This window comes from Nesoenas mayeri (assembly GCF_963082525.1).
Source record: "Nesoenas mayeri genome assembly, chromosome: 5".
Taxonomy (NCBI): domain Eukaryota; kingdom Metazoa; phylum Chordata; class Aves; order Columbiformes; family Columbidae; genus Nesoenas; species Nesoenas mayeri.
The window spans coordinates 24,098,890-24,217,195 of NC_137548.1; the positions used below are offsets into that span (position 1 = coordinate 24,098,890).

Genomic DNA, 118,306 nt, shown 5'->3' on the forward strand with positions numbered 1-118,306 from the left:
TGTACTTTTCTGCCTTGTGCTATGGTGAGATTTAACAAGCACTTAGCAAAAGCAGACAGTCTGAGATGGCCCATCTCATAAGGGTGACAGTCAACAGAGTCTGATGGGGCTGGTAACAACCGAGTCCCGTTTGTTACAGCTATGTATTTATAGCTTGCATACTTTATACATGTGGCCTATAAAAGGCTCTGAGAACCTACCCTTCTTTCTGTAAACCTTTCAAGATCACCCTGCTTACTTCAGCTCTCCTTCTCTTGAGCTCCCCTATCCCTCCTAAGAGCACGCCAACATCTTCAAGGCTGAATGCCCTCCCTAATCGGAGTGTGATCCAGTTAATACAGTGATCTGATGTACAAGCGTGAGGATAATACTGAAGTGAGATTTCCTCACCTGGCTGCCCAGCATCTCGAGACAAGGCACCCCCAGTTCTTTCAGGACTGATCAGGGCTGCACATCTCATCCTTCCTTATCTTCAGGATGTGACAGCCACCTGCACATTCACCTTCCCACCCCTGCTCTCCTCTCTCCCCACCACTGCCACCTGCTCGCCTGGCTGTGGCCGAGCTCAGGTGCGCCCAGAGGTGCAGACCCTGCTGTTCGCCCGGCATCGGCGGTGGGACCCAGGTAGGGTCGGCGCTGCCGGCAGAGCCCACACTCGACCCCGCTGGGGCTGCTCCAGCCCAGGGAAAAGCTGAGCACACACTCCCCTCTTATGGCCATGCCCGATATAGCAACCACTCGGGCCCGCAGCATCTTCACTGGAGATGTGATTTTCCTGTGAATATTGATATTTTCCACAGATGCCTCTTACACGTGTCAGGCACAGGCGTCTCTCTCCTGCACTTGGGGCACAAGGATAGGGCCAGCCGTGCGCCCCGTTTGGCTGATGCTGATTAACACACACACAATGAGCAGTCCTGTCTGCAGTGTCACACGGCCTCTCTGACGGAAGGCTGAGTATCCATCCCTGCTGCTGGGGCAGATCTCTCTTACGGTAGGGCATGGCCTCTAACATATTTCCTTTCTGCAAGTTAAGCCTGGATTTTAGTTCCTTTGATTTTGAATGGAAAGTTTTTCATTACCTAGTTATGGGTGGTTGAAAATTACATTCAATTTATGGCCGCCATCCTTGCACAGCTGTACTATATGGCAAAGCCTTTCTCTCTTCTATATAAATAACAATATCCTTGCCAAGAGGAGAGATCTCAGCCTTCTATTTCACCATACTGACCTTTTTCTCTGGACTGAGCTTCAGGTAGCTGGTTGTCTCTGTGCTGCCATCACCCAAATACCAGATTTGTAAGTTAAGACCAATTGACTGCACAGAAGGGGTAGTTTCCCCTTACATTCAGTCTATGGCCACCTTCCCTCAGCTGTCAAGTCAGTTCAGTTCACTGATCTGAAGGAAAACTAGTCAATTTTCCACAGGATAATTTTCTGTTGGATCCATGAGTTTAACTTCCTCACTCTGCAGGTATAAAATAGAGCATTTTAAAAGCCCCTTTAGCTATGCTTTTTGTCAACTTGTCTATCTCCTTTCATCCAGTTTTTCTGAAGAGACAGGACAATGAGAACTGCACTTGGTACCTGAAAGGGGACAAACTGCTCCTTCCTTCTCCAAGCTAAGGTTTGGTCAGTGCTCAGATGCCACAGTACTGTTGGTCTCACCTGGAGCACTCTGTACAGTTCTGGGTGCCACAGTACAAAAAATATATTAAGCTACTACAGAGTGTCCAGAAGAGGGCTACGAAGTTGGTGAAGGGTTTGGAGGGGAAGCCATATGAGGAGCAGCTAAAGTCACTTGCTTTGTTCAGCCTGGAGGAGACAAAGGGGAGACTACATCAGGGGCAGGCACCAAACTCTTCTCTTGGGTGACCAATGACAGAACCCAAGGGAATGGCAGGAAGATGTGCCAGGGGAGGTTTAGGTTGAACATTAGGAAAAGGTTCTTCACCCAGAGGGTGGTGAAGCACTGGAACAGGCTCCCCAGGGAGGTGTCACAGTCCCAAGCCTGACAGTGTTCAAGGACAGACTGGACAATGCCCTCAGACACGTGATGTGAACTGTGGGGTTGTCATATGCAACAACGGGAGTTGAACTCGATGCTTGTGGGTCCCTTCCAACTCAGGACATTCTATGATTCTATGTCCTCACTGTCTCGCTCTTCTTCACTACAGCATGCTGCCTTCTGATGTGCCAGTTTTCTATTAATGTCATTGAGGGATGAAATGAAAACTGGAACAAAGACATATGTTCAATGCAACACTGGTTTTAGTTCTGTTCTTCACACAGGACCAGGTGAATAAGGAGGAATCTGTCCAGTCTCTTTCAGTACCAACGATGTTGTCAGAAGAACCACCAGCAAAGGCAGTTATGGTCCTCCTTGAAGCCAGCCATAGCAGCCTGCTCACGCTCTGCTGGGCTCAGTGCCCTTCACCAAAGTTTCTCAGAGCACTCTGCAGCCACTTATAAACTGAGACCACATCTGCTCTCAACCTGTTCATCGGGGTAATGATGAGGAGGAGGGTTTGGGGGTCACTTCCGTAGTGCCAAAAGTTGTAGGCCCAGATCTTCAAAAGTATTTAAATGCCTAAAAAGAAGTTAGGAAATAAAATATCATGGGCCTCTGGGTCCTAATGAGGATGCAGTTATATTGGTATTCAATGTTTTTTGCTGATATAGCTGATAGTGCTTGGAAAAGTTCTGCTCAAAAAAGAGCCCTATTCTGCTGACATAAGCTGCCTGCACACAAGGAAAGCTTCACTGGTGCAACTGTGCTGCTACAGCGATATCACATGCATTTAAATGTAAATTAGGGCTTTGTTTATACCTCACAGATGCAGCCTTTCACTTCATCCTGGATGGGGAAGGGAGAGGAGAGGGAGGGTAGCAGTCTCACTAGCCTTGTTTTACAGACTACGAAAGCAAGGCACAAACAAAACGAACTCATTGGCTCAATATCACCCAAAAGAAAAAGGCACAGAAAGGCAGAAAAGGCACAGACCCTGGTCATAGGTTACAGCCATAGGAGCTTTTTCACTGCTAGAGCTGGGGAGACCAGGGTCAAATCTCTGATGTGTCTGAGATGGAGAGGCTAGTACTGAACACTCCAGGGAGCCGACTCTAGGAGACTGAGGCCTGTTTAGATGCAGGACATACTGACAGAAAGTAACTGAATCTGACCTAAAAAAAGTTTCTACTCCACTGCTTCACCACTCACAACCTGAGCAGCAATAGGCATGAGTGACAATGAATGTCCATGAAGGATGGACATGAAAGCTAAGGCAGGTGATTGACAACATATTACAGCAGCCAAATAGGAGATCAGATCCTGATGAGATTATCTTGCTTCCAGCCACTACTGCCCATGTATACACGCACTTAATGCACCTATATTCTGCCAATACTTGACTTTTCCAGGACATATTTGCCAGACACTGGCAAAAGCCAACATAAGCCAGGAATGATGATAAAATAACTGGTCCTATAACTGACATTCATTCCCGAAACTGCCTTTCCTGCTCTACTAAACCACAGAACTGACACAGATACAAGGTGAACTGCAGAAGAGGACCACACATATCATTTTTTGCTAGCATAGTTTTAACCCATATCAGTTTATTCAAGTGGCAAGTCCAAGAGTTCCTGAAGCTACAGGCTTTGTCAGTCCCACAGTGCCAGTAAGTGACCTGAGAAGACATATCACCACACAATTCCACTGTAAATAGCATAAGAAAAGATCCAGACCTCAGTTTCCATGGGCTGGGTGAAACAAAGTAAAAATGGGTGTATGTTACTGTTGGTCTTAAATTAGCTGTCCAGCTCCATTACAGTGAAATGGCAACCTCCATTCCAAACCACTGCACCAGTGACTGCCTAAAGAAGACGCAAATGTACCTAAATTTGAACTGTGTGGGTGGAGGGACTTTCTGAGTACTGTTTTGTGCAGGAGTCCTAGGGGTGGACGACATGAGGAAAAGCAGATAAAGCATAGAGAAGATGGCTCCAAACAAAGCTAGGACAATCTTAGTATTTATCCCTGACCGAAACCTAGAGAAAAACAGCTCTTTGGTACTTGCTAAAAGAAGGCTGGAGCCATGAGCAAGGCAACAGTGTCCTGCTGTGTGATTCCTTCACACAATTGGAAACATAAGCTCATACATATTTTGTATCTTTTTAAAAAGAGTAAATACAGTTATCTACTTCTCTCCTAACTGAAGGATTAAACTTTTAGCTAGCTGTATGTATCAAAAGGAATAACAACTGCAGGGGATTAAATCAGTCTGTCATTAATCCCCTCTGCCACACTGGATTCCCTCCTATGCCCTGTTCTGCTGGCCAACACCCTGATCATCTCACCTCCTCTTACATCTCTGTTTTCTTATAGCTCATCTGACTTGTATTAATACACATCTTTCAGTCCCTGGTATATCCTTTCAGGCCTCTTGCATCTCCCATCACAAACCTCCCATCCTGACTCCTTTCCCATTTCACCACAATCACATTATGCAAGCCGGGCTGGTTTCCCCAGGCAAACACACTGAACAGCAAACTGTCCACCACGTTTACAAATTCTGGTCCAAACCAGTGACCACAGATAGATTCAGTCAAGGCTTCATTGAAAAAAAAAGAGCGAGAAATAGTCTGAATGGCGTATTTTTAGCATTGTGCAGTCTTAGAGGTTATTTCCAGAATATTATTTGTGGAGCCAGTGAAACAGAAGCTGTGGTGAGCCTAGAACTGTGGCATTCACAGCAGAAAGTGTTAATGACAGGGTGGGGCTCTCCTGGAGCAGAAACACAATTCTCAGCTTAGCTAAATGTAAACTCGACACTGTTTAGAAAGGTATACCTACCTGCCCTTGCCTCCATCAGAAGAAAGCAATCTGCTGTGGGTGTTCACAGTTTACCCACTTATGACGATACGCTGAGGACAGATGATGGTCATTCCTACACCAGGCTAGCCAAAATTACAAGTGTTGTTCCCTCTTGTAAGCTATTCCAAGGCTTCTCCAGCTTTCCATGAAGTTTAGCTAGGGGTTTGACAAATTCTCCTGAGGCACCCTCATAGCTATCTGCTTTCTTCAAGGGCTACTTAATCAGCTACAAGGTCCCCAAAGAGCTTTCCACACCTCTGCTCATTCTTCTCCTATGCTTCAGGCAGGCATTCTGCCATTCAGACTCGAGCTAAAAAACAAGGTTCACTACTTCTCTGGAGTAATTTCCTGGCACAGTCTCTTAAGTTTTAGTATTAGACAGCTATAGCTGTGCAAGAAGGAAACAGAAACAATCCTCACCTCACAGCAGTGCATTGGTCTGCCCAAACTGCAGCCTTTTTGATTACACCTTCAGCACTCATCTCATGCTTACTTCAGCCTGCACCTGGAGACTGAAGATGAAAGGTACTTGGAGAATGTAGACTGTTCTGTCCCAGAGCAGCCTGCCTCCTCTTAACTGCAATGGCTGAGCCACTGTTTATTCTGTCTCTGCATTGCAAATGTCAAAGTCAAAGGCTTTGGCTTATTTTTGACAACAGCCACCTTGAGACCTTCCATCAAGACTCTGTATAGCCGGCACCATTCAGATACCCCACTTTATCTCAGTAATCAACTCCTTTTACGAAGGAAATTCTTCTCCTCAGTCACATCCCAGTGGCAAGTTCTGATTATCTCTTATTATTGCAAAAGGCCCTTGCTCTCTCTGTGTAGGATGCGGGAGCAAAACAGATTTCTGCCACACTTCTCTGTCCCAGTGGTTGCCCAATTGTTCTTTCCTGAACTTGCCTTCTGCTGTCTCCAAACAGCACAACTCTACTCTGTGATCCCCAAACAGCATTCATCGACTCATGTCAGTGATGTAAACTCTGCTGATATGAGCCTGTGGCACAGCGATCCCTGCCCATCTGACCTGCTACTACTTATGGTCTGTTCTTCCTTTTGACTCATTCAATTTTTTATACAGTCCTTTGCTTCATTCAGTTGGCTGAGTAAGGCTGTTTGCTCTGACAGCTCACAGGAATAGTCTCATTGAGACCTAAAAGGAAACTCAGAACTGGAATTTGCTGTTATGAGATTTATTTGGCTTCTCTGTTTTGCAACTGTGTAGTCCAGAAGTACAAGCTCCAGCCACCTGTGTATGCAGATGTCTCGTGGGTCACAAGGAGCCCTATCCAGCTGCCTGCAGATGTGACTCCAGGAGCTCTCTGGGACATGCTTGGTGCTGCCTGTGGCAGCCACTGTACCTTGGGATGGAACCCCCCTGGGACTTCCATCCTTGCAGGCTCAGGGTGAGTGTGGCCTCCCCTGCCCAGGTGCTCCTCAAAGACCAGGTGATGCTGGTGCCACACCAGTGGCAGGGTAGGTCCTAGAAACACAATGAGGTCCTAAGTGCAGGAGAGCACTGCAGCTGCTGTGTGAGTGCCCAGCCCGGCACAAGTGAACTGGTGGATCTGTTAATGATTTTTCTTCCAGTTTCCTAAACCAAAACTGAAACCATCGCATTGTAAGGGCTTGTGCTAGTTGGGTTTAAGGACAGATGAAGCCACCAGTCTGCAGGTACCTACATGTGGAAGGGCTTTGGGCTCTAACTGAACAGTTAACATGACAGTGAGATTCAGTGCCTAGCAGGGGAAGCAGCTTATCCTTGACAGAAGTCAGGCATTAGCAAATGAAACTTGAGTGTACACAGGGGTGAAGGTGCTGCCTCACACATACCATGTGAGCGTAGGCTGGTGAACGATCTGCACCCCATGGCACACACTAGTCGGTATAATTCAATCCATTCTATTCAAGAGATAGGAGGAAAATGCCAACAGCCAACTATGGCAACAGGGGAGATATCCTACAGAAAAAAAGTTCTACAGTATATGGTCTCCTAGGACACTTCTCTCTCACTTTCTCACTTGTTTTCTTTTTTCATTATAATATTTTTTTTTATTTCCTCATAAATTACTTCATCTTTGCAAAAGTCCTCCCCTCCTTATTCAGAAAAAGCTCAGCAGCAAGAGAGGTCCCTGAGCCTCTTTCCCACCAGCACTCCTAACTGCACCTGTACTGGGGCAAGTCCACTTGCATGAGCACCCAAATGCTGAACAGGATGTTTGCTGCTTTGATCACTAAGTCCTTCCTAGCAACGCCAGTCTTCCCCATGCTCCCGCCCTGCAACATGAGAGGGGACAGGGCCCATCCCATCTTAGCTGATGGCTGTCTCACTCCATACCGAAACCAAGTGGAGAAAGAATGCTTCTCAGGCAAGTCCATTCCTGCTTTACTGGCTGTCAAGATATGGGAGCAACCACAGAAAGCAAGAAAAGGAACAAAGTCTCACGTAGCTCTACCACCACACGGTCCCACACCCAGCCTGTGCTTGTTACCCCTGAGCCTCTATTTGTACTCCTCACTACAAAAAACCGTTCTGTCCAAAGGTATTACAGAGATACGAAACATGCTGGACACACACTGCTGCCTACAAATAGGCTGAAACCAGGCTGTAAAGCTCTCCTAAGTCTTCCTGGGGGAAGAAAAATGACTGTCTTTCACAGAAACTATTTCACTTTTGCTAGGAACTGCATGTTCATATGAAATTTGCAATGAGATCTATGACAGAGGCTCCACAATGTGACTGTAATACAGAAAAAATAACTACCAATAGTTGCAAATCAGAAAGATAAAGACTTTTCTCACAAACTCATCTGCTTAAACCTGCTAGCTTTCCATTGCATTAACAGAGATTCGTTCTCATTGCTTCAAGTTACACTCTAAGAAACACCACGGCCCTTCCCCCTCAATTACACTGGAAAAATCAAAGGTCATACTCTTCCATCTCTTCAGTAAAGGATTAAACATGCGAGGTGGTTTCCTTTCTACCAATCAACACTCCTGCAACTCAGAAACCTCCAGCTGCCTCCCCCTTCCCACTCCCTCACCAACATGTATACAAGTTGTAGAAGAGATAAGGCACAAACACAGAAGCCTTGTGGTTTGCAGGGCACCTTTCCTCTGGTGTTGTCTCTGTGATGTTTGATAACCCAAACCTTACTAATGCGGGTAATACCTAGCCCTGAACTGAACAGTGTTGAGTTTACCTGGTCTTTGATTGAAGTATGTATTTCCAAACCTTGACAGAAATACTCAAATTCATAACCTAATATATGATGATTTTTAAACACAGCCGCAGGCATAGTTAGCAGACTGGCAACTGCGGCTGTCAGGGATACTAGCTCAGCAAGGCAGCCAAGCATACACCTACCCTTACACCCAAATTCAAACCGTATTAACTTACACTCTGCCTGAAGCATGTCCTTTGTTGCACAGGTGGACTTGAGCCAAAATACACCTCTCCCAGGTCGATTTGTAGGCTGGAAACGGCATTACAGTAATTAAGTCTGGCCTCCTAAAAAGCCATTCAGGGTTTCACCCAGGGGTTCTCCGTCAGAATTGCAATGGGCTACTTTATTTTTCACACAGCCCATCACCTGCGTGTCCCTGGGCAACCCCCCGGGCCCTGAAGTAACCGTTTCATGGGGCGGTGAGGTTAGGCGAGGGGCTTCCCGGCCCTTTCCCCACTCCAGCGGCTGGGGTGACCTGAGGAAAGCGCCGCCGCCGGTACCAGAAGCGGCAGCGGCCCCCACACGTCGCGGCGCTGCCCCCCTCACGCCAAGGAAAGCGCTTACAGCCGCACGACAGCGCCCGCCAGCGGTGCCAAGCGCACACACACCCGCCCCGCGACCGCTGGGGCACTGCACGCGCCGCCGCCTCACACCCTGCCCCGAGACCCTGCCCCGAGAGCCTGCCCCGAGAGCCCGCCCCGGCCCCCGCCCATTGGCTGCAGCCTCGACAACCGCTCTGCTTCTCCCTCCTGTCATTGGACGGACTCCGCTGTCCGCTCATGCCGCTCCCTCCATTTCACGCTGTGATTCGTTAGCTCGTCTCCTTCTCTTCGTTCCCGGTTACATCTCTGTCAAAGTGATTGGACAATTTCACCTTCTGGCTCCACCTCCCTCCGCGCTTTCTGCTTTGCGATTGGACAAGCCGCTTCCTTCACCTCGCACCCCTCCCATTTGATCGGCATGCGGGGCTCTCATTGGGTTCCGTCCTCCAGGCCCCGCCCCCTCCCCGTAGCCTCTGCCGCCAGTCTCGCACACACGCTGTTGCGTCATTGCAGAGCCCGTCCCCGAGCGTGACGTTTCCGCCGGCGATTGGGGGAAGCGGCGGGTCGCGCTTCCGGTGCGGCGCGGCCGGGCGGGGGCGGCGGAGCGGGCGCAGCGGAGCGGAGCGGGTCTGGCGGAATGGAGCGGCACGCGGCGGCGCTGGGTGCTCAGCCCCGCGCCAACGGCTGCAGCGGCGGGGCCCACGGCGCGCTCCGCAACGGATACGTGCGCGGCCTGTCCGCGCCCGACACCCAGGTGTGCGCGGCGGGCGCCCTCCGCCGCCAGGGCGGGGCCGGCACCAGGGCGGGGAAGGGAGCGGTGAGAGGGTGATGGACACTCACCTGGGGGGCTCCGACGGCGGACAGGGCTGGTGGGGCCGCCCGCGGGCCGGGACAGGGCTGCCCCGGTGTTCTTCTCAGGCCAGTGCCGCCTCGGTTGTTTGGGGTGCCCTCGCTCCGCTGCCTCGTCACCGTGTGCGTGTCGCCGGTGTCCCCTCCGGCGGGCGGGGAGCCGGGGCGGCCTGCACAGCGCGGCAGGCGGGCTCCGGGGAGTCACCGCCGTGTGGCTGTCTCAGAGTTCGGCGGAACTTCGCAGGCCGGCGGGTCGGGCTTGTGCCCCCCGGCCCCTGCCTGAGGAGGGGGCAGCGTCTCGACCACCGGCCTGTCCCGGAGCGGGGTGTTTGTTCCCCAGGCTGGTGACTGTGTGAAACCGCTGGCCCTCCAGTCATTGCTGTACCTTTACTGCAAGGCTTTTCTTAGCAGCAGATCTTTAATTGTAAACATTGCTATGATATAGTGGGTCTGTGCTTTAGAATAAAAGATTTTAGCAGTTCTGTCTTGTTGTTACAGGTGTGATGCACAGGGCTATGGATACAAGTAGCCTCAGGTAGGGACTTCCTTGTACAGAAGAGTTAAAGGTTAACGGCAGCACTTCCCATCTTGCTGTATTTACACTCTGTGATGCGAGTGTGTGTTTGTGCTTTCAGACTTCCAGTTTCAGACTTTCAGACTTCTCTGCAAAACACTGAACTTTTGTGCTATATTGCGAGACACTTAATGGTTCTCATGAAGGCAATCCCAGTGGTATGGAATAAGTGGTGTTTCCTTGGATGCCTAAAGCTGGTACTTCTGCTTGAGAAAATCCTTTCTCCAGTGTCATGCCTCCTGTTGCTCCTTGTTTTCACTCCTCGGCTGCCCCTTCTGTTTTTCCAGTATAGGCTTATGCAGTCACTGTGTGAACCAGTTCGAGAACTGATGCAGGCTAACAGTAAACTTTTTTTTTTTCTCTCCTGAATTTACTTTAACCCAGGACACTCACTGTTTTTCTTTCACTGCATGGGCACTCATGGTCTTGCCCTGACATTTGGGAGGGGATAGCACAGTACTGGGAGGGTACCATATGTTCATTTGGCAGCAGTGTTAGCTTATATTGACTTGGGAATTTATGGCACTGGTAGTCATACCTTGCAAACACCAAGTGCTGCCAACCATAGATCTGTAGTTGTAAATTTTTGCACTAAGACCAAGGTTGTTAGTGGTGAGCATTCTTTCTTTGAGCATTTTTCCTCCTCTGTGCTTTTAAAGAAGGTCTGAATATAGTCATGTTCTTCTGCTTCAACAGAAAAGAAGTGTGAGGAAGCTTTTTCCTCAGGGATTTTGATCAGCTCTGAACAAAATTTGGAAAACATGGGAGATGCAGCATGTGAAATGCAGCAAGTGAATGGAAAATCTGTTGATGTCAAACAGAGGAAGCTTAAAAATGTTGCTGTTTTATGAGAAATTCTATTCAGTTAGTAGTTTGTGTGTGATACTGTGTTCAAATATGTCTTGAAAGCCTGAGGCATTTGAGATAACCACTTCTTGGGGGGGAGGCTCATTGGATAAGTGATCATGAGAAATCCTAGCAAAAGGCCAAAGTGTAGCAGCATTGTCAGAGGATGTAAGATGAGAATAAGAAAGTTTTAGATCCTTCTGGCAGCTGCTTGCTAATCAAGCACAGATTTAAAGTTACAAGTCTTGCATTCTTTTCTCCATAATTTTATGTGGGCCAGATTGGTAACTTTCAAAATGAGGGTCTGAAAGTTAGAACATTACTGGAAGACGTGGCCAGGGGTCTAAGCCATCTACAGCTTTCTCAAGTAGCATCAGTGGTGGGAACTTAGAGCTGCCAAAGATATAGCTACTTGTTTGGCCTTTTGGCTTTTGAATTGTGGTTGTTCTGGCTTTACAAAGGGGAAGGGAAACATGTTAATGCTTACCATGTGTGGAATTTATTTGTCTGTGCATGTATATAACTACACTTTGTACATACTACCTGAAGCTCTTGAGAATCTTGAAGTGAAGAGATTTGTGGAATGCAAAGTTACCAAATACCAAAAAGCCAACTTACAAGTGAGAGTGCAATTCCTACTTAGTAGAAAAAAACCAGAAGAGTAAAGATGGAAAAAAAGGTGTACAGCTTGATAGGACAGGGAAACTTTGCCCATTTTAATGATGTGTAAAAAAGGAGTCTGCCCCTACCTAGGACATCTCTTCTGCAGGCTACTTGAGTTAGTTTTGTTTATTTTTCTTAACCAAAAAGTTTAGATTCAAGTGTATGATCCTTATGACACATACTTCAAGCTCTCCTGACAACTCCCTCCACAGAGACTGTATTTAACATAACGTGTACTCATTACTGTTATTCCAGCATGAGCAGATGAGTGTGAAATGGCTCACCTTAATCTTTACATAGGTTGTATTACTTTGACTCCTGCTGGGTTCTGAACTGCTAATCCTTTCCCCTGCTAAGAGGAGAAGGGAACTTGCTGCTTACTAAGACCGCGCAGTAACTGGCTTTGGCTACCTTGGAAATCAATGAAATATCATCAGTAGCTAGAAAACTAAAATTTGAAATTAGAGATTCAGCATATTAAAAAAAAAAAAGGCATTCTGTTGAAATACTAAGATAAAAATTAGCGCTTTCTTTTGCTTTTCTGGCAAGTCCAGTATTGAAATCACGTTGATTCTACTAACAGTTAATCTGTTTAGAGATTCAAATTCAGTTAATGCAACAATCTTGCTATAAGCGCTTTAATTAAAGCAGGTTGAAGAACCATCTAGCAATTAATAATTGTGAGATATTTGAGAAAAATAAATTATTTGACTGTGTACAGTTAAGAGAGTGCATGATTAGGCAGAATAGTAATGTATGGGTTCAAAACTGATTTAATGCTTCAGTGTCATACTGCAGTATGTAAGATGAAATCCTGACATCTCAAAGGATATTGTCATGGTGTGAGGAAATTAACACAGCCTAGAGAAAAAGGGCAAACTTAAATAAGGGAACAGTGAAGTTACCTCTTCAAGTTCCGCTTGATTCTGCTTTTTATGTCCTTCTAGTCTGTTGGAGAGAGTGTTAAGTGAGTTCAGTCGAAAAGTGGTATTTAGGATCTATCAAGACACTTGTGGGAATAATAAAGAGTGCAGGGAAAATGGCTTTTTCTTTCTGCAATGCAATTTTAGACTGGAATGTGTGTCTCTACTGGAGTGTTTTGCTCTAAAGCAAACAGCTAAGGGTTTTCTAATACTGCATCTGAAAAATATATTTCATGCTTAAGATAGAGTGAACGGGACAAGGTGCCCGTATTTTCCATCATAACTTATTAGAATCTGCCTATTATTGTGAAGAGATTTTCAGGAGTATGTTTTTTTGACTCCTTAATTGAGCTTCTCACCTCAGAATGGCTTCTTTTATGCGTTTAGAAGTTGAGGGAGAAATAATCTCAAACTAAAAAAAAAAAAAGGAATATAAGTTTTAGATACCAAGTTCTTCATTTCTACTGTGCATGGCATCTCAGTTATATAGGAGCTGGAATTATATAAACAAATTTTAATTTCCCTGATGTCTTATTGCATACATGCTTTTGTAAACAAGGTCTCATACTGCTTCCTCAGGAAGACAAGGAATAGTTTGGTTGAAGAGAGTGGGATGACTGTGGGATTTGCATTCCTTTAAAACTGTTACAAGGCCCTGAATTCTTACACATATTAAAATGGTCACTAGAGATTTTTTTTTTTTTAAATTTCCTGAAAGCTCTGGTGTGTACATGCTTGAAGCGGCTTGTATGGTCTTGGTCCTGTGATTTGTGTTTGACTTTTTTTTAAAGAGAGCAGTCTTGTTACTTGCAGGCTCATTGTGAGATGGTGCAGGGGAATGATGGCTTCATCTTTATTTTTATAGGTGCTTTTGCTGGAATTCAGGTTAGTGTAACTTCTTTTGGAGAACACACTTACGAGGATGAGTGCAACAAATACTGGAAGTTTCTTTTGTTACAGTGAGTTAGTGATAACAGTGTTGTGAATAAGCCCTTATTTGAGATTAAAGCTAAGATAAAGATGCTACATAACTGCTGGTATAAAAGGTACTGGTATAAAAAGGAATTAGAGTACATAATTATTTGGGTTTTTTTTTCCATGTCTGTGTGTAAATTTTAAATGCAAATAGTTCTGATGAAAACAACAACAACAAAAAGATCCCAAAGAACCAACTCTCATGATCTTAATCCCAAGGAAGTGATTGTTCCCCCCTTCTCAGCATTCTTGAGACTATCATGAGTATTGTGTCCAGTTTTGAGCTTCCCAGAAAGATGCTGGCATAGCCACATGAATCTGAAGCCAGTAGAGGGCCAGCAAGAAGCAGAAGAGGCTGAAGCCCCTGAGGTATGAGGAGAGACTGAGAGAGCTGGATTGGCTCAGCCTTAGGAGGAAAAGGCTCAGCTAGCTGGCTGGAGGTTACAGAGAAGAAGGAGCCAGACTTTTGGAGGTGCACGGCAACAGGATGAGAGGCAACAGATGTCATTTGGAAAAATATGGGAAATTCTGATTACATACAGAGAAAATAATTTTTTCCATGAGGGTGGTAAAATACTGGAAGAAGTTGCCCAGAGAGATTGTAGACTCTCCATCCTTGGAGGTAAAGACTAGACTGGACGCGGCCTTTGACGACCTGCTGTAATTAGACCTACTTTGAACTGGGAGTTGGACATGATGGCCACTGGAGGTCCCTTCCAACCTTGGTTATTTCATGGATATAGAGAGAAACTTGTGGGTTGCAGGAGAGTTTGCCTAGGTTTAGACATAAGTGTTTAATCCTTGAACCCTTGTAAAAATGTATGCCTTGGGGCTTGTGGTATGTACTCTGAGGCTTGCATCAGACCTGAGGAACAAAGTTATTACCTTCTGCCTCTTGCTTGGCTTTTTGATTGACTGCATTTGTTGTGTCAGTAACGTAAAACCGAAGAGTAGAAAACTGACCTAGAAAAGGCTGTGATCTCCTTCAGGTGTTTTAACTGACAAAACTCTATTTCTGAAAAAGCATACCTGTGCATGAGGATACTTTTCTAATACCAAAATTAGTTATAAAAGACTATAAGGCTTTGTAGAAGGAATAGCTACACAACATTGCATCTGGCTACATTACTGTTAGAGGCCATAATCTTAAATTAGTAGATGTAGTGCTAGTGTTGTACTTGTTGGGAGTTGGTGTATGTGTACCAATATGAAAGCAAACACCCATGGTATCTATTGATGTGACTGGCTTCACTTAGATTTGAATATGTGCTACTAAGAAGACAGTCTGGATAGCATGTTAAAGTCTTCCAATTATATTGGGGCTGCCTTTCCAGATTTAGCTGGTGATAAGCCTTAAATGCTATCATAGATTTTTATAAATGTACGCAAGTTCATTTCTTGTTATTGTAACTACTTGAGTGATGTCATGTTGTATTTTCCCGTCCTAATTGTACCTCAGAAATGTTGTTTTGCTGAATTTTTGGGGGAGAAAATCTTAATTATCTGACTTCAGTTTCTCTAGGAGGAACATAAAATATTGGCTCAGCTACAATGAGGTTTTAATTTTTTTAGAGTCATAGAATGTCTTGAGATGGAAGGGACCCACAAGCATCATCGAGTCCAGCTCCTGTCTCTGCATATGACAACCCCACAGTTCACACTGTGTTTGTCAGGGTGTTGTCCAGTCTGTTCTTGAACACCGTCACTTGGGACTGTGACACCTCCCTGGGGAGCCTGTTCCAGTGCTTCACCACCCTCTGGGTGAAGAACCTTTTCCTAATGTCCAGTCTAGACCTTCCCAGCACATCTTCCTGCCATTCCCTTGGGTTCTGTCATTGGTCACTGAACAGTATAGTTCAGTGCCTGCCCTTCCTCCTTCCCCTTGTGAGGAAGCTGTAGACTGCAATGAGATCTCCTCTTAGTCTCCTTTTCTTCAAGCTGAACAAACCAAGTGACTTTAGCTGCTCCTCATAAGGCTTCCTCTGAAAACCCTTCACCAACTTCACAGCCCTCTTCTGGACACTGTATAGTAGCTAAATAGATATATTTTTTTTTACTTTGGCCTTTATTAAGAAATCACTCCTAGAAAAAGAACCATTTTTAGTTGAAAAGTGTAGTCTTGAAGAGTCCTTATAGTTGAGAAAGCAGGAGATGAAAAATTTAGGAAGTGGTGAGGTTTAATGTCTGAAAAAGAGTGAGAGCCAATTCTAAAGTACTTCAAGAATGCTTTCAGAGGTATCTAAGATCCTAGATATTAAATTGTTAGTGAACCCCTACAGACTTGTGCTGTCTTCAAAAATCTTTATTATAAGCTGTTCACTTAATTACTAAATGTGTTTAAGGCATTCTTTGTCAAAATGCTGCACACCTAAAATAAATTGAACATACTAGATAGGGTAACATACTAGGTTTAAGGTAATTTAAGGTAAACTGGCAGAAGAAAGTATGTTCTCAGTAGGGTTAAAATTCAATCACAAAAAAGAGCTTAATGTAATCATCCACTTGTTTAACAAAGCAAACAACATTTAAACTGTGAACATGTGTGAATATTTGTAGTGTTTGTGTAGATGTGGCAAGTGCATCTTTGTTAGCAAAGGACTGACAAATTTGTTGGGAGTAAATAGTTGCAGATCAAAACATTTGATAATACCTGCTAACAAGAACAAATATTTAATTAGGAATACACTGGAGTGTTAAAGTTTTGTAAAACAAGTTTCCCTCCTGTGATTTTTTTTTTTTTTTTTAAACTTAAAATGTGATTGAAATCCATTCTAACTTGTGCAGTAAATACCTCCTGGTCTTTTTACCCATGCAGCAGTCTGAGAATAAAGCAGCACAAGGAAAAGGGCTGGAGGTGACAGAAAAAATGCCATAGAATACCTTAAAACCTTTGTCGAGGGTTTAGATTGTGGGGTGACAATAAAACCCTGGCAGATGTATTGTTATCCTCCTCTCCCCATAACTTCCCCCTTTTGCCCCTCCCTCTCCCCCCTTCCCACTCAGGACAGGCGATCCGGAGGAAAAGAAGGACAGAGAGAAGAGAGTTGGAAAAATTAACAATGTTTTATTAATACTACTATCAAGAATAGAGAAAGTAATACAAAATATACAAAACCAATCTTGAAAGTCTCAGCAACTGCAGAGCCGGCACCCAAAGTCCTGGATTGGACTCTGCAGCCAACCAAAGCTGGATTCAGTCTCTCACTAGGCCTCAGTTCGCAGGGACAACTAGCAAGGTCCTCTCCTAATGTCGGCCATAAGCAGAAGGGAAAAAAGGGACGAGATCCTCATTATCTCCCACTTTTATATGAAGTATTCAGGTGAATGGAATGTTATACACAGTTGGTCAGATTCTTGGTCATCAGTTTCTCCTTGCCCCTCTTGTGAGATGTCCATCCATGCTTATCAATAAGTTTGCATTCCATTGCTAGGTTTTACCAAAACATGTGTCTGGTTCTCCAGGAAAATGCAGCTAATATGAAGGCTTTAGCTGACAGGCAAAATCACTAAAAGAGCAACTTGTTTTTAACAAAACCAGGACAACCTTAGAAAAGCTGCCTGTGTGGCATTCACTTACATTGCTGTAGTTTTCTGTAGTGCTGATTCCCTTGATCCTTTAGAATGAACGTGACCGCTTTTGAGGGTTTCCATTTATTCCCTGTAGTTGGCAGGAATCTTTGACAAAGCACAACTCTTCCATATTGTGTTTTTAAACAAAAAAAACAAAAGCCACAGAGCTGCTATTAAAATTGCAGTATGTGTGGTATGTGGCAACAATAAGCTACTAAATTGTAAGAATTTAGTGAAATTGTGTTCCAATGTAAATAATGCTTTTAAGGTGTTTGTATGTAGTCTGCCAGGTTCATCTGACTTTTTATTTCAGCATCTCTAATACAGAGAGTGAGGGTTTTCTTGGGGCAGCAGCGTGTTCCTGTTTAAGCATGGCTTTTGTCTTCTCGTGAAGCTCCTTCTCCAAGCTCTTGGAAGTGAAGCATGGTGTCATAAACTTTGATCTGAGAGTGTTTGGTTTCTCACGTGTTCCTTTGCATCTACTGATTTCTGTCATGCTGACTTGGGTTATGATGAGTTCTTATCTGAGTTTGCTGCTGACACAGATATAGCAAATATACTGAAACCCCTGTTTCATGTTGGTTTTGAGAAATAAGTTTTGAATTAAAATAAATCCAGGTTCGGAATAATGCCAGTTTCATACCTGACCTGTTTTAGGGGTTGGCAGTGAAAGCATAATTAATGCTAAAATCTGTATCTGCTTGCTAGTTTTGTTTTATCTTCTTTGTAAATCTATGATAGGGTGAGATATGGTGGTTCTTCTCTGAAGATCCTACAGTCCAAATTTAGAGAAGGTAAAATGGAGAAGGGTACTAGTAAAAGCAATTTTACTGCTAACTGCTGTTGATGAATTGCATTTTTTCTGTGCTCTGATAAAGGATTTGTCTTCACATGTAGTAGGATAGCAGAGGTTGTAATCAATAAAGTGTGTGTTTAGATAGTGTGAATTTACCATCAGTGGGGTGGCTTAAATGGGAAATGTTTTTGTTTAGATTACACTATTCTGTCCCTAATATCAGGTGACCTGTAATCATGCTAAGGTAACTGCAAAGGTGGGAGTTTAGGGGTATTACCTGCAAGATGTTTTCCATGTAAGTCATTAAAGAGTGTGAATAACTCAGGACAGGCAGAAATACTGTCTGTTTTCTGTCTGTGGAGCTGGAGTTTCATACTGATAGTACATGACCTTAAGGCACTGCAAGATCTGATGCTGTCTGGAGGCCAACATGTTCTTTAAAGCGTAACATTGTGCAGTAGTTGGGCAAGAACATCATCTTAGGTGTGTACTGCATGCATGTCTATCTGCAATCCCATCTTCTTTCAGTACCAGAGGTGCTGCCAGCTAGTTATGGCTGTAATTTGCAGGATGAACTAAATCTGAAGTCAGTTTTGTACTGTCTTGTGAATTGGATCTGTTTGTTATCAGAGTGGGGAAATTATGGTAATCACACTCTCCAGTGTGTTCTGCTGAGACCAGTGCAATCTTTTCCAGCTGTAGCTGAATGCTGCTGCTGCTCAGTAATGGTTACAATTCTGTTTTGTGTGATTTATTTATTTCCCCAAGAACTTGGCCTGACACAGGCATTACCTGTGGCTGATTCAGAATGCCATCTCTTTGCTGCATTCTGTAGCCAGTGGCTGGTGCTCTGATTTTCCTCCTGCATTTGGGTTTCTTAATGTGATGGTGCTCTTCTTGTACCTGTGATCTGGGCAGTACAGGAGAGAGGTGTAGGTGAGCATACACCTGCTTTATTGAACCTAGTGCTTAGGTGAATCCTGACTGTTCTTTGTAGTCTCCACTTAGATGCATAGTATGTTTTAGTTCAAAGGTCAGCGCTCACTTTGTTGTCATAATACTTGTTGAAACCATAACAGTTTTAGTGCTGGATTCTGCCCCCAGGAAAGGAAATGAATTGCTAACTGTACCCACCTTCTTTCTGAACTTTCTGCTCTTCAGCAGCAGGCATGGAGCTCGCAGCGTGTAACCCTTCATTGGAAGGCTGACGTGCAGATTCATAAGGCATTCTTGGGAAAAGGGATAGGCTTGTATCTAAAATGTGGCTGCAAATGTCTCTTCTATAGGGAATTCTAGAGTGTATTTATAGTCATCCTATGCTTCATTAAAAGTCCGTGGAATTGCATTCAAGCGTATTTCTTTGACATTTAATTCAGGTAGGGTGGCATAGAAACTTCTCAGCTTACATGGTAGCTGACAAAGCATAAGGATGTATAAGCACATTGGTAAAAGAACAGTGGGAAGTGAAATCGATTGGAGTATGTGTTGAATCAATATAGGTATTTCCCAAAGGGGCATTTCTCCATGAAATGTCATTTTTGACCATGTGGAATAACTTGTTTAATTTTAGCAGTTGACACAAGCAGAGATACCCCTAAAGACCTGCGGGGAAAAAAAAAGTATGTTTTTTTCTGAGTAAAATTCTATGTAGGTTTGGGTTGGTTTTTTTTTTTCGGTAGCTATTTCTTTGTATTAGTTAACCTCAGATCCATACCCTTTGGAAGTAGGCTTTCATCTTTTCCAGATGAAGTTTGAGTTACCTGGCAATGACATCAAAAGCTTTGATGTGATCTATATTTATTAGATACTAGGTAATTTGAGAAGTAGTCACTACCCATTGTCTGCCTCTTTATCCAGAAAACAGCTACTAGTAGACAGCCACAGGTAGCAGGTACGTTGTGTGCCTGCTTCTGAGTAGCTGCTCTTCACAGCCTGGTGTGGCGGTGTGAGGACATAGAATTCAACTTGAATTCATCAGGCTGGAATTGTAGTAACTGGAGCTTTAATGCTCAGATCTGGATGCAATGAAAATATATGGTTTCATGAATTGGAGCCATAGGGATGCAGTTAAGCAGTCTCAAAAGTAATAGAGAAGAGGAAGCTTTCATGTTTTTTCCTTTGCAGCATTGGCTGCTCATGGAGTCTGTTTATTGTCAGGGTGCTGCTGCTCCTCCTCTCTCACCAACAGCTGTTGGTTCTTGTTTGCTGAGATGTGTATAGGTGCTGTAAAGTCTCTTAGTGTCTAATAAATAGCCTTCTGCAAATCATTGTATTTCCAGCTTGGATTAGTTCTGTGTTGGAGGGATGCTGTGATGAAATTAGCCATTGTTGTGCAGGCCAGAGGGTGATGCAGGCGGCTCAAAGTGGGAGCAAGTGGGCCAGGGGCAGCTCCCCTGCCTGGCACTGCTTCTGAAGAAAACAGTGTATGAAGCTGCAGCCTTTATTAAAGCCCTACATTGCCATCATCTGAGCTGAAATGTGGTAAGCAAGTGTTGGTACACCTATTTCAAATCATGGTAGTTTTCTAACCTAAGCCACCAGTATGTTTTAAAAAATACTTCACTGTTAAACCTGGTCTGAAAGCACTGCACATTAGTTATCTGCATCTGGGGTAAGTGCTGCTCTTAGAAGAGAAGTTCCTGCTGTGTCTTTGCTCTTTTATTTCCACACTTGCACCAATTCTAATTCCTCCGCAACTGCAGTGACCAAATAAAGGATTTGCTTTGGTTGAAACTGTATTTTGCTCTTCAGATGTCTGGATGTCCTTGTCAGCAAAATGGAAGAGGTGTAAATGAGTATCAGGAGGAAGGTTATGGTGCATTTTATACTTGGTAACTGCATAGCTATAGCGTAATTATATATTAAGAGTGGACCCTGGCCTTTGAAAAGTTGAAGTTGTTAACACTGGGCTTAAAATACAGACTTGCTCCAGCATCTGAGATGAGCAGGTGCCAGTTTCCAAATAATGCAGTGTCTGGTGAGGCCAGCGAGTATGTGTGCTTCTATTGATTCATTGGCTGCTACAGAGGTTACTACAACTCTGGCTTCCTTTCCCATATGATGGTGTGGATGCCACAGGAGTTTTGTTCTGTCTCCTGGTCCCTACTCCTCATTAATTCTTTGCTGTTGGCCTTTTTTGATATACTTAGGATTAACCGCTTTCCTAGGTGTTGATGTCCCTTTGATTAGAATATTTTTAAATGCTTTTCTTATTACATCTGGCTATAAACTAAAGTTTATCAGCAGTTTGAATGCAGTCCAGAGAAATATAAGCAACATCCTAGATATATCTTTGTCCTAGCCCTCTTTTCAGTGTGGTGTTATTATTAATATAGGCATTTATTGAAACGTATTGGTTTCTTTCTTGTCTTGTAGCTGTTGCCATGCACATCTAACAACATCCATTATAACATATTTGGATACTAGAGTTACAGAATTGTGTGTTAATCAGTTAAGATTACCTAATAGGTTGTAATTTTCCTAAAGCTAGAAGTACTGGCAAAAATAAATTTATTCTGCAAGGAGTAAGACTTGACACCTTTGATGATAGAGATAGGGGATCTATGTCTTGGACAGTGTGCTTTCACACGTAGCTATTCTATAGTAGGGAAACTAGGAATACAGATAGCAGTTTGCATCCAATGGCTGGATTTCTTTGTTTTGATATGTTGAGTTTTGAGATCTGATCGTTAACTTAATTCTTTGGAGAAATAGTCTAGTTAAAACCATGATGTTTTTCACCCCAGTGTTATGTTGAATGAGCCATTGCCTTGTAGCTGTCAAGTTTTTCTGTAGTAGTCACAAATATTATGTATTGTAGTAATCATACCTGAGACAGACATGCACATGTGTTATACAACTACTCGTGCTCTTATCTTCATGGGATGGTGTGTAGGTACAATATGACTTTTAGTGTGGTTTTTAAGCAGAAAGCCTTGCTTTGTTCTGTGTGCTGACATACATGCAGTGTTGAGACTGTGTATACAATGACTGTTTTGTCTGTGGTGTCACGTCCACCTCATGGATGAATACAGTGTTTACATCAGCATCTTTAGGCTAACGGCCATGGAGACACATAGATTACATTTGTTTTGTTACAGTAGCGTAGGCTTCCAAAGTCAAGTCCATTCTGATATTTTCGGTTAAATTTCAGTCCTCATAATCTTAAGATACACTGTTTAGCTTAATAAAACTATTAATTTCTGTTTCATTTTTCCCTGTAGTAAGTCTGGGAAGCCTTGCTGTTCTGTTATTTGTGCCTGCCTAGTTCTTGGGGAAGGGGAAAGGCATATTGTTTTCATTTTGATTTGCCTGGCTCTAAGCAATACCCTCTATGTAGTTTTGCAAGCTAAAGAACTTTAATTAGATATTAGATTAAACTGCACTAAATTGATAACTGTGAGTTTGGTTATATCAGCAACTTAGCAACCTCATATATGGAGAGTGACATTATTTGTCAGTAATGACTGAACTGAGCTGCAAATATTTTGAGCTGGGCAGGGGGAATGCAGAGTTTGTAACTGGTCACAGGGCCAGGGAATACTCTGAAATGCCTATCGGACATTTCTTAAATTAGTATCTCACAAATGCCTCTCTCTAAATTTCTGTTATAGATAAATCATATTGTGCACAATGGAGGATTATACAAAAGGCCTTTCAATGAAGCTTTTGAAGAAACACCAATGCTAGTTGCTGTGCTGACCTATGTAGGCTATGGTGTTCTCACTCTCTTTGGATACCTGCGAGATTTCATGCGGCAGTGGAAGATTGAGAAGTGTCAAAATGCAACAGAAAGAGAAGAACAAAAGGTAACCACTGGGAAATAATGTTCAGTGGGAAATGATGTGGCTGAAGCCACAGTTTGATCATTTCTTTGGCAAGCAGTAGTATTTGTTTTTTTGCAGTTTTCCTTGTCTTCTGAATGCCCCAAATGTTATGCTAGTACTGCAACAAAATGATGTTTCTTTTAGTTGGATTATTTTTTGGCAGAGCAGTTCCCTGATCTGGTTCACTGCAAAACTGCATCAACAATTACAGCAACGTGCTGAGAGATGCCCCTGCAGCAGAAACAAGGGTTTGGAGAGAGAGAGACTGCATGTGCCAGCATCAGCAGCTGAAGAAATGCTCATCAAAGTATCTGGTTTGAGTTTGGCAGCAGTGGGAGGCTGCTCTGGTGGCTGTGTTTTGTTTTGGAAGCGTGCTGTTTTTCTCTTTAGCTTAAGTAGTTGCAAAGAAAAGCTCATGGATGAAAACCAGAGCACAGGTTGGGTTACTTTACATTCATACAGAATCCAGAACACTAGCAAGTTAGCTGGTAAGTAATCTGAGGTACTGGCTCCTGGCTCACTGATAGAAATTAAAAATAACTAATTCATAATAAGACCTATTCATGAAAGCTTCTGTTACCAGGTGAAAAGTCTTGCCTATCCCAACAGTTAGTCTGGAATAGGTAACATTAAATTTGAGTAGTTGTTAAAGATTTTGAGGCCTTTATTCCCCACAGGAATTATTTACTGTTAAGAAAGCTACCATTTAATCTTGCAGTTCACAGCCAATTTCCTGCAAACTCTTAGTGTGAGCCCTCTTAGCATACTGTGAGTACCAGTGAGTTTTGTTCCAAAAGTGGGGTGAATTGGCTTATTCTTTCTGATGGCGGTTCTGTTTTTCTCAACCACTTTGGGGCACTGATCTGGCTTATAAGACATTAAGGGAATTTGTTTTCCAGGTGCTGGTTTCTGGTTCTCTTGTCCTGCAACACAAGTAGTTGGCTGGCAGAAAATGGAGGGGTGGAAGAGAAGCATCTCACTAATGCAAACAAATAACCCTAGGGGGGTAACACAGGCTTCTTTGGAGGCAGCACTGGAGTAAAGTGCATGTCATGTTACAGTACATTAGTTAAGATGCAGCAAACTAACCAGTGCCTAAAATGACTTCACAGTAGCTTCTTTGTGTGAGCATCATGAGGTAGAATTAAGCTGGTTCATAGTAAGGCACCTAATTCTAAAATAGAAACATTCTCATAGGAGTTTAACGAGGAATCGGTATTTCATATTGGTTAAATGTACAGGTGCTTAAATTTACATTCTTTCTGAAACTCAGTTTGGGAATCCAGAAACAAAACATTGGATCCTTTTTAACAATTACAATATCTGAATAACGATTGATGGCTAAATCTCAATTTGTAACTCATTGTGTTCGTTGATGTCACTTGAGCTAATGTCACCTGAGAATATGACACTCTTGTATTTTTCTGTATGTAAACTGGAAACTGATATAGTAGAGAACAGTGAAACATTTGCAGAAATCTACCAAGACATTTGAGTAAAGGTTTAAATGTTGGTCTGTACTCATGGTACTTGGGGATTATAAAGTGGTAACTGAAGTGTTGGTGCAGTAACTCTGTCCTGTAGTTATTGTATTTCTGTGTCACAGGTCCTATGAAATGCTTATTCTGTTACCAGTGTGTAAGGTGCAAGTCTACCTCCAGTAAGTCTACTACCGCAGGTAGTAGGTCTGACTTGGGAATACATTATTGATATTAGGCTTTCTCTAAAGACTGTCAGAGAGGACACTGAAACACAGAGTTTGTTGGAAACTGATTATCCTAGTTCTAAAAGGAATTTAGCTGTGAAGTATTTTATAAATTAATTTTAGCATTGCATCTCACCCAAAAGACATTTGCTTGACAAGTGTATCTCCTAGACAGATGAACTGAAACCCTTTGAGTTTGTGTGTTGGTCATGGCTTGGAGGGAAGAGATGCATGTATTCTGGTTTTGTTTTGTACTTAGGACCTCTGTGGATGGATGTAGTAAGAAGTGCTTTTTATCTGAACGTACTGTTTGTTCTGGCTTGTCATGACTAAGCCAGTGAATATTGCGTAAGAATGAAAAATAGGAAATCCTGTTTAAAAAGGGTTTGGTGTTTGAAAAAATCTCAGCCTAGTGTATTTCCCGAAATCACATTTCTATTCCTTAGGTTGGAATAGCTGTTTCCAATATCAGACTAATAGAAAAGTGATCATGTGAGGTCTAGAACATACAGTACTTACCCTCACACTTTGGTGCTTAAAGCTTTGTTTGCCTGCAAATGAATTGCTGAGAACACATTGCAGCGCATCTAGTGTGTGAGCCAGGTTTTATTTTGATGCAGGACGGGTGCTCAGTGACTTGTTTTGAAACAGTTTGTCATGATTTTCAAATATTTGAATCTCTTAAGCTGCTGGCTGACAGACCAGTCGTCTTTTATTATAGTAAGGAAATGCAGATACCAGGGTGCAGAAAAGGCTTGAAACTCTTTTTTTTTTTTTAATTAATACATGCAAATCAGAGGACCCCTGTGGTTGTCATGGGTTAGTCACTGTCAGATTTGTGACCTTTGTGTAGAAAGTAACATTTTTATTATTCCAAAGAGTCATCTAGATAATGCTGATTTCCTTATGTATCAAGCAAAAGAGTTAGCTTTAGTTTTTGAAATAGTTCATAAATTGCTTAGGTGAAAAGCTTAAAGCAGAGGCAATGGGAGTAGCTGTGTAGCTGAACAGTGTGTGATGACTTGCTTCGTGAGCAAAACAAAATTACTTAGTGCGAGGAAGTATTTCATAAAGGGCTGAATGAACTTGTCCTGAAAGTCATGGAATTGAAGTATGTGGATTTTCTGGGGTGTGTTTCCTGAAGGTGATCACCATTAAAAGCATAACACAGACTTAGGTCCAAAGTGTAGTATTAAACACAAAACCCCCTCACCTTCAGTTTTTTTGTGTTTTGGAGGGCATTTTATTTCAGTAGAGCAAATCCTTCCTGACATTGTCACTTCAGTGTTGTAATCTTAGTGTGTATCAGAACTAGAAACCAAAAGTAACCAAACCAATTTAAAGAGCAAACTTTCCAGCAGGTCTGTGTTTGGACTCTCTCTGACAGTGGGTAAATAAATTCTTGGGAATTTGTTAGAGCCTTGAAATTAAGGATTCCAAGCAAACCTAATATTCACTCAGTATTGGAAAACAAAAGGGTGAAAAGGGACAGGCTTTGCTAGATTTCCAGGAAAGAGTCTGATGGGTTTTGGCTTTGTTTAAAATATACCCAACTGGACTTTTCTGGAAAATGTGTGTTTTGTAGCACATCCTCTCCGAAGCATTATCAGTCTGTTTGAGGCATGGGTAAGCAGCAAGATTAACAGCTCTCAATTACCCTGGAATCTATTTATGTATACTGAATTTAAAATAATGTCTGGTCATACAATGTAGTTAAATCTGCAAAATGTTGTAGGATTTTGTAGGCAGGATGAAAGCCACTTCTGTTGTTGTTCTGGTCTGATTGACCTGTTGATTGCCCTGTATGTTTTGTAAATGGGAGCAACTGTCCAAATGGAGACGGTAATTCTTAAACTACCTCCTCATGCTGAGTAGCTTGTCCAGTTAGAAGATGTTGCTAGTATCTGGGGTTTTCAAATGCTTGTTTGCAGGAATCCAGGTGTAGTAGTATCACAGGGGCAGTAAACTGGAGCATTTTGTTCAGTGTTGTTTTAGCATCTGAGGCCTCCTGATGGTGTAAAGACTATCCATGGGTTTTGCTCCTCTTTTTCTTGACTCATGTAGCATCGAGATGGAACTAGTCTTTCTGCTTCCTTTTGGAAGCCTGGAATTTGTTGCAATTGTCTACTTGATTTCCCTTCAGAGTTAGTTTTGTATTATCAGCATGTTATGTGAATTGCAGATAAGCGCAGTTGGTGCTCATGGCACCATTTGTTAGCTGAGGTGCAATGCTGTAAAAACTTGGCTCTAAAAGCAGAATAATTGCTGCATTTGCGTATCACTGTGCTCCAAGCTAATGGTTACAAAGCTCTCATTATGACCTTCACTTGTCCTAGTATTAATTTACAGTATGATGAAATCTTGGATTCCCAAATCACCTGTGTCAAGGTGCGGCAGTCCAAGGGACTCTCTTTTGAAGTTGCTATGTGTTTCATGCTTCTGGGAGACCACTAGTACTTAAGTTTCTTCGTCAGGAGTCACCTTACTAATAGGGGATGTGTTCTAGGCTTAAATAGACAGGAATAGAGCTGTATAGGATTTCTTAGCTCCATATTCACATAAATTCAGTTGAAAGAACATATGCTGCCTTTGCTTCCTGCTTGGGAAATAGTATATTCATTGCAGTTTTTTTGTCTGGATGAGTACTCTGAAGATTGCTGAAAGAATCAACTCACTCCTAGAATATTTTTTCTCCAAATGAAGGTGTTCCATCTCAGGCTGATATTCTTAGGGTCTGTGATGGCTAGAAAGAGTGTTGGATCTGAAATAAGATGAGAACTTGATAGAAAAATAACAATAAGCTGTGAAGGCCATTTAAAGGTGACGGTGATTGCTTCTAGGTGTAGGACACTGTTGCAGCAAAACACTGAGGCTGCATGTGGCAGAAATTTGAAATAGTATGGATGGGTAGATTTTGTCCCTCCTTTTTCCTCAGATGCTTTTTCTCAGTCCAAAGATTGAAAACGTTTAATTTCCATGAGGAATTTAGGTGGTCTTTTTGGTGTACTGTCCTCTCTGCTCTCCAGCTGAAATGATGCGCTGTAGAAATATAGGGGGTTGGGAAAACAAATTAAATTAAAAACAAAAACAAACAAAACAAACAAAAACCATCACAAAACCAACGAACCACCCACAAACCAGCCAGACACACAATCTCGTCCTGTATGCCAACTCCAAAAGAAGGCTCTCAAACTCCAGAAGTCAGTACCAGTTTATTAAGACTTGACCTCCCTACCATTTCTTTTTGTGTTCTCGGATTCATGTGTCACAAGAATGTCTTGTTGGGGTTAATGTTACTGAGGAAACAGACAATCCAGTTTTGATTTATGCCGAAATAACACTTCCTGCCTGTCCTATTTCAAGGAAGTTTCTCATAAGAGCCAACTAAGGGTAGTATATTGGGCGTGTCGGGCGGGGGAGGCGGAGAAACAACAAAGGGACTGGCATTAAGCTGATGCCTCACTGAGAGCCCTTTGCTATAATCTTACAGCTCGGTACCCCTAAAAACTAAGGCTAGTGTCTTGTATTAGACCTTAATTCTCTTACCCATAATTTGTTCCTTGAATTCTTGTTGACTTTTAAGACACCTTTTCCCTTGTTAAATCACTTTAAACATAGTTATGCTATTGGCTTGTAAGATCATACTTGTGTTGTATCTCTTGGTGGTGTTAATCTGTTCTGGGTGATCATCTTTATCTCACCAGTTCAACTTGTTACTCTTCTTGCTTTGTCAGCTTGGGTTTCAAAACAAAACATGCTCTATCTGAGCGGTGATCTGAGGTGAGATTGGACTGTATCAGCCCAGGCATACCTGCCTGGTATAATGACTCATTACCAGCCTCTACTTCTAGCCAGGAACCTAGGCTAAAATCAGTTGTTTCCTGGGTCACATAGTATATGTGAATAACTACTGCAAAGCTGAATTTTCACACAAAGATGGTTAAGAGGAGTTGAAAATGCTTAAAAGGATCTCAGTAGATTATAATTAGATGTAAGAAGTACAAGTCCCTCAAGTATTGATCTTATTATGTGCCAGAGTTTCTTTTTGATCAGCTCACCTCCCCTGCCCCTCTACAAATGATGTAGCAGAGGGTTTCAGACACTTGTACATGATAATTGATTTTGTGTCATGAATCGAGGTCATCTTAATATATTACTGCAAGTACTCTCATGAGTGTCTCTGCTTTGTAAAAGAGTACACTAGCTATGTAACTTTTCATATGCGAAGGAAGTTCTCAAATGCATTTATCAATACCAAGATGTTTTTCTCCACTGTAAAACTGGCCAGTCAGTTTGTTAGTGATTCAGCCTTGAAACCCACTGTAAGCCTGGAACAATGTGAGATGCTGAGTCTAGAAAGGATAGAGCTTTGTAGCTACCTCAGAAAACTAGTGATTTACTAGGAAATTACAGCTTTGAACTAGCTGAGCTACAACCCCTGTTAACATCTCTTGATAAAGGGCCTTCAAAGGAAACCTGGCACATGTGAAATAATGCAAAGGTATACTTAAGTAGAGGAACATGGAAGAAGTAACTGCCCTTCCATGCATCTTAGCTGGAGGAGTGATCATTGGCTAAATTGGGTTGTTTCACCATAGCTGAAATAATGAAAATTAATATCCTTCTGCCTTTTTTGCATGTTGTTATGCACAGGCGAATCAGAAGGGGACTTTAGGTGCAACTGAGTCTGCTCAGAAGTTGTCATTTTTGGGCTCAGTTTTTTCTGCATGGCTTCTGGTAGGAGGACACAAAGGGGTAGACCTAGATGGTTCCTTTACTCCAAACTGAAAGTACAAAGTTGAGAAATCATTAAAATAGGAAGGTAAAGAAAAAATACTCTTCCTGCAGTCAAGCATCGAAAGTAAATACTTGTCAATGCCCTTTTGTTTGAGTTGTTATTAAGAAGCTGACTTAAATGCTTCCTATCTTGCTCCGGTGATACAGATGTCAAGCACTGTAGTATCTGGTCAGACAGATATTCTGTCTTGCTTTTCCTGTCACCAAAAATAAAATGCCCCTCACCATGTTTACATTTCTCTTGTGAAAAACAGGAAAAAATGCTGTGCTGGCTCTTACCTCTGTCGTAAGTTCTACTTTTTCCTTCTCTAGATTATTAGAAAGACTTCTTTTTTTGTTCCCAAAAAATAGCAAAATAATTATGCATTCTTATCACTACTGTATGTCAGACTTCCTTTTAATTGAATAGTAATAAGGAAATCTCATGACTTTGGAGCATTTTAAGTAGGCCAGAAAAACAATGCTCTTGAGTGCTCGGATATCCTTGCTGTCAGCATTAGTCTGACATTCTTGTGTGTTATCCATTCAAGACAGTCACTTTTCCTGAAAACGGTTGGAAGGGAAGCTGGTAATCAGGAAATGCTCATGCAGAGAAATCCTGTGAGACTGAAGTGCGGGTAGGCTGTGCAGAGGAGAGGTGCCATCATGCAGCTTACTATAATAGCTTGGATTCAGAACAAAAGAATTGTGGAAAGTTCTAATAGTAACCTCTAGTGCTGATTTCCATATATACAGAATAAAATACAGCAGAGTACCTCAGTTTTCAAATTCTTTTTGTATTCAGTAGAGCAATGCATACTGTTTGGTACCAAAAAGCAATTGCGTGTTCCTTTGCTCTGCTTACCTCTGAAGGCTGAATACAAATCTCTTGCAAAGATTATATACCCATGCATTTCACGAAGGGCGTTATTGTATGTTTTGAGATAGATGCTCTCCTCAGCGACCCACCAAGAGCTGGAAGGAGAGCCAAGGTGTTTTGAGTGCCACATGAGTTCAGAGAACAAGACCTCCTTGTGTCATTAGGAGTTCACAATTCAGCTTCTGTGTTGTTTTCAGTGCTCCCTCTCCGATATGTTAGAATTCTTGGAGGCTTTCTAACTTGAAGCATGACCTGTTGCCATGCTTGATTTTTTTTAAGTGGTGGTCAATAGCTTTTAGATTCTATAAGGTACTTACATTATATACAAATAAGCACCTACTGTTGAGAAAATCTTGAGGGCATGGTATACTTGCAGGTTGAAGAAGTTTGGGAATGGCATGCTGTCTCACCATCAAATAATTTTGCACTGGCACAGATTTCCAGGTTTAAAAACACTTAGGTGGAATTGGTTTCAGGGCTTGTGATGAATAACTCAACTTAAGAAAAAGTTGTTTTGTTTTGTTTTGTTTTCCTCCATTTATAAATTACACCCAAATGACAAACAACTTATTCGTCTTATTCCTAGTTTGCTGTAATATATATTTTCCTTTTACTTTGAGTGCTTTTGATGTGTTTCAGGACTTTGTCCCGTTGTACCAAGACTTTGAAAATTTCTACAATAGAAACCTCTACATGCGCATTCGGGACAGCTGGAACCGTCCAATCTGCAGTGTGCCAGGGGCCAAGGTGGACATGATGGAGAGAGTTTCCCATGACTATAACTGGACATTCACGTGAGTCAAAATTGAAGAAAAGGCTTCCAACAACTCTCTTTAAAGGGTCTATAAGAGCAAGTTTCAGGCTGTGAGGTTAAAGGAGCTGTGAATCGTGTTTGTTTTGAGCTTTCCAGCAGCTTGAATGGATGGATTTTGCTCTTTTGAGCTAAAATATCTCTTTTGTATGCTCTTTTGAAGCAAACATATCTAGTCACCCAGGTGATTATTTGTGTATAATCTTTCAGCTGCTTGCTAAGGCTCCTGTCTATGTTAAGATTTCATGGGCATGTGCTTGTAATAAAATTAATACTTTTGTGCATGATGACCAGACCTGGAGTACATACCTTGGATTACACTGCTACTTGTGACTTGGTGTTAATTTAGAATCAGTCCTCACACTTGAGGTAAACTTTGCTGCCTGAAACTGAATTTAACATGATTGTTTTGAGTCAGAACTGAAGTAGTCTGTGGAAATGAAATTAGAAATGCAAGGACAAGGATTTTTACAAATTGGAAATGACATATCCCAGGTTTGATGTGAAGAGGTTTGCAGCACAGTATTTGGTGAAACTAGTTATGTCTTTCCTTGGCTTTCAAGGGCAAAATAATTAAAACTTTTTTTCTGCTAAACTTCTTCCATAATCTCCCTGTCACATATTGTTAGCATAGCAGTGCCAGATGTTTTTCTTTTCTGTGGTTAGAGGATATCCTGCTTGAGGTGCTGCCAAGTTAATTGATCTAGAGATCTTATTTTGTAATTGGAAAGAAAATTCTATGTTTCTGCAATGGGGGGGGCAGATGCCAGAGAGAAAAAACCAAACGGTTTGAGAAGCCTCAAGCAATGATAGATGTGATAGCAGTTGTGGCTTTTAATGTAAACTCTTGTGGGAACTAGTTTGAGACTGCACAGTAGGGAAACTATCTTTTTGACTAATTGTTTCAGTTTGATGATGAGGGGCAGTACTGAAATAATTTAATTATTGGATCTATTGATTTTTAACATTTCAGTGTATGTTCTAGGAAACTGAAATAAGAATCTTCTGGTGTAGTTAACTTTTGAAATTGTGGGTGTCCTAACTTGACGTGTTTTTAAAACACAGGTACACAGGGAGAGTGATAAAGGACATTATTAATATGGGTTCCTACAACTACCTTGGATTTGCACAGAATGCTGGGACTTGCCAGGAAGCAGCAGCTAAAGTTCTGTCCCAGTATGGAGCTGGGGTGTGCAGCACTAGGCGGGAGATGGGTAAGTTGGAGAAAGATAGGATGTTCCCCAAATGTATGTTTCAAAGTCTGTAATTAATCAAAAGTCTTTTAAACATTACTTGTTCCAGCTTTTAAACTTTAGACTAATCAATAAAGATTACTTTAGTGAAGAAAAATTGACTGTCTAGGTTTAGTTTACATGGCACAGCAGTTGGCTCACTTATATTTTCATTTATATTTTTTACCGAAGTTCGCCTATCAGGCTTTAAATAAAGAGCAGCCTGGTTGGTAGAAATTCTTCTTATTAAATATAGCAATAATGAAAGATTCTTCTCACTCTGAATTTCTTGTTTGTTTCGTGTACAGGAAACTTGGACAAACATGAGGAGCTGGAAAAGCTAGTTGCCAGATTCCTAGGTGTGGAATCTGCAATGGCATATGGAATGGGGTTTGCAACCAACTCTATGAACATTCCTGCATTAGTTGGCAAGGTATGGCTCAAGTCACTGGCAAAAGCTCATCTGACATTCTGCTGGCTGCATTTTTTTAAAAGCTGCTACATGTTTGGTTTTGTTTTTCTTCAGTGACAACCCCTGCAGATATTCTCTGTGGAAACTATAGGCCACAGTATAAATCTCTAGCTGTTGCGGAAATCTTTTTGGGAAACACCATCCACAGGATCAGCAGCAGTCCAGGTCTTACTCTTTTTCTAGTAGAGTGCTTAGCATGTTAAGACTTGATTCCGCAGGCTACTCATTAGTGTATGACATGGTGGCTGATTACCAGGCTGATTGGCTGAAGGTATTTTGATGCTCTTGAGACACTAAGAAGTGACTGTGTAAGACACACAGATAAAGTGAATTGCATGTTGGTACATACAGGATTTATTTTCTTGAAGTGACAGCTGAGAAGTCCTTCTGAAGGAGCAAAATCCTTGCAGAAAAACTATTTGAGAGAAATGAGGTCAAATGTAAAGACTGATGATGTCTACTGTGTACTCCATAAAATAGTACAAAGCACAGCCTGAGTATCCTGCATCTCTAACTATGATTTTTTTTTTTAATTATTGGAAAGTTGAATGGAAGAGAGCTTTTTTTTTTTTTTTGCATCTTCTGCTGCAAAATATGTGTTCTCTTAGCTCCTACTTAGAGTAAAATACTAAAGGTACTGGAAGTGTTTCTTCTTTATTGAAAATGATTCATTGTTAGCCTAATACTAGTAGCTCATTGGAATTCTTTGTCCCTGTGTAGTAAATTATTTTTCCTTTATTCCGTTCATTTTTCTACTTCCTGAGATAACGTTGTAAATTCTTTCACTTGTGATATCTGCAGATTATAAAATTGCTGCCTTTTTCTTCCCAGCAACTTTTCCTCGTGGTGAATCTCTTCTTGACTAGCTGTAGTGTCTTCCCACATGCTGTTTTCTTTGTAACAGTGGAGCACCACTGTGTACATAATGCCTCTTTTCTTTTGGTCTGTTAAGTTTTAAATACCAGATATGTTCCATAATAAAAGATGTTTTTGAGTCTGATGCCAGAGAGATATTCAGTGCTTTCAAATCTAGTCCTTCTGGATTCATACACCTCCACAGCGCTATGATTTTGAACAACATGTGTTGATGTACCTTTTACTTGCATTTTTCTGCTCTATCTCCCACATCTCTGTTTTGTTTTTGTTTTCCTTCAACATAAAAATGAGTCATGATTTCTGTGAGACCTTTTAGGTTTAGAGCACACCATCAGATACATTTAACTAGACTTCTGTTTGGTTTAAGTCAGTACACAGTGCCCATTATTGCAGAGTTACTCAATCTTTTTTTCTGTGCACATGGATCCCACAGTATATCTTTAATAGCTTATAAAAATACCCTTGAGACACATTACTCAGCTCTTTGGTTTTCACAGTTGAACTTTTTACAACCATTGAGAGAATCTGAACAGTGAATTCTAAGGCATGAAAAATACCGTTTTTCATACACATAACTTGAATATTTACTAAATCAGCTCTTTCTGTAAATGGATACAGTAGTCTTATACTGTGTTAGTAATGAGCATACTTAGTTTTTGTGCACTTTAAAGTAGTAAGAAGCTTCTACCTCAACGCCAGAAGTGCCCGTAGGTAAATACAGAAAATGCTCTCTTCCGAAGAGATCTTGTCAAATGAACCATTTCACAGTTCAGAACATTGACTAAATGCTTCTTTTTCAGATGCCTGAAGTTGCTTCTCATTGCACTTTTGATTTCTTCATTGTCTGCAAATAGCAACTCACATAAATCCTGAATTCTGTCACCACCCAGTAGACAATTGGCTGTGTGTGCACAGCCTGTTTGGCAATGCTTTGATAGAGTCCTCAGTAAAGCCCAGAGATTCTCATGCTTGATTAAACTCTTGGGATCTCATTTTTTTTACTACTGTTTATGTCTCTCTGCGTGTCCTACATACATTTTCAGGTGCAAAGCTTCTTGCAATGTGAATTTTCGGAGGTTGGGCAAGTATAATCAGTAATGGCATCCGCATTTGTCCAGAAGGATTTTCTTTGACAGTCACTGATATGATTAGAAGCTAATGCTTATTTACATCGGATCTGGGTACCTATATTGTAACTTAATTAGCTTAAAACACAAACCGCTGGTATAAAGCTACTCACATACATGTTATACTGGACCACCTGTTCTGGTTTTACTTTGTGAAATCCCTAAGCACTTGATTTATGTTGCTACTGAATCCTCTTTTAATAGCAACAAATATTACTTGACTATCCTATGATCCAATTCTGCCCCATAATCTGATCAGCATTGGTCAGCAAAAAGAATTCAAAAGCTTCATCAGCATTACCTAGCTGATCTTTATTCACTATGCGTTGCTAACAGCAGCTTCTACTAAGATGATGCTGAAAAGAGGTATGATTGGTGTACACTGAAAGTTGTATTTCAGCACTCTTAAAGCATCACTAAAAACAGGAATTTCTGCATCTGGCAGTTTTCAGCAGGAGACCCCCTGTTGACAGCCAAGTTGTCGGCTGTCTGGTGCAGTCACTGCCAAGTATGCTGAGTCTAGACCCACAGATAATGTGAGATTTGAGGATTACACGGAGGGAAGTTGTTAGACCATGTGAGAGTAAGCTAGTTAGTCTCTGAAACTTGCCTGTTTTGGAGTAAGTGTTGCTACTGTAGTTAGTTTAGCTGGCTAGTAAGAGCTTTCTGTACTGCCTTTAGCACAGAGCTTTTTATCATAGCTCTGAACTGACAGAGGCTAGATAATCAAGTTAGAGCAATGGTGCTTGAATGATCTCTCTTTGGTTGTAAGAAAACAAATTAATTTCCAGGTATATTTAGTTTGTAAAATTAAGGGCTCAGGGCTAAATTATGCAATTCATGTGTGTAGCACTTTGGGGAAAAATGGGGCATTCACTTCAGTTTCTATGTCTGCTGTGTGGGATGGATTGAAAAGTCTGATCTTCGTTGGCCTACGTTTTTCTTTATACCAGTAGTGTGATCTTGATACCAGTAGTTAGTGTTCGTTTTCTGGATACTCTCTCAAATGTAAGTTTGCTGATAAATGCAACTGAAGTCTTATCATTGTAGTAGCAGCCCTCAGTTTCACATGTGATCATCCGTGATTGCCATAGTGGCGGCTTTGATTCTTTGCGTTCTCTCTAGTGACAGACTATACTATACTCTTTACTTCCTTTTCAGTTTTAAATTAGTTGATTTTGTCTAATTGAATGTCCTCTTCTGTTACAGGAAGAAAAAGAGGCTACTCATTGATCTGTTAAATCTTTACCAAAAGCTCATACTTGTTTTTATGGAAAAGCTCCTTCTAGACTGTTAATCTCTTTTTCCTCTTTTTATAATGTGACACTTTTCCTGCCTTCTACCATTTAAGAAGTATACTAGTACTAGATTATTCAGGTTTTGATACAGTAGTATTTAACAACAATGCCTTCTTTGAGATTTCCATGTTTCTTATGCCAAAGTCTCTGGAATATGCACTGTGAATCCCTATAACAGCAGTTTGAACACATGAGATTTAGTGCAGTTTCTGGGGGAAACCAGTCTCGAGCTTTCCCAAGATGTAGAGTATTTCTAGATACATTGCAATTCTAGTGCAAATTTTCCTTTATTGTGGAGAAAATACTCCTCTTGCCTGTGACACCTCCTTGTATACTGGTAGGCGATGCTTTTCACAGTCCCTTCTAGCAACTCTCATTGCAGAGAGTGAATGTTCTCTACTCTTCCCTCGACCAATTCTTAATAGAAAAATATAGAATGAGCATGTATATCTTTGTATATCATGTCAAATCTTCAGCATCTTGAAATACGTTCCGGATTTTTAACTTTACTGAATCCCTTCTAGAGTTGCAGCAGATTCACACGGTAATTGGAGTGGGCCAAGGTTATTTAGAAATACTATTGCTCTCTTACGAAATAATCCTAATATGTATTCCTCTAGTCCACAGTGATAACACTGTGACTGAATGTTTAGCATATCAGCTATAGACCTGTAATCATTGCTGCTCTCAAAACAGATGTTATCCTGTTTTGATATTTGTCCAAGGATAATATTTTCCCTTTTGGAAAAGCAAACAAATGCAATGTTCAATGGCTTCAGAAAGCTTCTCAATTTCACTCTGCAATTTTGTTTTCTACTTCCTGTCTCTTATATGTTACCTCCATCTACAAAGTACTTAATAGTGTTATTCTTTAAAAAAAATTAGTCCCTTTGTTACCACTGAGCACACATGGGTTTAATCAGTGGTTACCTCCTAATGTAAGAAATAGTGCAGCTTCAGTGACCTGTTTCCTAGCACCACTGTGGACTTGCTGAGTAACCTGTTCTGCTCTCAGTTTTACCTGGCTGCATAGGAGGATGATAATCATCGACATAAATCATTAACATGAGATATTCAGGCAGTTTCAGCTGCAGAACTTTTCGGGAAAGTGAAACTTAAGTGGTTCTTTCAGTTATTATCAGTCGTGTATTTTTATTTGCTATACTAAGGCTGCAAAGTGTTTCTTAGCAAATCTTGCCTACCTGCATTTATGTCAGACATACATGTATGTTTGTTTTCTTAAATGATGTCTAAGAAGTTCAGAGCTCAAAGGTATTACATGCTTGGCTGTGAAAACATAACCTTTTCAATATCTTCCTCTTTCCCCTTCTAATTCAGGGCTGTCTGATTTTGAGTGATGAACTGAATCATGCATCACTAGTGCTCGGAGCAAGATTGTCAGGAGCAACTATTCGAATCTTTAAGCACAACAGTAAGTATCGGATGGTGGACTCTGCCTTTCTGCAGATGCTATAGATCAGATGCAATCTCTTCTATCTTCTAGTAGTCAAACTTCTTGCAAGGAAATCAGTTGCTGGTTAACTGAAAGATCAGAAGACTTCTGCTACTGAGAATGTAATCATCCTGAATTAGATCTGTTTTGATCAATCCCAACTAATAATATTTTTATCCTGAAGCTATCTGGCTTACATCTTGTGCATATGAAGAGGCACATGCTGCCCTTTGGCAAGTCTAGGGGCATTAGTGTTTTTAACATGGCTTCTTGTTACTTGGATAGCTCAGCATGGTTAGGCTGTTCTAACAGTCCTTGTCACATAGTAATGCAGTCTTGAAGTGGTCTAAGTTACAATATGGAGGATAAGAAATTTTAATTTTAGGACCAGGTGCTGACATGATCCTACAGTAGCAAAAGGTTATGAATTCAGATGCCTGAGCCAAACGAGACAACCATGCATTGGTACAATGTAGTACAAAAGGAATTTTTGGGGTCTGAAGCATAGATTAATTTCACTGAGTTACTTGCTTTCAGTGTTTGTTTTGAGAATACAGAGAATTTTCACTTTGCTAGTTTCAGCTTCTTCCAGAGGAAGTATTTAGAATAACTCTCAGATTAAAATACTTAGGGTTTTCTTCTCCTGTTCTCAGTGAAAGAAGTACCTGGTTGTCCTTGTTTAGTAAAGCCGCTACCTTCATTCTTCATCTGCTTCTAATACTCTCTATAGTATCAGTCTCTGAGATCATTACTCTTTTGCTCTTATTGAAGTATGTGACGGTGACAGCAAAACTTGGGTGGCTGCAATTATTTTCCTTTCTTCATCCTGCTTGACAGTGGATCCTCTGCTGTGCTTATTGTTTCTTTTGTTTTCTCACTTTCTTATTCTCTATTGGTTTAATAATTTTCTTTACAGACATGTAGCATTCACTGATTATTTTAAACTGTTTCTCTTTATTCTTCGTAATTATTGACTGCTAGGCAAGATCACAAAAGCTTTGCATTCAACTTCTGCGTTTGTGTAGACATACTTCTGAACGTTGCATCCAGTTCCAGAATTTCAGAGAACAATGGTGACACAGTTCTGGGTATGAGGAAGAGGACTTAGAAGCTCTGGTGTGATGAGGAAGAATAGATGATCTGTGGGAAAGGGGTACAAATAGCGGTGGTGAGGTTGGGGGATAGATGGTGGGGAGGAAAATGCAAAGCAGTGCAAGCAATGATCTTGACCTGTCAGGAAGATGTTCAATTCATAGTTGTGTGTGTTCTCAGTCCTACTCTTGTTATACTCTATACTGCCTTAGTTAACTTCATTTTCCTGAGATGTGAATGGTTTCATAGTCTGCTCTTTAGAAATTATGAGGGAAAAAAATTCCCTTTAAAATATTTTTTCAATTTTTTTGGTTTTTTTCTACCTCATTTTGCACATTATATTAAGGTGAGTTCCCAGTCTTTCCCTCTTGAGAGATCAGAGCAGAACTTTATATTCCATTGTTCACCCTAACTGCACTAAACTTGCCTTTCTTCCTTGAGATTGTTGGAGGCAGGGACTCCATTACTGACTTCTTCATCTTTGTCTTTTTCTGATCATTACCTGTCTTCCAACAGTCTATTAACTGACCTATTTTGCTGTATAATTTTTAGTCCTAGTTCACAAGCTCTTCTCACATCTACAATTGCCCTCATCTAGCAGTCCTCTTTTCATGATGGTTTGTGCTCCTTTTCATGCCCTAGTGTTTATACATGTCTCTTGCACAGCACTGTAGCTTTTATGGTTTGATTACTGCCATCTCCACTCCTTCCCTCAGTTGATTTTGCAGGACTAATGTAATGTGTATTTATTTGCTCGCATTAGTCAGGTTTCCTAGGATCACATCAAGTGTCCGTAGCCAAAGCTAGTGAGGTTTTGGAATATATTACTACTAAAAACTATATACTTCCTGATATGCTGAGCACTGTCCTCCTTCCCTACACTGTTGGTCCTTTTTTTTTTTTCCCCCCTTTTCTGTTTTTTGTTTAGTAGCTTAGTTCACATCTCCAGTCCCTTCAATTTTAAGCAAAGTAATAAAAATGTACACTTGTTTCTGTTCTTATCTTGCACACTGATCTATCTTCTGTGTATCTTTAGTTGCTGATCCTTGAGCTTTCTTGTTCTTTTTTGTCATTTTCATCCACAAGGACTTGCTTACTACCTAAATTGCTTTCTCTTTTCCTTACAATGAGATACTTTCCTTCCCCTTGCTGTTTCTGCCTAATGCTCTAACATGTGCTTTTAGCTTAGGATGATGAAATTCTTTCTTGGAGTTCATACAGTCATCCATTCCTTTTAATCTCATCTGTGGGCCTGCAGCTAGGTGAAGCTCATGCTTATTGACTTGTGTATTGTCTGTCGTCCATGCTGGAGCAATTTATGTCTTTCTGGAGTATTGCTGTCTTTAGTCATATCAAAGCTCAAGCTAGTAGCTGTTTTGGTACCATTTAACAGTAATTTCTGGTGCAGATATGCAAAGCCTGGAGAAGCTGCTCAAAGATGCTATTGTGCATGGGCAACCTCGTACACGGAGGCCCTGGAAAAAAATTCTTATATTGGTGGAAGGAATATACAGGTACAAACTATTCTTTGTATTCTTAAGACCCTCCACATAAGATCTAGCTGCTTAGTATTTGTGTTCCATTGCCAAATCAAGCTATGAATACTGTCACTTCATAGTTATTTCATTAATCTCATCTGTGAACTAAATTGAGCTATGAATGTCTCACTTCCTGGACTTTCTGTTACTAGTACTGTAGCTGCACCTGGTGTTTTCACAGTGCTTCCCACATCCTGATTAGCTTGTAGAAATTAATTAATCTAAACAGATTATTTACATCAGAGCTGAGGTCTTAAATTGCTTGTCCATTCCATTGTTTCTGTGCTCACTAGATGATACTAGTGTGAATGGAATTGCACAAACTGAATATTTTTGCTGAGAGTGAGTAGGAATATGTAGTGGGCTTAACTGTGTTAGGCATTTAAATCACTGTGACTTTCAGCACAAAATGGGACATTTTAGAGTGCTGCTACTGAGAACCTAGTCAGTTCTTAAAAAAACAACAGGTAGGTAGGTGTCAGATCAAAATACTGATATTAAGGTGGAAGTAAAAACAACAAAATCACTGAACACATTCCTTTGCTTTAACTTACTGTTGCTACTACTATTTAGTCCATATGTCAGCATCCCAGGGATGTTAAACGGGTAAAAAGTAGAGATCTGGGACCCAGATGCAAGTAGGAGTTATCTTTCATCCCTCTGCAGAACACGATGTGTTTAGCAATTTTTGTATCTTCATAATTACTGAAAGGGTGAAGAAAAGAAAGCTTAGTCACTTTAGGCTCTATAAGGAGGCCCCAACCATTACATAACTTAAACTGAATTTCTGTTTCTCAACAGTATGGAGGGATCCATAGTCCGTTTGCCTGAAGTGATTGCCCTTAAGAAGAAGTACAAATCCTATCTGTACCTTGATGAGGCTCATAGTATAGGTGCCCTGGGCCCCAATGGCCGGGGTGTAGTGGACTATTTTGGACTCAGTCCTGAAGATGTGGATGTTATGATGGGAACATTCACCAAAAGCTTTGGAGCTGCTGGAGGATACATTGGAGGCAAGAAGGTAAAAAACTGGGAACCTCATGGCTGTGATGGAGTCCTTCACTAAGCATTTCAAAGTTGATCTGTTTCTCAAGTACCCTGATTGTCCATTTGTTTTATATATTGTCTAGTACAGTGGAAGTATGTGCAATGCAGAAGAATATAAGGCTGTTGTCAGAGGATGTAGGGAAGCAACTAGAAAAGCTAAGGCCTCCCTGTGCCACCTCACCTAGGCATTCCTGCTCCAGCAGGGGGATTGGACTAGATGATCTTTTGAGGTCACTTCCAATCCCAAACATACTGTGATACTGTGATACTGTGATGTTGCAAGACAGGTCAGGGACAACAGAGTTTCTTCAAATACATGGCAGATAAAACTAACACTAGAGGCAGTGTAGGCCCACTGATGAATGAGGTGGGTGTCCTGGTGACAGAAGATACAGAGAAGGCAGAGTTACTAAATGCTTTCCTTGTCTGTGTCTGCTCTGCCAGAGGCTGTCCTGGGGAGCCCTATACCCCTGAGGCCCCAGAGGAGGGCAGGACAATGGAGAAGTTTGCCTTGGTTGATGAGGACTGGGCAATCTGGACATCCATAAATCCATGGGTCCAGATGTGATGCACCTGCAGGTGCTGAGGGAGCTGGCCAAGGTCATTGCTGGACCACTCTCCATTATCTTTGCCAAGTCTTGGGAAACGGGAGAGATGCCTGAGGACTGGAAGAAAGCAGATATTACTCCAGTCTTCAAAAAGGACAAGAAGGAGGACCTGGGTAGCTATAGACCGGTCAGCCTCACCTCCATCCCTGGAAAGGTGATGGAACAACTTATCCTTGTGCCATCTCAAAGCATATCGAGGATAAGAGGGTCATTAAGGGCAGTCAACATGGCTTCACCAAGGGGAGGTCATGCTTGACCAAGCTCATAGACTTTTATGAGAGCATAACCAGGTAGATAGATGATGGCAAACAGTGGATGTGATCTGTCTTGATTTCAGTAAAGCATTTGACACAGTCTCCCACAGCATCCTCACAGCTAAACCAAGTAAGTGTGGACTGGAGGATTGGGTAGTGAGGTGGACTGGGAACTGGCTGAAGGAAAGAAGCCAGAGAGTTGTGGTCAATGGGACAGAGTCTAGCTGGAGGCCTGTATCTAGTGGAGTGCCTCAAGGGTCGATACTGGGACCAGTACTATTCAATATATTCATCAATGACTTGGATGAGGGAATAGAATGCACTATCAGCAAGTTTGCTGATGACACTAAGCTGGGAGGAGTGGCTGACATGCCAGAAGGCTGTGCTGCTATCCAGCGAGACCTGGACAGGCTGGAGAGTTGTCTGGGGAAAAAATTTAATTAAATACAACAAGGGCAAGTGTAGAGTCTTGCATCTGGGCAGGAACAACCCCAGGTTCCAGTGTAAGTTGGAGAATGACCTGTTAGTGAGCAGAGCAGGGGAAAGGGCCCTGGGGATCCTGGTGGACAGCAGGATGACCCTGAGCCAGCACTGTGCCCCTGTGACCAGGAAGGGCAATGGCATCCTGGGGTGTATTAGAAGGGGGGTGGCTAGTAGGTCGAGAGAGGTTCTCCTTCCTCTCTAATCTGCGCTGGTGAGACCACACCTGGAATATTGTGTCCTGTTCTGGGCCCCTCAGTTCAAGAAGGACAGGGAACTGCTGGAGAGAGTCCAGCGTAGGGCAACAAAGATGATGAAGGGAGTGGAGCATCTCCCTTACGAGGAAGGACTGAGGGAGCTGGGTCTCTAATTTGGAGAAGAGCAGACTGAGGGGTGACCTCATTAATGTTTATAGATATGTCAGGCTCTTCTCGGTGACAACTAATGATAGGACAAGGGGCAATGGGTTCAAACTGAAACACAGCAGGTTCCATTTAAATTTGAGAAGAAACTTCTTCTCAGTGAGGGTAACAGAGCACTGGAACAGGCTGCCCAGGGGGGTTGTGGAATCTCCTACTCTGGAGACATTCAAAACCTGCCTGGACATGTTCCTATGTAGCGTTATCTAAGTGTTCCTGCTCCGGCAGGGGGATTGGACTAGATGATCTTTTGAGGTCCCTTCCAATCACTAACGTTCTGCGATTCTGTGAATGCAGAAGAGTGTAGTCTAGTAAAAAACCTCGTAATTGTATAGTTCACACATGGTCAGTGATGACCTCAGTTTGCAGATGGTACGGTGGTGGTGTAATATCTTTTTAGGAACTGCTAGGAGCCAGGAAGCAGGGATTTCTTAGTGTTACTTTTAATGAGAATTAAAGGAAAAAAACCAAAAAGCTGAAGTTTTTCAGCCTGTTTGGAGGAAAATCCCCTTCTTAGATTAGTCTGGTGGAACTGGTGCTCTTTGGACTAAAACAGTTTGCTTTCTAAAAAGACCATTCTTCCCTTTTTTGTTTTTTTGTTGGGTTTTTTTTGCCACTGACTCTCTTTTATTGGAAAGTACTGCTAGGAAGTGCTGCCCTTGCCAGTCTCCTCTTTTTGGGAGGGATGGTGTAGACAACCACATGTGTCTCCTTTCTCATATCCTCAAATGTACAGGCTTCTAAGCTTTATTTGAGAGTAAAAATCTACCATTTTCCTACCAGGACAATAATTTTTTTAGATACTAGTAGTGACAATTACTTCAGCCCATCCGAATGGAGATGAGGCTTGCTGATGTTCCTCTTTAGTTTACTGTAGTTGGATTAAAATTACTCGATATCTTCTGGACAAAAAAGCACTATATTAATCTTTTTCCAAAGATAATGAGCTAATGGGATTAACTGCCTTGGCGTAAGGTGAGGCAGCTGAGTGTCCTCTGCAACTGTGTTTTAGCTGCTGTTTGAGGGATTGCTTCAGAGGTAAAAGGCCTTAAATCTTTTTACCTAATTTATTTCAAAGTCCCTTTACAACTTCCTCTCATTCAACTCAGACTCCAGGCAGACAGCAACAATATGTTTCTAGCTTGTGCTATCTACAGGGCCATCATTATTAATCATAGAATTGTTTAGGTTGGAAAAGACCGTTAAGATCATCAAGTCCAACCATTAACCTAACACTGCCAAGTCCACCTCTAAACTATGTTCCTAAATGCCACATCTACACGTCTTTTAAATACCACCCTGGATAAAGCCTCCCCTCAGCCTTCTCTTCTCTAGGCTGAAGAATCCCAGTTCCCTCAGCTTCTTCTCACCAGACTGGTGTTCCAGACATTTCAGTAGCCTCATTACCCTTCTATGAACTCTCTCCAGCACCTCAGTGTCTTTCCTGTAGTGAGGGGCCCAAAACTGCACACAGTATTTGAGATGTGGGTTCACCAGCACAGAGTACAGGGGGACGATCATTTCCTTTGTCCTGCTGGCACCACTGTTTCTGATACAAGCTAATAGGGTGCTGTTGGCCTTTCTGGCCACATGGACACCCCGATATGGTAGCAGAAGACAGAATCTGTCCTCGTGTTCGCACTGCTCTTTATAATATTTTGCTGGAGTGGTCTGGGTATTTTAAAGTAGTTTTATTACAGTTAACAATAAGCAGCCTACATCTACGGTGTGTCGGTCCGTTGTTCCTATATGACCTGCTTTTGCTTTCTAACAAGTGTAACAGGTGTGTTTAACTGGGAAATGCAGGAGGGGTAAGCTGAGGTTCTTCCTCTATTAAATTACACGTGCTGCTTTACATATATTGTGCTGATAAATGGGAGAAAATATTTTGTGATCTATTCCCCTGTTTGGTGACTTTTGTGGAGAAACAATTATATTGAGCATGCTACATAAGCACCTATGGATTCTGGTCCCCACTATTTCTTTCTTTTTGTTTTTTCCTCCCACTGTTAAAATAAACACCCTTGAAACACAGTCTGTGCACGGCTTTAGTAATGCAAATACCTTGTTGCAGTCCAGTGCTGGTGGTGTTAGCTAAACGAATTTGTCACAGACATTTGTCTTTGTTAAACACACGGTCTTGGTCTTGCCCTGTGGCATAATTATGGGTTGTTGTGCCCCTGCTGTTCACTCTTCAAGTACTTGTACTGTAAAATCAATCCTTGAGCTACCTGTTCTCTTCCAGGATATTAGAGGTTTCTTTTGGTGGCCTGTTTTATTGTGTGATTAAGACATGACAATAAAGCATTGCTCTGAGTGCTGGGAAGGCAATGTCTGATGCCTCCTGTGTTTTGCTAGGAACTGATTGATTACCTGAGGACACACTCTCACAGCGCTGTGTATGCAACATCAATGTCACCTCCTGTTGTGGAGCAAATCATCACCTCCATGAAGTGCATTATGGGTGAAGATGGTACATCTGTTGGTGAGTCTTTTTAACAGTAAACGTGTGGAAGTGGGAAGCCAAAGAGAGCCTCTTTATCACTTTTACAGATAACTCATTTAGTGAACTCATTCGTAATTATCTGTTAGGACATACAAACTTGTAATTTCTGGAGCAATAAACCAGTTTTCCATCCTGCTTGGCAGGTAAGGCTAATAACAGCATAAGGAATTTCCAGCTAAAGGTAAGTCTTCTTAGTCTTATCAAAGACACAATATTGTCTTGTATTGGTTTTTGTTCTGTGTCCAGCTTTTATAGCTGCCCTCTCTCTCTTCCCCATGGTCTGTCCTTTTTTGTTTGCCCCACTTCTTAGATTGTTTTCAGAATATTTTACTGTATAGTTTTGTGTGCTGCTTACTGTAGAGGCAAAGTTTTTGATTTTCATCTCTAGTGTAATTCAATTTGCACCTCAGTTAAAGTAAATACAGGGATGTTTCTGAAATCCCCTTTTACTTGGGAAGCTAGAGGCAGTTTTCAAGATCAGACTTAATGCCCTTGAAGAAGAAATTCAGCATATTTGTCTTTATTGTCTTAGTTTTCCTTTTCCATTATGAAAGTAAGAAAGGGGAAATCTGTACTAACCTTGATACATTCAAACTCAAAAAATACTTATTCTTGTGTCTCCTTTGCCTAGTGGGTAACAGCTTCCTTCAGTTAGCACATGAAGGTAAATAACTTGTACTTGTGATGTGTGAGCTGCTGCAAAACCAAAATGATCCAGCACTTTGCACGTAGGATACTTTTCCGTCTTCACAGGTATTAAAAGTTGTGAGCAGCTCTTACAGGATGGCGATGCATTTGAGGATCTGTCAGTGATAGTCTGTTCAGAGGCTCTTAGAATTCAAACTGCGGAATATATTCAGTTATGGGAGTTTCGGGCATCTGGCCACGAGGTGGTGGTGTGTACTGAAGATCTGTATTTGCTTTTGAACGTGGATCATTTGACCAACTAACTAACCTGACAGATAAATCCTATGGTGAAAAAGCTCACTGGAGAAATGACTTTAACCTATTTCCAGTGAAAAATTTTTCATTCAGCTTGCTAACATTGTCTGAGAATAGAGTGCCAGCAATTGATGTTGGTGGTTGCTCAACAGAGAAGTTGTCGAGGCACATACAGCCAGGCAGTAGCCTGTGTCTGTGCTGGCTCGGAGCGCTTTCCAGTGGTCCACAGGAGATACCCGAACCAGTCAAGAGCTGCACACAGTGTTGTTCTCAAGAATAGATACTAGCCAAGCTTCAAACTACAAAAATGTTGTGCAAAAAGGCTGGGTCTTTTCACCATCTTAAAAGTGACTGACTGAGCTCTTTCTAGCTCATGATTTGCCAACAGTCTCTGGTCTGCTCAGGTGTTGCTTGTTTTGGGTTTCTTCCAGTATCTGTTTTGCTTAATAAAGTGGGAAGCAGGAAATATGTTTGCAGTATTCAAATTAAGGCATTTTTGCCCCTTCTGAGGCTACAGTGTACTATTTGTTCAAGCCAGAAGAATGGAAGCAACTTCTACTCCGGAGTGTTCTTGTGCCATTATGCCAGCAAGATCCATCAAAGCTGAAAAGTGAACCAGATCGGGAACTAATGGGGGGGGAAATCTTAAATTCAAAGGGCCTTTATTTTGTCATGTTGCTTAAAATGTATGTCAGGCTACATCTTGCTAATTTGGTGCTATGGAGTAACAGGATTCTTAGGTACTCTTTCTATTGAGAAAATAAGTGGTTTTGATGTTTGAAAGCTTTGTCATTTAAAAGAAACCCTGTGCACTTTTTAGAAGTGCTGGATATAACAGTTGGATAACCAGAGTCCTGTCTGCTCACACTGAGAAAGGATTTCTCAGTTACAGGTCTCGCAGAATTGTTACCGGTCTTCTAAGCATCTGAGTCAGTCTTCAGCTAGTATAAGCACCTCATAGGATGATCCCTGCATGGAAGTGCTTCTCTGTTGCTTTTCTGCACAGTGCTGTTTCCTAGTCAGGCATTTTTTTAATTGTCTTAAGACTTTAGAGATAACATTACTTTGTAGACATTTTCTGTGGATGAAGTTGGTAGAAGTTCATTTGGGTGAACCGAGCAGCTGCTTAGTGATAGCATGACAAAGTTTTTTTCCTTGTTTAAGGGATCTAGCTGAAAAACTTCTCTCTGGATTCTGTGGAGTTATGGGCAGGTCTCTGGAAGACCACTGGCTGCCATTGGTTTGACTACAAGTAAATGTGGAGCAGAGTAATGCTGGTAAGCGTTGTTAACTGTGGAAGACAAGTAGAGAAATAGCGTTAAACTGGGTCACTTGTTAAGCACCTCTGAGTCAACTGCATATTACAAAAATTCACTGCTTTTAAATTAGTCAAACTGAACTAATGGATGAAGGAAAACTGAGATAGGGCAATGGTTTTACAATGGGACAGGAGTTGGAGCTGGAATCAGAACAGTAGACAGCTAGTTCCCAACCCTGGTTTTTGGGCCACAGCTAAATCTTTTAATGGCTTCAAGAATACTTTATTGAAAAGAGCCTTTGCGGTTTCTTTGTCTGCCGGCTTCTGTTCACCACACACTATTTGTAAAAGCTGCTGTCTACCATGGCATCAAACCTTTGTGGAAATTGTGATGTCAGATTGAAATGGTCTGTAGCTGGGGAATAAGTAGTAGGAAGCAATTAGTTTTGAGGATGAAAGCTTTGTTTGTGTATTATTTTGCAATAATAAGTTAATTCTATCCTCTTATACTTCAGGCTGTTTCTAAATCTAATGAAACTTCTGGAGGCTCTGAACTTACAATATAAGGCATTGCAGTTACTAAAATTTTAAATAACTCAAAAAAGTAAATATCTCCTTTCAAGTCTTTCCAGCAGCTGACAATGACTATATAGGATATTAGTAGGAGGCAGCACCGACAAAATACAGATGCTGTGAAAAGCTGAATGTCTCCTTATAGAGAAAGTAAGATGGATGGCATGCAAATGTGCTGCCTGAATTGAGACAGTAGTTTCTTGTGTCTTGATTTCTTTTCAAAATAATCTGTCAATTCTCTGTACTGTTTATGCATGTCAGTGACTAGCAAGCCTCAGTCTCTCTGACGACAGTTATGGGAACACAATTGTATATAAATACAAGTATATTACTTACTCCTTCATCTGGACTGCAAGAAAACCACTCCAACAGTGATGGCAATGGCAGAGCCATGTTTATGGGTTCTTGGTAGTGGTGCTTCCAGTACTGCTTCTGAAACTCCTCTACATTATTAGCTCAGTACTGTATGTGTGTCCTATTTTACTTTGCATTACTTGTCTTGCACGTCATTGGCTAGAAGACCATGATATGGTCTTAAACAAAGCATACCTGATTTGTGATCACTTTGAGAATTTCTTCAAAAGAACAGTTGTCCTCAAGAGTGGTGAACATCCTGAGCACATAGAATGTCTTCAGAGAGCTCCAATGACAATGTACATCTTGCATATCATCATATTTGGCTTTGACATATAGTAGAGCAAGATGAATAGGAGAGATGGAGAAGGCTTCCTTCTGCCGAAGCAAATTTTTTGAAGCTGGTTTTCCAATTCAGAATCAGTATGGTTGAAATCGTTAATGAGCAAGCATTGCAACTTCTTGTCAGCATATCAGTGGATGCTGCTCTTTCTCTCTGTTCAGCCAAAAAGATGGATGAACCTCAGATAGTTTTGTAGATAAAGTTGATTTTTAAAACAACAATACTAAAAAGATGCAATAAGTGTCATAGTGTACACAAAGGTGACAAGTTGATTCCTGAAATGGAGTTCTGGAAACTTGTGCTGTACAGCCGCTTGATTCTTGCTGTTCATGTGGTGTTAAATTGACTGTAGAGAAAATGAGACAGCTTGGTGCTGGTCCTAGTAAATGAGATGATGTTGGAATTAATTATATTAAGTACTTAACCTATCTTGGTGAATTTTTCAGTGTCAATGGTTTGATTTGAGTTGAAAGCCGGATTTTTACCATTACAATCTCTCTGGGATTGGGAATCCAGTTGGCTCCCTTCTGCCGTTTGCATAAGAGCCGAGGCAACTGGAGTTCTGTTAGCGCTGTTGGTGTTCGAGACTCAGCCTCTTTGTTGCCCTGATAATATCTCTGGAGGCAAGTGGAAGAAAATCATAAAGTAACCTGACTGAGATGTGGGCAAATTAAAATATGCAAGGTGAAACCAGTCTAGGAACTGGTTAACCTCCTTCAGAGATGAAACCTTAGTTTGTTCTCATATGTATTAAAAAATCCAAGTGAGCTTTAAATAAATCCAAGAGTGTTTTAAGTTTGAAGTAAAGCGGGCAGTGTTAATGGCTTGTAAAAGAGATTAAATACTTTCTTACATGGACATTAATTTGATAATGGTAATTATGCATGTTGATGTTTATGACAAGTTTACTGTCTTCCATCTCAGTTTCAGGAGACAAATATCTGACACCCAACCACAGTGCCATACGTAGTGTGTACAGGATAAGTTGTGGATAGACCTTGCCCAAGATGGCACTTAACTTTTGAATTAACATGGTCTTAGGTACCATATAGAAACCAAGAATTATTATCCTACATAGCTCTAATGTCACAGGCAATGGAGGCAGCAGTTGCATGGGGCATCCCAGCTGTTAAACTGTCAGAAATTATTAACCAGCTTTTGAAGGCTAGTCAGTTAGCTGCACATAGTTTGATATTTGTCTCCTGTGAGCAACTCAGTTGTGTAGAACTAGTAATTGATTATATCAAGTCAAAGGAAACCTTAAAAAATGGATTCTAATGTTGTCATTGCTGTGTGCAACAAACTTGAATGAGTTACATCAGAAAAGGTAGTTAAACCAATTATAGCCAAAGGAAATAAGAATGTACAGCTGTGTTGGCAGAGAACTGAGCCTAACTGAGCTGTTGCGAAGACAGGAGGGCCATTGCTGTACTGTTAATATGCGCAGGGAGAAGATGCTAGAATCAAAACTAAGCCTGGTGTGCTTAAATTCTTGGGAAGAAAAGACTGCAATTAGTATTTTAACTTCCATGTAGTTAATCAGGCCCTCAAGTGAAGATACAACCTCAGTAGTTCAATCAGATGCCTAATCAGTAGGTTTCTTCACATTGGACATTTTGTAAAATTCCCCTTTTCTTTTCAAAGACAAGCCAGAAGTATATATAAGTATTGAGTGTAGGCAGGAATAGCCACGTTGCATCACTTGAAATAGAATTTTAATTAGCTTATAGTATATTTTTAAATGAAGTTTGTACCTTGCCATTGTCAGCAGTAGATCCAGAAATGGAAGCAGTGGCTGCTGTTGTACTGGGAAGGGGAAATAAATATTCTTTGTGCAGGCTGAGGTTGAAAACCTTCAATTAGCATTAAAATAGGTTCATTTGAATTTCCTCCAATAATGCACTTGTTAATGAGGTGTTAAATTATCACCTTGGGAACCCAGGGACCAGTCAAAACTAATTTGAGCAAAGTGAAAACTTTTTTTGTTGCTGCCCTTGAGAATCTCAAGCTGAGCTGGGAAACCGTTGGAAAAACAAATACTCTGGGGGTCATAAAGAGAGTTTCCTGCTTCTCTCCAGGGGACTGACAGTTTTAAACATCACTCTCTGTATTTGTGCTTCCAGCTGGGGATCTTTTAAATCCAGCTTGTTGCTGCACCCCTGCCTCCCTCCCACAGAGAGAGCATGGCAAGCCTCCAGAAATATTGCTTTAACCTGGGCTGGGCAGGAGAAATCTTTCAACCTTTGGTGCTTTGAAGAGTGTTTACAGACATTAGCAGAGCTGTACCCTTTGTGTTGTCCATTGGAATGTGAGAATTCCTCAGTGCCTCTTCTTTTGGACTTTAATCAACATTGTGACATTTGTGCAAGAGCTCATAAACCTTTATAACTGTACACCTGCTTTGTTCTTATAACATTCTGGTTCTTGCTATATCTGTTCAGGTGTGAGCTTTTATACTATATCTTCATAGCCTAAACACTGATCTGTCAAAGAAGAAATACAACTAGAAATGTGGCTTTGAAGCAATTTCATTTTTCTTAATTTCTTACACTGTGTTTGATTTAAAATGTGTGTCTCACTTTTTATTCTCAGTAGCACTTGAGTTGCCACGTTGCTACAGAACACTGATGTGCCATTCATACAGGGAAAGGAGAAAATACTGGGTAGCAGCTCACTAGCATATATTGTTAGCAATAGTGTGACTAAAATGCTTTCAAGTCAGTATAAATGTTAAGGTAAAGCATTTGAATGGGAGTAATCACAAATGAAGTGATGTGCACCCTAGGTTAGTGTGAAATTAGGTTCACTGTTCCTGCTGTGGTACATATGATAACTTACTAGAGCAGAGTTTTTTTCAACATACCTGAATGACCCATGTAAGCACAATTTGCTATTATCAGCCCTGGCAACTACAACAATTTTCTACATAGAAAAATTAGTACTAATATTACAATAGTGTCTGCAGTGTACAGACACATGGCAAAATTTCATTCTATGAAGTGCACATAATGTAAATGTTTCTAGCTTCTTTGGAAACAAGTAGCAGTCTGTAACTGAAGCCCTTTCTGCAGACAATGTGCAGATGTTTTAAGCTATGTGGGACTCAAGCCAGTCGAACTACTGTTCTTGCCTGCTTTAGCGGGTTCTGATATATAATGTGGTTGGCATCAGGTCAGCTCCTGCCATTTCACATCAGTACAATTGATCTACCCCAAATTTCCAAACGTGGACAATCTTGACAATCTAGAGTGTGTACATTAGTCCTACAAGGGTACAGATGTTTGCTAATGTCCCAGAATTAGTACATTTCCATAGAGAGTACAGATTTAATTTTTGAAGGAAGAAGCAGTCTAAATAACCTACATACTAATTAGAGTGTTTTGAGAGCATATGGCTGGCGGAGAGATTTGAGGTGACTTTAAATGAGATTGTGCAGGTTCTGTTGCAGCCTAACTTCAACAGCGTTGTTTAGCTCAAGAGAAATTGGCTTGTCAAGAACAGGACAAATCAACCTATAGAGCTTATCCTGCCATGGGTAAGGTTCTGTTAATGCTCAGGTTATTGCCCTGCTGTGTATTAGAAAAGCTGTAGTTGCAAGGCTGTCTGCATGGGGAAAATTGTATTACAGAGCATGCACACTTCTCACATTCATGTTGGCTGGCAGCTCCTAAGATTTCTTAACTGTTTGTCTCTGAACACTGGGATTTTAAAAACAAAAAATAAATAAAAAGAAATCAGTAAAATAAATACTTCTGAAGCTTCTCAAGACTTTCAGGCTTGCCTTCCTAGTGGTCAGCTTAATTGCATTGTGTGTGTCACCAAACTCAGGCCCTAAATGGGCAGTAGAAAACTCGTTTACCCTGCAACTAGCATCCCCAGAATTAAGTACTCTGTGCTAACGGATGTGGTACTCTTACGGGATAACTGTCTGTACCAAGAGCTGTTTAGTTACCTCCAGTCTTTACTGAAAATAGCTTGTCTTTTCTAGGGTATCCTTGTTTTGGCTGGGATAGGGTTAATTTTCTTCCTAGTTAGCTGGTACAGTGCTGTGTTTTGGATATAGAATAAGATTGACAATACACTGACAATTTTAGTTGTTACTAAGCAGTCAAGGACTTATTGGCTCCCCATGCTCTGCCAACCAGGAAGTGCAAAAGAAGCTAGGAAGAGGCATGGCCAGGACAGCTGACCTAAACTGGCCGAAGGCATATTGCACACCATACAGTGTCGTGCCCTGTATAGTGCGTAAACTGGGGAAGTTGGCTGCGGGGTGGGAGTGAGTGCTGCTCGTGAACAGGCTGAGCATCAGTTGCGGGTGGTGAGCAATTGCCTTGTGTATCAATTGTTTTGTATGTTCTTTTATCATTATTATTATTATTTTCTCTTCCTTTACTGTCCTATTAAACTGTCTTTACCTTGGCCCATGGGGGCTTTTTTCCAATTCTCTCCTCCATCCCACTGAAGGGGTTTAGAGAGGGTGAGCAAGTGGCTGTGTGGTGCTTGGTAGCTCTCTGGGGTTGAATCATGACATAGGGTTATTGCTGTATTCCTGACAAGTAAATTTTTGTTCAGGACCTGGCACTATAGAGACAATTGTGGGGTTTGTGTGCACAGTTTTGATCTTTCCAGGTTCATTGGAAAATAGAGCCATGCAGGAAAAACAAGTCTATAAAAGTCACAGCAGAGACAAGGCCTCCAGGGTTTGGGTCATTTTGGGCACAAAGCCTCCTGATCTTCCACCTCACTGCAGATCCAGGTGGCAGCCTACCAGGAGCTGCTTGCCAAATACAACTAACTAACATGGGAAAGCTCAAAACTCTTCCTGTTGAAATTATTGCAGAGTTTTAGCGTAAATCTAAGAGCACACTGGAGCAGGACCAGTATGGCTGCTAAAACAGATGTACAGGCAGTTGTGGACAGCTCTGACATAATGGCAAATTCAGAGGCTGTAGCTTTTATCATGAGATGAACTTCTCAGTTATGAGAGTCTTGAATGTCAAGAAACTTGAGATGATGTATAGAACCTCTTATGGGAATGGATCGAGGTCTTCACAAAAAGATGTACAAAGACTATGTTCTTTGAAAGATTCAGGTACTACCTTGTCAGTGACTTTGTACATAAACTTCCTATTTAAAAAAACAAACAAATAAACCCAAACCAACTCCTCATGAGTGGAAATTCTTAATTTCAGGACACATTAGTAAAGAGCACATACACACTTGCAGCATCCTGTCTCTCTCTCATTGCTCCTTGTGCTATGTAGGTGAAAACTCTAGCAATATTGTGACATATATCAAAGTCATGTTGAGGGACAAAAAGACTTTTGGAAACTACTGTGTTTCATTCTATAGGGTCCTATTTAGTACCACTGAGGAAAAGTAGGTATTTAGGACTATTCTGTTTACTCTCCTTATCCCTTAAGGGATCCTCCTACCCAGAGGCAGTTAGTAGAAGGCAGCCTGTCTGCCAGATTTTCTTCTGGCTTTTCAGAGTGAGTGCTAACACAAAGATTAAATACTTCTCATAGTACCTTATAGTATCGGTTACTAGTCAAAGCTTACTTCTGTGTAGGATCTCATTATTGTCTCAAGCTCATGGAGCCTGTTTCATAGTGCTCCTGGCATCATTTCTTTATGGAGCTGATTTCTCTTCAGTTTGGCCAGAAGATGCTACTCCAGTGTTTATGGTTGCCACCTCCCAAAGAAGTTTACCAGAGAGTAGAATAGTCAAACACATCCCACACCTCAGCCTTGCTCACTATCCAGGTAAGAGAATGGATGCCCTGCCTCTGTTTGTCTCTTTTTACACTAAGCTGATTACTGCTATTTCTAACCAAAGGTGGACACTTTATAGCTGACTGGTATATCTGAATGTCAAGCCTTACTCTGTTAGAACTTGAGCATTAGTCTCGCTGTTTCAGGAGCGATGCTGTTGGAAGCTTTTAAGGTGTTGACATGCAGTGTGACTAGCCAGCTGACTTTTAGCTGAATACTGTTTCTTGCATTATACACTTCCCATCTGATTTTATAGTTAAGAACAGCACTTCAGTGGCTGATATGGCTGTAGGGAATGAGGGAGAAGATTCTTCCTAGTCACAGAATCACAGAATCATTCCCCTGCTGCTAATCTGCACTGTTTCTCATTGCCTGTGATTTCTGTGACATACAAATCCTTCTATTTAGCTGAACTGGTTTTGAGTTTGAAAAAAATGGGTTAAGGCCTGTGGATATTGTTTAACCTTATGCTTCTATACTGGTTTGATGTGAAATTCAAAAAACAAAGCAGTAAAAAAGATCTATCTCCAACTAACGAGGGATCCCAAGGTAAGCTAGTATGTCAGAGACCAGTTAGCAGAGTTACTGAATTACTGCTCCAAAGTGAAGTGCTTGGCTGTCTTGTCTGGTATATGAATTACAGCATATGCTCCTAAGAGATATGCGTAATAACGGGATAAATATACTGACAGACTAAATGTTAATACTGTTGCTAAATAATAATTTTTCCATAAAACTGCACTAACTGTACTCCACTATGAGTATTTCCCTGAACACTATGATTCTATTTGAGACTTTAAGGTGGGAAAAATTGCTTTGCTTTTTTTTCTAGACACAGCAGAGCTTAATTCTTCTTTTCCAAGTTTGATTCTGTAAGGCGCTTCCTAGAGTTGTCAAGGGTAGCTCTTGCACAGCTGAAAACATCTTGTATCTCTATTGCTGTTAAATCTGGGTAAAGAAAACAGTCCTGGGTGGCTGCTTGGTACAGGGAATGCTTACTATTCCTCTTCGCTCTTACACTGTTATATGAAACAAAAAGTCTTTGAGTAATTAATTTACTCGTTTTGCATTGTCACTGCATCTCTTCTTGTTTTTTTTTCATTTACTCAGTATTAGAAAGTCCTAGCTCAACAGAACCATCTGACATGCCCCTAATATCAGCAGTGGTCATACTGCTTACCTAGGGAAAAAAAGTGTGTTTGAAATATGGGTGGTACTGAAATTATTTGTAAAAGGAACAGTTTGGGTTGAGTTTGTAACTGGATAGATAGATGAGTTTCTTCAGTTATGTGCGTAAGTCCTTCCTCGTGTAAAGTTGCAGTTGTCTTCTAGGAGCTTCACATGGGTGTGCTTGGAATAGCAAAGTTGATGTGTTGAATGGTAGCCAGCTCTTTCAGATGAAGCAACATTTGCAGTTTCTGTCCTGCAGGTCTTTAAAAGGTCAGAAGTTGATGAACAACTGATTTCTGTCCCAGCGTCAACAGAGGCACTGTGAGGAATGGGTCTAAGAGGGGAAGCAGATAGATCAGCAGCCACTGAGAGGTAGGAGATTAGAGGGGAGAAATGTGTAGATAATTTTTTTCATATGCAAATCAATATACATGGGAAACTGCAGACCTTGCAAATCAGAATCAGTCTTCTGCTTAAATAGAAATTCTCTAGTGCATTTCCAGACAAATTTCAGACTATTACAGTAGGTAATTATTTATTTACACACAAAAAACCAAGCTGCAAATAAAGATAATCATTTTTAAAGTTGGTTTTGAATGCCTTGGGAATTAATATACTTCAGTGTAATTAGAAATAATCCTTAAGCAATAGTTATTAGTTATCCTTGCCTTAGTGATGACGTTCTTTATGTAACAGGATTTGTATAATTCAGGCATGGAAAACTGATTAAAGATGATAAATAATACACCTGTAGTGTTTAGGTATATACGTTCCCTGTGGAAAATTTTACTTTTTCATACCTTTGCTAACTTGGACTGAAGTAGTATTCATTTTCGCAGTCCTGAGGTTATTGAAACATCCAGAGTTAACATTTAGTGATTTTTAATTCAAACAATAGGAATGGGTTTTTTCCAGAGTACTGCATCTAGTGTGAAAAACATGTTTATTCAAATATAGGTGAAAATGGCAGCCGTCAGTTTAAAAATAACACACCAACTTGAAAACTAGTTATTTTAATGCTGATCTGTTAACACAGTGCACAGTGACACAGGTATGGCTGTCAGACTATTCTAACTAACCCAGACCTTTTGCTATAGCCTGCTTTGTATACACTCTTTTTTATTGGATTTTAGTCCTTTTAATTTTTATAATACCTCATACTTGCACCGGCTTCCATCATCATGTTTTGAGAGGAAGTAGCCCAGTTTGGAGTAGAAGGCAGCTACTTGGCCATTTTTTGTTATGGTATTTTCTCAATCAGGAAAAAGAAGGTAGCAGCTTGTAGCCTGTTGGTTATGGAGATTGTACCCTAATGTCTTGGTTGAGTCTATGGATTTTGGTATATAGTTAACTTGTAAATTTTACTACCAAGGGAAACCTTTGGACAGCACTATGTAGGTAGAAAAATATTCTCCTACTTGTGTTTGTCTTGAGGATAAATTCTTTTGACCATGCATCATGAAGTGAAGAATTTGCATAACAGTATCTTCATGGAAGCTCTGTAGGTACCTGGTAAATGGGGAATTATACTGTGTTCTGGGAAGCCTGTGTGCAGGATCCACGTGTTTTGATAGCTCTGTAATTATATTTATTGGACCGATGGGAGAAACTACTGCTCCTCAGGCACAGTCTTAGATTCATGTGGTGCTGTATGTAAGATTGCATAAGTTTAGGTTTATTCCGTAAGATTGAAGCGTTGTTTGAGGGCTCATACAGGGGACTTTGGGAAGATGATTCATAGCAAGATTTGTCCTAAACGTTCAACAACTTCCCTTCAAATTTGAGGATAGTCTTAACATGTGGCCATAAGGGCTGTACAATCCATACACGTTTGTTTTTCTATAATAGTAATTAATGTCTTGTGGAGTGTTTTATGTACCTTTTTCTTTAAAGTGTTGTCTGCGTAGGTCAGACTTATTAAACTTGAGTGTTGTGCTTTTTCTTGGAAAAGCTGGTGTACACTTCAGCTTTTTTTGTTTTCTTGGGAAAATAAATGTGGCTTACTATGCTGTTTCTAGTGGTCTATATACATAGAGAACATCTATGCTATATCATGTAGAGTGAACTCCAGCTTAGCAGCAGCAGCATGGCAGAACTTGTGCTAATGATATAGAACAATACAACAGATGCTATTTTTATTTGTTTTCTCTCCTTTGAGGTGGACAGCTTCCGAATAGATTTTATGCTACCACTGTAAATGAACTTTGGAGATGGAAGGAGTTCTTACAACACTGGCATTTTTATTCTCATGCTTAAGCTAAAACTGAATTCATGTTTTATACTGACCATATCCTTCCTTTTTGGCTATAGCTTAGTCTTAAAATATGAAAGAGGGCGGAATGGCAGATGTTCAGCTGGAGGTGATAATCTGGTTCTGTAAGGTATTTTATATCTGTGTGATATTTTACAATTAGTAAAGGCAGTTAGTAATGCTAGCTGAAACTGGGTTATTCGTAACACTTCCTGGTTGAAACAGATAAAGAGGCCGTGTCCTTGATCACCTTCTCCTGTACTACAAAGGCAAAGAGCATTACTCTGCCCTCTCGTGTTGCTGGTTTAAATCCCAAAGAGCAGTTAGCTTTGATACTGGCTGGTTTCCAGAGTAGAAAAACAGTCTGCACAAAACAGATGGAAAATACAGTTCACACTCTTTGTTGCTATGTTGTAAAGCTACTGAACTGTCTCCATGGAAGTAGATTATAAATATCCTTTATATAATATACTTTGTCAAAGCTTGCACATTCCATAGCTTGTAAAGAAATGTGGTGTTTGTATGTGTTCCTGATGTTTTTTCTCTTTGTGAGTTCGGTCTGCTGTAAAGGCCTGCCAACCTATTCGTTTTGTACAAAGGTTTGAGTTTGTTTCCTTCTGTCTGTTCTTCACTGATGCTTTGCCTTTTTTTTGAGATTCCTAAGAGCAAAGAACTCCTTTTTAAGTTCCAGTGTCCAAGGTATCATAATAAAAAGAAAACAGAAGTTTTAAAATGCTTGCTTTTCTCTAAAATTTCATTAATTTGACAATTTAAGTTTTATTGAAACTAAGTAAAGTTTATTTTCATGTTTTCGACTTTTTCATGGTGGGACACACCATAACTAATTCAGAAGAACAGTCTGACCAGCACATATTTCTTTTCCCTTTCTTCTCAGCAAGGCACAAGAATAACTGTCAGACAGGACATGTACAGCTGTTTTTGCAATGATAATGAATGTTGTTATCATGACTGCATGTTTGTGATAATACTCAATTGCATGAGATAATGTGTAAGGAGTGTTAATACCAATCCCGCAAATCTTCCCAGTAATTAATATGCAGAGTTAGATAATACTTATGCCCAGGCATCACAAACTTAATTTCTTTGTTCTGGAGGGCTAGCCTAATATCATTCTTTATAATTATTGATTCATCTGAGCCAGTGCTTTTAACATTCAACTTCAAAATAAAGATGACTGTAAATCATAATTGTCAGGATGTAATGAATTTCAGGCATGTGACAGCAGTGTAACCAGATACAGCGAACAAAGTATAAACAAACATGAACAGCTAAACATAAAAACTAAACAATCATTAAAAAGTATTGCCCTTGTGAATTATACTTCAGAAATTGCTTTCTGGGTTGCCTGGCTGGGGGGTTGCTTTCAGTAAAATTCAGCCTGTGGAAAAGTTCTGTGTGGAAAAACATGGTGGTGGCTTGTGGGGTTGGAGTGAGGGTGCCCTTCTGGATCTCTTCATGAGCATAGTCTGTTATATAGGACTTCAAACATACCAGAGGAGGGAAGTATAATGTGACCATGAAATGGAGTTGTTCCTATGCAATCTTTTGCTTACGGAATAATTTTGTGTTCAGTCCTTCTTACTGGATTGTAGATACACAGACACATGTTCTCACTTTCTTGCTCTTTTTAAATGGTAAAATAGAGTTCATAGATAATTTTTTCTTAAGCATTACCAGATGAGACTTTCTCTTGAATTCTACTTTAAGTAGAAAAGGCTTGTGTGTTTCTCACAGCCATTCACAGGAGGCAATGTTTTGGTTTGGTTTGTTTGTTGTCGGGGGGTTTTTTTTGCCTTGGACAAGATCTATTCTTCACCAAAGTCATCAAATCCTCCCATTTTTGCCTAGGTGGATTCCTATGCAGAGCAGCACTGAACACGAAGTGAGAGCATAGGATCTTTTGTTGTGCATTGTGCAGACTTTGAAGTAGAGACAGTTGCTATTTCTGCAGTGTCTGACTTGGATCTGGTATGCCATTTAGTTAATACTGGAAAAGAATATTTAAAAGCTTACTACCAGCTAAATGCAATTCTATTAGTCATTAAGGAATCTGACGGTACCAGCAACCAGCAGTCTTTTTTAAGACTTTCCTGAATATTTTAAAAAAAAGGTCAGGTTTCTGTAATACACAGTGCATTTTGAGTATACAGAGAAATGGTAAGAGACTGTATTATGCTTTCCCATCTCTTGAAACTGAGTTCTGGAAATAAGTTACAAGCATTGTGTTTGAAGATATGGTTCTCTTTTACATGGTTAACTAAAATACGTTATTTAAGCAATAAAGGTCTACTATCTGGTAATTTCCGTATCTTTAAAATCAGGGGGCTGCTGACAATAAACAATGCAAGCAATTCATTTTAGTTTGTATCATGTCTTACATAAGATAAAAGCCTGTGTAAATGTGAATGGGAATTGTGGTTAGCTTCTTAAATAGGAGAGCTATATAGATTTGGGGGTTGTGGTTTTTTGGATGTTGCTGTGGTTTTTTTTCCCCTAAAGCTAACAAATTAGGAATTCGGACTTTTGCAAAGCAGTGCTTGCCTCATGACAGTATTTGTACACTAGGCTTAAATAAAAGACTAATATGCAAAGTCTGTTTCATGGCAGTCCTTGAACATTGCCTATAACCACAAGTTTTTTGTCAGCACAGGTGTTTCCAGGTTCTGAGAGAAGAATCAGTCCAGCCGAACTTTTTGCAGAGACAGGCCTAAGGGGATATGCATCCTGCTTGAATAGTCCTTCCCTCTTCTCTGCATACTGCTTGTGCAGACTTCAAAGGCTGTTTGAGGTCAGCAAATAATTTCCTCTAATTATCACACAGGGAGCCTGAGATGCTAATGGCTCTGTAACCCTCTTGTATGTCACTTTCTTATCTATACAGAGGGAAAGGACAGCTTTTAAAGTCACAGTGGGAAAAAGCACTGCAGCTCAAGTGTTAAACCTTGTGAAGGTTATTGCTACAAACCCAGTTAAAAGGCTGACAAATGTAAACATGTGCATTTTGCTGAATTGCTCACAACCAGATTTGACCGTTGGTGTCCCTTTAGCTGTGAACCCCTGAGGACTGTATGGTGCCTTATAGAACAAAGAAATGATCTGATGAAAAAGGTTCAGAAGGCCAGTAATCTCTTCAGCAACCTGAGAGTGAATGTGTGGGAGGGGATACTGTCATAGGCAATGCATCAAGTGATGGACCGCACATAAGAGCATAAAAATGCACCCACTTCAGTGACAAATATGCGGCGTGTCTCAGATGCCAGACCTGCACAGGAATTATCCTGGTATTAAGACAGCTGAAATGTTTCCATATTAAATTACAGATAGTCCTGTCTTTTGGACGTACCAGAGAGTTGTGTGCTGTTCCTATTGCGGAGCAATATTTTGAACGAGAGAGATTTGAAAGAATACATCAACTATTTCCAGGGATGAGCTACTGGTGGTACTTTTACCACAATGCTGAGAATACCTGGTATTTTAAAAAATACTAGTTAATGTACCCATGATGTTGCATACCAGTGAAGCCTTTAAAAATCTCTGTTCCCCAGAACTGAAGTTCACTTTACAAAGCTTAGCAAAATTGACTCTTGGTGCCTTGTAAGTTTTTAGTAGTTCTTGTTTGGTTTTGTTTGTTTGTTTGTTTTGCCTTATTTCATTTAATTACATCCCAATGCAGATACTAATCCATCTGTGTGGCAAAATGGACTAAGGTGTTTCACTTAATAAAATAGATAATTCAGTTGCTGACTTTATAAAATTCAGATTAATTAGGAAATCTATAATGCAAACTGTTAATAGAAGGAAGAGTCATAGTAAAACCTGCAGCAAAACTGTTCAAATTTGTTTGTCCTTAGAGTTGTATTACATGATTTTATACAGTGTTAATTAGAAACTGGCATCACTTCTCCAATCCCTTACTAGAGATAAAGAGGAACATGCTACAGTTTCGTTCTGCTCTGGTGTAAGTGCTGACACCATGAGCAGCTGGTCATCTGTGCTGTGGTGTAGCCTGTTCTTTGGCTTCATTTTTCCGTGTATCACACATCAGTTAATATTGGTAGTTCTGAGTGTATTTATTTCCTGTAAGGACAAATGGCGTCAGTTGCCTTTAGCTTGATTGATTGGATTGACTGGTTTCTGATAATGCAATATGTACTCAATTTTCACTACTTTCTCATTAAAGTAGCTATAATATAATAACAGTGGCAACACTAGTGCTTTATAGCTAGTGGGGATCTCAAAAAAGATTATTTTGTATTATCATATATTCTGTGTGAAATACAGCAATATTGTACAAAAGAAGAACAGTAGAAATGGTTCATTATCAAGATGAGACTAATTGGCATTTGTTGGAAAACAAAGGCCTCTCCTTTGGGAAAGCCTGCAAAATCTCCATTGAAGGCTACTTCATGGTATAGGTGCAAGAAATGCCCAAACTCATGAGAAGAGTTTTAAGGGTTAGTAAAAATAGATCTGTATCTCTCTCTGTCTCCGTGGAAGTTTTTTACTTGCTGTCTCTGTTATGTTATGTCCCCACTGCGTGTACTCGTTAAGAAAGAACAACAAAGAGATTTTCCCAGTGATGTTTGTGAAGTTCTGGTGGGGGATGAACCCCAGTATCCCAAGGTAAGAGCCACCCTTGCTTGTTCCTACAGAGGAGACAACTTATTCTTTCCCGTGAAGCTCTTTGTTCGTGCACATAAATGTGCTTCTTATGAGGACAGAGATCTTGTGCTTTTATCCTTTACCCTTTTTTATTAGTTGTGGTCTTCTGGGTGGTAAACCATCAGCTACTGATTGCAGCTCCTGGTGGTGATGATCTGAAATGTACACCAGTTGAGATTGGTGCAAAATCTTAAATGCTGTTCAACTGTTGTGCTGGTTTGGTTTGATTTTTTTTTTTTTTCCCTCTTCTGTCATGCATCGTGTTCTATAGGCTGTAAATCACATGTAAAATAGAATAGAATCTGAGTAGTGTCCTTTAGGCAATTGCTGCATGAAAATAAGAATGTGCTGATTTGATCTTAGAGAGTCAGTCAAGAGTAAACCATCTTCAATAACATTTGTTACCATCTTGAAACTAAAACTACATGAACATTTCCATTCTGTTCTGTTACATGTAATTCCTGGAAATGGTCACACTTGGGCTTGCAGCTCACCTTTAATTTCCCAGACTCGATAGTTATTCTTCTAGCCTTCCAAGATGAACAAAATGTTCTGCTGTTGTGAAGAGAGGATGTGTTTCTTAACCACTTCATTAAATATGTACTGCTGAAAGAAGGGGAAGCTGAAAGTCAAAATTTGGCTTGAAAGCAGACTCAGAAAATGTTATGAGTGTTCAAATAATTACTTCTTTTTATTTGGCAGAGTTTGAAGCTCTGGGGGAAATGTAGTATGTAGTGAAATTCTTCCAGTCTCTTGCACTGCTCAAAGTGAAGGTACCATTTAGTAGTACTATAACTTGTTTAATTGCACTGCAAGGTCCAGTTCTCTGAATTACTCCAGTATAACTGGGATTTGTTACTAGATGTGTCAGAGGAATGTCAGCCTAGTGGTCTTTCAATCTGGAAGAGACAGCTTTCAGTCCTTTAGTTTCAATTACTAGCTAACCTTTAATTCTCTGTGCTTACCTATTAGTCTTCCTCTCACGATAAATGTTGCTACTCCTGCTTTTGAGATGCAAAGATGCAGAGCCAGAAGAGGTGTGTACCAGAACAGTGGAGATCTACCATAGTCTACTTAAAAGGCCTAGGACATAGGTAGCATTTTAATGCAGTACAGCTACTTTCCCTGTAAAACTTGTGGTGGAAAAAGTCTATACAAAAAGCTTTTAAAGAAGATTCAAAATGCCTCTTTAAATTTTTTAAACTGTATATCATCAATGTCCTCTCTGAGAGACTTGTGCTGTGTTTTTAACAAATGGTCTCCTTCACTTCTGTGAGTCTAATGAATCCTGGGGCTGCACAGTGGGAGTCTGACAGACTGGAAGTTGCATTATACAGCTTTGGGTTTTTATTGAAAACATTGTCCTTGGTTCAAAGGGAAGGTAATTATTCAGTCCTGGAATGATAGCAGCCCCTCCTTTATTGACAGCACACCATCTGGTTGTGATAAATTACATGGCCCTAACACTGCAGATTATGAAAGGGTTTTTTTCAAGGAGTGGTTGTATAAACTTGTTGGTTGCAGTAGCTTCAGGGAGGTAGGTTCCTTTTCTGAAAACTTGGCCAGTAGTCAGTTTGCATCTATAAGTAAAGTTCAGAGTGGTGTTAGGTAGTTTGTTAGCTAATTGGTCCTCCTGGCAACTACTTCTTTTTCCTACTGTCCCAGCCAAAATACTATTAGTTCTTTTAACCTGCTTAGTTTTGTGTTACATTCAGGCTCAGTTCTGTGCTTTAACAAAAAAAAAAAAAATCTGAGTGGAAGCTCTTGGGGGTGAGAGGTGAGAGGCAGCTTTGAGTCTCACAACATCTAAATCACAACTCCAGCCTAAGGCAGGTTTAAATGCTTGCAAGTAGAACATACTGAATGTGACTTACCGCAGTGTCTGATTTGTTGAGAGTGCTGACTGGCCCCTGCTTCCAGCCTTTCTTTTATTTCAGAACATAATTCTAAAGTCTCTTGCCACACATTACTGCTTTTGCTTTAGAAATTTCCTCAATTTGTTGTTTTTGTTTTCTTTAAAAAATAATCACAGCAACACCATGATGAAGTTTATTTTTGCCAGGTTCTTTTGATACATTTTGTGAGACTAATTGCTGCAGAGGGAAGTGTCATTAACTCTGCAAAGCATTTTATTCATTCTTATTTGGGCAGAAGTAGCAGTAATACCACTCATTACTAGTTCTTACTTTCCTACCACTTCTATTTTTAGAGCTGGAGTCCTTGCAGTTATATTTGCACAGTGTGGCATGAATAACATTTATCTTAGATTTAGATGTGAAGAGAAAACACTTTGAACCTGGCTTTGCTATGCTTGTTATTTCTGTGGCTAGGCAGTTTGGACATTCATGTGGGGATTGGCCACAGGTTAAAGTAACTCTGAAGCCATGTTGAGTTGTAGCTAAAATTCAGTCGAGCATTTTATGTATATTGAGAAAAGTGCCCTGGCAAGTTTGACTCATTCTTTGGTTGCCAGGGTACATAAGAAGCGGATGTGTATTATTTCGGGGTTTGGCAGGTTGGGTCTTCACCTTTTGTGGGCAGAATACCTCAGTCAGCAGCTTTGAGCCGTTTAGGCTAGATGCCTCATATCTCTTAATGTGCAGCATGTTGATGAGCAAAATTTGCAAAGTGTTCATTATTATTAGTCTCTCAAAATTATAGACATCAAATTTTATCCTCTGTTGTGGGAGGCAGCTAAAAAGTGCAAGGCAGAACTGAATTAATGTGGCTAATTTTAGCTGGTTTCTGTATCTAGTAAATTATAACTTTCATACAATTTTAGGATTTATCAAAGAGGAGAAGGAGTTTCTGAAAACTGAAACTGTGAGCATGATCAGACTGCCAGCAGAGGTTGTAGAGTCTTCATTTGTGGGGACAGTCAAAACCTGACTGGACATGGTTGTGGGCAACCTGCTCCAGCTGACCCTGTTTGAGCAGGTGGGTTGGACTGTCTGATCTCAAGACATCTCTTCTTATCTAAAGGATTCTGTGAAAAGTGAAAGTGGTACCTCCTGCAGCAGTAAGAGGCTTTTTTCACATCTTGGGACATTTTCTATTTTTATAGAGTATGAGAAACCTGTAGAGGTCTTTGTACATTCCACAAATGCCTTTTCCGGTGCTGTTGGACCATAGAGGAAGGTACAGAGTGGATGTTTCCAGAGTAATTGTCCATGCAAGATGAATCCTAGAATGACCACATTGCACTGACAGTTCCTGATGATGTCAATTCCTGCTGCTTCATAGCTGGTTTGTGTCTGTATCTGCTTGTGCACATTTCCAGCCTGTGGTCAGGGAAGCTGACTTGCCCTTGACGAGATTCCTTCTGGTGGTCTTTGATAAGCCGGTACCATGTAGCAGCAGCCCTGCTACTAGACCTGGGCTGTAAAGGATAATTCTAGTGCCTCATTTATTGGACAGACAGTAGATATATTAGGTACTCCCAGATGGGACTGTGCAGAACTCAGGAGATGTTTATCAAAGCATTGGGAACCTCAGTGTGGAGTTGAATGATGCTCACATCTAGAACGCTGCTGTTCCACTTACAAAGGACGTGCTAATTGGTAAGCAGGACATTCTTATCTTGCCAAGGTGGCTGTTCTGTACCATGTACAAGCTCTTATATGTCCCTAGCTCAGCAGTTCTGGAGTAGCTGGTTGGTTACTGTCCTTCAAGTCTGTCTGTCTGGCTAGATAAGTTTCTTGCATCTGCCTTGGCCACTTATGTCTTTGAGATGCCCTTCTCTACCATCAGTCACCCCATAGCCCTGAAATACCAAAGCAGGCCTGTGAAAATATTTCCCCTTGTGAAAAAAAAAAAATAAATCTCTAAGGCAAATTCCAGTTTTCATTCCTATTATTCTTACATTGCCTCATCAGAGCAACAGTTAGTTTCTCTGTCCTTCTATGAGGACACTTTTCTGGTGATCCTAAAGAAGAATGACTGACAGCTTTTAGTAGCAGTTTCTTTCTTCCTGATGATGTTTGACTTTCACCCAGATCAGGATATTATCTTCTTGCATTTTTTGTTTAAGCTTTGTATTTCAGGGCTGGAACTTTACTTCCCATGATGGAGAGACCAATCAAGTTTTGTCCAAGACTTCAGTTTATCAGGGGCTGCAGTCCCTCCACGGGCTGTTGGGTTTGACTACAGAAGATTCTTCTCTAATTATGCAAGTATGCTATGCTAAAATATTTTGACATAGCCTGAACTATCTTAAAAATGTCTTTCAGGCATCTACAGGTCAGTTACCTCATGTTTCGGTCACAGCTTCATCAAAATCTCTGCAACTGGTACAGTATTCATGTACCTTTTAAAGACTTATACCCACTGTTGGATAATTGTAATGACAGGCAGATAGTGCTTGGAGTCTTCTATCCTGTGGATTTGTAGATGTACTGTTTTTAAGGATTGTTAAATACTTGTGTGGTTCTCATGCATAGTAACCTCCCTCTGAGTACTTAGCAGCTTTGTGAATTCTGTAGTTGAGAGACTCTGAAGGACACGTGTAGGGGTGAACATTAGCTGTGTTTCAGTCACACTAGGGAAGATTCAGGTTGCAATACAGTTTTGCCAAATGCAAAGGCAGAAACTATGGAAGTTTATTGTTCTTAATGTATGTCCACCTGAAAGATTAAATGTACACACAGACACAATAAATAATTGAGTTATTAATAAGTCATTTTCCTTCTTATCACTTTAAATTTCAACATGCAAAACCTTTTTAGCCACTCTTGCTCTGGACCGAACTCCAGCATATTAGATGCTTCCCACTGCCATCTCTGTGGACTGGAGCTGCAGGGTGGTTTGGACATGGTTTGGACCACTCAGGTGTCTAGTTCAGCTGCATGCAGAATTGAGTAAGTGGTGCTGGTGGTAGACAGCCCTTCAGTTCTGAGCTGCCTGGCTGGTACGTGTGTGAATCCTCATCTGCCATGTGGTAGATCTGTAAAAATGTCGAGCTGGAGGGATGCCTGCGTGTTACCCTTCTGCTCCCAGAGCTCTGCTGGCAGCTGGTGCTGCTCTGTGTTAGCTGCTCGTTTGTACAAAAATGGCAGAGTCCAGGCAAAACAGTAACATCTATATTCTCACTTCAGTGACTAAGGATTAATTATTTTCAAGTTTCACCATTTATAGACATCTTTAATGGAACTTTTTTTTTTGTATTTGCGGCTGTTACTAAATGTTTGGCTTATGCTGAGTTTAGGAGCCAACATTGGCCAGATTTGAGGCAGGATGATCTGTTAAGCCATCTTTTTTTCTGTGGCTGTGGCATTAGCATTGTACTGGTTTAGTCTCTGTCTCTTTAAAGCTTGAGTTTTCAGGATCTTATAACAGGGATTGTTTTGTAGAAAAGCCCTCTCCTGTAGTTTGATAAACATTGGCTCAGTTTAAATCAATTGGTTTTAATACTGCTTTTACTTAACTCCTTAAAATGTTTACTTATGCTGGTCTCCTTTACACGTGTATCTTATTTCAAAGTCTTTCTGCTCACATAGTGAAGCCTGCTGTTTGAGGCAAAAGATGGCTGATCAAGTAATTGTAGTGGCTGTGCATGGGTGAGCGGCCATTTTAGCCGGTTTTATTAGTGTCATTTTGCAACATCGTTGTATCACCATATCACAGAAAACCTTTGACATGAGTTAAGACCCTCTTGTGTTCCCTGCTTTACAGAGGTAGTGACTGCTGTAGAGAATTGACAGTTTAAATGATACACAGATCAGGGCAGTATGAAGAAATTGGAATTATCCTATTAATACAAATACTATTTTATTGTCTACAACAAAGTTGGACAATACGACCACTGTGATATTTGGAGTGCATGTGCAGCCTGATCAGTCAAGCTCTTTCGTGGTCACCGAAGTACAGTTTCTGTTAATAGAATAATAAACTGTGGAACATGTGTTATTTTGAAAAATGAATAAGATCTGGGAAAGTGCCCTCATTACACTCTCAGCCCAAGCTCTTTTAAAACCTCTTTAAGTCTATTTTAAATGGTAGTTCTTTAACAGATGCTGTCTTCCCAGTTGCATCAAGAGACATGATCTCTTCATGGTGAGAGCTGTATCTCTTTGTGGTGCAGTTCATGGTGCGAGCAGGCTGCCTTAGGGTTCTCTAAATGCAGCTGGTTGCAAACAAAATCAGAAAATGCAAATATAAAAGTACTCCACTGAGCTTTGCAATACGCCAAAGGCTTCAGTCTCACCAGAATATGTAAACTCAATGAGGACACAATACACGCACCCAGCTGTTTTTTGGCATGCCTTTAGACTCCACTGGAACTGTTTAGCTTGATAGCAAATGAAATGACAGATACTTAGTATTAGCATAAATTTTTTCTCAGCAAACTTTCAATGCCAAGAACATCAGCCATAATTTTTACTTTTTCTTTTTCCATTTCTGCATCTCTTTGGCTTTACCATTGCCAGACTTTTAAATCAAATTTAACTGTTGTCCTCTCTCCTTTAGAGCACTGAGCATTTTTGCCATCACCTCTGCAGTGACACCATGCATGGTACCCATGTATTCCAGGCAAATCCCCTGCACACAGTCTTGTTAAAAACCCATAGGCATGGGGCTAGCTCAGAATGGTCATGAGCCAAGCCCTTCACCGCTTCTCCTAAAATAAATTGTTACTAATGCTGCTGCCATATGGCCTATGAACATGAGCTCTCAGCAGTCTTTTGATTTCCTTGTTCATGCTTTGAAACACGCTGTCTCTTGTACCCGGTTTCTCCTCCCACATTATTTGTAGTTTATCTCCAGAGCAGTGAACTTGGAGAAGCACGCAAGTGTGTCATAAGAATAAATAACTTGACTGAGCCATCCACTTAGCGGTTCCTTAGAGTTTCCTGGATGAATTAAGCATGGCTCTGCCGTGATGCAGTACAGGTGTGGGTTTTTTGTGGGGAGAGCATCCTGACAACTGCTGTTCAGAGGGAGCACTGCGGTACGGAGGGCAGCTGTGGGCTCCCTCTGTGCAGCAGTGGCCTCTAGTGGGAGATGCTCAGTCCTTCGGGTGACCCCAGACTCCAGACATAAGCCTAAGGAGACTCTTCCCCTTCTAAGCTTGTTTTTAAACCTGGATCCTCCCTGCCTCCAGCAGCGCTGCAGAAAAACACGAGTCGCTTCTCTCTTCTGACTGGTTTGCTGAATACTAGACTTTGAGCTATTAAACAGTCATATAATAGCACTGAGTTAAGGAGTAGTTCTGATTACTTTTCTTCCTCATTGTTTTGGCAGGTTCTCTTGGCATTTGCCTGTGTGAGCTGGTGCTTTATAATGTAAAACTGGGGGAATGTAGTATTTTAACCTATACATTTTAATATGTCTCTGTGCAATCTCAAGTTACATTGTATAATCACATAGAACACTTTTCTGAAGACCTGTAATGAAAATCTGCAGACCACATCTGAAGGGAAGGATATAAAATTATTACTGCAAACATTGGCAGTAGTGCAGAGTGCTCACATGTGCAAACTTAAAGGAAGCATATCGGTACACGTGGAGCCACCTTGTCCCTGGAACTTAAACAATGAGATAGGAAAAGTATTCCAAGAGATAAGAAATCAATATGTAATATATAATAGAATTTTGACTCTGATTCTTTATAATATAGCTTTTATAGTATAATCTCTCAGAAGAAACCAGTGAAAATTTTGCTTTAAACTTCCCTTTTGTTTCTGAGCTGGTTTTTTTTTTTGAGGCTGGAAGAATAGGTTGCTGTAGGAAATGACCTTTCCATTATCATGTAGGTGAGTGCCACCTTTGGCAGGACTGTGCACGTGAAATGGTCTTGATTGCGCTTTCTGCCTTGGGATATGAGTTTGTGCTTCTTTCTGACAGATAATGTTACAAGCCTTTTAAAATCAGCTCTGGCCGATATTATCATCCCAGGTCTTTAAGCATCTATTACAGCATTTTTAACAACATTGTGTTTTGTTTCTTGTACTGCAGCTTTCATTAAAAGGTAAAGGTGGTGGTATTTAATCAATGCTGAACTGGAATTTTGTTCCCTGTTCAAGTGGTTTTGAGTTTGAAATCTCTCTCCTTTATCTAGTTTTCAGTTTCCTTGCTTTAGCCCTCAAATAGGTACTACCTCGTTTTGAATCTGATCCCTGTTCCCAGTCAGTTATTCTTAAGTCCCACTTGTTCTTTCTGCTACTTAGCAAATCTAAAAACATTTTTCTTGGTTTTTCATTGTGCAGATTTTGTTAGGTGTCATGCTTGACTTATGTTTTTCAGGCAAAGCATTAAAAAAGAAATTTTCTATATCTTGTATGAAAAACATGTTCACAGCAGTAAAAGAAGAGTAGTGGTTTTATGCCTTCTCAAAAAAAAGGAATTGTCTGTTGTGGGTTTTTTTTTTAAATGAAGAAGTATTTACGAGTATAGTGTCCAGAAAACAACTTGACTTATTATGTTAACATTGCAAAAGATCTTCCTAAGCCCTCAGGAGGCAACTTTGCTTCTGAAAGCTTAGTGGAGAATCTGTTAAATCAGCAGAATAATATTGAATTCCTGGTTGAGATTTGAAAAAGTGCTTGTTTCCAAAACAGAATATGCCGAATTCTGTCTTCCACTGAAACAGCCAACCAAAAGACAGAAATGTAGGAATAATAAACAAAATGGAAGTATAAGCCTTTGCAAAAACAAGGGGGTTTTAATGTGGAAAAATTTACAAGCTTCAATATATTACAGCATCACTCTGACTTGAAGAAACAAACTTCTGCAGAATGATGTATGTAACCAAGTTTTCACCACCAGCTTACTTTGATTTAAACACTTCCAAATGTCTGAAAATACAGGCTTTTAGAAGTAGAAATTATCACTTATTTTTCTCTGTTTGGCCTATTTGTAGCAAGGTATATGGAGAAAAAGCTCCATCCATGTTAATAAAAGCGCTTTATCTTCACTGTCATTGATGGTAGTGTTCTCAGGGAAATAACCATGGTCAGTTGCAGCCTGGTCCACATCCATTCTGTGTGCAATATATTTAATCACCTTATCTTCTGTTAGAGGAACAGGACTTGATGACATCACTGTTCTCTGTGCCTTCATAATAGATTATGATTTTTTGTTCCCCTTCTGTTTTCCATGATGGTTGACTGTTCTACTCTTTTTGTAATCTTTTAGTTATTTTCGTGTCTGGTAAAAATCTTGGTAAGTTGCGTGGTCAAGGATTTCCATAAAATGGGGTCGTAGGTTGGCCGTGCCATTTGGGAACAATGGTGGATGCTACAGAACATATCCTTTCCGTAAGCTCTCTTTATTCTGCACAAGGATATGGAAACTCAGTTGTTACTTGGGTACCTAGCACGAGTCAGTAAACATTACTGCTCAGGTTATAAAATGCCTTTCAGAATTTTTTTCCTGAAAAAGTAGGTTGAGATCTGCCACTTTGATGCATTTTCACATATACACATGTGCGTATACGTGCACACAGAGCTACCGTAGTCTTCATGAGCATTCTTAGTTGACAAAGTTCCATCTTTTAGTTAGCTTGATTAATTGATTAACTTTTTTCTTCTTCTAAGGAAGACCAAAAATTAACTTGTTTAGTCTTGGGAAACCATTTGTACAAAAGAGGAAAAAGGCATTAAATTTCCTATAATGTGGCTGTCAGGACAAGAAACCTGCCCAGGTGAGCAGTCCTACAAAATCCATAGCCATCCTAGCAAAGTATTGCCCCTGAGGTCACACTTATATCAGTAAAGCTGTGCTATTTTTGTTGAGGTAGACTTATTCTAGAATAAACCCCTTCCTTGACTGAAATAAATTATACCAAGATAAGTGATTCTGCCACAAATAAGAGATGACACGTCTGTCAATAGGTGATATAATGCGTGTCACCTCCAACAGCTCTGCACTGGCAAGAGTTTGTAAGATGGCACAAGCTTGAAAAACAATACAAAACAAGTTACATTAGAGACTGAAAGTAACTCTTGTGCAAAGAGTTAATGGAGTATTTTCATCTTATGGATTTGATATTAACTTTCCATAATCTTCTTTTACTACTTGCAGTCTTTAATATGATTCAGCCAGTCTTCTTAACAAAACCTGCATCTTGTTAGATACATACTGAATCTTATCAGAGTACATCTTTATGAGTTATCACAGAATTCTTACGAATCTCTGCTGGTAAACATTTGAATTTTGTTGATTGCATAATGAAAACTGGAACTGAGGATGCTCCGCTATGTTACAGCTTGAGGTGTTATACAGAGTCTGAGTAATTGGGGCAATAAATGTGTATCACAGGTGAAATGATTGTGTATGTACTGAGTAGCAATCTGTTCATATCAAGAGTTTTCTTTTATTATAAATATTTCATTTAGTCACTAAGACCAAATATGTTAGCCTACAACTGGCTTGCAAGGTAAAGGCATGAAATTGCTTGGCTTAGCCTCGTTGTCCGTGTTGCCAACAAAATATACATCAAATTAAGATTGCAAGATTGAAACTCTAATGTGTTGAACAGCTATAAAATTAGTTAATCAGAGAATATGTAGTAACTTCATGATGGCTATCTAATGTGACATATTTTCCATTAAACTGGTATTTGTTGACCAACGAGAGTGGTATTGCAGCTTGCTCATACAGTTAACCATTTCACTACTCAGGAACTATTTTAAAAGATGTGTCCTACTATGTTGCTTTGAATAAATTCAAAATGTAAACATAGAGCTTTCTTTGTATTGTGCCAAGTGTCTTTGTTTTAAATCCAGGTGACAGTGATCCCTAGTGTGACAAGTGAATAAAATCCCACTTGGTTTTTTTTGTATTCCCATCTGAAGTCAATTTGACCCTCTGGTGTTTGGTGTCAGTCAGTAGTCTGTTTGTGTACAGTGCAACACGCTTTTTATTTCTCAAGAAGCCTTGCTGATGAAGTGTTGCATTGTTTAAGACAGATTTGTGATTCCTCTCCAATTGCTGCCTGGAGATCACAAGAGGGGAGAAAAACTAATACGTCCTGGTCGAACTAAATTTTCTTGTGAGTCCAGTACCATCTATGATAGCTGATTCATCCGCCTTAATAGATGACAGGGACATTACAAGTATTAGGTCTTTGTCAGTCACTTCACAGATTCTAGGGCTTCCTTGTAGAGATGATTTTTTTTTAAACATGGAATAGAGAAGTTACACAGATCTCAGCTCTAAGAAGTGTCTGGTTTTTCTTTTTTGTTTTTTTAAGACTATGTTAATCCTGGCCTTGCAAAAATTTTTAATCACTGTGGATTTGTTAAACTGCCTTTTGCAAATAAGGGCAGTCAGAGAATCTGTGCAACATTTGTTATAATAGTGTAAGCATCAAATTCTAGGCTGTAAGAAGCAGTGAGACTAAATAAAGGGGAACTTCTCCGTGTGCCTCACTGATAAACCCATTGCAAGATGATTTTAGATTTTGTGTGGTAGAATGTGCAGCCTTCTTTTTTATTCTGCAGGTAACTATGGTAAGTATCAATTTAATTTTGGATTCAGGAAGAAATTTGCTTAACTGACTACTGGATAATGTTTTCACTATAACTTTTGTTTGTCTGAGCAACGTGACCTCTGAAGCAGAGGCCTTCACAAGTGATGAAGTGTCATTCTCTTAGCTTATAGGGATCTGTCCTAGCAGATACACTAATTTACTTTCCACTAGGGTTGCGGGGGGATATGTATCTTATGTTCCTTTAGATTCATAATTGAGTGCTTTCTCTAGGGTGATGGGTTTTTGTTTTGTTTTCCAGGAAGATGCTAGCTGCATTTTTTAAAGATTATTGTGTGCCTTGTTATGTATTTGTAAGACATGATATGCTACTCTTTAAATATTGTTAAATTTCAGAAAAGAGGCTCTTCCTCAGCACAAATCTAGAAACCCAATCTTTTGAAGTTTATTTAGAAGTGGGGAAAAAAATGCTGTTTGTGTTGGAAGGTATGCACTAAGTATGGTAAGAATGGTAAAAATACAACAGTCAGCCGTTACTGCTGTATTGGTTCAGCTGGTGGCACTGAACCCTCTGCTGCAGAAACTCTGAAGCCTGACTTGTCTATTCTGTCAAGCGGAGTTAAATTACTTAGGGTTTGTGAGCCCAAAAGCCTACATTTGGCGTTATTGACCATGTAGAGTAGGTGCTATAACAACCATGATGTTACAAGCAGTGCCTTAGAATGAAGGTTTGAGTGGAGCTTTGAGTGACTTTCTCAGCAAAGCTGCTGCTGATCTGGGAAGTCACACTTGGTCAGTGGCATCTGGGCTCTGTGCTACCCACATATTCTGCACTTCAGGTGTACAGTAAAACAAATGTCAGTATGAAAATGAGCAATTCCATTTTAAAATGACTGCCTGTTATACCTTGGACCGGTATAAGGTTATGTCAAGTAAAAGCACATTCTTCTTCTCAAACTATCAGCTATAGATATTCAGCCCATCTTAGCCATCCAAGCAGATGTAATTATTTTCTCTGTTCTTTTTTCTTTCTCTCCTGAATCCATACAAATACAGCTCTGAGTTGAGGATGGTGAAGGAAGAGTGTTTCTCCCTTTGGGGTGGCATGTGACCTTCTAATACAATGGCAGCATGTTCTTCAGAGGTTAACTGTGAGCTTTAGACTAAATGATGTCCATACTGCTACAAGCAAGGAAGTGTTTCACTAAATTGCAAGACCAATCTTCTTATGACTTCAGTAAACTTGCAAAAGGGTACAAAAGAGGAGTTGTTGTTAGTTAATCCTGTAATTCCAGTGTAGATCTGTCAGTAGTTATTATAGTTTAAGATATTTACAGGACCCATGAGGGACTTCAGATCAGTTGCTCTGATAAGGGGTTCTAGTTTTCTAGCCCTTTTGAAGAACTCAGTTCCAGTAATCCTCCCTTTCTTCTCCCTTTCCTTCCCTCCCTGAAGGTCATCACATTCCAGTTTCCTACATGAAAGGATGTTACCAGAATTGTTGCACAATTCCTGTGCGAGAACAATTGGCAGGGTGGTGTCTGAGCCGACCTTCTTGCATGTTCTTAAAATGAGGCTGCATTCTGCCAAGAAAGGCATTTGCTGGAGGATTGCTGCCATCCTGGAATGCTTTCTAGGCCTGCAGTTGCATAGACTTGGACAAAACGCTGAGTTTCAGAAGATGTTTGGGCTGGGAAGGGATTTTGAGGTCATGTCTGAATGTTCAAGCATCATTTGGGTACAGGTGGGATTAGCACTGGTACCTGGTCACTGCGGTCTCCAGGCACCATTTGGTTTGTCTTTGTTGTTGCAGGGAACATGGTAAAACTGTGGTGGCAGTTCCCAGCGTGCTGTGCTGTGCTAGCATGTACCAGTGGGGCTGAACCAGCAAATAATAACACAGCTGAAGACTGGGCGTATGCTTTTTTGCATAATATTGCAAACCCTCTTCAATTAGCATGTGGCATCACTCTTCAAGTGCAGGATTTTATAGTGGATTAGGAGACTAAATGAATAGAAGTACAGAGGAGAGAAGTTGCACAGGATGCAGGAAGAAAGGAAAGTGAAAGACGAAGAACAAGTGCCCAGTTCTTGTTCAATTCCTGCTGCTTTGTTTCACCATTACTACAGTTATTTCTCTTCAGAAGATGGGAATGACATGTGGTGGGTAGTGAGAAGACACCACTGAATGTGTTTTAAAGTTCTTAGTAATATTGTTATAGCCATGGTGACAAGTTTTTAAAGAGGAAATAATTAAATTGACTGATCTTGGAGTGAAGTAAAAGCTGACAGGCTTGTGAGACCCACAAACCTGAAGAAAGCAAGTGTCTTCTAAATCTGTCTGTTGCTGTAGTAGATGATTACATCTCTGTAGAGAACTGAAAGATTTGTGCCTTAAACTTGTTTACGTCTCAAAGCCCTCTTCAATCTATAAGGACAAATCTAGAATCATAAACTCTTTTTATGGGAAAGCATTTAAGGAAGACTGTGAAGTTATTGCCAACTACAAATTAAGGTTCCTCTCTAATCTTTAGCCGGCAAGTCTCCCAACAATTTGCGTAAGGGTGTGATTGTATAGAGGGGAAAACAATAAGGGTGCTGAAATTTCCTTCTTCTTGACGTGCTGTAAACTCTATGCTTTATGGGAGCATAGAGAGAACATATGTATGGGAGAAGCTGCATTCCTTGTTGTGGGAGGGGGCTGATCACAGCAGTTGTATCCAGCTGTGTATGTTACCTTACCGCTCTCGCAGCAGTGAAATCTCGTGCTTATTTTGGTGGGATTGTAGATCACTGACTCAAAACATCAGAAGTTGTTCATTTCTGTATAGGAGACGTGGATGTAGCTTTGTCAGAAGGTACCACAGTAGGTTTTTTCTGCAGGTAGATTGTTCTGGACACTTTGGAGTTCATTGTCTCAATGTTAGAAACACAAGTAGTGGCTTTTGTCCCACTTTCTGTAGTATCTTGCAGCAGACCTGTTTCTTTTTATTTTGTTGTTTAACTTCACTTTGCAGTCTGGAGTATTTAAAGTAACCAAATAATTGGTCTGAAAACATAAAAGAAAGCTAGGTTTCCACTAGAGGATCTGATCTAGTGTGAGCTAATAAAAAAAAGAGTTTCATAAGCACAAGATGCCATTGTGTTTTACTGAAAACTTGCTGCTTTGGGGGAAAGAGGAATTTAAGCATCTGCAGAAACTCTGGGAGAGAAAAGAATAAGAAATAATGCTGTTAATAGAGGAGAAGAGATGCCTTAAATGGCAGTGAATGCTGTTAAAAATACCAGATCCTGCCCACTAATGATAGGCCAAGTTTTGCAAACTTAACAGGTTTCATCCTTTTTTCTTATGCTTTGCGTTTGATGGGATTTTGCCTTTGATTACACGGTTGTGGGTGGAATGTCTGATACTCTTGGCAATGAAAACTATATAGGTTCTTAAAATTACATTTGTTCTGGCCTGGAGCATAGCTGTGTGGGTGTGGATGTTTCTTTGAGGCCTGATGTTCCTTTTGGCTGATCACCTTAAGTTATCTACAACTTTGAAGGAAGATGATTAATATCTAGCAGCCAACTTCACCATGTGGCAGAGATCCACACTGCTGTAGATTCAATGTTTCAGTATGTGAATCACCCATCTGATGAAGGTAGTGTTTGGTTAATCAGCCATCCAGAAATACACTTTGTGGACCAGAGACAAGTAATTGTAAATGTTACCTATCATAGTCTCATCAATAGCATAGTACTTAATCTCTTAAGCACATTAGAGTTATTAGTTGATCAGAAATGCATTATCATCTGCTTAGGTGAGATGGTATGAATCTTTTTCTGGGCAATACAGAAATGTACTACACTTTGCTAGCTAAGAATTTAACTGATAAATAGGTTTTCCCATGACTGTCTGAATAGCTGGAATATTTAAAGTATACCAACTGTCTAATGTCCTGTGTACTGGTTTAGACAAACATTAAAAAAACACAGAATTGGCTGAATACATGATAAATTGGCTGCTGCTGCTTATGTGAAGCAAGCTGGTTAATCAGAAGTAATCTGTTTAATTTAAACCCAGCTCATTTTAACTGAATAAGGTTAAGGAGCAGCCACGTGATCAGTTCAGCAAGCAGATTTAAGCAGGAAAAAAGTAATTTCCATCAGTACAGGCAAGCAGGATAAAACATGGCAAACAACTTCAGCTGATTTGATGTTTCCATTAATGATTCAAAGTGTAAGTAAACTTTTCTTCAGGATGCTGTTACCCATGAATGTTGAGCAAATTTTCAGTCTTGCTTAAAAGCAGGTACCTATCTTGTTCTGCCAGGTACCTCTTGACAAAAACCTGATACAGAAAACCTAGGGAATGTTTGGACTTGACAGCTATGCTTGTCTTAGTCCATTCAGCTCAGCCTTATCAGAAAATAAGTAATTAATCTTGCTTACATGAGGGAGAAGAAACTGCATATTCTGGTGTGCATTTCATTTTAACATTTCCATAAGCACAAGTGATATTTTCATAGTCTGTATTTAACTAGTGACCTTGTGTTGCAGTTACACATGTGACTTAAGACTGTTGTGTTCACGGTTTTATCTTAATTTATTCTCTAGGGAAAGCGCGTGTGCAGCAGCTAGCAGAGAACACGAGGTATTTCAGGAGACGGCTGAAAGAGATGGGCTTTATCATCTATGGAAATGAAGATTCCCCTGTTGTGCCTCTGATGCTGTACATGCCAGCAAAAATTGGGTAGGTTTAACAGGATACCTCCTCATCCATAGTCTCTAAAGCTAGGATGGTACAAGAATATTAAGACTTTACTAAATATAAGAAAAGACTAGTTTGATTTTTGGTTCTATGATCGTTACCACGTCTTATAAAACGTGGAACTTCCTACATGTGATCTTCAGAAAACCAGGGCTTGTAGCTTGAGGCAGCAAGAAAACACTTCAAAGGGAAGCAATTTTACCACCATGTGCCACGTTTTAAAAGTTGGGGGCTTTTTTTCTTTTTGTTTATTTGTAAAGTGTGTGCTTTAGAGAGAAGTGTGTGCTAAAGAGAAGCTGAAACTGGATAGAAATGAACATTAAATATCACTGGAGGAATACTTCAACGAGCTCCTGGATCAGAAGCAGCCAGCATTTCTACAGATGTACTCTAAAAAATAAAAAAGAAAAAACAGAGGGGCAGGACACAATGGGGCACAATGACCTGTATTTGAATCCCAAGTTTTTAAAGAGGTCTGCATTTAATAGCTCAGGTGTTCTTATTGTAAATACTAATAGAACTGTAACATATAGCTTTATAAATGCTTATGAAGTTGTGGGCTGCTGTGTGCATAATTAAGGCTAAAATTCTGCATCTATTAAAAAATTTTTGCAGCATAAACAAAAGCCTGATTTCAAGGATAACTTGGCTTTCATAGCTGCTTTTCAGTGTCTCTGTATAATGCAGTGCTAAAACAACACTTTCAAATTTGGAAAGCATAGCTTCATTTTAAGCCATGCTGAACATGTCTAGTGCTCTTCCAGCTCAGTTAGGCTTCAGTCTGGCTGTGAACTGTGGTTCTGTGAGGCAACAAGCATCTTCTAGCACTCTGCATGAAGCCAGGTCAGTCCTCCACTCTTCTCAGTATCACCCAATTTAAAAAGCCTGAAACTTTTATGGATGCTGTAGAGTCTGCAGTGTGTGCCGTCCAGCACACGGAGGCACGGTGTTTCCTACTGCCCAGCTGCTCTACCACTCAGTACTATCTTTTCCCTGGAAATGTTCATGGAAATGTTTATTAGCTGAGCAGTTGGGCCAATAACTTATTGTAAAGTGAGCAAGAACACAGAGCTCTGACGAGAGTTGGCCTTTAGTATCTACTTCATCCTTTCTTTGTCTCTGTTAGTCTGTTTTTTGAAAATAGTTTGAGAGTACTAAATGGATACAAAATGAAGTGTATCAGGATACACCAATTTATAAGGAAAATAGTTGTAGCAGAAGTAAAAGGCAAAGATTGTAAAAGCCTAGTAGGGGATGTTATTTTTATGCATCCTTATAAGCATCTTGAATTCATTGCTACTTCTCAAGACAAGGTCAGTTCAAAAAGGATTAACCATTTCCTGGGACCTGTAGAAACACTCACAAATGCACTGCTATTATGGAAAGGATCTAGATCTTTGTGCCTCTCATTGAATAAGTCACAACTGTTAATTTCTTTGAAGTCCATAAGAATTTGTTTTGTTGAAGATACTGACTGACAGTTCTATGAGGTTTCTGCACCTTCCTTAAAAATATTTGGTAAAAGATTAGATGATCTCAATTTACTGTGGCAATTCAATGGTTCCCATGATAGGCACTTAAAAAGTGGTACATTCTGTGACACCATAATGTACTTTACTTGAATTAAATTGGTAAAAACAAGCCTCCTTGAAACTCCAGAACTATCTGCTTTGGGGGATTGCAGCACGGGGGATTCCTTGCATAGTCAGACTTCTGAACCTAAACCCCCATTTCCTATTGGAAAGATTTCCAAGCTTAGGTTACAGATCCATTTAGAAACAGCCTGCTAAAAGACCAGCATCCGCTACATACGATCTTTCAGCTTTGTTAGAGCTTAATACAATGAAACCTTTTGAGGAGGACCACCTTGGGATTCAATTTTAAAAAGGCTTTTGTGAACAGGTGTTCTACCTCTAAAAGCAAGCACTAGAAGCTCCAAGTTGTGGTCTTACAGACTTGTTTCAACAAAGTCCTGCATGGGTTAACATACTGAGACCTTCATGCTGCTGCTGCTGCTTTGCCTCCACTGGTATCATTCTGACAATCTTTCTTGTTCTTTCTGGCAGCGCGTTTGGGCGTGAGATGCTGAAGCGGAACATCGGTGTTGTGGTTGTGGGCTTCCCTGCCACCCCCATAATCGAGTCCAGAGCCAGATTCTGTTTGTCTGCAGCTCATACCAAAGAGATGCTTGATACGGTAAGTGTCTCATCTTGTCTTCCTCATGGTTTCTATAAACAGATACAACAATTGTCTATTTTTTGTAGACTGGTTCAATGTTTGGTACACAAACTAGTTGAACCTGATGTTCAAAGCCTTGTGCAGTAGAGCTGGCAATGACTCTTTCTCTTTCCTTGCTTCAACAATGCAGAATGGCTGCCTAGAGCAAATAGCAGGGACTTTCTTTTCCTATTTTAAATTATGTGAGAGAGACAGTCTTATTCCTTAGAGACAATGCTTTTTCCTCTTTTAAGAGGCTGCACCTTCCACTGAATCTTTTAGAAGGAAAAAATTCTGGTTCTTCTGACCCTAGATGCAGAAGGTAAGAAAAAAAACTCCTGAGAACCTCCAAAATGTCTCTGTTCTTCTCAAAAGCAAGTGCAAACCTCAGGACATGATTATGAATGATAATTTTTATTCCTAAGATTACTATTCCAGTTCTTGTTTAAAGTTTCAGAGCACTGTATCTTAAATGATCCTCCCCTGAATGAGTCTGTACCGTGTGCGGTGCCTTACTGACTGCTGCCTGCATTAAGCACATTCCAGTGAGAATGGAGGTCCCCTCTAAGGAGGCCTGCATCACAGTTAGGGATGCTGCCTTAAAAATCAAGGATGGAGGTTACTCTGACTAATACAGTTGAAAGGGGATTATATTAATAAGCCTGTCGATTCTTACTATGTTTTAATGTGGTAACTACATTCATTTTTGAGTCTTCTGATAAATCTTCTTTGATTGACATGTATGTGTGCTGTCTTAGGCTCTGTCAAAGTTCTCTGCTGTGTTTTTTCCCCACTTTGTTGTTCTGTGAGTCAGAACCTGTGCTAGGCTGAGTCATGACTTTGTACTTCAGGAAAGTAGACTCTTTCAAGCTGGTCTCTGAACCAGACAGATTTCCAAAGGGTACAGTCCTGAAGAGAGGAGAAGCCTACACAGTTGAACAAACCTGCAGAAACAAAATGGAAGCACATAAGAGGTGCAAGCAGGGGCTAGTGACCCAGGAGGAATAGAGACAGTCCTGAGCATACAAGAATAGGGTTAGGAAAGCCAAAGCCCACCTGGAGCAGAGTCTGTCAAAGGACATGGAATGCTGCAGTCAGGGCTTTTGTTGAGGGTATTAGTAGCAGAAGGAAGAGTAGAGAAAATGTGAGGCTGCTGCTGAATGGCATGGGGATCAGGTGACAAATGACATGCAAGAGGCCGCGGTACTTGGTGCCTTTATTGCCTCAGTGTCTACTGATGAGACTTGCCGTCAGGGATCCTGGGCCCATGAGGTTAGTGGAAAAACATGGAGCAATGAAGACTTACCCTTGGTGTGAAGGAGGATCAAATAAGGGAACATTTAAACAAACTATAAATATGCACACATCCGTGGGACCTGATGGGATGCACCCACAACTGTTGAGGGAGCTGGCTGTCACTGCAAGGCCATTCTTGATTATCATCTTTGGAAGGTAATGGTGATTAGGGAAGGTTCCTGAGGTTCGGAAGAAAGCAAATGTCACCACTGACTTCGTGAAAGGCAAGAAGTGTGACCTGGGAAACTGCAGGTTGAGAAGCCTCACCTTGATCCTCAGGAAGGATGATGGAGAAAAAAATCCTTGAAACTATTTTCAAACCTATCATGGACAAGAAGCTGATTTGGAGTAGTCATCATGGAGTTATGAAGGGGAGATTATGCCCAGTGTCTGGATATGATCAGATGGTAACACTTCAATATGTGAACAGATATCTGTTATTGTCATGTCAAAAAAATAGATGAAAACTTTTTACACTTCACCACCACAGAACTTTCAAATTAACAGCTGAAAATGGCTCTTTTTAATTTCAGTTTTGTTAGGAAAATTAGTAAGGCAGTGGCGTGTGCAGTTTGGTAATGGGTACTTAGTGTCATTATGTATCGATTAAACAAGTTGCCATGTATCTGTGGTGCTGTACTTGCTGCTTCTGAGTTGCTTCTGCCTTACAAGGCCTGAGAGATTCTGCCCTGACAGACAGCAGACTGCTTAAGGAGTTCTTTCCCAGCTATTTGCCCTGCTACTCTTGCCATAATTATCCCAATTCAGTTATTTCTGTTCCAAATAAAATTCTGGAACAGTATGTTTGGAGAAGGCCTTCTCCTTTTCCTTTCCCCCTGTATAAAATTAATAGTATCACAGACTTGGCTCAGAGCATGGTAATAGAACTGAATACATTGACACAAAGGATGGAGTGGTAAGTTCTGGCCAGGTGGGTGGGAAGGAGGTGAGGGGAAGGAAAAGAAAGGAAACTGAAGTCTCTGAAATGGTATTGCTGCAAACTGAGCTACAACTGAAACTGTGTTAACTTGATGTGCTGGTACTGCCTGAGCAATCATGCAGTCTTGCTCTTGGTTAGATTCTTGGTCTTCTCTCTTAGTGACTAGCTGGAGTCTTTACTGTAACAAGCTGCTTTTGCAGGGTCTACGTAAGTACTATACTTGCTGTCTTCCAAAACCAATCTGTAACTTTTATTACTCTGCTTATATAAGCTCTTTTCCTGTCAATTCACTTACAGGTCTTTCTGCTTTCCAGAAAATGTTTCAAATTTTATGCATTGAACTCTAAAGACTGATTTCTAGAGTACCTCTCTAAGGGCTAAATGCTCTAAACAGAGGAAATTATTGTTTAATATATTAGGGCTTGTCTGCCTAAGAAAATTATTCCAGGACAAAATGAGGTGTGAATTTTGAAGTGAATGAAGAAATCCTGATTTAGCTCAGTATGTGGAGGCTTTGTTCCAAGTTAGTGTAATCTTCTTTAACGTTCAAAACAGCTGCACACTCTGAACCCAGAAGATTGGCAAGAGGAGTTTGTAAGGAACAAGTCTGTGTCAGTGACTTTGTGTTGTTTTTTTTCTTGTGATGCAGTGAAAAGGGATTGATTTGGGGCAGCTAATCATTAAGGCAGCCCTCAGATCCAATCGCTCTACTGAACTGTGGCAGCAATATCCAGGATGAAAAAGAACTGAAAGGAATAGACTTGGAGACAGCTGGCAGAGAGCTTCTTCAAGTCAGTGACAGAGAGGAGAACTTGGTAGCCAATCCATGTGTATGTGGATGCTAACTAGAGCTGTTAGGGCACTTTTTCTAACCAAAATTTATCCAAGTTTGAAGCACAGGGAAGAGGAGCTTGTCTCGTAAATGCTTATATTTGCAATGCTTCCTTGTTCTTATTAAATAAGCCTACATGATGGGGAACAGTTCTCAGTTACAATTTTAACTGTTTTATATAAATAAAACTTCCTTGCCTGAAAATATTTGGCTCAGGATCAGAGTGAAGTCCTTCATAACCTGCATCCCTGTGGGCTGGTCCTTTCTTTTCACTGATGAAAAATATATTACACTCTCCTGAAGTCAGAGTTCACCAATGCCACTTCCTTTGTAGTCTTTGCTGGTCACATGGTCCTTTTTGTTTTAAATTAATAAAATCCTAAATCTGCATTCAAGAATAACAGTTAACAGACTCTTTCAACAGAAATTCAACCTTAAATTGTTTCCATATGGGCTCTTTACTTAAAGCTCTGGCAAACTGTGCCCATGCTTTTGTTTTGTTTTTACCAAGGTCCAACTTCTGGTTTTGTCATTCTCCCAACTTTTAGAGAGAGTTTCTTGCTGCCAGATATAACAACCATGAGGGGCCATTGTTTAAAGAAACAAGAACTTGAACTATCTATCCAGGAAGGAAAAGCATGTATGGATATTAACCTCCATCTAGTCTCAAGAGATGGGCATTTGACCCAGAACATGTTAAAATTGGAGCATTAATGTTGAATTAGTGGCATCCTGAAGGGATGCTGAATGTATCTATCTGAATAAATTTACAATTCAAGGGTATGCAGAATGCCAGCCTTTGAGTTCAAAAATCACATTTGACTTGGAAGTCATCTTCTGAACTCATTTCTTTTTTACTTGCCTAGATAATTAGCATCACATATTGTTGCAGATTTGTCTGCAGCAACTGACTTTTGTACCTTATTTCAGGAGTGTTCTGTAGAAAAAAGGAACTGAAGTTTAGGGTTTGGCTTTTAAAAAAAAATCCTATTGTGAACCAGTGTCTTATCAAAGAGATTGCAACATAAAGAAACTATGATTAACTGAGCCGGGACTTTCCTCATTTCTTACGCTAGCAGATGTTTGATCTCTGTTAAACTCAACATTTGCATTCGGGTCAAAATGGTGAAAGGTTTTGTTAGCACACTAGCAGTGTTCTAGGCCATCAGTTGCCTGAGTGTTGCCCTTGTGGCAGCTTGCTTTCTAGGGAGAAAATGCTTAGGATCCTTCCCAGAATAACTTTTTTTCATTCCTTAGATTGACTGGTAAAAATCTCCCAAGCGATGTTGTTTATGATACAGAGCTTGCATCTCTATATGGACAGCCCAAATTAACCAAATGTAGTTAAAACAAATGCATCAATAGAACTTGATAGCACAATATTGCAGTTTGCTTTTTCCTATCTTGCAATTTAAAAAATACAGGTCAGAGATGGTGTGCCAACACGTGTATTGTTTTCATAGTGAAGGATACATAAAGAGGAGTCAAACCTCCAAGTATACTTTTTCTGCCTCAGCTTTATTACCCCCAGGAAAGGAGAAATGTTGTTTTCAGTTTTTCTGTGTGTGAGTTGTTATAACTTTTTTGGGAATGGCAGTGAAATCTGAGCGAGTGTTGCTGGATGTTACTGTCCTGCTTTGGAAGCAGAGTCAGTCAGGTGGGTGCAGAGTCGCTCTGTTAAGTGACCAGCGCTGCTCACTTGGTCTTGAGACTTCCAAATGCTAAAATCAAACCCAAATCCTATGTACCTCTGAAGCTACAGACTGCTAGCACAGTAAAATCTCACTGAAGTAAAAATGGCTGTCAGAGTAGTCTGTGGGAATGCAAAAAGGCAGATGTGCTGATAACTCTTGCATGTTTCTTCTGCTGATCTACTGTGATCTCTTTCTCAGGCTTTAAAAGAAATCAATGAAGTTGGGGACCTTTTGCAACTGAAATATTCCCGTCACCGATTGGTACCGCTCTTGGACCGGCCGTTTGATGAGACTACATATGAAGAAACAGAAGACTGAACTCCCTCCATGTGCCTTGGTGGGGGGAGCACACCCAGTGGGACACTCCGTGGCACACAGCCCACAGTGTCCATGAACAACACACTTCTGACTGCTTAGCATAAAAGACATTTCCTCACAATACTGAAGTGGCCACATCAGCTCTAAATGGCATTTTGTAAATAGGGAGAGGAGAAAAACAAAGCTTTGATTCCCGTGTCTTCAGGGTCTGGCCCTAGAGGTGCTTGACTTTATTTTTTTCTCATTGCTTTTTTAATTTATTTGTCCCAATGATTCACAGCAACCCAAGCTGGCTGTGGCTGATCAGCTCAGACTTTGTAATCACCGTTAGCCTCCCAAATGCTGGCTGAGATGTCGTGAGCATGTGTGACGCTGGCATGGCAGCATTTCCAGAGTCACTGCTAAGATGTCTGACCTTCCCAGTAAGGAGTGAGCTGACCTGTCTGGTTTTGGAGACTTCCCAGAGAAACTGTTGATTGCTAACTTTGACATATTTAACAAGAAGGAAAATCAACCAAAGCTTTTTTTCTTTTGCAGTTACTTGTGTTTAAAACTTGAATTTAGCCTTTTTAAAATAAATGTGTTGTTGACTTGTCACTGACAGGACCATTGTTCCCAAACATTATTTAGTTTTGTAAGCCACAGGCAGAAGGACTTCTGGGACTGTAGCCTCTTTTCCTTCCCAGTATGGATACTGACCAGATTGTCTCCTGGTTTTGACACTCATTATCCTCTTGATATAGGGTAAGTGTTGGAGAGGTTTTTTGTTGGTTTTGGTTTGGGGTTTTTTGTTTGCTTGTTTGTTTTTTCAAACAGGCTGTGTTTATCTTCCTTCTGACATACTTCTGTTTAAAAAAAAAAAAAAAGGTAGCTTTAGCATGAGTTGCTTTCCCTTCTTCGAGGTAATTTCTCTTTTGCTTTAGGACTGTCATAAAACCACAAACAAGTCGCTGCTAAGTTCTAGAAGAGTGCACTTGGGATCGAGTAAACCATAGCAAGCCTTGTGCTTCTTGTTTAGACCAGAACCCCTCAATAAGCAGGCCTATACAATGGATGACTGTTAGGAGAACCACTTATTTCATGCAGATCTGTAGAAGAATGATTGCTACCCTTTGCCACACTAATTCACTCTTTCTTTTCATATACAAGATGTTCTTCATTGGCCTTTTTGAACAAGGCTTTTATGCAAGGAGTGTAGACAGCTTTGATCTTCTATCAAAGCTGATGTTTCAGTGAGCCAGCAGTCTCTCAGGTAGCAGCCACGTCTGTGTAGGCCTTCCCTGAAGAGAGAATATCCTCATCGCATTTGGTTTAAGGTCTTTATTCTTTTTTGGTTCTGTTAGTGTAGATCTAATTAATGTTCACTGAGCCGGTTGCTGTTTGGAATCTTTATTTGCATGTTCTGCACTGTCTTACTGTGATCAAAGTTTAAAATAGACACCATTACTCTAGAACACCTTAGAGGTGATCTGCTACTTAAGTCATTGCATCTTGGATTCTTTCAGGGAATGGAATAGATCATTGAAGAGGTACCAAAAGTTTTCTAACAGGATTCAGTTGCAGTATAGTTTGTTTCTGTATGTTTACCTTGGACATGTGGGTTTTCTGCAAAGATAGTAAAGCTTTAACATCGTATCAATTGGGTTTGAGCCAGCTGTTCAATTTGAGTTAGCATGATGCTTTTTGCAGGTGGCTGGAGTTTTTTAAACAGATTCTTCATCATAATGCTAAAGCAGAGTGCGGCTCAAAGCTATCTGCCTGGTGCTGCAAAAAAAGAAATAGTAATGTTGTTTAAGTTCTTTTATATTCATTCTGTAACTATCATGGATGTAGCTCTTAGGTCATTAGAACCAAGCAGTTCTGAAAATACATCTGGTGAATTGTAGCAGAATTGTTTTCTATTTTATAGAATATATATCTTCATGCATTTTTAGATCTTGTTGCATTTTAATGCGCCGGAACTTCAGAACACTGATTCAGTTCTTAACCATTGCATTTCAGAAATTTAATTAGATGAGAACTAAAATTGACTCTTTCAAAATAGGACCAGATAACTTTGTGTTAGTCCACTAGTGTTGAGTTGCTCACCTTCTGGAGCAAAGTGTGTGCACAGACCAAGAAGTCTGTAACCTGTATCTGCAACTTTAATAGATATGAAATAGTCTCATTTGTTCAGCCACAGAGTGAGTAAACTGTGATTACGTGAACTTACTTCATCAGCTTGACCTTTCTCACCCGTGTTCTGCCCAGGACTAGCTCTAACATTCCAGCAGATTACCTGCTTTCTGACTTCAAAAAGCTTTACCTCAAATAATGATCGCTTTTTTCCTTTTGAGATTGTGGTAGGGAACAAGAGGAAGTTAGTGCAGGAAGCCTTGACTCCAGCCCAAGTACCGGTGACTTTATCGTGGCCTGGTTTAAAAGTGGACAAAACCAACCGACCTGGAGGCCCAGGCGTGCGTCAGTGGGGAGCTGTTCTGAGTATTCCCAGGCATACAGCATGCTTGTGTCTGCTGGATAGTCAAGTCAGTTTGAAAATAGTGATCTATTAAGCTAGAAGTGGGTTATAGTAAATTCTATAAGTCTTGAGTCTTAATCTTGTCTCTGGGATTCAGTTTTAGGGCAGCTTGTCTTTAGAAGGGAGAAACACATCTGGATAAATCTCAGTAATTCAGATAACTCCTATACAACACTTCTGAAATAGTGTTTTAAAATTACTGGTCCCCATTGGGATTCCCATTGCACTCGTTTGAGGAAATTGTGTTCATACTAAACTTGTGCCATTTAGTATCTTTCTGCTATGTCATGCTGTCTGCATATGACTCAATTCTGGGTGCAAAGACATTTCAGAAATCATTCAGGCAGTTAGTAGCATTTGCAAACTGCTTAGTTACATTTCAGTCCTGCCATATCTTATTTGGGAAGCAACTTCCCCTTCCCTCTCAGGAGGTTTTTATTCAGGGGAACCTGTTTTGCCATAGTCTGGTACCTCTTGAAACTGCTTCTGGGAAAGTAAGAAGTTACAATTCCAAGATTTCACACTTTTAAGTCTGTAATTCTCTGAGCCTGGAAGCCAGGAAGGTCTTTTCACATCTACTGAAAAACTCTGTTCCCATAACCACAGGAGCAGACCACTGGTTTCTTCTAGGCCAACCTACAGCATGTGTGCTGTCACGGAATGTGTAGGGTGGATTGCTGCTTTGATATTTCTGTATTGACCAGAAATCTGTCTCCTTTTTGTCATGGTAGTAGAAGTGAATGAAAGAACCAATCTTGAGAGATCGCAAAGGAAGAAAAGCTGCTTAAGAAATAGACTTCAGTCCCTGCCAACTATTCTGAGACATTCTAATTGGAAGTGACTCCTGGTATTTCTTAAGAGATGCAAATTTCAAAAGAAAATGAAGGCTGCTTTTGAACAAAGGATTTTGCCCTGTGCTGTACGTTGGCTAAACTTACTCATAAATATACAATAGTTACCTTCCCAGTACCTCTCTGAAGAACTTAGCAAGCAAGATTTTGCCTCTGCTGAGTAGAGTGAAGAGATTAGAACCATTACAGTTCTCAAGGCTGTTGGCCATATTCTTTTACTCTTAAGAAAATTGAGAAGCTCCTATTACTGAGCGTCAGCAAAGAGTGAGAGATCTGCTTCTTGTTAGAAACTGGCCTTCCCAACTAGACCTTTGTCTTAAGGAGCCTGATTCGTAATTTTTCTTGAGTTATTTGGCAGAGAGGAAACCAAGGGGTTTTGTATAAAAATATTCAGGGCTTTTTTTTTTTTTCTTTTTTTTTTTTTACACAAGAGACAAACTTTTGTACAGGATCTGTTTATATGGTATGTTTAACTCTGTTTAGTTTCTATTTTTTTTCCATTCTAAGTAGAATCTGTAAAGAGCTGTTCTGGTTCTTGGGTTACTGGTGTAGCACACTTCTTCTTTAGGCAGACTCAGGAGTGAACTGACCGAACATCTTATCGTGATGAAGTCGTTCAGTGAACGAGTTGCATCATCCATCCTCCTCTTACTGTTTCCTTTGAGAGTGCAGAAGTGGTACCCACTGTCAGAGCTGCATCTTCACACAGCGCTGGAAAGGGAAGTGTGCCCGTGACATCGGTGACCCAGCCCTGTGCTGTGTGGGTGAAAGACCAATACAGCAGAGCTGGAGAAAAGAGGCAGTTCAATCATCACTTACTCTCAGCTGTGCAGGGATCTGTAACATGTACTTAAACGAGCGTCCATAAGAATGAATGCAACTCTCAGTGCCCAAAGAGACACTTCTCTAAAACTTTTCCATTTTAAGTAAACAAATACTTCCTCTCTTCCTGTGTAAATTTTAATTACCTCTGAAATGTATTTGGCTTACAGCTGTTTGCTCATCCAGAAGCCATGTTATCTATTAGGGCAGATCACAGGAGGGCTGCAGGAAAGCCATGAGTCTGCCCTCTCCATTTCATTTAAGAGAACACCTTGCAGCATTGGATCTGGAGCATTACACATGAGCTCCCTTGCTGCATTGCAGGGAAGAAAACTTGTGGAGATTTATCCCAATGTACAATGCTCAGTTGAAATGTATACAGTTTATATATTATGGTTTGTGTGTATATTTTGACAGTTTATACTCAGTCTGTGAAAGAGCCAAGCATGCTGGGGTCTGTGTGGGTGGCACCTTCTGCGTGGAGATGTGAGGTGCTTGTGGTCTGTTCTGACACGAGTGAGCACTGAACTGTCTGGGAACACCTGGTGTGACCCCTCAGCAGGTGCATCTCTGGCTTCCATGCTGGACCTGGCACCCGAGCAGCATTGGACCACTGTTTGGGGAAAGCCCAGTCAATTGACCTATGGAACTTGAATGTGGTTTTAAAAGAAAAAAAAAAAAAAAAAAAAAAAACTAATTCAGATGCCATTGTGTTGGCTTGTATTCCTGTAAACACCCCCAGCCTTGCTCTTGATCACCTATTCAAGGATTTGGACATGAAACTAGAGCACAGCCATGATGCGTTTGTGTGAAGTATTGTGCTTTATATTTAACTAACAAGAGAAGCGTTTGGTGCAGACAGTGGAGGTGTTGTGTTTACATCCCCAGAATGGGTTGGGTGAAAGAGATTACAATTGTGCTGTGTGTTGAAGGCGTTAAACTGTGACGCTTGGCATGAGGAGTTGAAATTAAAACTGACCTTGAATAATGCAGTGGACTTTAACCCAAGGAAGAATACTCTCTGCTCTTAGTTAAGCAATATGTACTGCTGTTATCTCAGGAGGGAGAGGTTCAATGCAATTAGTTTGACCCTGGCTAGCAGCTGTTTAAGGAGCAGAAGTGTCTGTCTTGAAGGCCAAAAATAGTGCAGTTCTCTGCACCGTTCGTCCTGTAGTGCAGTTCTCTGCACCAATGTTCCTATGGCAAAGCATTGATAACTGGTTGCTGGGCTGCTGAAAGTGAACTAAAGAGAATTACTGAGAGGGTCAAGGACTGCAGAAGCAGTGGCAGCTAGTAAATTAATTTCCTCAACAGTAGGTGCACAGGTCTCACTTGAATATGCCAAGGGCTGGTGGCATTCTAGTAATAGCCATGGCAAAGTGAAACATGCACCGAACTATCCGAATGCCATGAAGCATTCTTTTTTTTTGCAAAGTCTCGTCCTGTTTAGGCAGTATTTCTGCTGCCCCCTAACGGTATGTTATGCTAAGTGCATCTCCAGCCTTCCAACATTATTAACTTCAGACCAGTGTGAGAGAGATCAGAGGAACCTTGGAGCCTGAGGCTTTAGGGTAGAAGCCCCAAAGCCAATGGTGGCCCACATTTCCACAAGCCCTGGGCAGAGTTACCAAGTCACAGCACTTCGTCTTAAATTGCACTGTATTCTTATGCGTCTGTGTCGCTATAATGTACATATATATTGGATTTTTTTGTAGATAAGACATTTTAGATAAGATTTTTAAATGAGCCCCCCCCAAAATATTTTATGCCAGATGTCTAATTTTTTTTACACTCGGGATTAACATGAAGTTGGATGCTTTGTGGGCAGGGAAAAGATAAATGGATGGTACATTGGCTTTAAAAGGGTAACAGTGCATGTTTAAAAAAAAAAAACACTGGAGAAAAAACTGCTTGGGAAAAAAAAAATCATTCAAATATATTCTATGTTCTGCGTAATAAAGACTTTAAAAAAAACACACTATATTTTGATTTTTTTTTTTCTTAATGCCAGTGAGGCTTTTGCCGTATTAGTGGGACCAAACCCTCTTCCCCTTCCTTCCCAATCGCACCGCCACTCCCCCCCCAAAAAAAAAACAACCACCACCATCACCCAGTTTGATAGTGGAATGGCTGGGTAAGACTACAGTCTGTTTGAGAGCTCAGGTGAGTCAGTGTCTTCCCCGGCCTTGGACTCCAGACCCAGGAAACCTTGCGTGTGGTTTGGATGCTCAGCTGCTTCTTTCCAGTCTTGGGTCCATTGTACAGCAACACCCTGGTGCACAGGCCAGAGAAGCTGTGTCTGTAGTGGAGAGACTGCTTTGTGGAGGTCGCTGCTCGTCCTGGTGGGCAGCACACTGGTGGCACTCTCAGCAGCTCTGTGCTGCTCATGTAGAGCTGGCTCTCCTTGGCCACCAGGCTGCCCCTGGGTGCTGTTCGAGGGGATTCCCACCAGTGGGGTGAGTGTCAGACTGCGATCAGCTGTTATGTGGCTAATGAGATGTTTGAAAGGGCTTCTTGATCCACCTCACATGGGATGCTTGACCTCACATCTGTCTTGCAGTCTGGGGCTTGTTTTAAACATTTCCTTCCATTCATCTCAGCCCTAAGTTTGCAAGAACCAGATGTTGGAATTTGAAAAAAGATATTCAGGTCCTGTTTGCAACTGGGTGCATGAATGGGCCCAGGTGATTTGCAGGGTTGTGCTAAGGCTACTGTAGCAATGTTGGACTTTCTTTTTCCCTGCTGGGTGTCCCATTCTGGGGTCTGTGCCAGCACTGGCACTTTTTCTTGGTGGGCTGCAAAACCTCCTTTCAGTGTTTTTTCCCTAATAATTCCTTCATAATCATTTCCCTAATTATTTCCTTCACAGGCTGATGAACGCCTGTGGAGATCTTGGAAAAGCTGCTCTCTAGACCCCAAGTAAACAGCCACACCATATTTCCAACAGGCTTTGGGGGCTAGAAAAGATGCTGCCGGCGCAGGCGAGAGCAGATCAAAGAAAGAAGACTTATTTTGAGTGATGGAAACTTCCTCCCGCAGCTCGGGAACAGCCGGAGCTTTGACTCGGGAGCACAGAGCCCTATTTCTGCCTGGCACCGCGCTGGCCCAGCTGGGGGGTGGCCCCATCCCCGCTCTCCAGCGGAGCGGCCCCAGCCCCGGCGCTGCAGCCCGCGGCCCCCGCTCGAAAAGGGGAGGAGGCGGCCTTTGACGGAGAAATCCGGCTCCGTGCACGAAAGCTTTTCTGCTCGGGGGCGAGGCGGGAGGCTTTGAGTCCCCGATGCGGCTGACCCCCTCCCCAGCCCCCCCGACCGCGGCTCGGCCCGGCTCCCGCCCCTCCATCCACGGCGCCTCCATCCTCCCCGCCTCATGCGGCCGGGCCGGAGCCGCTGGAGCCCGCGGCCGCCCCACCCCGCCTCGCCCAGAGGGCGCTGTCCCGGCTCTGCGGCGGGGCTCCCCCGGAGGGCAGCGCCCGGTGCCGCGGGGCTTGTGCAAGGCCGGCGCCGCCGAGGCGAGCCGCCGCTCGGGAGCGGAACAAAGAGCCCCGGGCCGGGCCGGCGCCGCCGGGGGGCAGCGCTCCCCGGGGCACCTCCGGGGCGAGGGAGTCGCGGCCGCCCGGGCCATGCAGCTGCCCGGAGAGGGGAGCGGCCGGCGGCGCCCCGGAGGGGCAGCGCTCGGAGGGAGCTGGGGGCAGGTCTGGCAGCGCCGGCAGCCCCCGAGTGGGGCAGGGGCGCGGCGGGGCCGTGCCCGGGGCCGGCTGCCGCGCCGCTCGCCCGGGAGGGGCTTGACCGCGCCTCATGAAACAAGGAGCCTCTCCCGGGCGAGCGGCGGGGAGCGGCCGCCCGCCCGCCCGCCCTCCGGTGCCCGGCGTTGCTTGAAGAGCCGCAGCAGCACCGAGAAGTGATTCGGCGGGGGGAGGAGAAGAGGAGGAAAAGAAATCAGATTGCCGAAAGGATTAGGAAGGGGGGTGGGGAGGCGAAGCCCTCTCTCTCCCCCCCCCACTCCGCCCTCCCCGCACACACTTGTGAAGCTTTCCAGAGTTATCCTTCAGCATCAGTGGCACCGGCGGCGAGCCCGGGGAAGTAGCGACACCGAAACGTGCTCGGCTAACTGCAAGAGAGATCAGAGGGAGCGGAGCGGCCGGGAGCGGCCCGGGCCGGCAGACCCTGCCCCGGCCCCTGCCCGCACCCGCGGGGGACTGCACCTCCCGCCTGCGATACTTTATATATTGTTGTTATTGTTGTTTTATTTTTTTCGCCGCTCCTCTCGCTTTCTCGAGGAAGGGCAGGTTTTGTAGCTTCGGGGCGGGCGCGCTGCCGGGCTGCCTGCCCTGGGCGTGCGAGGTGGGGCGAGAGGGAGGAAGAGATGCCTGTGATTAGAGGGAAAGTTGTGCTCATCCTCGGCTTCGTCTTTCTGACAACTTTCCTGGCTGCGGTGCGAGGGCTGCCCGTGAGAAAACAGCGTAGCAACAGCCCAAAGGAGAGGAGCTCCAAGCTGGCGGAGGTAAGGCAGCCTTTGGGGAAGGATGGAGAGCAAGAGGGTGCTGGGGCGAGTCCTCCTCACCCTCTGCCTTGCCCGGGAAGGCTGAGGAAGGCAGCCGGCCACCCAGGGCTCCCGCGGAGGCCGTTGTGCATCTCCAAAGGGAGCAGCATCCAACACGTGTCCCCGCGGCCAGGCAGCCCGGAGCCCCGGGAGGAAAAGCAACAGCCAGGAGATGCAGCTTTCGTGCCTCCCCTCTTCTGGCCTGGTTCTTTACTCGCTGAGGGGCCGAGCCCTTTCCCGGCCTCCGGGATTTTCGGCTAGCCCAGGTCTTTGCATTGCACACAGGCTGAAGGAAAGGGGCAGTTCTAGGTGCTTAGAGATCAGCACCGAGTACCGTGACCCAGTGCCCGGGAAGATCTGCCTCCAGAGGGCAACATCTCTCATAGGAGACAGGAGTTCGGCCACAACCCGACCTGCAGTAAAATTAGTAAGGTTGGTGGCTTGCCAGGAACTCCAAAACTTCGCTACTACAAAAATAAGAAGTGACAGATTTCAGCCACCGTCTCTTCTTCCCGCTGGGACGAGCCTGGGGCAGATTCCAGAGTGGTCATGCTTCGTTTTCATCTCAGCAGCCTGCGCCCCGTCCAGCATCCCCGGGCAGGCGGCCTCGGGAGCCCTCACGGGCTGTGGGGAGGTCTGTGACAGACCTCTGCGCTGCTCGCTCCTGAGAGCCGGATCCGGGCCAGCTCTGGCTTTGGAGCGGGAATTGTAGAAGCGGAAATTTCAGTCGGCAGTGAGGGACTGGTCAGACTAGGAACCAACTGGTGGGACCTGATGGGGACGATAAGGAAGGGGATGGGGAAGAAACAAACTACCAGAAGAGCTGGAAGAGGGTTTGAGTAAGAGAGAAAGACAACTGAATGGTTACAAAAAGTTGTTTCCATGTTGAAACTGTTCTCTGGAGAAAAAGCTTTTCAAGCAGCAGAGCTGTGTTTAAAAAATACCCTTTTGAAGAGTGCTATTGCTAAAAGTGGGCAAAAGAAAGAAGTGTAGAAAGTGACGGCGATAGTAAGAGGTTGGGCAGGACAGGGTGAGGGCAGCTCAGCCCTTGCTGGTGGCACGCAGCAGTATGGGGAGCAGCAGGTTTGATCTGCAGGGTCAGTCAGACTGGCAGAGAAGGTGATGGGGATGTACCTTACTGATAGTTATTGTCAAAACATGGTGATGACCTATGGCGGAGTGATGCTGGCACCTGCTGTGGGATGCATTCAACTCCATTCCAGCATGAAGTCCAGGGAACAAGTGTGAAGAAAGAATCTGCTGTGCAGAAAGCCTGTTCAATGGGCAAGAGAGGGCACAGGTTGCATCCAGCCAAGTGCCACCAGTTGAGCCCGGTAATGGTTTTGACTGGACAATAGAGTGAACAGACGCAAGTAGGACTGCAGAGGATGTTACTTGCTGTAGCGCTGGCGATACCATGTTGGTGCTGTACTTTGCTTGTGATCTTTCAAGCACAGATGCAGATGCTGGTTGACTCACCAGAGAAATGCCAGGCAGAGTGTGCTCAGGCTCCACGTGCAGAGATAGTAGGGATTTACGCTTGAAATCCTGAAAAATATTGCAGCCCTGTGGCAGGGGGCATAGGATAGGGACAAAATGCATGTTAGGAAGCTGTGCAGGTCCCCACCAGAAGACCCTGCAGTATCATCTTGGGCTCCTTTTTATCTGATGCCTAAAATGCATCAGGAAGCGGGGCGAGCTGCTGTCAATCCCAATTTGTGAATGGGGAGCGTTGTGCAGCCGGCCAAAGATCACAGACGGCACTTACACAGCGGAGCCTCTGTCCCCAGGACCTTTACTTCTCCAGAAATACAAACATTTAAGAAGTTTACAGGCAAAGGTTTGAGGGTGGAGGTCAGGAGCACAGAGGAAGATGAAGAATGGATATGTCTGGGGTCTGTTGGTGCTCCTGTGCACACCCTGTATCCCTCGGGGCGTCGGCTGCACAGCGCACATGGCAGGGAGAAAGCAGTAGATATTGGCACGTGTCTTCTAGTTTGGGGAGGAAATTCTCTGTTTCTGGTCTGTGGGGGGGAATTTGGAGCAGTTGTGCCTGGCTGTTTGAACTAAAGCAGAGAGCACAAACGCAGCAGTATGATGGTTTGAAAAAAAAAGAAACAGAGTGATTTTGGGTCATATGCACAGATGGTTCCTGTTGCTGTGCTGATAGGCCCTGTCTCTATGGCAGCAGGGCAGCCACAGCTGGAGTATTGGTTACACTCTGGGTAATGCCCTACAGATGTGGGTAGAATGAAGGGGGCCGGGAGGAGAAAAATAGAACTGACAGAGCAGAGCAGATAGACAATCAAAACCATTAAACAATTATATAACTGACTTATTTTAATTTAACATCTTTACTTAAAGCAAACATTTTGCCTTGGTTTGGAATTGAATGGGAATTTTTATAATCTGTGTTGAGCCTCAGAGTTACACTTCTATATTAAATAATTTAGAAAAATCAAAAATATTCAGGTTTTCAGCATTTTTTTGTTAGAAAGCCTTTTCATTGCAGGGAGGCTGAAGGGAACATGTTTTATCTTTGGGCAATAGCCTTATCCACATGTCCCAAAGCCCTATACTTCAGTTAGGATCCGTTACTTCCAGACATTACCAAAGGAGCGAGCACTTGCATTTACATATTTTCAGCTGTGATAGTGTGCAGAAAAGTTTTGCCTGAGTTACTTTGAGTGCAGCATAAGCAACAGATGTAGTTGCTTCAGTATATTTGACTGCAAGCTGAAAGGCAGAATATTTTCTTTCCAAACTGTGGCTACAAAATACCTACAGAGATATGATGTCTGCTGATTCTGAGGCTTTTTGCGTATGTATGGGAAGGTGGGTGGGCTCCAAAGCAGCAGGCAGGTGTACAGCAGGGTTTTTCGAAGTGCCTTTGCACGTTAGATGCATCGCTCTCTGATGTGGGCAGAAATGTGGCAGGTCCAAGTGCTACCCCATGCCAGCGGCTCTGGGTAACTGAATACTTGGAAAAGCTTGTGTCCCTTGTGGAGACAAAGGACAGCTCACCACATTGCTTAATGCTCTGTTTATTTATGAAGTCGAGGGTTAAATGCAAAATATGTTTTGATAAACTAGCTGGATTTCAGAATATTGGCTTTGTGCATTGTTAATAGATGTTTGGATTCTTTCCGACCGATACCAATCGGTTCCAGTGCTCTTCTAGTAAACAGAAAATAACTAATGTTCTAACATGCTAGAAATGTAAACGTTAGAAATTATTAGATCTGTGTGAACCAACACAACCACTTAAAGGACTGTGCATAGAAATAAAAGTACCAGCAGTGATGGTGATGGGGTGTTGGTAGTGAGCATCCCGGTGGTGCTGGGGTGCGGCAAAGTGAGGCAGCAGCGGTTTATGGAGGGTCCAAGCTGCTCAGCCCCACTCTGGTGGGCTTGGTGGGTGCTCCTTTGCAGGAGGGAACCACTTGGAGCTCCCCAAGGCACACAGGGTGTTACTGCAGGGCTGGGACGGGGGCAGGGTGAGAATCCAGGCTGGAACTTGCTGTCGGAGTTCCCCTGGTCTGAAGCTGCGAGCAAAGAAAACCTGGTGTCTGCGATAAGAGATAACAGAGGGCAACAAAAGAAATATCAAGCATAGCATCAGGGCTGTAGTTGGCTGCAAATGTTTGGGTTTGTACAGCACCTGGTATGACTGGCTCCTGGCCCCTGAGAATTAAGGAAATGAATAACAACAGTATGTATTATTTACTGGTTATCAGGTAGGGAGAGCAGTGACAGGAAACTATGTTTAAAACTGAAGCTCTACACTGAGATGTTTTGCTTGCTGATTAAAAATCAGCAGCAGCCGTCTTGATTTAAATCAACCTGCCCTGTGCATAGGGAGTCCAAGTGTGGAGGAATGCATAAGAACTAAATGTATAGCAGTGACATGATGCCTGGCTCTGGTTGCCGGCAAGCAGAGAGTTAGGGAGCTCCAAGGCAACCTGGCATGGCCGTACTAGATAAAAAGTGTTAAAGGGAAATGTCAGCTGGGCTTGAGTGGGGCTTGTCAACTGTAAGCTGAGGTAGCCCTGTCATTTGGGATCCCTAATGTAGCCCAGATACACGGTGTAGGGAGGCAAGTGTGGTGATGGGCTGGCACAGAGTTGTGCGGGAGCCTCCGAGGTGCCTCCTCCCAGGTCCTGGTCCCTCTTGACCCCCGGGGGTGTCTGGATGGGAAGAGGGTCTCACTTTCCCCAGAGCCATCTCACCCAGCTTGTGTTGTCACACGTCTGCCCTGCATGGGGACTCCTCTTGGGAGAGCTCAGCCCGGGTGCAGGTGGTCTGCAGGTCGGTGCTGGCTGCCTGCAGGGCTGGATCCCCACAGCCACTGCGGGCTGTGTCAGTAGCGGAGTCATTTTGCCTGCGGATGTGCTTTTTACCTTTTCATTTCTTCAGCAATTAAGCGTTCTTGTCCCTGGCTTTGTCCTTGGCAGAGGTCGGATTTGTGGGTACAAAACGTGCACTGAAGCATCCTTCCGCTCTGAAAGGGGCTCTTTGTGCGCAGGGAGGTACTTCGCCCTTTGTAGCAAATTTTCTTTTGAGAAGTGCCAAATTATCTTAGTCAACACAGTTGAAAACCCTCCCGCCCTGCGGCTGAGGCAAGAGCAGAAACAAAGGGGAGCTGGGTGTAGGGAAGCTGCCCAACAAGGGGTCTTCTTCCCTTTTCACTGCACAAATAGGTCTGCTGCCTTCCCATTGTCACAATCAAAGGGGTTCCTGTAAAAAGCACATGTAAGGGGAAGAGATTAGGCATAAATCGCTCCACAGGGCATTGCCCAGCCCTTTCTCTGGGGTCCCAAAAGTGACCGGCATTGGCTGACCTTCTCTTTAAAGACAGGCAGGCTGGGGGACTCATCCTGCCTCCAACTGTGGTCCCTCCAAACCCAGCAAGGTGATGGAGGGAGTTTGCTGGGGTGAATTCCTACTTTCCTTGTTAGTGTTTTAGGGCTAGGGAGCACAAACTCAGATCTTCTGTTTTCCATAGCGTCAATAAATATTCTTCCACTCAGAATGATCCCCAAAACAAGATGCCCAAACACTTCCCATAGGGAAGCCTGAGCAAACTGAGCGACAGTCATGACAGCAAAGTGGACAGTGCTGCCAGCTCCTCCAAAACAAATGTCACCAGCCAGAGGCTTGGTTTTAGTATAAAATACCGGAGCCTGTAGCCAAGAAGTAGGGAAAAGATTGCAGCCATATTTCGGTGTGAAAATGTTTCAATTTCAGACAGAAGCTTGAAAGAGTGCAAGGACATTTTTAGTAGATAATTTTTGCAGGGAACCTTCTTTGGAAGGAGGGAGGTCCTGGGGCTTGTCTGAGAAGCTGTTGTGAGATATACTTCGTCTCAGTACTTATGAAATGAAGACACCAAAAAGATGGTGACCTACCTACCTGAGTCCTAGGTGGCTCTTGGTGTGAAGGGTACCAGTGCCTCCTGGGCTGCAGGTTGTTTTAGTCTCCAGAGAAATGATACAATTTCAAAGGGAACAAAATGCCGTTAATTGTTGCCTTCTGCTCTTCCCCAGTGCCACTGGATGGACGTGACAGGGGGACCTGGCTGCAGACGGCCAAGAAACACAAGTGTGCGTGGGGAAGCAGTGGTGAGGCGTGGGTTTATGTTGCATTAAGAGCTGTTGGGTAACACGATCTGACGGGGTCTTATCTAGTGCCCAGGACTTGGGGTGTGAGGCAGGGCTGGGAATGTGTCCCCAGCCACGGGAGCCTCCATCGTGTTGGGTGCCATGGGAGGCTGGTGCATGACAGGAGTGCCATCCTCCATCCGCACTCCAACACCTTCAGCCTGGGAGTGAGCAGGCGAGCCCCAGCTCCTTCCTGGCAGCTGAGCCCCAAGGCACTCGCCAGGCAAGGGGAGGGTGGCTAGGAGATGCTGCAGGACATGCCCCACCAGTGGAGGGTCAGCACCTCTTTGGGCAGGAACAACCACAGGTTCCAGTGTAAGTTGGGGAATGATCCATTAGAGAGCAGTGTAGGGGAGAGGGACCTGGGGATCCTGGTGGACAGCAGGATGACCATGAGCCAGCACTGTGCCCTTGTGGCCAAGAGGGCCAATGGCATCATGGGGTGTATTAGAAGGGGGGTGGTTAGTAGGTCGAGAGAGGTTCTCCTGCCCCTCTACTCTGCCCTGGTGAGACCACACCTGGAATATTGTGTCCAGTTCTGGGCTCCTCAGTTCAAGAAGGACAGGGAACTGCTGGAGAGAGTCCAGCGCAGGGCAACGAAGTTGATGAAGGGAGTGGAGCATCTTCCTTATGAGGAAAGGCTGAGGGAGCTGAGTCTCTTTAGCTTGGAGAAGAGGAGACTGAAGGGTGACCAAATTAATGTTTACAAATATACAAAGGGTGAGTGTCACAAGGATGGAGCCAGGCTCTTCTCGGTGGCAAACAATGGTAGGACAAGGGGTAATGGGTTTAAGCTGGAACATAAGAGGTTCCACTTAAACTGGAGAAGAAACAACTTCTCAGTGAGGGTAACAGAGCACTGGAACAGGCTGCCCAGGGAGGCTGTGGAGTCTCCTACTCTGGAGATATTCAAAACCCTCCTGGACACGTTCCTATGTAGCCTCATCTAGGTGCTCCTACTCCGGCAGGGGGATTGGACTGGATGACCTTTCGAGGTCCCTTCCAGTCCCTAGCATGCTATGATTCTATGATCTCCCTAGGATGTTCTCTCTTCCCCACCCCTTCAGTGCTCTCTCCTGCTGTCCTTCTGCCCTCCCCTTCACCTGCAACCACTTGCACAGCAGCCAAAATCCCAGGGGAGGACAGTTGTACCACGCCATGCAGCATCTCAAGCAGGACAAGGTGTTGTACAGATGTCTTCATGTCTGCTGTTCTGCCCTTGCCCTCTGGGGACACTGTGGTTGTATTACATGGTTAAGCTGGCTGCTTCCTGAAAATCAAAGATCCCCCTTAGGGGAGCATCTAATTCTTCTCTCCTGGGGAGCATTCACAGGGTGGACCCCTTGGTGTCACCAGTGGAGAAGATATGGGGCTGCCCAGAGGTGCTGTGGCCATCTCAGGGGCAGCTTGGCTTCCTCCATATCCGGATTTACAGCTTGGCTATTGCATGTTTGTGGGGACTGGTCCTGAGGTTACAGTGGGGTCCCACTGGGAAATGAGCAGCCAAAGGGAAGAGGAAGGGTCAACTAGGGGCTAAGATGCTGGGGAAGCAGGGCTCCCCGTTGGGATGTTCCCTAGCTGTCCTATGACTTTGGACTTGCTTCTGCAGCCCTGCAAGCCTCAGACTCCCACCTCGTGGGGAAAAAAAAGCAGTTCGTGGGGAAAGAAAAGCAGTAATTTTTTTTTTTTTTTTTTTTGAGGCAGTTAGAAGTAGCAGAGGCCATCCTGGAAAAGCTTGTGAACAAGTGAATTATGAACAACACAGACTGGAGCCAGAGAGGAAAGTTTCCTCTTCCTGAGACCCTTTCTCCAACCCACACTTATGTGTGGGACTCATTAAATCCGAGCTCACCCCAGGCTGGGGAGCTGCAGCCAAGCACCTGGGGCAGGGGCTGCTGCCTGCGAGTCACCCCAGCTTTGCTCTTTCAGGAGGCCGAGATGCAGCATCCCTGCCTGGATCAATGCCCATGCAGGAAATGGAGAAGCTCCGTGTCCAGCGCAAGTGCCTATTTTGTCTCTTGTTGCAGCAATCCCTGATGGATTTACATCTCTTCAGTTTCCTTTCTCCAGCAAATGTCTAACCCCAGCCATGGAAGTGGCAGCTCTGTGGTCAGCCCCATTGCTTCTGCTTTGGCTTTTCCCAGCTCCAGGGGGCTGAGGCATACCCGGGGAGGATCAGCTGCCTTCCCTGCCTGCAACGGGGGAGCATCCCACCTCCCCTGCCTCCCCCCACACTGCAATGTCTTCCAGCTGGCTGGTGTGCAGGGGGAGGCTGGCGTTGCCCTGGTCCCTCCAGTTTCTGCACTTGCTTTGCTATATTTGTGGTGGGCTTTTTTTCCTGTTGCAGTTTTGCCTGGGCTGCAGTGGGGAAGGAAGCAGCAACTAGGGCAGCTGGAGGGTTACAGTGTGCAGGCTAACAAATGTGGATCATTAGCTGGAACAAGTTAATGGTTGCTGAAGCACATGGAGTTTAGAGCTGGAACAAGTTAACAGCAACTCAGTTTGATGCATTAAGAGCTTATGCGTATTACAGCTCAACTATGCTAACAGAAAACATGTGCCCTAGCAGGAGCATTTGCCAGAGAGCACCAGAGGGTATGGATGTGTGTCTGTCTCTCCAGGGCACCTCCCCATGCAGTCCATGTGGGGGCCCTGCTTCCACACTCACCACCATGCTCTGTCTGAGCACCTCCCAGCTGGCCAGGCTGCAGCAGAGGTCTCAGATGTACCTTCTTCCTCGGGTAAGGGTACCTTGCCACGACCTGGGCTCTTCAAAGCAAGTACTACCTCTCAAGAGTTGGCCCTTGGACCCATGCATTTGGACAGTGTCTCCAGTGCGAGGACAGCCCCGGCTGCTGTGCTGGGACACGTCAGTGGTGCTGATCAGATGCCCCAGCTTCTCCACTGCAAGGCCTGTGTGGTTCATCCTTGTGGGAGGCAAGGCAGTCCCTCCTGAGGGGCAGGTGAGGAAGAGAATTGAGCCGTGGTGACCTTCCTGAGAGGTGCAACGTGGGAGACCTGTGTCTATTCCTGGCCTTGCTGCAGGGTTCCTGAGAGACCTGGGGCAGGTCATTTTCTTTGTTTGCAATATGGGGGTCTTACAGATTTTGTCTCAGTGTTAAAGAGGGGGAAGATGTTTATGGTAGAGAAGCACCTGAGTGTGACATTGAGGAGGGCAACAGCCAGGCATGGTGAGAGATGAAAAGCCACCAGGCTTTTTCTTGTCCTTCTCATGTCACAAGTGACCTGAGGAGTTGGCTGAGGATGCTACAGACAAGTTACTTATCCACGCACCTGCAGGAAAGACAACTCCAATGGGAGGGGTTGGGTCGTGCCCATGGGGACATGCAGTGAGGAGCACTGATGGCAGCGTGGCCAACCGCCCTGTTTTCAGTCTTGTACAAAGTCAACTACGTTGTGTCCTTGCTCCTTGTGGTGCTGGTGCTTCTCTGTGCTGTTGTGTCTTCTGCTCCAGGGCTGACTCTGCCTCAGGGGCAACCAAGTCACGGACCTTGGAAAGTGTTTTCAGATTACAGTTGTTGCAATTGTGAGACATGAAAATAAATGTGAGACATGAAAACAAATGAGACACATGAGGAAGCCTTTGATGCTGCCTCCTGCAGCTCGCTATTCAAGACAGCTGGGATGAAGCTAGTTACAAGAGAGTGATTCTGTATGATCTAAAGTATTTTGATAACTGCATTAAAATTATAATCATGAGGGTGGAATAATTATCTGCACAGCCCACAGTTTGCTGCTGACTCCTGCTGGTCTGTCATAAACAGGATCTGCCCACGCAAGCATGATAACCAAGTGCTTTGTCTGTTCCACGAGCACTTGCAGAGCTCTCCCAAAACTTGAAGGGAGATGCTTGTGTCTTTATTCAAAACAAATCAAAACCAACCAAACAACAACAACAAAAGGAAAAAAAAAAAAAACAAACAACACAGCAACAAAAACTAGCACTCAAGTGTGAGTTGATCCTGAGGTTGACCAGTGAGTAGAGCAGTTGGGAGATCATGGTCCTGCTCTTCACTTGTGCCACAGCCCCTTTGCAGGCAGGAGTGTAACCCAGGGCAGAAGAAGAAGAAAGCAGCTGGACGTGTCCACTGCCTTCAGTTACCTCTGGCAGATCATCCAGAGCTCATCTGTCAAAACCCTGGGTGATGGCTCCTGCTAAACCACCTGTCTATAAGTCTAAAGGTGTTGTGTTTGATTATTGAGATTGTGACTTGGGAGATTTTACAGATGTTAACAGGGACTGGGTGGCATCTTCATGTTCCCTGTTTTCTCATGGGTGCCCACCTGGTTCTAAACACCTCTAGAAGCATGCTGTGCTTTGGCATGGCTCTGGGAAATCTGTTAAGCAGGTGATAAGCCGATGGGTAAAAGAGGTCACTTGCCTGATATGCGACCAGTGGATTTTCCATCTGGCTCAAGGACTCTGATGGTGAATGAGCCAGGAGGATCAAACTGCAGCCCCCCGGAGGCTAAGGCAGTCTCAACCGGCTGGGCTAGACAAGCCCTTTCTTTGAGCAGTGTCTGTGGTGGTGTCATCAAGGAGAGAATATGCTCAGCGCTATGGGAGGGAGGCAGCATGGCATGCTGCATTTGTTCTTGTTGATTACCCTGCTGTTCAACCTTTTATTTTAGAGACTTACTAGTGTTACTTGTTAGCACTGGGAAAATCTTCCTTTTCTCCACTTCCACCAGTGACAACTGTCCTCAGCCTTTCTGCAAACTGCAGCCTCAGAGCTGCCAACAGACAGGCTGGGCTTCCTTCTGAAGCATCCAACCCTTGTCCCTCTACTTCCATAGCTTTATAGCAAAACTCAGCTCTGGAGTTGTTCCAGCCCACTTTCACTCCAAATATAAATTTCATTGGAAGGTGGTCTGTAGATCATTGAAGCTCATTTAGGTGGGGGAAAAAAAAAAAAAGGCTAGAAAATACAAGAAAAGTTCTGATTTCTATTTTATATATGGCTAATTCATAAGTGGGCAAATTTGCAACAAACTGCATGACAGATTTTAAAACAATGTTGTTGGGAGCTTGGAGGAAAGAGTAGAAAGAGGCTTGTGTAGATTCAGCTCTATTCAGGAAGAGTAGTTCTTCTGGTGGAGTACTCGTTTCAGTACAGCTTGGTAAAACTGTTCAAAGGAAACCTAACACAAGCAGTAATGTTTAAGCAACAAAACCCCCCCGTTCCTTATAATTATAGCCCAGTGAAATACCAACCTTTAGCAAATACGTCATTTTCTTCACTGCAGTGTTAACAAACCCAAAGCACAGCCCGAACATTGACCTGACTCCCGCGTACGCGGGTTGGTTTGATGCAAGCTGAATGAGTTTATATGATTACTAATTGGTTCAGAATAGGTGTGGGTGGAAACTGCATCCTCTGAGCTTGTCCTGTGCTGGGGACTCGCTTGCTCTGTGCTGCTCGTGCACAGGCTCCAGCAGTGCTTCCCTCCTCCAGGAGTTATCTCAAGCATACTTGGCTGGGGTTTAGCCCCATGACGAAGAGCAGCTCTGCTCAGCAACGTATTATATGTAGCTAAAAAGAGCATTGCTGTGGGTTCGCTGGTAACTTGCAATGCATGCAGAGATGCTGAAGAATGTGCTGGATGGACAAGTACCTGTGGTTGTGGTGGCAGAATAGTGGTGTCTCTGGTTGCCAAAGGGCGGTATGGCACAGGAAATAGTCTGTTCACATTTTAAACTGCTGTAGGATCTGCGATGTCATGTCTCTAATAATTTTTATGTAAGAGCTGCAAGCACGTGAATGTTGGTCATTTGCTTTCTTAAGCCAGGTTTAGTTCAGTCTTAGAGAAGTTTATAGCAAAATCACAGATTTTAAGACCAGAGAAATCATTAGATCCTTGAATTTCTTCCCTAGCACAGATGCAATACATGTGTGTTGAGCCCAGTGACGTGGGTTAACTGTCTCCACAAGAGATAATGCTACTTTCCTTGTTAGCTTGTTCCTGTGGTTAGTCACTTACAGTGTTAAAAGCACGATCCTTATTCCTCAGTTGGATTTGTCTGGCTTTGACTTGAACATGTTTCTTTCTATTATGTGTTTCTGTTCTGGATTAGAGAGTCTCTGGTGCCTGATGGATTATTGCCTTAAAGAACTGGGAAATCAAGTCATTGCTTTCTCTTTTTAACATGACAAATTGAATCGTTCCAGGCTTTCACTGGAAAAGTTTTTCCACCCTTTCCTTCATGGGGATGGGTTTTGTGGCTGCTCTCTTCACGATCTTCAGATTCCCGAGCAGTTTTAATAGAAGTGTGTAGACTAGAAATGGGATCAGCCTTTACTCTCTAGAGTATATCAGCCTTTCCCCACACCTTTCCCATAGACCCTGTTGCCCGTGTTATGTACAAAGTAGGCATGACACTGGAGTGAATTGTTGATGAGTTCCTTCCACTTCCTAATACTGTTGCTGAGCTTGTGCCTAAGGGTGTTTAGGTCGTCAGTCCTACAAGCAGGAGAGCCTGGACTATGTGGGAAGAGCTCTTGGGCTGATAAGGAGGCAGGTGTGATTCTGCTTATAGCCTTCAGTCTAAACATGGTCTTCACAAACAGGAAGTTCATGCACTTTCCCAAGTGCTGCTCCAGAGTTTCTCTCAGGTTCCTGCCCTGGAGACCCTTATTCCCAGCCAGGCAGGATATCCCAAGTGTATGCAGGAGGAGCTGCGGCAATTCCCCCTTTGGCTTTTTCCTATGCTTGGTGCTGGCTGGTCACAGGAGAAGGCTGGAGCTCGCCTGCAAGATATTGATGGCTTCTCAGCACTGCTCTCTGTGCTTCTGCAATGTGGTGGCCAGTGTCCTTCCCTAGCAGAAGAAGGAGAATGGAGCTGCCCAGTGATGGTTTGCAGCCCTTCTTCTGGGCTCCACAGAGAGTAGAGGAGTAGAGTTTTCACCCTGGACAGGCCAGCTCTTCTCTTCCCCGAGCTGATGCACTGCAGTGGCTTAGCTCCAGGCTTGGCAGCTTTATTCAGCTGTCCCTCAAGCAGAGCAGAGGAGAGGGTGTGTGTTGCAACAGGAGTGTGGCCCCCAAGGGCAGCTGCCTGTGTGGCTGGCAGGAGCCCTTGGTGACACAGAAAAGACACATCTGCCTGTCAGGATCATGGTGCCATGGATGCTTTGACCTGGAGGGAGCACTGGCTCTCATAGAACCTTGCTAAAATCCGTGGCTTGATCAGCTGTGGTAGGGCACTGAGCAGGACCTTGCTCAGGAGGGACATCTTCTGACACAGGGACAAATTTTAATCCAGTGAAGCCTCAGAGCAATGCAAACTTTAGCAGGAGGGAAGGGTTAGGTAGTGCCGTGTAGTGACTGTCACTGAAGGACACTGTGCCATTCAGGGCAGACACCCCTGGGGTCTTTGTACCTCTGGAGGATTTGGGAGCTGAGGGAGCTCTGTTCACCCTGTGATAGTCTCACAACCAGTTCCCCTGGGGTAGTTTTATATATTCCCTGTGGGAACAGTACTCTGAATTTCTTGAGCTTGTTTAGGCGTAAAATCTGAATTAGGCACTGAGTGTAAGTTTGGAGACTTGGAGTCTGTTCCTGGCTCGTGTGCTCTGATGTCCTCGGGTGAGCTCAGATCTTGTTGCTAGAGGAGACCTCACTTTCCATGTGTATTAAATTTGGGTTGTCTGTGAAATGAGCTTACTCAGCCCTGATAAGCTCCTTGCAAATAAGGCAAGAGTGCCAGGCTCGCAGAGCTGTTGGCAACCCCTTGTGCAGGGGCTGTGTTGGACACGTGCAGCTGGCAGCAAACCCAGCACCAGCGGGTGATGTCGCGCGGCCAGCCCCGAGACATGGCCAAGTTTGCCTGCTCAGTCTCCCTTACTGTTTCTGCTCTGTCTGGGCTCCTTCTTGCTACCTGCCAGGGAGTCCCTGGGCATAAGAAGAGACCTGATGAGGGGCTAAGGCACCAGGAGACAAGCTGGGTCAGAGCTGAGCATCCTTCCCAAAACCACTGTGGTTTCGCACTGGGGCAGAGGGAGCTGAGAGGGGAAGGTGCAGGCAGAGGGATCTCTGTCTATGCCCACATTAGCTGCCAGCAGTGCCACAGAAGCCTTCCCAGCCAGGGAGAGGAGTGAACCCCAAAGTCTCTCACTGGGCAGCCCAAGCTCTCTTCTCTCTGAAGCCCTCTCTCCTCCAGGCCCATCTGGCAAAGTCTGTCACCAGCCCTTCTCCATGCCCAGCCTGTTCTGGTCAGCAGCCAAGGGACCAGCAGCATCTCCGCTGCTCTTTTCCCTCCCCCAGGGATGGGGGTGTTGCACACTTTGATGTGTGGCCACAGGGCTGGGGACAGGCTGTGTGCGCTCATGAGAGCCTGGCCAGGCTCCAGCTGCCTTTGAAGTGCTCCAGTGATCAGGATGAAAGGGAGGGGAGTCCTTCCCCAAACCATCTGGCTCTAATTGCAGGTAGAAATGCCTCTCTGCATCCCCCGTGGGGAGGGGGCATGCCGCTCTCTTCGTTAATCCCGGGGCTCTCGGCTGGGCTGACGCAAAGGGCGAGAGCTTGAACAAAAGGGGGTTTCAGCTGGGCAGCCAGAAATAGGCAGCCACTGGTGGAGATGCTGGGGGTTTGGGCACCTCCACTCCCGGCCTTGAGCCACAGGGCCCCACAGACCTTCCCAGGGACAGCCTGTGCTGCGGGGGGGCTTTGCCAGTTGTTCCCATCTCCGGTTTCTCGGGCGCACTGGAGCCTGCTGGCCCTTTGACTCACACTCTTTTATGCCGGCGCGCGCTGAGTGCAGGGACGAGGAACGTGGGAACTCAGAGTGAGCCCGGCTGCTCGACGAACTTCACTGGATGCCTCCCCGAGCTCCTGGCCAGCCAGCACTGCCACCTCGGCGAGGCTCCCTGCCCGCTCCCTGTCTGCTCCACCTGCTCCTCCTGGGCAGGGCTGGCCACAAAGTGCCACTTGCCACTGCAGTGGCAGCAGCGGTTAGAGCCACTGGCAGCACTGGCAAGTAAGTTGTGTTGTATTGGGCTGGGCATCTTCCCTTTGCCAAGGAGGTAAAGGCAGCTGGGTTATATCTACCAGCAGTTTCTTTCCCTCCTGGTGATAGCCTGTGGACAGCATCTGAAATCTCACTGAAAGCTAAACCTATGTTGCTTGAAGTCACCTGCACTAACATGGACAGCACAGAACGGTTTATTTAGTTTCCCCCCCTTGTCATAAATCCCTTGTTAATAAATTTTATATATAAGTATATAAAATTATTAAATATGAGCTGTGGTAACTCTGTGTCCAGAAGCAGCCCTTGCCACTACCCATCTCCAGAGATGAAGAGATGGCCAAAAAGGGAGAGCGAGAAGTGGTAAGCCAGGTGAGGTGGGCAGAGGGATGTGGACAGGGTGGTCGCAGAAATGGGAAGCGCCAGCCTGAGAAGACCTGTAGGTTGCTCAGGTGCAGCAAGGCTGAGCCTCAGCACAGCACATACCACTGGGTATTAACTTGATTAATTAATTAATGTCTTAATCATTGTCCTACTCCAATGCTGTGATGAGACAAGGTGGAGGAGCCATTTGGTGCAGGAAATGGGACTCTGCTTTTCTGGGCAGTGGTTTGCTCCCCATAGGGCCACCCTCAGGAGATTTCCTCACTGCCTCTTCCCTCTCCAGGTCTCTGCCTCATCTGACCCCCACTCAGCAGGGGACAAAGAGCTGCCGCCATCGGGCAAGGCACGGGGTCTGAGGCGGAGCGGGCAGGCCGGCCCGCGGCGGCACCGGCGCCGTGGGGTGGCTCAGCAGGCTGCCAGGAGCCTGGCAGTGCCCAACCCTGACAGCGCCAGCCGGGAAGAGAGCCTGCCCTTTGTGCTGGACCTGCAGAGCTTGCCGGGGCTGGCCAACGTGGACCTGAGCGCCCAGAACCCCAACATCCAGGTGGGGAGCGGGTCTGGGTGGGCCATGGAGGGGGTGCACGCGAGCACCACATGTTCCTCAACTTTGGTGGGTTCCCTAAGAGGAAAGATCTCATGAGTGGGGTCCATGTGGCCGCTTCCTTCTGTCTTCTTGGTAACTACCAGATGCAAGTCACTGGCAGAGACAAGCTCCTTGCCAGGGGAATTTGCTCATGGCCTTTTCCCTGTACCCCAACAGCCTGTCTCTATAAATGCTCCTGTGGGAGGACCTCTCAATTTCTGAGGGTGGTGTTGGTCCCTGTGGGTGACCACCAGCCCCTCTGTACCTCCTGCTCTGCCCCTGGTCAGTCTCTCTGGATGAGGCAAGACCTCTTGTGCTTGTTGCATGGTCCTGTAGCCCCAAGCATGTCTGGCCTTTCGAGCCGGGAACCAGTGCATGCGCTAGTAGATCTGTCCCAGGGCTGTGCCCCAGCTCACTGCTCTGCCTCATATTGGGCCTCCAGGTGACCATTGAAGTGGTGGATGATCCTCAGGCTGAGATGGAGATGGACTTGTTGAAGGAGACGAGCAATGACTGGTCCCTGACTTCTTCTGAGTGGTTGTCCCACAAGGATCTCTTCTGGCCCCTCTTCTGGGAATACACTGACCCCACTGAGGAAGAAGAGGAGGAGGAGGAGGAAGATGAAGAGGATGACAATCTGGATGTAGGGGACAGGGAGGAGGAAGAGGAAGAGGAAGAGGAGGAGGAAGATTACACAGCAGAGTATGAGGAAGAGGAGTCCATGCTCAGTGGAGTGGGAGGTGACTGGGACCAGCAGTGGCCTGGGCAGAAGAACTGGATCTTTAAGGAAAAATATAATTACGGTGAGTCCTCTTGGGCATATGGAACTGCCCTGCAGACCGGCACTGCCCTTCCCTGCCCTGCCTGCCCTGCAGCCCTGTCTCATGTGGGGGAAGCAGCCCTGTGCTGGGGATCACAGCACACTGGTGCTCAGTACCTACTTAGAAAATAAGCAAGCATGCTGAGGATCAAGGCCAGCACGCAGCTGGGGCTGTCAGCAATCAGGCACACCAACATCCCAGTGGGAATTGCCCTTGCATGTGATCAGACTGCAGCGTGGACTGTAGTGAAGGCATGCTCAGATGAGAAATACAGTATAAATATTTAATGGCAGGTGCTGCTGCCATGCACTCGGGTTCCTGCAGTGACACCAGTGCCAGAAGCCTTTGCCACAGGCCTTGGCACCCTAGGAGAGGAGCTGTGGAGGGCTAGATGGTAGGTGCTGGTGGGCGGACAGGCCAGGCCACTGCAGCAGCTCCCTCCTGCAGCTTCCCAGCCACAGGCCCCAAACCAGTCAACCTTTGCTAATGCATGATGCTTCAGCATCATGGCCAGTGCATCAGGCAGGTTTGATGAGGATGGGGATGAGCAGCAATGCCTAGCTGGGTCATTACCACCATGAGTGAAGCTGTGGTAATCAGAGCCTTTGCTCAGGAGCTGCTTCCCTGAGGTTGCCAGCGAGGATGGGGTTGGCCCATGTCATCACGTGGTCAGGCACCTCCGTGTGCGCCAGGCAGCGGTGGCCATGTGTCTCTGTAAAGGACATCCCAGGGATGGGGAGCTGCTGAGGGAGGTCCTGGGTGGCTGCTGGCTCCCTCCTCCTGGGGCTTTGCTGAGTCCACCTCTCTGCCTCTCCACTGCCATGCAGACTACGAAGATGAGGAGGAGTGGAGCCCATGGTCCCCTTGTAGCTTCACCTGTGGCAGTGGCAACCAGAAGAGGACCCGGTCCTGTGGCTATGCCTGCACAGCAACGGAGTCAAGGACCTGCGACCTGCCACGCTGCCCTGGTGAGCCTTTGGCTTGGGCACTGTCTGACCCTGATGTGGGCTGATATCCTGCTGCTGCGGGCTGGATGTTGCTCATGCTTCAAGAACTGGTTATGTTTAATGTTATCTAGGCTTATGACTGTGGGGTTCTGTTTCCACAAAGAAGCTCTGATGGGGCTTCATGGCTCCCCAGGCAGTTACATGGTGCCCAAGGGTGGTAGAGCTGGCATCCAGCTCAGTGTGTGACTCTTTGCACTTCTCCTGTACTGGGAGCTTGGAGTCCTCTCCTGAGGCATACTGACAGGTGGCTCCATCAACTGAGATTTACATAACCCACAGCCTTGGGTGGGTCTGTCCTGCGTGTCTTGCTGCTTTCCCTTCCTTCCAGGCAAAGTAGTGGTGGGACAGGGGGTGAAAGATAGCTGGTGCCCTTACAAAGGAAAAAATCCCACCACTCCTCCTGTTGTTCAACCTGGCTCTTTTTTTTTTCCCCTCTCAAGGAGCTGAGGGGGAAATGGTCTTCCCCACAGAGGAGACTCCTTTCAGAAGTGACAACACCACAGAGCTGTTCAACTCAGGTCAGCCTCTGCCTCGCACTGGGGCTTCGGTGCCAGACCCCATGGGGGGTGTAGCTGGCTGGTGGGGAGGGCTCTGCCAAGGGCTCCTGCGTCTGGTGTCCTGACCTAAGTCACCCAAACCACTGCCATGTGCACGCTTTGGCAGCCATGCTGGGAAACCCAGTTCCTTCCACAGCCCTGGTGCAACAGAGTCCTGCTTTACAGCACAGTGGTTGAGGCCAGTTTGCCATGTGCCATCTCCCATTGGGGGATGATGCCAACCCAGCCCCTGTAGCAATGGGTGCCTGGGGCAGAGCCCCTGTGAGGGGCAGCTCTGCTCCAGCATGAAACCCCCTCACTCTGTTACTGCCTCGGCGATGGAGCCTGGCTCCAGCCCGTCCTAGGAGACTGGCTGCTCCTGCCTGGCGGTTGCAGGCTCCACCAGTGGTGCTGGCAAGTCCATGGGCAAACAGCAGCTGGGTAAAGCAGGGTGCAGGCTGTGCATGCCCTCATCATTTCGGTACCCTCCCCCCAGAGGTGGACAGCTGTGAGAAGTGGCTGAACTGCAAGAGCGACTTCCTCACCAAGTACCTGAGCAAGGTGCTGACGGACCTGCCCAGCTGCCCCTGCTCCTATCCACTGGAGGCTGTCTACAGTGCTGTCAACCTGCGGGATGAGCAGCAGGGCAAGAGCTTCCGATGGCGGGATGCCAGCGGCCCCAAGGAGCGCCTGGACATCTACAAGCCGACAGCACACTTCTGCCTGCGCTCCATGCTCTCCCTCGACAGCACCACCCTGGCTGCCCAGCACTGCTGTTATGACGAGCACGCCCGCCTCATCACCCGTGGCAAAGGGGCTGGCGTCCCCAACCTTATCAGCACCGAGTTCTCCCCGGAGCTGCACTACAAGGTGGACATGCTGCCCTGGATCCTCTGCAAGGGCGACTGGAGCCGCTACCACGCCGTCCGGCCCCCCAACAATGGGCGCCAGTGTGCTGATAACCCCCCTGAGGAGGAGTATCTCTCCCAGCTGCAGGAGGCCAAGGAGTACTAGCCACAGCCACGCTCAGAGGAGCCATGGCCACTGCCAGCTCCTACCCTGGCCCAGCCCATCGAAGTCCAGGCCCTGCTGATGGGCTCCTCACTGGTGCCGGGCAGAGCGGGGAGGATGTGCTGTCCATGTCATCCCTTCAGAGGGTGCCTCAGCCCACCTTGGATTTCCAAGGGCACCGGAGGTTATGGCGGTGGTACGGTGCGATCCCTGCCATACCACCCGCACGCCGGGGTGCCTGGTCTGGTGCACGGGGAGCTGCAAGGGATGGGAGGCATAAAGTGAATGGGGGGCTGCTCCCATCTGCTTTTATTCTCTACAGTCTTTCAGTGTAGCCTGAAAGCTGAGTGTCTGCAGGGTAAAATGGCCTCGGCTCCTGCTGGCCTCATGGTGCATCTGAGTAGCTGGCCTGCTGCAGGCAGTTGCAGGGTCTTTCCTGTATGCCTGCCCTGGCACACGCTGGTCTGCTTCTGAAACTGGGGGTGGGTCCTCCTAGGGAGGGTCAGGGCTGTCCCAGCCACGGGACCACCCCTCTCCTCTGGATTTTGCATGCACAGTTGGGAAGGAGCAAGGGGAAGCTTGGCAGGGTTTCATGGGTCCAGGGAGTGCGTGGGGCAGGAGGAAAGTGACCACCTGGGCTCCCTTGGCAAGATTGCCTTGCCAACACAGTTTTGGCTATGAAAGGGAGAACTGAATGCCAGAGCCAGACACGGGTGGACCTCAGAGGAGGTCAGCACAGGGAGAACACCACCTGTGTGCATTTCAGTCCCTCTGCCTCAATGCTTGGGGGAGCAGGGTGGTAGTACTCATGCAAGTCCCACCACTAGCCCACCTCCACGCCTTAGCTCCCTGGTAGCCCCTCAGCAGGTTTCAGTGCTTGAGAGCATCCATGATATGGCCCAGCAGAAAGTTCTGCGTTTCCCACCCACAGTCCTGCCAGGGGCAGGAGACAACTCAGCCACCCCTTGTGCCATTGCTGGAGAAGAGCAAAAAGCACCGATCCAAGTTCTCAGTGGGGATGGGAACAAGTCAGGTGCCACTGGCACTACCCAGCATTGCCCCTCTCTGGTCTGCTGCTGGCCTCGGACCCTGCTATGTGCTGTATCTGCCCAGGTCCCCAGCGAGAGGAAGCCCAAAGAAAGCGAGTTGTGGGTGCACCCTGTGCTCCTCAGGCTTGCTGCCTGGCCAGGTGAGCAAATGTGGCTCCAAAGGAGGAAGACACACCCATGCTAATAATGTCAGTACCTGGTGTCTGCACATCATGGATCATGATGCTCCCCATTAGCACTTTGGTCATGTCTGGGTTTTATTCAGCTTTCCACAGGTCCATGGCAGTTTCTCCCAGCATGTAGTGTAAGCTCCCAAGTTTCCCACAGAGAAACTAGGCTGAACACGTTTATCCCTGGACATTCAGTCACTGAACCTGGCAGAAACTGTTCATAGCTTTTATTTAGCAAATTTTATGTGTCAGAGGAAATAAAAGAGCAAGTCAAGCACATGTAAAGAAGAATGGAGTCATTTCTAGACTAGAGGTTTCACCCAAGGCTACTTGCTGCTCCATGTTTTTCTGCAGGATACTGTTGGATAAAAACAACATCTGAGTGCACAGGTCTTTGGCTGACTGTCCTGTGCTAGGTCTGTCCTTGCAGGAGCTTTCTCCAGGGCCAGTGAATGTTCATGGTCTGATAGCTCTTTGGGGAGTCTGTCTGAGAGTGTCTTACATGTGTTGAGTGGATGCTGATCCTTTTGACTTGGTTATTGATTGAATATTGCATTCTTGGTCATCAGCACCTAAGACTTCATTGCTAGTAAAACAAAACTATTAATGAAGTTATCACTGATTTTTTTGTATTTAACTACTATTCCACACTTGTATCCCCAGACTCCACTTACGAGTGCTATTGAATCCTAGGCAGACACCATCCATTTCCCAATAGGCATGTGGTTGTAGATGGCCAGTGTTATGAGTGAGAAGGAAGACACAACCAAATAAACACAGATGGAGACCCAGACCCTGGTAAATTGTCTTGACGATTACATGTTCCCTACCTCAAATGGCCATTTGCTCACTAGTTTTTGATAAAGAGGTAGCTCATAAGGAGGTGGTCAAGAGGGGGTTGCAGTGATCCAGTGGCTTGGTTTTGGGAGCCTGGGATGTGTGTGGGGAGGCTCAGCAACAGACATGGAGGCATTTGTATGGGACGCAAACTGAGCAGCTGAAGCCATGGAAGGATGAGCTTGTTATCTTCTGTCATTTGGTAGAGCATCTTCATTTTTTTTTCTTATATGTCATCGTTAGCATCAGCAGACTCTCAGAGGAGCTTATCATCAGCACACAGGCTTCTTTAAAACAGCCTCCTGTTAAATGTGCCTAGTGTCCAGTATTAGGCCCACACATGGAAGCAGGATCTCTACAAACAGCCTTTCTTGAAGGAGAATTTCCACAGGTCTGCCAATTTGTTTGTCAGACTGGCTGCTTTGGGGGCAAGTGCTCTTATAATAAGGACTGTTACCCAGGATTGGCACCCTCCTCCTCTATATACTGGGTATTTCAACCAGTCTAATCCCCAAAAAAGAAACTATAATTTCTGTAATAAATGGAGTTCCCATTCAAGGGTAAGTTGAAAATTTTCTTGCATTGAGCCCCACCCCTTAAAGCTGGTTGAAAGGTGAGTGGCTGTTTTGCCTCACTGCCTCTATGGTTTGGATGATACAGGCATGAACTGGAGCATGAGAAATGAGAAGCAGTGTTGTTCCTCACATGAGCACCTTACACAATGGGAGACTTTGCGGGGAATCATGAGAAAGGTAGACATTAAGCAATCGTTTATTTTTATATCCTATCAAAGATTCTGCCCAGCCCACTGCTATTTAAGTGATGAATCTCTAAACTTCCACTCCTTAAGTTTATTGTGTTTTTAATATATAATATATAAAAAATATCTTTTATTCCTACAAAATTTCACAGAGAAGAATTCTTTATTCTGATGCAGCAATAAAGCACTTTATGTATGTACGTGTTGCCGATGTCATTCAGTTGGGACTGAAGCATGTGTTGCTATTTGTTTTGGCTGAGAGGGTCAACACTACGTTGAATGAAATGTGTCTCAGGTCCCCAGGCCCAGCTGTACTGCCATGACCCTGGTGGCTTTGCTTCCTTCCCTTACCATCTGCATTTGATGGTGTCTGGCTGCAAGAATCGCAGCTAACACAAACTGTCCAGAGCCTGCTGCCACAGCCATGGGCTATGTGAAGTTCTGCTCACAGGGAAGGAAGCCTCCTGCAAGAAGACCATCAGGGTCAGTGCTAAGAAGCAAATGCATTGTCTGTGGCTCAGCCCTGACCCCAGGTTTTATTCCATGCTCAGCCTGGCCAGAGCTGGATGCCGGCCAACCTTGCACCAGCATGCTGCTTTAAGCAGACGTTGAGCATGGGAGCGGATGAAAAAACAAACTAAAACAAACCAAAAAACAGCATCATTCCAGCTGGAAAACTGGTTTGGCAAACCACCTCCAGAGCTGACAGATAACAATAGCAGGGGGATTTGCAAAGATTTCCAGGGATAACAACATTTTTTGCTGTTAATTTGCTGTGTAAATTGCGACCACTTCCAAGTTCTTGCCATTTCCAGCTGTTTTCCCTCCTTCTCTCTTGCTCCTTTTGCTTTGTGCTGGCTGCACATCTGTCAAGGGTTATCTGCCACTCCAGCACTGGGCTGTGCTCCGCAGCTGCCTGGCGCCATTGCTGGCCCTTGCCTGGGGGGAGCAGATGGCTCCTCTCAGGGAAGGATGCTCGGAGCTCCCTGCTGGTCTTCTGCAACATCAAAAACATTGCTGCATGGAGCCTAAGCCAGGGGGAGCAGGGTAAGCTCTGCTCTGCAGGAAAAGCAGCACGGAGAAAGATCATTCTTTCTCTGGAAGGGCAGTCAGCAGGTGCTACTGTGTACATAAGATGCCTAACATACCTTTACCCTCTGCATCAAGGTCCTTGCTGTGCTGGATGATGAGCCTTGCTGTGAAACTCCTGGACTGTAGAAATCCTACAGAGAGAGGATGCAAGCAGGAAGAATTGCTGCCCTAATTCTGCAGGTGCTCAAGACCTGGAGATATCACCTGAAATCAGGGCATGAGTCTGCGGCAAAGTTTCAGTCTGCACCTTTGCCTACTGCTTCGAACACATGAATTCTTGACCACTTGAGTTGTGTCAGTTTGCCAGCATGGACTGGAGCTTCATGTGGCTCAGTTGTACCCGTTCTCTGGCATCTGACTTGCAGCTGAGTTAGTTTGTATGCAGAAGGAGCTGTCCCCAGATTTTGCTGGGCACAAGGGTCACCATGTGTTTGTTCCTGCTGACCTCTTCTCTTGGCCCCAGACAAGTCAGGAGTAAGCTGTGCAAAGACCTCTTGACTGCAAATGACACCTTGAAGGCTCAAGTGTGGGGTCACCTGCCATGGGCACATATGGAGTGAGTGCACCTCTCAGGGATGAATATAAGATGTCATAGAAACATATATACAG

General features: G+C 43.3%; 2 protein-coding genes across 2 annotated transcripts; both read left to right on the plus strand.

Annotated features, from left to right (window-relative positions):
• Window positions 1-9,150: 9,150 nt before the first annotated feature.
• SPTLC2 (serine palmitoyltransferase long chain base subunit 2) lies at window positions 9,151-88,866 on the plus strand. The gene is made up of 12 exons (XM_080345548.1): window positions 9,151-9,402; window positions 22,458-22,652; window positions 30,671-30,825; window positions 31,908-32,056; window positions 32,383-32,507; window positions 37,186-37,279; window positions 39,801-39,906; window positions 40,732-40,951; window positions 45,097-45,223; window positions 78,624-78,759; window positions 80,844-80,973; window positions 85,955-88,866. The coding sequence occupies exons 1-12, from the start codon at window positions 9,286-9,288 to the stop codon at window positions 86,072-86,074; spliced, it is 1,674 nt and encodes a 557-aa protein (XP_080201674.1). The 5' UTR covers window positions 9,151-9,285; the 3' UTR covers window positions 86,075-88,866.
• A 5,761-nt stretch (window positions 88,867-94,627) lies between these two features.
• ISM2 (isthmin 2) lies at window positions 94,628-113,792 on the plus strand (the record flags this gene model as incomplete). The annotated part of the gene is made up of 6 exons (XM_080345092.1): window positions 94,628-94,765; window positions 110,115-110,375; window positions 110,857-111,217; window positions 112,063-112,203; window positions 112,683-112,760; window positions 113,275-113,792. 6 exons carry the CDS (start codon window positions 94,628-94,630, stop codon window positions 113,790-113,792), a joined length of 1,497 nt encoding a protein of 498 aa, XP_080201218.1.
• Between the last annotated feature and the right edge of the window lie 4,514 nt (window positions 113,793-118,306).

Coding starts and splice junctions, on each gene's coding strand:
- SPTLC2 (XM_080345548.1), top strand. CDS start 9,286: ATGGAGCGGCACGCGGCGGCGCTGGGTGCTCAGCCCCGCGCCAACGGC. Junction 30,826..31,907: donor GACTATAACTGGACATTCAC/GTGAGTCAAAAT, acceptor TTTAAAACACAG/GTACACAGGGAGAGTGATAA. Junction 78,760..80,843: donor TACATGCCAGCAAAAATTGG/GTAGGTTTAACA, acceptor TCTTTCTGGCAG/CGCGTTTGGGCGTGAGATGC.